Source organism: Misgurnus anguillicaudatus, chromosome 15 (genome assembly GCF_027580225.2).
Source record: "Misgurnus anguillicaudatus chromosome 15, ASM2758022v2, whole genome shotgun sequence".
Taxonomy (NCBI): domain Eukaryota; kingdom Metazoa; phylum Chordata; class Actinopteri; order Cypriniformes; family Cobitidae; genus Misgurnus; species Misgurnus anguillicaudatus.
Genome location: NC_073351.2, coordinates 9974210 through 10094108, shown reverse-complemented (window position 1 = coordinate 10094108; position 119899 = coordinate 9974210). Strand labels below are relative to the sequence as shown.

At 38.9% G+C, this 119899-nt stretch overlaps 2 protein-coding genes across 2 annotated transcripts; one reads left to right on the top strand and one right to left on the bottom strand.

Annotated features, from left to right (window-relative positions):
- Positions 1–50314: 50314 nt before the first annotated feature.
- On the top strand, positions 50315–96807 carry cdon (cell adhesion associated, oncogene regulated). Its single transcript, XM_073853343.1, has 20 exons — positions 50315–50658; positions 56518–56548; positions 68721–68860; positions 68958–69239; positions 70013–70156; positions 70245–70388; positions 70593–70883; positions 70964–71233; positions 75614–75891; positions 77908–78082; positions 78235–78348; positions 80453–80659; positions 80749–80930; positions 83611–83716; positions 87174–87296; positions 88019–88210; positions 89107–89405; positions 94864–94943; positions 95717–95979; positions 96164–96807. Exons 3-20 carry the CDS (start codon positions 68788–68790, stop codon positions 96316–96318), a joined length of 3378 nt encoding a protein of 1125 aa, XP_073709444.1. The 5' UTR covers positions 50315–50658; positions 56518–56548; positions 68721–68787; the 3' UTR covers positions 96319–96807.
- An 11776-nt stretch (positions 96808–108583) lies between these two features.
- On the bottom strand, positions 108584–110260 carry LOC141349776 (V-set and immunoglobulin domain-containing protein 10-like 2). Its single transcript, XM_073853953.1, has 2 exons — positions 109506–110260; positions 108584–109262 (listed from the first exon to the last, which is right to left on the bottom strand). The coding sequence occupies exons 1-2, from the start codon at positions 109561–109563 to the stop codon at positions 108805–108807; spliced, it is 516 nt and encodes a 171-aa protein (XP_073710054.1). The 5' UTR covers positions 109564–110260; the 3' UTR covers positions 108584–108804.
- Between the last annotated feature and the right edge of the window lie 9639 nt (positions 110261–119899).

Here is a 119899-nt window from a genome sequence, read left to right as displayed (position 1 = left end):
AACCAAAAAATCATAAGGGCTTGTAACAACATGAGAATGAGTAAATGATGACAACATTTTCATTTTTGGGTGAACTATCCCTTTAAATTTAAGTCTGTAACTCATCTTGCATGAATAGGGTCAAACGTATGTTTTTCAAGCTAACAATAAAATTGGCCATGCAGTCCTAAAGAATCCCACAGCTGTATGAAGACCAAAAGCCATAGGGACTTTTTCATTTTCATCTAGTAACTGCTGCTAAACAATACATTGGCCACCACCCAGAATAACTTACATTAGCATTATGGCAAGCCCCACTCACATTTTCTTGCAAAATAATCTTGTAAAAATCTACCTTCTACCCCGTTCAATGCATGTTTTTAATGTACTGCACTGGCCAGTGTTAGCAATGCCTCATTGATTCCTGAACCTTTAGTGTTTGACAGACGTAATATTTGAAAATGTATTTTATAGCCAGACTGATCTAGATTTCAACACTTCGAAATTGATTTTGACTTTTGAAAGAACCATTATGAAAGGATTGGTAATGAAACTGACTTGCGCTGACAGATCTTAAAATAGCCAATGCCATTGATTTGTCTCAAGATATACACCATTAACAGGTATGTTTATAAAAGATGCTTAAACATCTTAATTTGACTAAGGCATAGTCCTGGCTTTCGCTAAGCTGTGGCTGTAAAACCAGTCCTGAGTCTTGAGCAAGTTTATGTCATCATAAAATCAGCTATTGTAAACTGGGGTTCAGACTCCTGTTTGCCATTCATTATTCAATTTACACTGTCATCCCCCCTTCCCATTTAACCCAGCACAGCTGAAATCACACCGTCTGCACCTTTCTGCTGTTTTAGAAATATTCTGTACCCCTCACTTAACCTTGGATATAGCTTGCGTATATGGGCAGAAGGTATTTCGTAAAACTCGATCAGTCTGAAACCCAATCTATCTCTCTTTGTCAAAGTGTAATTGTCTGTATCCCATCTCTGTGTTTGTGTTTCTCCTGGTCTTGTCTTCTCCTTGTGTGTTTCCTGTTTTGAGTTACACTGAGGGTCCTCTGCTCTAGAGCCCCCCAACCCTAAAGTATATCTTCTGTTTACTGCCCTCCAGGGATACCTGTCATTCCACCTTTGCTATTGTGATCGCTATAGCGACACACCAAATTCCACGGAGCGCAGGCCTTCACCCCTGACCTCCACTTCATAAAGAGCCCACCTTTGACTCTGACTGCACCTGGAGAATTGTATGATGAAACAGCGGGACGTTTCGGGATTCCCGGACAAAAGAGCTCTGCATTAAAGGGATCGTATACATTTTTGTATTGTTTTATGTTTCTCATCTGCTTATAATGTTAATCAACTTAGCCATGACCACTTTCTGCTCTTTGTCTGGTTTTGTTTGTTAATTTCTTTGATTTGGTGCTATTCACGTCCCTTTCCCCTTCTCTATGTGTGTGTTTTTTCCTGTAAATATTCACATTAACATTTATGCATTTGAAGACCGTGCAAAGTGCCGTAAGTCATTCATTTTCAATGATAGTCATCTGTGAGCTCCGGCGAGTAGCGGCGCGGCACGTAATGTACGTGTGAGCGTCGAGGAGAGTTGAAATCAGTGGTAACTTTATGGTAATGAGCTATGATGTGGTTCGCCGTCAACCAATCAGAAGGCGGAAACCTCTGCTTGAGAGAATTCCAGAGAATGCATTCGAGCGTCAGAGCGTCCACTACACTTTCTATCAGTGGCGGCTGGTGACTTCTTTTTTTGAGGGCACACGATGCGAAGTTCGTCACAACGTGTATGTAGTATGTTTTCTGCGCTTTGAGAGATCGTGTGTGCATCACGTGTCTTGCCAAAATAAGTGCCTGCTGCAGACGTGTCTAATGGGTTTATGATAAAATAAACGCTTGTGTTCGCCAGATACTCGCATAATCACATGCGTAATCAGAGTTTACTGTTAAGGGAGTGTATAGCATGTATTTTGGGAACGTAAGCGTCTCTTTTATCATAAACGGTTTTGACACGTCTGCAGCAGGCACTTATTTTGACAAATCACGTGATGCACACAGGATCTCTCGACACGCAGGACATTTATTTTGGAAAAGGGAACCACACACGACAATCCGAACACTTACTTTGAATTAGCGCATCCTCGGATGAGCAGTCACGAGCCCCCACTGCTTTCTCTGCAGAGCCTGGTATGTACCCATTGGTACCAGATATGCACACATTTGGTACCAAATATGCAAGTTTGAGGTAGAGGTCCTCACGGGTCCACTTAGATCCGAAAACCCGAGGTCCAAACCGAGACCCGAGCAGATTAGGAGCTAAAATTTTCATGTGTGCCTCAGACACAGGTCAGGTATAATATTAGCGATCTCGGGTAATTCAAAATTTTTGCCAAACGGACCCAAGAAGACCTGAACTATCTCACGTGTGTGCATCAAGTCCTTTTCCAACCCCCCCCCTCTTTTGCCAAAAGTGCTTGCGACATCATGTGGCTGGCAGTAGGTAAATTTTCATTAAGCTAGACCTGTCAATCAATTTTAAATGCACACTGTTTACCTTGATTTCGTCGTCAGATAACATATTGGTTGCGAGGCCACCGGGGTTTCTTTCTGGTGCGTGTGGGTTACTAACTGCACACAAGTCGGTGCCGTTTTCATTTGGGTCCAAAAAAATAACCACTGTGTCAGGTCGGCCTCAGGTTAAATTTTGTTGGGTTTTTCTCGGGTCGGGTCTTTCTTTAAAAAAATATGATTTATGCACATCTGGTTCGGGCAAAAAGTGTTTCGGGTCATTTCGGTGGACTTTGATGTACAATTATGATCTCTTTAGGTACAAAGGAAAAACATGAATCATATTAAATTCATTGTAAGCATCTCATAATCGCATGATGATATCATTTATACCTCTTAAAAATAAATTGGCAAGAGCAAAAAGCAGACGTCAGACACCTTTGGTCCCAGACAGACACATACTTGTCCATTTAAGTGTCTCCAAGTACTGTATTCAGTTTCTAAAACTCTTCCGTTTTGAAAGAGCCTTTATGTGCAATGGTATCTTCCTCTCTGTTTTGTAGCCTCGATGTGGTGTGTTACCCAGGTGCTACTGTTACCAGTAAAAGTGATCCGTCTGTTGACGGAGGTGAAGAAAGGGTTCTTCAAACACTGACACAGTCTGCTGTGTCTGGACTCATAGGAAGCCCAACACTGATGGCAGTTTATACACTTTCCTAGCTTTTAGACCTCACGGTCGCTTCTCTATTGTGCGTATGTGCGTGTATGTGTGTAAAAGTCACACAGACCAACTGTCAGGCCATCATCCAGACGTATTTTCCCCTGTCGCTCTCTTTGTACTGACATTGTGCCAGTTCTGTGGAATGCTATTATGTTCCCCAAAGGCAAAGCCAAAACGGTCCTGGCACAAACACACACAAAGTCATTCTCGCTCGTTTCTTTGGCTCAGAATGAGAGCGGTGGCGCCACATAGCAGCATTGCCTATGTGGCACAAGCGCACAAACAGAACCACTTGACCGGCCCGCACACACACTTAAAAGTCAGGAAAAGGTTGAGAGCCGGAAAGGTAAGCATCTTATTCAATATTTTGTCCGGTCGGGTCTGAAAGATCTCTTACGTTTGGGGTGCTGTTGGTTAACGTGGCTCATATTGTCCGAAGCTGTCACACCATACAGCTCAGCGGGCCTGCGGAGGAGTCCGGCTATCCATCTGCACCCTTGGCACTTCCCATCTGCTACTAACTGCCCTCCTCTTTTACCCCGCTTCACCAGTCTATATGCCCATGCCGCTTCAGACATCAAGCCTGCTACCATCTGCACTCTGCCCGGTCAGTGCCATTAAAAGAGTTGATTTATAGAAAACTGAAGTTTTTTCTCCTTTTAACAAAAACGATTCATACATACTATACAGAAATCGCCAGAAGTAATGCCCAACTTTTGTTTGCATGTTGCATTAGTGTGTATGGAGTGTAATCAGGTTTAAAATCATCCTGTTCCAAAGTTTAGGTATCTTGCTGCATTCTTGAGTACCAGTGAATGTTTATATCTTTTTAATGTTTTTTCCTAGCTTTATATGAGTCTCGGTTGTCCTCAGTGTGAAAAGATGAATTTTATTATCATATAGTCGATGTTGGAAAGGGGTCAAATATGCAGAAGATGTTGGAAAAGCAAAGACTGTGCAGGACCTGGAAGATTATTTCTGAAGAGGAGTGGGCAGTTTAATGGCTAAGATAAAACAGGAAAATCATGAACAAGGATCACAAACATAATGCTGCGTTTACACCACTACGTCAAGCCCAAGTGATTTCAATGTTAAGTGATGTTATGTGAAGACGCGTTAATGTGCGTCTGGAGGTCTCGTGGCGCGAATGAGGTGTTTAGCGTGGCACGATAAATATTTTTCCGCCTGATTCGCGTGTCTAGGTCGCGCGAATTAAGCGTCTGTCGCGGTACGCGCGAATTGTGCTTTTTGTGCATTTTGCGTTTGACGCGAATTTGCGGCTGATGCCTGAGTTGAACATTTTTTACTTTGGCAGATTTTTGTGCCACGTTAACCAATCAGGAGCCTGCTTGCTGCTGTGGCAGCATCCCTGCCCAGAGTCACTCATTCAACATGGATGAATGCATGATATTGTCCGTTAGCAGTCACCCGGAGCTATATGACACAAGTTCTTATTTCTATAGAGACAGGAATAAAAAGGACATCGCTTGTAAGTGTCAGTGAGGACAGTGGGCAACCTGGTTAGTTGTAAATACACATTTCACTTTTGAGTCACATGACGTTTATCGACCCGCGGCATTCCCGACATTTTTTAAACTATTTTCCCCCTATAGTAAGGTTACCAAATACAAACCGGTAACTCTCTATGAATCCAAGATCAACATCAGCCATCTTGGAAACAGACAACCGCATAGCACTTGCCCCTCCCACAAGAAGCGGATTTTGCCTCTGACGCGCGTCAAATGCTTGCTTTTTCCGCGCGTCTACTTCGCTCTAGACACACGAATGCATTCAAAATGTTAAAGCAGCAAACTAGACGCGGTAGATGCGATTTTGACGCCTCAAACACACGGCTGGTGTAAATGCAACAAAAGAGTTGTTAATCAACCATGTAACATCATGCACTACAATATTAAGAATCAAGGGTATGTAAACTTTTGAATTGGGTTCTTTTTTGTGATGCTGATATGTATGTTATTTGAAATAAAGGCACTCTAAGCGAATCTGTGTGACGTCACTTTATTTTTTGCTTAAAGGCAGGGTCCATGATCTCTGAAAGCCAATGTTGACATTTGAAATCACCTAAACAAACACGCCCCTACCCCAATATATCTGGACCTTCTTTTGATAGACCCGCCCCACACATACGCAACCCAGGCAACGATGTCGGTTAGTAGACACACCCTTACTGCTGATCGGCTACAAGTGTGTTTTGGTAGTCGTCCCGACTCCCTTTCCCAAAGCGTTTTTCAGAAATGGTGCACTCGCCTTTAATACTAACATTTTGCAGAATTTGCAAGGGGTATGTAAACGTATGAGCTTGACTATAGACGTTTTCATCGGATACACGTGCGCTGATGTGACACACGTCTGGATCCAAACGTTACTTCCGTTTTCATTTTTTTTATTGGTCTGACGAGTTGCTAAACTGATCTCTTGAACAAATGCCTCATCAAAAATAACAAATGTTTTGTTTTCCTAGGTAATCTATGTGTTGTTTTTCGTGCTTGTTATATAAATAAACTACATTTAAAGAACTTTGTTGTTATTTATTCTTAGCGGAGTTTACCAGAAGTTACGTGCGGACCACGACAGCTGCTTGTTTATGTTGTTACTGCTGAAACCGTTTATAGTTCATGTGATGATGAAAACCTATATAACTTTATTTTTTAATGCAGATACTTTTTTTCCTTATCCTTAATCCTTATTGCAAAAGCAAACAGTGACTAGGGGCTATCAAAAAAGTTACAAAAACATGATAAAAGCACCTTCAAGTTCATGCAACTTGTGCGCTATATTAAAAATCTTTAAAAGCCATGCGATACATTTGCATTAGCTTAAATAGTTTCTCATAATATCTTTTGGTGTAATAAACATTTGTAACATTTATAAGTATTTCGGTCTAAGAACAATAACAGTAGATGTAAATAAAACATGTCTCTTTTTATATTCCTTTATATAGTGATTATAATTACAGACGAACAGCTGCAATTGCTGTACTTCTGAACATCACAGTGATAATGGAAATCATGATTATGTCATTGATGTCATGTAAAGACATCATTGATAGTAATCCCAGAAGTACAGTCATGACCGGCCTGGCAGGATGAACACAGGAGGTGAAGACAAGAAAGAGTGAATGAGGGAGAGACAAAGGGAATCTGTCCTTTCAAATAAAGACAATAAGGCTCCAGAAGGTCTGGACACTTGAGACACATCAGGATAAAAGGTCAAAGATCTTAAAATTACAGTTATTACGATACTTTTGTGTAGTCCTTTCTCTCGATTGTTGTCTCTCAGTGTGAAGACCTCAAATTGTTCACTCATGCTGAGACAGAGCGGTTCAGGTGATAGGACGGCAGAGATCAGGAGGTCATAGTGACAGAGTTGGAGGTGTGCAGGCTTTTTGGTGGGGGTGTGAATGAGTATACTGTACAAGAGACATGGGTGTATGGTTAAAGTCACCATCAAATGGAAGTAGCGATTGTCTTATTTTCCCCATGGTGATGTAGGTCCGAGTGAAACGGCTTCTGAAATAAAAAAAAAGGTATGGCTGTACTTGAATTAGTAGGCTAGTAATCGCTGCAATCTTTTCCCCGGCCCCGCCCACCTGCCATATATGACCGGAAGTAAAGAGAGATCGTTTTGAGGGGTGGAAGAGATTTGCATTTTTGATTAAAGATGATGAGCGCACATGAATATTTAAAAAAGAATGAAGCTCATAGATACCATAAAATACCACAATATTCCAAAACAAATTACAGTTTTTTGTTTCAATTTCATTGCGATTTTAAGGGGATGGAGGTAGAGATGAGGGTACCTGAGGTGTTTATGCGGGGGTGTTCAGCAGGGTGCAGTGATTGGCAGTACAGAGGAGGACAGCTGTGCAGCAAGAATGCCAAAAAAAGATCAGACAGCTCATCTTACATAAACTGGCAATAGTCAATACCTCTCTCTCTTTCTCTCTGTTATTTATTACACTGTCATCCAGAGGTCTCGGTAAACCTGGACAAGTTAAATTTAATTCAAAAATTGGAGGAAAGTTGTTGCCCTAAAAAAATTAAGTAATGTGAACGATAACTTAAAATTTCTAGTTCGGTAAACGTAATTTAGCTAAACTTATTGCTTTGCTTAACAAAATGTGCTGAATAGGGTTCATGTAAGTAAACATTGCACGGTAACTTCACAAAATTATAACACACATTTCACAAACAAATTCGTGCGTACGCATGCTTAGTGAATGAGACCCAATATCTGGGTTAACAGTGCATTAAAATGTAACAATAACAGATCTTTAACACTTACAAGCTTTTTTACATAAGCTTACCCACTCACAGTTGAGATGGATACACTGTAAAAGGAATGCAACATTTTTGTCAAATCAACATATATTTTTATGTTAATTTAACTTATAAATACAAGTTGAAATTCTTTAACTTATTTTGTAAGTTATGTCAATCACAAGCCAAAACTAAATAGTTGGTTGAATTGACTTGCAAAACAAAGTTGTTAACTTCATGCTGCTTTTTACAGGGTATTTGATTTGTAAACATTTTATTTGTATTTACACCTCTGCTAAAAAAAATAACTCAAACCAGCTTATATTGTTTTGTTAGTGTTAGCTGCCCTCCGTGCTGGTATCCAGTGGTTAGACTGATGTAGTTTAATGGAAAAACAGCACAGACCTTTTAAGTTAGTTGTGTTTTTTCTGCATAGAGACAGAGCGCCGTTATGCAAATTTGAAAACCACGCCCACCGGGGGGGGGAAATCAATCCAACCGTCTCCATTGACTTTGTATTGCGAGAAGCCGCCTCCTTGTCATTTCTGGCTTATAACAAAAAACTGAATAATGCCTAAAAGCTGCTGTGTGACAATATGTACAGCTAACAAGCCAAAGAACCCAGAAATAAGTTTTTATAAGCTGTCGAGTTGTAAAACCCAGCCTTTAAGGAGAATAAAGTGGATCGCCGACTGCGTTTCCCCCTAGTGGACGCAGTTCTGCTGGTGGGGGTGCTGTGGGGGGTTGCCTGTATCCATTTTTGTGTCTTTAGGCGCTCGTTTTTTGGGGTCGACAGCTTATAAAAACTTATTTACAGATTAAACTTAAAAACAGAATAATACCTAAAAGCTGCTGTGTGACAAGGTGTACATCTAACACGCCAAAAAAATAAATAAATAATTTTTTATGGGCTGTCGACTTCAAAAAACGAGCGTTTAGACACAGAAATGGAAACAGGCAACTTTAGTACTTCTATTAGTAGAACTGCGTCCACCAGGGGGAAACGCAGTCGGCGATTCACTTTATTCTCCTTAAAGACTGGGTTTTACGGCTCGACAGCTTATAAAAACTTATTTCTGGGTTCTTTGGCTTGTTAGCTGTACATATTGTCACACAGCAGCTTTTAGGCATTATTCAGTTTTTTGTTATAAGCCAAAAATGACAAGGAGGCGGCCTTTTGCAATACAAAGTCAATGGAGACTGTTGGATTGATTTCCCCCCCGGTGGGCGTGGTTTTCAGGTTGTGACGCGCTGCGCTCTGTCTCTATGGAGTTTATTTGACAGTAGTGATGTTGGTTTACAGTACAAATAAGTCTGTCAAAGCTGGTAAACAGTGCTAATTGTGTGTGTAAATACGCCAAAGCAGAGTCGTAAACAGCCAGGTTGATTATGACTGTTTATTAGTGTATGACACACAGCACATACTGTATATTAACAGTGCGTTCATATTTTATTATGCATTCTAAAACGCTGACACAACTCTATGAAACAACTTTGTTTTGGCCGGGGTGCAGCGTTGCGGTCGATTATTTTGTTGCCATGTGAGAGTTTCCCATAGCAACAGTTGTCACAAAGAAATGGAATAAGGTGACGCCAACAAGTGTCGGCGTGACAAGACACAAAGTTTGGTTTCAGTAAGACCTGATCCCACGACCCTTAGGCCGTTTCCCTGATATTCCAAAATAATGAGAAACAGGGATTTTGAGAATGAATTGATTTTTGAGATAAATGGAGCAGGGAAGGAGAGCGACAGCGAGAGAGAGAGAGATGTGTGGAAATGGTCTTTGTTAATCCCAGCACATCTGGATTCCATTAGGATGTGGGGGCCGCTAAAATAATGTTTTTCACCCTGCAAGGCTTTCTGTGCTATAAATTACCCACCAGCCACTGTGCCTCTCTCTCTCTCTCTTCATTTTCCTGTTCAAGACTCGTAGCTCCTCCTACTTTTACTTTGCCCACCCCAGTCCTTTATTCCACACAGTGATAAAGATTTCTGTCATCTCTCTCCTCATCTCTCATCATTTTCTTCATTTCTCCTCATACACTTCATTCTTGCTCTGTGGGCATCAGTCAGCACTCAGTTTCTCTTACTGCCATTTTTATTGTTTCTCTACCATGGTCACAATTTAAAATAAAAAGAAATGTATTTTTTTTTACAAAGTTTGCTTTTATTGTTTGCTTTGATAGCAGCATTATTGATAAAAGTATGAAAATTATGAAAACCATGTTTCTCTCTCTCTCTCTCTCTCTCTCTCTCTCTCTCATACACAACCACACATTTACATACACAAGTTTAGCTATCCAGTGGGGACATACCATAGGCTTTTATTTTTAGTTACAGCTAAGTGCAGTTATTATAGACTAACCCTAACCCACACCCTGACCCTAACATTACTTTTTGTATTTTTAGAAAACCAGTAGCAAAAAAGTGCCATGGTAAAAAACACTGTCATGATTTTTTTGTACATGCTTCCATATCAAAAAGGTTGTTTTCCACATTTACTATATTAATAGCACATTTTACAGTACCTTGATTTATATTTATGGTACTCATATAGTCATATGGTATGTACCAAAGGTCTTCAATATTTTTTAACCCCTTAATGTATGGAGAGGAGGAGAAGGGACCCCAGCAGGGACGGCTTGTGACTGCTCACCGAGGGGGCAAATTCAAAATATGTGTTCGGAGTGTCATGCGTGTTGCTCGTGTTTTCAAAATATATGTTTGTTGCGTCATGTAAACCATGTGCATCATGTGTTTTGTTAAAATAAGTGCCTGCTGCACATGCATCAAAAACCGTATATGATAAAAGAGACGCTCACGTTCACAAAATACACACAAGACACTCCCTTAAAAGTAAACTTTGATTACACATGAGTTTATGCGAGTATGTGGCAAACACGAGCGTCTCTTTTATTATAAACTACATACTTATATTTTGAAATTACAAACCACACACATGACGGGCTACATACATGTTGTGACAAACTTCGCATCGAGTGCCCTCAAAAAAAGAAGTCATCGGCTGTAACTTTGGCTGCTTACACAAGCGAGAGAGAGAGAGAGAGACGAATCCAAATGCAAGGAGGTTTTATTAAGTAAAATCCCAAAAGGGCAGGCAAACAAATCCAAAAAGGGCAATCCAAAAACGTAATCCAATAAACAGGCAATAGGTAAAATCCAGAATATCCGAAAATAGAAACAGGAATACAAAACAGACAGGAACAAGACAGAACTATGGAACAGGGATAATAACAGTGAAACGCTTGGTAAGGCAGTGTTAAGCTGGCAATACTTCGCAGTGATATCATCTCAATGAACCAGATTTATAGTAACAAACAGGAAGTACAAGGTGAAGTGTGACATGACCAGATTACAAAATAAAAGACTGAAAACAAAACATGATATCAAAATAAAAGACCTGACAACAACACAAACAGAACACAAGACAAAACCCTTACACTGGCCGCCACTGGACCCCAGTAAATGTATTAAATAAAGAATGAATTTACATACTTTATAATGATGGTTATGTTACAAATAAAGTACAATTATATTTTTTTGCATAATACATAACATTTTAATTTAACTAAATAGATTAATAGAATATATAATGGGAATGTTATGCTCTTCATTTTAGTCAAATTGTTTTTATAATTGGCCTGTAAATTTGAATTCAGACAATATTTAGAGGACCCTTAATAATTCCACGATGGACCCTCAAGGGTCACCGGACCCCCTATTAAAGACCCATGGTATATACAGTATAAAATTAACATAATGCCATCTGATACCATTTGCTGAAAAGAACAACATTGCTAGTGACCTGTATTCACACAGCACTTTGGTCCCAGAAAATACTCGTAAAATTGGCAGACAAGCTTCTGTGTGAACCGAGGGGCAACCTTCTGATCTCTCTAATGAAGCCAACACGGAAGTGACTTTAACTGCAATTCATCGACTGGCAGCTTGAGGCTGGCTCCAAAAGGGAGTCAATTCCCATAGACCTCCATGTTAAAAATGGCCTAGAAAATAATATGTTTACAGCCTGGTACAAAAAGTGTTTTTGGCCTATATAGCTAATTTTGCCCTTCATGACAACTGTGAGGGGGGTGAATTTTTTTGTAACTCATCCGTTTAGATTATATTAAGCCTTAAACTTCTGCATAATTAAAGGCGTGGCCGCTTGAGTGTCGGTTGAACAGCCACTGCTGTCACTAGACTCGCGCTAGGCGGGCGTGGTTTCACCTCAGCTTCACCCATGTCCCGCCTCTTTACCCATTTTCGGTTTTCCGCGGGTAATTCGCGGGGATGCGCGGCCAAGATGGCGACGGCAGGCAACGCCTACTTTAAGCTTCAAAAGCGATCTTCACAAACCAATGGGTGACGTCACGGACACTACGTCCATATTTTTTTTACGGTCTATGGTGTGAACGCAAACACATCCAGTAAATGTTCTGGGATTATTCCCGTAAAGAGGACCTAGTAACATTGCTGTAAGATACCCGGAAAGCCCTCAGTGTGAAAAGAAACAATGTCGTAATGTGCATGCCCTAGTGAGGACGCGCGTCATGGCAACATGAAGTTATGGTTCAGCTCTTTAAAAAAAGGGATTTACATTTACAAACTGGACTACAGCAGATATCAGGGAGCTCGTCACTCACTCTGAAGTGAAGATTATTTAGCAGCATAAAAGAATAGCGCGTCACACACTTATATGTGCTTATAATAAACAAAAATGCAAACTCGTCATCGCAACAAGATATAGCGTTCAGCTCTTCAAAACTGGGTTTGTAAATGCACATTAACAATCACGATGAGAAATGTCTGCAAACTGGACAGAAGGGAGCTTGTCAAATATCCACTCTGAGGCTGAGATCATTCACTAGCATACTAGAACGGCATGTCGTGCGCTCCTTTATATTCTTATCATAAAGAAAAATGCATAATAATGCATAATAAGCAAACTTCAGATGCTGCAGAGAAAAAAAAAACAAGTGCAGATCTTTAAACACGTTACATGTCTTTCCGGAATCTTTACAGTATCTGTGTAAACCCACACACAGATTCCGGCAAATCATTGTTAGTGTGAATGAACCAAAAATCAAACGATCCCGGACAAATCCCTGGTGCATTCCTGTGTATTTTCTGTAAAGTCTGTGTGAAAATGGCTTTTCAGATGCTAGTCTTCAACATTTGCTGCTAGTATGACGGCATCTTATTTGGTATTTTGTCTATACTAACCAGAAAGGCCAGTCTGGTCAACAATCTAAACCAAGTTTTGCACCAGCACTGAACAGCATAAACCAGTCTAGATTATAAAAAGTCATGCTAGTAATTTTAAACATGAATAGAGTAATAAAAAACATTAATGTATCACTGAACAGCAATCTACTTCCTGTGGCTTTTAAAACGTCGTATGAGTCTGAAAGATGCTCATTCATTGGGAATATAGAATATGGAAGAGAAAGACTTGTCTGTGATCCATCGTTCTTAGATATGTGTGCTCATGCTAAGGCCTGGCGTCAGGGCCAGAGTGAGGCCAGCGCGGGGTGCCTGGAGAGGGTTGGTGGGGTTAAAGGGTGGAGGGTCAATGCCTCTTCACCAGAAAGTCCAATTAGCTAAATTGGAGCTGACAAGTAACGGCAGATGAAAGGAGCAGGAGATTGGCTAATGAGCGGAGTTGAAGACTAATGATGAGCACGCTAGTTCAGATTGAGCCCCATTAGGCACCTGTTTACCCAAGCTGCACTGGACCTGACAGCAGGGTGAACGTGCCATTCGGTGATGGCCGTTTTTCCACTGCCATCATCCGAATGCGTCTGCCCTCGATGCTTACACACTGACAGGCTAATCGAGATCAAATCAACACCATGTATAACAAACTGCCTCAAAGCAAACGCCTCAGGGATCGACTATTACAGCCATTAGCATAGCTTTACCTCACTGGCTAAATCTAGTGTCAGACGTTAGCACGCTAACCTTTAAACTAGCATTAGGCATTAGCGTCATTAGTATCGAAAGAAGTGTGCGTGTGTGCACATGGAAACAAAGAGCGGTTTTATCCAAAGGAACGGCTTGTATGAATGAGGCTGTTGTAAAATCGAGACTTGCGCTGTGTCAGAGCAACACATTACCTCATCCATTTCTAAATCGACTCTATGATTGCTGTCATGATGTTGTTCGACAACCAATTTGTGTGGGTGTTTGTGAACAAATGTGTTTGCGAACAAATGTGTTTGTGGAGCTTTTGGCAAAAGCTTCGCACCCATTCAAAGAGAGTCACACGTCGCTTAGATTTTTGGACTTGAACTTAAATTCATTTGTAATTAAGGATAAATGCGTTTGTCAAAAACTCTGGTATTCCCATATGTGAATTTTGGCAGTCCCATTAAGTCACACCTGTTGATCATTTACTTTAAGCTTAAAATGTTGTCACGATCCACCCTCGTGCTAGATTTTTTCTAATGGAAGAAAAAATTAACCACAGAGTTAGCATCAAAATGTTACAGCTGCACCAAAAATCTACAATCAAATAAAATGGATTTTTCTTGGTTTATTAAATATATTTATATTCAGGATTTCAATATTTACTCTAAACTAAAACTGGACCACTGACAAACATGTCTTCAACTAACCCTGTAAAAATTACATCATATCAACAAACATTTTTGTTACTTTCACTTAACAAATACCGTTAAATAATTTCAACATGTTTTTCTAAGTTATGTCAACTTATCACAAGTCAAAACATAAAAAAGTAAGTTGAATTGACTCGACCACATTTTCTTTACAGTGAAATGTGCCAGTGAAAGTGAATCAGGGTAGACACTGCTGCCCTCCCAAAAATAGATGGGTGTTTCTTTTTTACGTCACATGGGTTGTTTTTTATTAAAATAACAGCTTCTTCCTTTCACATTAAAACTGCACTGTAAAAATGTTGTCAAAGCAACATATATTTTATGTTACTTCAACTTAAGAAAAACAATTTCAACTTGTTTTTATAAGTTATGTCAACTTATTACAAGTCAGAACTTAGTAGGTTAAATCAACTTGTTATAACTTCATGCTGCATTTTTTACAGTGTGTCTTGGAAAGTTCACCATCACTTCATAAATTATTTTAGCTGCTGTTTATGTCATTTAATTATTGTTTTATACCTGTCTAATGCATTCAATATGAAATCTATAAATTACAAAAAATTACAATATTGGCCTGTAACTCATGAACATTATATCTGTGCTGGATGTTGACATAACTTATAAAACAAGTTGTTTTTTTACTTAATTTATTAAGTTAAAGTCGCCATAGCGATTGTCTAATTTCCTGGTGGTGACGTATATCCGAGTGAAACAGCGTCTGAAATGAAATAATGCTGGGCTGGACTTGAATTTGTCCATTGAGAACTGATTGGATCGTTTGAAGTTGCTAATGGACTCTATGCACGCCGGCGCTTGACGTACTTCCGGTAAAATCTCGGGATGCTAGACTACTTCCGCTAGTCGTAGAGCGCTATGAAATTCAGGAACATTTGTTGCCAAAACATCCAAAATAAGACAGCTAATTCTGTTGATGCTTGTTTACTTTATATAGAAATAACTTATACTCAACACTTAATACCATAATGACATTTAAACATATGAAAGTATATTTTTAAAGACGAGAGGACAGAACCTCTAGCCACCACTGTTGTTGATATACTTCTGAAAATGTTATAATTGTTATCATCAGTTCTAGCAAAGATAACATTTGTGGGTAAACTAAATGTTAGAACAGGAAAAACTGGTATTTTGCGTATTTATGTATGCTTTATTAATAACAAATGCAAAAGTCAAATAGAAAATTAATATCAATGACAACAAGAATAAGTTCAGAGAAAAAAGACACACACAACAAACTAAATACACAGGGTATTAAAATAAACAAACAAACAGCAACAGAGATAAACGAATAATTGAAAAAAAAGACTTTAACATAGTCCTTTTTGCTTTGTTCTTTACATCCAATGTTTCAAGATACTAACTCAAAAATAACCAAGTAAAAATGTTTTGACAATCGACGGGAATATAACAAAAATAAACAGTAAAAACTCAGAGCAGTACTCTGAACGTCACATTTAAGCCATCAGTGGTGCTGCAGTTTGTCTTGCTTTATCCTCATATAGCAGTAACAGTGACATCTCATTTGCATCTCTTATTTTTCTTGACACTTTAGGACAACATTAAAAAGACATTAATATATTACTTACGTGATTAGCCTGCTGGACGAATCATAAAAAACAGCACAACGTCAGCTCTGCTAGTACAGTACAGAGTAGCTGAACATATCATAATGATTACAGAGATAAGACGACACATAAAACTTGCAACCTTTCTCCAGTTTGCACATCTGGACAATTCTTCACACATCACAGGTTGTAAATTTAGGTAAGTCCAGCAAACAACCAGCACATTTTAGCGATTCTGCTGTCACTAAGCTTTAAATCTCCCGTACTGGAAACTGAAGAGCAGCCTTGAGTCAAACGCGGAAGTTAAAGGGATAGTTCGGCCAAAAATGATATTAAACCCATGATTTACTCACCCCCAAGCGGTCCGAGTTGCATATGTCCATCGTTTTTCAGACAAACACATTTTTGGATATTTTAGAAAATGTTTTAGATCTTTCAGTTAATTGAATGTGAAGTTACGGGGTCCACGACCTTCTTGTCCAAAAAATGTGCATCCATGCTTCACAAAATAAATCCAAACGGCTCCAGGATGATAAACAAATGTCTTCTGAGGGTAATCCGCGGCGTGTTGTTGTAGAAATATCCATATTTAAAACTTTATAAACGAAAATAACTACCTTCCGGTAGTGCCGCCATCTTAGTCACGTCCGCATTCAAGATCGGAGCTTTACGGAACTTACGGAGGTTACTCTGCTGCTGCTCTGTGCCCCCGCCCTCCGAATTTGTCATACGTCACTAAGAAAAGTGTGTACACTACGCTGATACTCTCTCCTGAATACAGAGGAGTCTAAGATGGCGGCACTACTGGAAGCTAGTTATTTTCGTTAATAAAGTTTAAATATGGATATTTCTACAACAACACCACGCGGATTTCCCTCAGAAGACATTTGTTTATCATCCTGGAGCCATTTGGATTTATTTTGTGAAGGATGAACGCACATTTTTTGGACTTGAAGGTCGCGGACCCCGTAACTTCACATTAATTAACTGAAAGATCTAAAACATTTTCTAAAATATCCCATATGCAGGAAAGGATGCATATGTGTATCCCTCACGCTCTTCGCGCTCTCAAATCACCCACAATCCTAGGTGTGCAGCGCCGAAAGCACACTTTTTTACTGACATAATGATGCAATGACATGCACTTGCTAGCATGTTCCATTTACATGTTCTCCAAATTCTAAAGACGAGCCTCACCTAGCCTCTTAAGAAAGTGACTTGGAAAGACCAGTCCTGCCAAGGAAGTATCTTTGACATAGAGAAACAGCCCATTGCTCACAGCTAAGTAATTTGTCAAAAAAACTTAATATTACAAAACAAATTACAGTTTTTCATTGTAATTTCATTGTGACTTTAAAGTAAAACAAAAAAGTTAACATTTTGTTAAACACATTAAACTAGTGAGATCTGTTGCAAAAAGGTCTGTTGCAAAAGCTAAAAATCTCCAAAGTGCCAAAAGTTGAAGAAACATAACAAAAAAACATGTTGAAATTGTTGAAATTTCCGTTTGCATGACTAAAAAAATGAAAACAAAAAATGGAGTACAGACATCTCCAAAGCTTGGCTCCTCAGTGGAGAGGACATGGTTACATGTTTTAGTATAACAGTAGTTCCTCTCAAGCTCATATCCCTCTGTGGGCGTCTACCATGGGAATCATAGCATGTTCTCAGTCGTACCCTCTGCCTCATATCTCCACCACCCATTACACCATCAAATAATTACCTTGAGGATTTCACTACAGTCCAAATACTCTCTCTCTTTACTCGGTTGCCAGCTCCTCAGATGTGGATGGAGAAGCGTGTCATTAGTTCATTACCGTGGACAGGCCCGAGGAGAGAGTCTCTGTGAGCTGTCTCCTGTCTGCCTGCTCGTCTCTCTCTCTCTCTTGTTTTTATTTGTTTGATGTCTATAAGGGCATATGCCATTGTCATTCAGTTTTTTGCATGGTCAGATTATAAACTCTTTGTTGTACAGTCTTTTCTTTATCCATTTGTCTGAGTCTTTAGGATGTAATGGGACCCTCTTTCATGTATCCCCTGGACTCTTTATCTATCAACTATATTGAGATATCAAATTCACAATTTGCCAGAGGGAAGACTGTTGCACTGTTGAGGTTAATCTCAGTTGTCATCACTCTTGGTTCCAGGTAGGATAGTGATGATGGTATTGTGGGGGATAACAGATAGATCTGTAATCCAGTGTTGAGGAAGCTACTTTAAAACTTTGGCTGCTACTTTTGTCTATCAAGCTACACGTTTCTAAAGATTGAAAGAAGTCATATGCAAGTTATTCTTGTGGAAAAACACAATTTTATTGAATGGGTACAACCTACAAGGCTGGCTGGTTTAAATGGTCCTCACAGCCTTGCAAACCTGGTTAAGATAATCAAGCTGGTCTTGCAGCCTTGCCAAGCTGGTGGGTCAGCTGGTTTTAACTGGTGGGTCAGCTGGTCTCCCAGCCTGGAGTCCAGCTAAAGAACTGGCTAAAACCTCTCTAAAACCATCCTATGTTTTTTGGAACATAATGGCTGATCGATAGACCAGTGACTAGTAGACAAGGTCATATCCAGTTTGGATCAGCTAAAAACCAAAGAACAAAATTTCATACCATTTTAAATTTTTCAGCAGGTTAGAGAGGGAAGCACAGAATTATCCGTAAATTCATACCTAAAATGCAATGGCAAAGGCTTTGAGGGATGGACAGGAGAATCCTGGATGAGTGAAACAGACAAGCTTTCATATGTGCGGTCTGACTAGGGACTCTGAATCCGTCATTTTTCTGTCATGATCCATGGGATTATGGATCGAGGGGGAGGTGATTTCCCTGTGTCGGGGTCTAAGATATCAAAGCCGGAAGGGTGTGGGGAGGAGTGGGAAATGGGGGGCGATGGCGGCCTTTGTTCCAGCTCCACCCCAGGATTCCATGAAAAGATCACCAAGCAGCCTGATTCGTCACGGCCTTGAGCTCTTGGCTCTGATTGGTTGCGCCGAGCGGGCAGATGTTCCGGCTACAGCAGGGGGTATGGAGGATTCCAACATTGCACTCTCAACCCACAGGCAGTCACACACATGCCTAAAAGCTAACACGTACTCAAACACTGCAGGATAGTTTCATTTTTAACAAACACACAATCCAAAACCCTCTCAAACTCTTCATACACAATCCTTAAATCTGGCATGCACTTAGCCCAGTACACGGTTTACAAATGTCTGATGTGGAACCAAATAAACTGATGTCAGCAGAGGAATATCCATCGGATATTTTAGACATTTTTAAAGGTCGTGCATGAAAAAAACTGACTCTATAATTACAACAATTACTGGGCAGAGGAATATCGTCCCAAAGCCAGTCAGAACATCAATCACGTAACATTCACAACACACTAGACACAGTTTAGGTAGACAGAAAAGCACATGGGATTTTATTATTTTTATTTTATTATGCACCACTTAACCTCAAGATTCCTGGAATATTACTATTGAAAAATCAACCCTAAGAGATAAATAGCATTTAGTTGTGAAATGTTCTTGCTGTAATGACATAACATGGTTACACAACTGTTTTTTTTTTCAGGTTCAGAGAATGGGTGAAATTGTGATCATGACTATTACAATCAAATTTTACCTCTAATAAGTATCAGAAGATTTGGGATGCAGTCCTGCAATGTAGCTATGAAGTAAAACTCTGGATGATTCTTCTTGTATGTGTTTGTTTTAAGGCCTTTAATATTGTACAGTATAACAAGTGAGATCCTACAAGTATGACATGGTTTTTAGCTGGGATCATGTTTGTACAGTGTGAATACAAGCAACAATTGCAAAGGACTATTTAAAATTACATAACATGCAACTGGTTTAACTCTACTCTGTTTGATTGTCTGACAAAACTGAATAGCAATGGGGGCACATACTATCTGTTTTATGACTGGTCAGGTCATCTGACTCCACCTGGTTATCATGCAGAACCTTCTTACTTTATGTTATTGCTTCATAAGCAACTGTTTACAAACATGACAGCACATCGGTTTGTCTAATAGGACTGAATCGCTAATGGCGTACCCCACGGCATAGCCTTGGGTTCCTACAAGTTGTCATAATGAAGTCCAAGTGCTGCCATCCAGCTCATACAACAGTTATTGATTTAACTCCAACAAAATAAAACTTGAAATATGACAAAATTAATCCGACTACCCTGCATATATTTGCTGCCTTTAGGTCTTCCTATGTCACACTGTTCGTAAATCAGGTTGTTTACATTGACCATTATTAAGCACACTCCCCCTGTCACAGAAAGCACACTCGCATGAGACAGGAACATTACGCAGATGTCTACAAATAGACAAGGGGTAATTTGCTGGGATGAAATCACAGAAAAGAAAGATAGAGTCGTTCTAGCCAGGAAAATCTGGGTGATTGTGGTAGGCCTGATTAAAGACTCAGGTCTAATGGGGAACATGGGCTCGCCGGCAGAGTAAAACGCAGATAGCTTATCTCTGCAGATCACTGCTGGTCACTATTTTTAAAGCATTCCCACAATGCACTCTTCTTCAGGCAATTGTTGATGGACCCCACAACGCTGGGACGAAAAGAGAGGCACTTGAGTTATCACACGTATACACATGCATGTGACTGAAGTCATACACCGCTGGTATCTGCGCTATCCACACTTGACTTGTGTGTCGACTGCACACCCACAACACACCCACATGCAATGACTCAAAAAGAAAGACATTTGAAATGCCAACGGGGCCTTTTAAATGAGCGTCTTTGTAGGAATTATGGGTCATTTTATAGCATTTGCGTTGTTTTCTTATTCAAAAACAAAACAGATGTAAAACCGTTCATTAATTAGAACCAGAGGAGGACCAGACCTCATAACACACTCACTGGCCACTTTATTAGGCACACCTGTTAAATTTCTTGTTAGCACAAATTGCTTGTCAGCCAATCACATGGCAGCAACTCAATGCATTTAAGCATATAGATGTGGTGAAGATGGCTTGCTGGGCGTCAGAATGAGGAAAAAAAGGGATTTAAGTGACTTTAAACGTGGCATGGTTGTTGGTGCCAGACTGAGTATTTCAAAAACTGTTGATCTTTTGGGATTTTCAAGTACAACTCTAGGGTTAACAGAGAATGATCTGAAAAAGAGAAAAACCCAGTGAGCGGCAGTTGTGTGGACAAAAAATCCTTGTTGATGTCAGAGGTCAGAAGTGAATTTCCCTTTGAATAAAACGCTGAACAAACCAGCCTGATTTGGTTTGCTGGTCTGTGCTTGTTATAGATGGTCTATGCTGGTGTAGTTGGTTTCCAAGCCTGTCCAGCTTTAAAACCAGCAAAACTAACCAGTCTAACCTTACATCACATTACATCAATGCATCTAGCAAAGACGTTGAGTCACTTTGGATAAAACCCATAACTTTTGCGTTGTTAATGCACTGCTCTACCCAATGAGCCACAGAAACACTCACAAATACTTGACTTATGTATAATAATATATAAAGTGTGTTTGACTTGCTGATTGTCTACCTGCGTTATTTTTGCCCATATTTTAATGATTAAAAATATCACCAAGTTTGGAGGAATGCTGTTTGGCTGATGAATTTAATGAACATTGTCATTTTGTCAGCTCTTAAGGCCCCAGGTCAGAAGTCAATGATTTCACAAAATAGCAAGGTCTTGTCTCATCCATTTAAAATCAACCAACAACACGCACACACAGTTAAGACCTAGCTTTCAAGCTGTCTGACCGAATAGGTACGGCATGCCGTGAGTAACTTTCAGATAAGGAAATGAAAAGATGGAGAAGGAGACCAAGAGAAGAAAGTGCAAAGGAAAGATGTTCTGGATGTGGTTATCGGGCCAGGCCTGGCATCCACGCAACCCATGTTTCAGAGATAACAAGCCCCAGAGAGCCCGTCCACCTCCTAATGGCACATGACCAGAGCTCCACCCAGGGTCGCCAGCAATTGAAGTCCGAGCCAGCGAGGCACATCTGGCCCTTATTTTATTAGTGTTCAATTTTGCATCGGTATGTGAAGAGGGCAACAAACAAAGCTTCGTTCCCACCCCGATCCCATATTTCTGCCTGCTCCCCCCTCAACCTCCACCCCCAGGGCCCAAAATCCATTTTAACACACATACAGGCCAGGAGCACATTAGTGCGTTTAGGTACAGAACTTATATTGAAGTAGGATTCCAAAGTAGCCCCCACAGGGTAGATGACAGGGGTTATTTAAAAGAAAAAAGCCAAGGAGGAGACTTCATGTCTGAAGAGGATATTAAAAAAATACACAGGAGGGAAAAAAGCACCCCTCCGGCGGCAACAATTTTGAACCTTTCCGGAGAGAAAATATCCTTGCTTGTTCTAGGTTTGAGGCGCAGGATGACAGTGATATTAAAATTTAGAAAGAGTTTCTATCTAATCTATAATGAGTATTATTAGTTGTCACCTGCACTTAAAGAGAGAAAAAGAGAGGAGAGAGACATGTATGGATGTAATGCACCTATAATGCAAACCAACTGGATGCCTGTCACCATCTATCTATTCCTCTACAGGTCGCTGTGTAGAGAAATAACACTCTTCTCTTCTTATCCAATAACAACTCATTTATTCCCTCTCCTACTCCTTTCCTACCCTTTGATTCAATTTTCAATATTGAAAAACATTTCTCACTAGCAAAGGCTGCACCACACACACCTTTGGTTTCAATTTCACATTTTTCAGGAATGTTAAATATAACAACCACATCAAATGAGTTTCAAATGAAAAGGGGTTTCAGTTTTGGATGTGTGATAACATGTTGCTGACTCCTCCTGTACAGACGGATCAACTCCTCACAGGAAGTTCTGCAGACTGCTCTCTGATTTATCAAGCAGGGCAACAAAACTATGGGATGTGATTATTAATGAGAGGGACTGTAAATCCAACAGATTTGTGACCCTATCTGCTAAAGTCTTTTTTTTTTTGATTTACTGTTTTCTACATAAACCCCTTCTACATAATGTAAAGAACATTCTGTGAAAATATAACTAGGGATGGGACGGTATGAAAATTTCATATCATGATTATAGTGACCAAAGTTAGTTATCACGGTTATTAATATTATCATGGTTTTGTTAAATGGGATGGAAATGTTCAAAAAGAACTGATAAACACACTGAAACAGTTTTATTTTTGAAAATCACAATTTAATATTTCATGTCCCTGAAATTATTTCTGTGGTAAAAAATAAATAAATATGTCTAATAAGTTAACTGTGAATGAACATGAATACATTATCCCTTAAATGCCTTCTTGTGCAAAAAACTATGTTGCATGTGTGCGCCTGCATCAAACAAGTTTTCAAAATCACGGTAATCAAACACGGTTGTAATGACAATTACATTTTAAACTTTAATACTAACCGTCAGGACATTTTATTGTGGTTAATCGTGAAACCGTAATCATCCCATCCATAAATATAAACTTTATATTTTTTATATTAACTGAGTTCATGTCAAAGATTGAAATCATTGTGAAATCAACAAATAAAATCAAACCTTGATGCTTTAAAACTCATCATCATAATTTTACAGACAGTTACATATTGTTCTTTCAAACTTGTTGCAAACTTAAAATAGTGTTTACAATCCTTTTACAGAACCTTAGACCTGATATGTTATCAAGCAAAAATGAAAATGTAATGAGAACAAAATGTAGGGTGGCACTTTATTTTACTCACCAGGAAATTATTAGATGATGAAAATTAAGAGGGCTTGGTAACGACAACCAAAATTGTGTTTTGGTTACAACAAAAATACTTACTTTCTATAGATAGTTCATGCAAGAATGGAAATTTTTCATTTATTTTTCATGTATGTTTTTCTGTTGTTCCATTCAAATATCAACAGAGATATTTAGCTTTTTTACATGCAGTTAAAGCATATAAGTGTCCCAACTTATTCTCATGAAGTGCATATAAATAGCACACAGTATGTAAAGTCGTGCAATACATACGGCAAATTCCAATTTTGCGTGCATATGATAGGCCCGTCCTTCCTGTTTACTTCATCCGGCGCATCTTTTCGTGTCGTTTTATGTATTGGTTTCTCAGTTTTTTCTGTTTTCTGTCGCTTGGAGTTAGAATTGGGGTTTGGGTTAGGATGTCATTTTACAGTATGTAACAAAAAGTTGTTTTAACCCCAAACCCAAGCGACAATGGTGAAAAAACTGAAAAAATTGAGAAAGAAAAATGCTTTAAGTAATTTGTGTTTACATTATAGCTCATTTGAAGTCATTTGATAGCTTTGTACGTGGAACAAAACTATTTGATAAATATTTAAGCATTGTTAAAAATAGCCGAGATTCACTCAACGGACCATGGCTGGGGACATTTTTTTGATATTTAATATATAGAAACAAAACCCCTAACAATATTTATGAATGATTTTGAACATTTTGAATTGGAGCTCTGTTGAACTTCACTTCCCGTCCCGCGAGTCCCACTCATTTCCAGTCCTGAACTTTTTTCAGTGCATAAAGAAGCTATCAAATGACTGAAAACTAGAGATATGGAATACTTGTATGGTATTTCTATGTTTTTTTCTGAAATTTGACAGTTCATGGTCACTATTTGCTATTATTTTACGGGAACAAGTAATCTTGCTAAATAAGTTGTATCTCCATAAGAAGGAATGTCTTGAACAACGTGAATGTGAGTAAACTATTTAAATTTTTGATGAACTATTGCAAATAAAATCACAAACTAAATTCCAAAACGTTTTTATCTCACCAGGCTTCTCAAGGGTTCTCCTGTCTACCATGCCAAATGTGCTAAATATCCTCTGTAAATCTCTCAGATTACATCATAACTAAAATTATCAGTCATCCACCGATTGTGGTGCCACCAGCCGGAATGCTGGAAAGACAGGAAATGGAACAGTGGTGAAGTGAGACCCGGAGAGTGCTCAAAAGGAGAGCAGAGGAACCGTACGGAGGTGATACCTTTCTTTTTTTCCTCCTTTTCCACACTTTTTCTGATAAAAGAGGTATTTTTGACTGGCTCTGGGGAAGATGGATCCCAGGGGCTGGATGGCAAACTAAGATAAGGCTGGGAAGACTGAAGCTCTTTCACATTTTTTCCTATTCGCTAATTTACTGCAGCACACAACAAAAACACATACACTAGTAATAGCTTTCCTACTGTGACCAGCCCAACCCAGCCAATAAATAGTAGCATGTACTGTAAAGATTAAGGTTTTGGCCATTGAACTACAGTAAATTTGACCTGTAGGAAAATATGAATATCGATTATATGTTCCTGAGCTAGCCTGACGTTGTCATACTCAATTCTAGTCAGAATTTGAGTCTGATACCGCTCCATTGAGCTATAATTATGAGGCGTGTCTCAACCGAAAAATGCCTCTGCACTCAATTGGATAGACCTACGACCAATCAGAGCAACGGAGTGTGTGACGTATGTTGAAATTACTTCTTTGCAGCCTGACCGAACTGCTACTTATTTCGCTACAATGACACTAACATTGTGATTATACTGAGTTAGCGAATGTACATCAACACCTATTATGTTTACAACATTTTGTTTATATCACAACATTAAGTATTTACTAAATCATAGAGTAAGACTATCTCTTACCATTTGTACGTTAGGTGAACTTCATCCACGACGATACCCATTACGTTGGCTTGAAAATATTGGAGCCTAGCATGTCCCTCCACTTATTCAGCAACCACGATTCCGGGCTTCCGAAAAGAAGCTGGCAACGACTGGTAATTATATCCATCTCGTCGTGCACGCTGAGTTGCATCGCCGTGATAACGTTAGCCATTTCAGTTGCGACCAACTTTTGCCGAATAGGAAGGACGGCAAAAACATCAACAAATGTAAAATCAATGCTCTGTTGATATCTTTTAGAACAGACTCAATGTCAGAATCTACACATCTGAACTCTACAGCGGCAGCCATTCAACACACGTGCTCTTTGGTGACGTGGTTCATTACGTTACTGTTGATTATCTGTCCATCATCGTATAAAGCCCGCCCTGACAATTTGATTGGTTCGACCAGCATTTGTCCTAGCATAGTAGCTCCTCAACGCAGAGACCCCAGACCGATCTTCCCGTTTTCAAAATCTTGTGGGCGGGGCTAAGATCCCTATCCCTGAGCACATTTTGTCCTAACAAATTTTAACTGACAACAGCATATTATAAATCTTAAAAGAAAAGATTGAAAAAAGATACAAAATTTGTATTGTAAATTGTTACTTTCTATTAATACTTTAACCCTTCAACCCATTAAACCAATGGCAATATAAAAATGTACAGGGGTGCAAACTCCTCAGGGGTGAAAAAGGTGACAAAGATACAATTGCTAATTATATATATATATATATATATATATATATATATATATATATATATATATATATATATATATATATATATACTCTAAAAAACAAACGGTGCTGTATAGCACCAGGGCAGTTGCTTTGGATCGTAACGATAGAAGAACCATTTTTTGTGCCATATAGCACCAGTGAAGAACCAGTGAAGAACCAGTGAAGCACCTGTGTAGAACCATATAGTGCTATGTAGAACCATATGTGGTGCTATATGGCCCCTATAAGGTTCTACACTGGTGCTTCACTGGTGCTTCGCTGGTTCTTCACCGGTGCTGTATGGCACTAGATGGTTCTTCTATCGTTACGATCCAAAGCAACCGTTTTGGTGCCATATAGCACCGTTTGTTTTTTTAGAGTGTATATATATATATATATATATATATATATATATATATATATATATATATATATATATATATATATATATATATATATATATATATATATATATATATATATATATAATTTGTATTTTCATTTTAATTTTAATAGTTTTATTAATTATTTATTCATTGTAAATCTTATTAATTTGAGCATTTACTAATACATTTTTTAAAATCAAATTTGAAACTGTTAACCACAAACTAACATCAATTACTGTAATGACATAAACAAGAATTAATAAATGCTTACAATATATTGTTCATCGTTTGATCATAATGCATTTACTAATGTGAACAAATACAAAGCGTTTAGTGTTACAGAAACTTATTTAAAAAAGAAACTTAGTATTTCCTATTATTCAGTAGGCCTATACATAAACAAACAATTCAGGGTTTGTTCTGTTCACAGTAGGGCTGTCGCGGTAACCGCATGACCGCGGTACTGAAAAGCCCAACCGCATGGAAAAAAGCAACCGCAACAACCGCGCCTTTCACGTTAAATTCATGAAACTATATGCCGCCTTGTTTTTCACGACATACAGTACATCTATAAAAAAGGCCAAATAGATTGTCAAGAGTTAAGAGAGTAGGCCAATTTGTTTTTCGTAAATTTCAATTAAAAATGTAATACTTCATATTTCGTTAAATCATACAGTGAATGTGTGAAAAAGTAAAACTGAGATGACAGAATATCTGTGGTGTCGTCTGCCTCTAGATGCAGTTTTAAAGATTAAAATTACTGATAAATATAACTGATAAACACAAATGACGCCAAAATATAACTGGTTGCTTACCAGCATTAAAACCTCATAAGCGTCCGCTCCGTGGATGCAGCCAATATAACGCTGCGGTTGCTTTTGTGAACTGAATGCACACTTGACTTTCACCTAGACATTTAGATATGCAAGTTTTTCATCAACAGTATCTGCGTGAAAGATTTTAAACATTGATGATTATCTGCCGACTCGACTGTTTCATCCCAGCATCCTCTATACACGGAGAGTCTGCTTTATTAACGGCTTTTCCTTCGGTCCGCGTGAGCTAAACGTTTCCGCTTTTTACTTTTTTACTCGCATATATTTCTACATATTTTCGACAAAGGAAGACACAAGATATAATGTAAGTTATTAAAGATAGCATTTAAGCTTGTTCTGAAATGATGACAAATCTGTGTGACTAAAAATGACCTCTCCAGCTTAATTTAGCCAAAATAATGATACATTACATTCGTTTTCATACTTTATATATACACGTTAATTTATCTACTAATGTATTATTAAAAATACCCTAAATTATTATGCACTGCCTTCTGTATTGCATTCGTTTTGTACATTTACAGGTGCACAAATACTGGCTAATTTTAACTTCTTTAAGACACTGCTGTTCTGTATTGACCGATGCTCTGTTAATTTGCGCTTAATAAACCTAAATGATGTTCTTTAATTTATTTTTGTTTTCTCAAAAATATATTTAGCTGTAGTATAGCTTGTGTTAATCTTTTTTTTCATAAAGGGAAATACATGTAGCCTACCCTTCTACATTAATTTTCTTTTAGTACACTCTAAAAAACAAACGGTGCTATATAGCACCAAAACAATTGCCCCGGATCGCAACGACAGAAGAACCACTTCCAGCGCCATACAGCACCGGTGAAGAACCAGCGAACCACCAGCGAAGCACCAGTGAAGCACCAGTGTAGAACCATATAGTACTATGTAGAACCATATGTGGTGCTACACGGCCCCTATATGGTTCTACACTGGTGCCTCACTGGTGCCTCACTGGTTCTTCACTGGTTCCTCACCGGTGCTATATGGCACCAAATGGTTCTTCTATCGTTACGATCCAAAGCAATTGTTTTGGTGCTATATAGCACCGTTTGTTTTTTTTAGAGTGTAAATGAAGGTGGTAACCGCGACAGTTAACAGTCATAGCTATATTATGAATATGAACCCTGAACGAGCAACTCGAATTCAATTCCTATACAATTCGATATACAAATATTACAGGTATTAAAGGTAGAAAAGGGATTTAGTTAAGAGCAGTGATAGATTTCTTTCAATGCCGTTTTATTAATACAAGTGACAGGAGCAAAATTAGGTAACTTCCCCTTTAAGACCAAAGTCCGGATCTAATACTCTTACACATGCGTTTTCTCTTTCAGCTGTTTACTTTCTTTTACCTAAATAGTCGTGTTTATAAGGACACTTGCAAAGACGGGAATTTTGACGCATGTGTGTAACTTATTTGAGGCTAATACAGCGGCAAAATACTCACAAGCTCAATGAGAGGCGGATGCGCGACTTGCACGCTCCTTTCAAACTGAAACAGCTAACGCGCGCATATAGCACTGTTGCTTTTGTTTCAACGGCTTAAAATCACTTGTTTAAAAACTGCGGTGTTTAAATACCTGTACAAATGTTACGTTTTGGTGACCACGCGAACAGCAATGTGATGTGGGCGCGTAACCTTGATTAGAAAATACTACGAGTTAAGTGTGTGCGCTCATTCTGCACAGACTGTTTAAACTTCGGGAGCAAATAAGGTGACTATAAATTGTAAAACATAACCCGCCAAACTGGCTAGTGATTTGACATCATTACCACAATATCTGGAAATTATTTTCATATTTTCATTCATTGCGACCCTGTCGTAGACCCCCCTCACCCCTCATTTTCAAAAACTCATCGGATCTAGACGAATCACAAGGATGACCTATTTTGGATTAAAAACGGCGAATTTCGCCGAAAGGTGACAAGTTTGCACCCCTGAATGTAATAAAAATACCTCTATTGCATCTTGTCATTGCCATTGAACATTTTTATTTTTTGTCAACTAGTTTCCTATCAAAAATGATTTAAAAAAAAGAAAGCAATATAGAGGTATCTTCTTTTTACCAGATGTCTTGCAAATAAATTCTCTATGATTTTCGTAAGCAAAACAAATTATTGCTGACTTTGAGGACATCGTGCTAGCAATGCATTGATGTGTGTGTGTGGGTGTTTGTCTGCTGCCTGCCAGTGTGTTGCAGTAAAATAACGGACTATCTAGTAGTTAATCAAGTGTTTAAGCGTGTATCATAAACAAATCTCTCTTCTAAAAAAATTAATTACTAGAAGGGGAAAAAAGTCTTCTGTATGTTCGGTTCAGAAAATGACAGAGGCACAAGGTTTGCTGACTAGTGTTGCCTGATCTTGCACTAAAAAAAAAACAGCGAACAAGAAAAATCCAATAATAAACCAAAATAAATCCAAATGCTTTACTTAAAAGATCAAAATATTGGGACCGGCACCTTCACACTTTATTAACACCAAAAACTTGATCGCTTCATGAGCCAAAAGCCATAAACGGTTAAGCGCCAAAACGGTATTTACGTACAAAAAAAGCAGAGGACCTGGCAACACTGCAAGACCGCGCGCTGTGAAGCAGCCTCACAAAAGAAGCGTACGTACAAAACGCCCGGACGGAGGTTCATTGCAAAACACAATGCTGTTAGATTATTTTGGTCAAAGCTGTGAGTGATAGGCACGCGAGATGGCAGAACGTTGCTATGGTTATTTCTGTGTCAATCATCATATTTTCGGGAGTGAGTCTTGTTCTGTACAGACATGAAACGAACATTTAGGGGGTTCACTCTCGCATTTAAATGCGTTTGTCACTCCCGAAAGTTTGCAGTGTGTACGAGACACTGAGACATTAATTAATTTCTCATCTAAAGTTTATGCTGGTTTTATTGTTACACATGATGCGGACTCGACTGTACTCGGGATATTTTCCGAGTCCAAAATGTCCAAGTCCGTGTCAAGTCCGAGTACAAATTCGCCCGAGTGCGTGACAAGTCCGAGTTCATTCAAAATTGGACTTGAGTCCGGACTCGAGTCCGAGTCCAAGTTCGAGTACCCCAACTCTAGCTGGCCAACTATCTAAGCACCAACTTAACCAGGCTTAGAACCCATTGGACCAGCTAAACACCAGCCTAAACTACTTAGACTGGTGTATATGCTGTTTTCATTTCTCAGAAGGGCAACCACAAGTTAATAGGCGACTGTACAATCTTACCCTTATATCAGCTACCACTCTGTGGCTTCCACCACAGCAGCCACCAAACATCTTTCCATTTTTTACCCTAATTTAATGAGGGCTTTCGCTTCGTAACCTCTCCAGATTGATTTATTACTTGCCAAGCGGAGATCAGAGAACTGGGTGCTATAGGGCACTCCAGGACACCCCACTACCCCTTCCTGAATCGAAGCCCTCGGCTGGCGTGGTCTGTATGTAGGGCGGGTGATTGCTAAACGTGGTGTAACTCACAGCTGGGCTCAACATGGTGAGAGGTGTGAACAGTCAGCTCTTAATGAGGGAAGAGGACAAGCGGATCAGAACACAGGTCAGAGGTGGTGGGACTGGGGCCAGAAAGCCTGGCTCTAATACAGGGGAAGTGGATTAACGGAAAAAGGAGATTTGCCGTAACTCTAACGAGAGCCACTTTGTAAGTGTGGAATGAGGCTTTTGATGAGGATGATGTAGGCCGAAACTGTGAACCAAGATTTTTTTCATTTCCTTGCAGCTGGAACACAAGCAAGCTACACTCTTAAAAATAAATGTTCCAGAAAGAGTTTTAAAGCTTAAGGCCATGGGAGTAACTTTTTAAGTTCCTAAGATGACGTACAAGAACTTTTAATCATCTGCTGTGTCAAAGAAGCCTGGAGGACTTTATTTTCGCTCTGTTAACCAATATGCAAAGATTTCTTCCTAGCATAATCATCCTTAAAAACTCTCAGGGGCGGTTTCCCAGACAGAGCTTATCCTAGTCTCAGACTAAAATGCATGTTTGAGCTACCATAATTTAAAAACACTTTGTACTGACATCTTGAAATATATCAGTGCCATTGTTTTGTCTTTATATGCACACCATTATCGTTTTTTGTAAGGTTTGTTTGTAAAAAACTAACTTAATGTCCCAATATAACTAAGGCTTAGTCCTGGCTCAAACTAAATGCTGTGCGGGAAATGTACTGTAGCACTTTGGGGATGCGAATTCAGAACTTTATTTTCAGCACCTTAACTCCAGGGAAACGCATAACACCAGTTCATCAGATTACAGCTTGCAACATCAGTTTTTCTTTGCAATATGCATGAGACAGTCATTGAATATTGAACATTGGCTGTTTGAGCCAGATAGTACCCCAGCAAGCAATAGCTCTCATTTCACCGTTTATTTTAACTATAAACTCGATATATAAGTATCTATACCAATTTCTTGCCAAAATAAACTTGAATTCAGTGTTGTTTTTATCAAAATAACTTTGTGAAATGTATGATTTCTATCATGTAAGCAAAATTAACAATGATGTTTGGTTTAATTTCTTTATTTGATTTAACTTATTTTTGGGCTATGGTTAGATTTCTAGGGGTGGTTTCCCAGACATAGATTGACTTAAACCAGGACTAGGCCTTAGTTAAATTCGGAAATATAAGTAGGTTTAACAAACATGTCTTACTAAAAACATTACTTTTGTGTATTTTGAGGCAAAACAAAGGGCACTGATGTATTTTAAGATATGTCATTGAAAGTTGTTTTTAGTTTGGACAGCCCTTACATTTATTTTAGTTTAGGACTAGTCTAATCCCTGTCTGGGAAACCGCCCCTAGTAAATTTTCACTGACAGCACAAATTTTGCCTTGTATCAGCCTATACTTCTGGCCTCTGTTCGGACAGCTATTAGGTGTCTTTTAAACGCGAAATTGCTTGCTAGGTACCCATAATCCAAGCAGGAACCAGTGATGTATTTGAGACCAGTGATGCGCGGGTTGATCAGAAATGAGTGAGTGCCTGCGGTCACCCGCGGTTACGAGTCATCAAAAAATATTTTTAATGATATTCGGGTCGCGGTCGGTCGGGTCGTTTGAAATAAAGATGGCAATTAACTATTTTAAACAATTACTACTTTTAAAAAATGCGGGCCAGGGAGCGGGTCGGGTACAACTGATATTTTTTTTTGGTGGTCTGAGTTGCAAGCGGGTTATTTGAAAACGTCGGTCGGGTGCGGGTTGTTTATACATTGACCCGCGCATCAATGGTTGAGACCACCTATAGCAAGACCAAGATAAGACCAAGACCAGAGAGTGTCGAGACCAAGACAAGACCGAGACCAAAGACAGTCAAGACAGAGACAAGACCAAGGCCATAAAAAATGGATGGAATTATTGTGGATATTGTAGGCCATTGTATTCATTTGTTGACAGATTTTTTTTGGAGAATGTTACCAGCACAACAGTAACAAAATAAATCAAATAAGAAATAAGTCAGTGATTGCTTTTAAAGCCAGAACTTTTAAATCACATTAATGATGTTTACATATAAATCAGACAATACACCAGCAATTTAGTGTAATTCTTGACCGGTCTTGAAATAAAATCCAGTCTGAGACCAAGACAAGACCAACCAAAGACTGAGACAAGACAAAGACCAACAAAAATGGTCTTGAGAGCGGTCTAGAATACAACAACACTAGCAGGAACTACTTCAGTCTTCATAGAACTATACAGCTACAATAAATCTAGTTATAGATGACCATAAAGTGCTTTAAAACATCATTAAAAAACATTTAGTTTTGGGAGTACATTTTAAAATACAACTACATGTGACCGGGTGTTATCTAGAAGTCTTTAGTGATCTCCTAATATGAGAGTTTACCTAATAAACTGCCCAAAAGATGTTCCTCATCAGTTCCCCAAAGGTCAAGTATGTGTGACTAAGTAACTTCTTCTTATTTATGAGGGCTATAAGCACTCAAGGCTGTAAGTCTTGTTTCAAGTTGAGAGGGCGCATGTGAGAGTTATATTTTGTTATGGTGAAGGGCTTACGATCAGCAGGGTTGCCAAGGAGAATTTGTTTGGATAGCCATGCCCCCAAAACCAAAACCAAGCCATTGGAATCAATTTTACTCAGAAAATGTCTCCTTCCTCCATGCTTAGGACGATACACATCTACCACATACCTTTTGGGGCTGTGGTGACTAGAAAATATAATACATGAGGGTCATAATCAAACCTAAGAGCACAATGAGGTTGAAATTTGCAGTGTTTCTGTAATCAGCCGTGCTTGACACTGAAGGAATAAACAGGGATAAGATGGAAGCGTCAAAGGGGCCATGATTTCCAGATTTGTGGGTGCATGTTACCCTTTTCACCCAGAATGCTTAGCCTCTCGCTCTGGATCATCTCAATAACTCCACTCCTTTGACGGCTCCCAGCAGCATAATTAATCTATCCCATGTTAGGATAAAAGATCGTCCTGTCTTCGTCTCAATTTCAACCGATTTGTGCCGGAGGTTCAGATTTCCAATGTGAGACTCGAAAAACCTTGAAGCTGCAAAATGTTAAATCTGGGTCCTAAAGCAAAACAGGGTACAGCTGCAGATTGTCAACCACTTCACTGACAAATACAGGTTGCCTGTTAACTAATTTTATTGGAATTGTAGCTGTTTTACTAGCATAGACCCTATTGCCTTTACAAACACACAAAAAGGTTGTACCAACAGACTGAAGAGCAATTGGTTGTACTTCAGACTAGGCAGCAGGTTGCCCAACAAAATGATGTTGTGTTCAACGGTTACCTGACCTGACTTGACAGTAGTTTAACAGAGACATTAGGACAGCACTGTTTTAAAAGAGCAGGGTTACTGCCATATTCACGCTGGGTGGCCTATGAAATCCTGTGAATGAAAGCAAACACATGAAAGAGAGAAGAGAAACTGTGGTACTAAGGCCCGTGTAATACTTGCCTCTGTGGAAAGCCCATTATTTACTTTTAACAGGCCAGTAAACGTACTTTCAATGCCTCGGTCAGGACACCACAAGCCTGGGCCACTTAAAAAGCTCACAACCTGTCCCAATCCGGTCACCGTTTAAGTTGTACTTAAGCCTGGCCATCGGTCAAGCGATACTATCTTACATAAAGAGATTTTTGATGAATACCAAGAGCATTGGGAGCTTTTTCAGTTGTTTTTCCTGGTGACCTCTGTCCTGCAAAACTAATTTGAAACAGAAGCTTCTTCAGACAGTTTCATCTCTCTTTTCTATGGCCGGCTGTCTCTCTATCCACCCCCAGGGAGCTGCAATTTATGCCCAGGGAACAGGCACAGAGAATGGGGCTGAAACAGGCGCAATGGCCTAGAAGGCTGGAACCAATTGTTCACGGGTTGAGAGCGTCTCTCTGGTAGTGAGCAAGGCTGAGAAAGAGAGAAAGAGAGAGAGGATGGATGAGTCTATCACAGAGAAACAGTGTGAGAGAGTAAATGGAGATTATTATGAAGACATCAGGCCGGGTTTCTGGTTTCACATCTGTCCAGGATTCCTGTCTCACATCCTGTTGAAGGGAATCTTTCGTCGGCACGATGTTCTAACCTCTCGTCTTACGCTTCCTTGCACTTAAGACCCTTACAAAAATACCAGACTATCACTACATGTATTTAATATATGGACATGGTAACGTGAAATGTGTTTTTAGACACATAATGGCCAAACCAACTAATGATATACATTAAGAAAGCGTACTGTAAATTTTGCAGTTACATTTTTAATTTTAAGTTTAATCAAATTGGCTTTACAAATCATACTTTATCAAAACTTAGTATTTCAATTTACAAATATTTTTTTGTTAATTTAGTTTAACACAAAATTTTAAACTGTAAGTCTTGCGAAGCCATTTTGATTAAAGTTAATAAAGTTTTTTATTAGCATCTGATACAACAAAAATTGTTAAATAATTAAATAAAGTAGATTTTTTGCAGTATAACTTGTATGTTGTAGGGTTTTGCACACTGTACATCTTTTTTGTTGATTTTTTTACCCCACTAGCAAGTGCATTTCTTGTTAAATCTTGTCAAAAAGATTTAAGTTTTTTCTACTGGAAAACAAGAAGGATAAACTGATTAGTCAAATACTTAAATACATGAACCAAATACAACTATTTTCATGTCCCATTTGTCACTCAGATGCTCTCTACGTGCTAGTGAACGCATGCATTTGTGTCTGTTTTCTTACTGCAAAGCTTTCATGTTTGCATATGTTATTGCTTCTCTGGCTCTGTCCAACATGTCGCATCCCGGTCCAACCTAAATGCTGAGCAACAGCCCTGCAGCATAACATTGAGTAAACACGCATGACATTCATTCAGCAGCTGGGAATACTGCTACCAATGGTACAGACCAGAGCAAAAACCATATTTAATGAGCTAAGAAAACATTTGGTCTCATTCCCTGCCTAACTGGGTGTGTGCAATACATGAGAAAATATCTGTTCTTTATAAACATATTTTGATGCATACAAAACATGGACTTTATTAAAGATGTCAGTAAACTATAATGTTTTTAGAAACCTGCACCAACAAAAATATACTATGATATACTTCTAATACTTATACACAACAAAATGTTGTAACTAAAACGGTACCTTTTAAAAAGGTCCTATATTCCATTTTTTGTTAATATGATTTTATAAATCTTTATAATTTTGTGATTTTGTGAATGTTTCATTTGTTACCTTTAGTCAAAAATAGTTTTGGTTTTGGACAGTGTATATATGAATAGACCCGTGTTTCCTTCTCATGTTAACAAAGTCTGTTCACACCTTTGGTTTGGTTACCTGGATTTTCTGAAAGCTTTCAAGAAATTAATTTGTTCTCGATAATGATTCATACAACTTATTTGTGAGAGGTCTTCACCCTCATATCTGACACAAAACACAACTCAGGTTTAACCTTGTTTGATGTCATGGTTAGTAAGTTATTGGCAGATAGTTAAAATGCATTTTAAATGGCATTTATGTTGGGCCAGTGTGCTGTGTTGCGAGCAGGGTGTGGTGGGCTGCTTTGGGTGAGAAATTCCAGGGCCACTTTTTAGTCCCAGTCCACCCCTGTTCAGAATATTAACAATTATAAAGTTTACTATTATACTTAGCAGTAGGAGGCAAAAAAGCAAAATATCCCTGCTAAAAAAAACAAGAGACACCATCACCGAAATTCTATTGGTTTTATTGGGAATTTTATTGGTTCTAATGGAATATGGCCCAAAACACACTACAGTGTATTGGTCTTTGTTGGTCTCTATGGTATGTATTGGTTCTATTGGTTCTATGTATTGGTTGGTTCTAATGGAATATGGCCAAAAATACACTACAGTTTAGTGGTTTAAATGGTAAAAGCTAATGGTTCCTATTGGTATTTTAATGGAAACCATTAGAATTTTCTGTTATGGTTTTATTGGGTTTTTTTTAGCAGGCATGTGTTTGGGGTTTAATATTTAATGACAACCACTGCTAAATGTGTGTTTGGTGCATTATGGGTACCTATGTGCATCCTGATAAAAGAGATGTATGCGCATGGTCCAAAGCACAGCTTTGCAAAGTATAGTTTATTTGATTCTTAGGTATACGCAGACGTTCGACGCATGCGCATTGCAACGAAATGCAGTGCATCTCCTGCGCTACATACTAAATTCTCCTGTAAGTGCATCAGCGACCTACATGTACGTGCCGAAAATTGCGTCATGCGCACTGTGCATTGACCCTTATGTAAAAAATGGACCATAAACGTACTTAAAAGTCCCTACAGTGTGCTATGGTTTAAATTTTACAAAACGCTTCTTGAAAATAATGTAGTGATGCTTTAATGATCAATATTGTGTATGTTTGTTTTATGGACAGACTGATTGTAAGAATGTATCTGATTGTAAGACATCACTGATTATAAAAGATCACACCCTAAAATTGGTGAGCATCCCTTGGTTAGGGTCAAATTATACATTCCCTAGGTTAATTTAAACTAGCAGTTTTGTTTGTCCATATTTAACCCCACCAAAGGTTGACACAACCAAGCATTTTTATACAGCAGTATAATCAAAACACACATCCACAGCTCTGTATAGTCGATGAGAGAGTGTTTGGGCTGAACTCATCCCCGACCCCCTTTCAACGGCATGGCTGAGGCCCAATGGGAAAGCCATTGTTTGTTTAACTACTGTTTTATGGAATACCTAGTGACAGGAAGTTCTTAAAACAGCAGCAGTTACTATTTATATAGTGTCTTTTTCGGAGTAAATACTCGTTCAGATCGCCGCCTCCTCCTCCTCAAACTCGCACACAGACCCCACGGGACACCCCAGCACTGTGGAATGCACCCATTCACAACCCGGCGGCCATCTTGAATGCTTGCCTCTCACTTCCTGTTACCATGACAACACCCACCCACCTCAGACGAGGCGTGAATGAGAGTTGATAAGCGCTCTCTCCGAGCGTGTGAGCAATAATCCCTCTCATGCAGCTCATTTTCTAAATCTGTTCAGGCCATTCAGAGTCCCAACCACAACGATATTTAGCCCAGTCTGCCGCCTTTGTTGCTTTTATTAGTTTGCTGATCATTGGCTGCCGGACAGCAAGTAACCGATGTCACGTAATTACTTCTCTTTCTTTAGTGCTCTTTGATTGCTACACTTCCCCTCAGGTCGGGTTCGTACAGAGATCATGAGCAGGTAGCATGTAGCATCAAGGGAATTTATGTTTAGGGGGCATTACAGAGTTCACAAGTCTCATCAACAGATCGGCCTGCTGAGCAGAAAGCAATACCTCAGTTACGCGAGATTAGTGGTTGAATTAGACGCAGCAGTGTATAGTGCTGTCTGAAACCAAGGGTATTAGCCTATGACTGCATGTGTGTTTGTCTATGGGATGAGTGTCCTAACTATTCAATTACTTGTTTTTTTTTGCAAATGAATGAAGACTTTCAGAGTTTTGTATAATGAGGTTAGCATTAGTACTAGTGTAAATTAAAGTCTGAATAAGAGTCCTATGTGTGTTTGTGTGTGAGCTACCAATAGATTTGGGTACAGAATTGCTAAAAATGTCCCAAGAAGTCAGCAAAATCTGACCTATAAACCTACTTTGTGAGGCATTCAGAAAGACAAATGTCTTCATGAATCATTATCACTTGATTAAGGGTTTCAAGTTGAACAAAAGTTAGATTCAGTTAAAATATAACTTTTATCTCCTTATCTCCTTATTACTTATCTGCTCAATTTGCAAAATTGGTTGTGTATTAACTGTAGCTGGGTTTCCATCACCCCGATTTTATGCAAATATATTGCATAAGAAACACGTGATGGAAACACCAAGTTACAAATAAAAATCCCTTAATTAGCAAAAACGTTTTTATGCTTGCTTAAGGTGGTTTTTGCCTAAAGCCCGGGATACACTGCACGATAATTGCTGTCCCAGACGAAAGATTGCCATCGTGAAACTATCGTCGCAATTTCTGTGATCGTGGCTCTCCATCGGTGGTCCTATGTCGTACAGTGAGAGAGGTTCAAAGACGGCCGTTTTCCCGGTCTTGCATCCAAAGATAGTCTACTATAGTTTTCTGGCAGTGTCAGAAATTCGGCATGATCACCGCACAGTGTGTTTGCTGCTACGACCTGCACGCCGGTACTTGTTTACCACGAGCGCATGCTGGTGACGTTGCGCAACGTGTGACGCAGCCGCCGAAGCTTCTGTGTCATCATCGTACAGTCTACATGCCTCTCGTACCAGAGTTTAAACTATACATGTCGCACAGTGTGATAAGGTAATGATCTTATAAGAGGAAAAAAAATCGTGCAGTGTATTCCGGGCTTTATGCGAAAAAGAGTATGCTAATAATAGTTAATGGAAATGTATTTGCAGAATAAATTTTGCCGTAGCGAACAACCTACGTGTAGTACGTGACTGATTGTATCAGTTCATGTTGTCTTTCTCATATATGGGGCTCAACGTCGTCGCAATACCATTGCTGCTAGTGCCTGCATCAAAAATTTTGCATTTCTTCTTGTGTGCACAGCATTCAGTTTGGCAATTACAAGCTGCACTGCTACTAAATGTATAACTCGCCAAATCGTAACTAAATGGAGTCCAGTCTTCATTATCTAAGCGTGCCTTGTTTTATTGGTTACTAGGTTACCAATACCACCGTCATTCGCTCTAACAAGTTGATGGAAACGCACATAGATATGTATAAAGGCTAGATGTCACGGCCAGATGAGCCGTGTGTCATCATTTTCCAGCTTATCTTTAATGATTCCCTGTCTGCAATATCCGTGCACTGTCCTCGAGAGAAGAGAAGACAGAGGAAATTTAGACCTGCCGAGTGTAGACGTTACACAGTTGCATTCTGGGAAACTTCCTGATAAGACAGAAATACTCCTGTGGTTAAAGTTCAGATGGACTAGCATGCATTTTTTACAGAGTGGAGTGTCTCTGAAGATAAAAAACAGGATGAGGGAGTAAATAGAGATGGAGAACACTGAGGGTTCTCCAGGGAAACGTGAGGTCCTGTGTGTGTGTGTCAATGACTTATGTTGGAGACTGAAAGAATGCGAGGTTGTGTGCGTGAAAGAGAGTGAAAGAGAAAGGGAGAGGGAGAAAGAACAGACTGCAGAGAGATGAGTGAATAAGTGAGATGTAACATACTGATGAAATTCCCAGAGAGGCCAGAATGGATAATACAATCTCGGCACAGTGATGCACAAACCAGATGGGTGGAGGATGGGGGGTGTTGGAGGGATACTAGTGTTCTCTCTCTCGCTCGCTCATACACACACCTGTCTGTGCTAAAAGACATATGGTCTTCCTGGGGGAGATGTGGTTGCGTGTGTTGTACAACAGTAAAGGGAGTTTATATACTGTAGTTTGTCCTACAACTTCACTTTCATAGTAAAGTTATAATTTATACCATAAACGCTGTATTCTGATTGGTGGAGAAATGTTGCATGGATGTTGATTATTTTTCGATAAACGCACACCTGACATGTCAAATGTCTTAAAAACAACAATTTTTCCTTATATATTAAATATATAATGTTATAATATGATAAACCGTTCTATGATGAAAGTTAGATTTTTTGTATTATTGACAGGATATATTATATTTTAGTTTTAAAGATTAATACATATAATATAATCATATTAATAATTATTATATTATAATCTCTTAACATTTGCAATAATACTATATTCTATTTTATATATATATATATATATATATATTTAATCATTTTTCTTTGCTTTTCTTGTAATGCTGCTTTGAACCAACAAAAGATTGTAAAAAAAATATTGCAAGCATTAAAGAGAAAATAAATCCAACTCTATGTCATGAGAAATCGTCCATATTTTACGAGTTGCCTAATTCGTATTAATTCATACGACCACATTCATAAGTTTTGGTACGATTTGCATTAACCTCTGTGATGTTGGGGTTAGGGGTTTGGTTTCGTGTTTTTTCTTTTCATGATTATCATACGATTTTGCACGATTAATTTTGTATGAATCGATACGGATTAGCCAAATCGTAAAATATTTATGATTTCTCGTGAGATCAGGCTGAATAAATCCGTTTTTCTTTACAGTTCAGATCCTGGTAGGCCTACTACTTCTGTAGTTTCTGTCCTTCGTATATGGTTATTTTTACTATTGACAGTCAATATAAAATCAAAACACAATTTTTTATGAAAAATTTCTTATGTACTAAAGATAAATATCCACATCATGACATTTTGATGAAATTGCTTTTTCAATCCCGCCCTCCAACTACCTGTCATATAGAAACTAGGGCTGTCAATCGATTAAAATATTTAATCTAGATTAATCGCATGATTGCCATGAGTTACTCACGATTAATCGAAACTTAATTGCATATTTTTATCTGTCCTATATTTACCTTAATTTAATTTAACACAGGTTTCTAATACTGTTATCAACATGGGCATGGACAAATATGGATGCTTTATGCAAATGCATGTTTAGTGAAAGAGTCAGCAAAAATAATTTTGAAAAAAATCCAGTTAAAGATTTTTTAAGGTTCAAAAACAAAATCACTGCATCCACACCTTAAAATCATTGGTAAAACTAATAAACTTGGCACACAAAGTCAAAAAAATATCAATATATGTTAAACTTTTCTTTCTTTATTGTTTGATTGACATTTAGACACAGAAAGTTTTAAGATCTACTGTAATGCAAAGATCTAATATAATCAGATATCAGATATTTCCCCCCAACAGTTAATCAAACATTTAGTTAAGACATAACAGATTATATCTGCGTGAATTCTTGTCAGATATTTTTAAAATTGTAATTCTGTCTATATTTGTATATTTCAGGGTTGCGTCAGGATGTTTCAGTCAGCACGAGGAAGATCGTTTTTCGAGTCTTGTTGCTCTTAATATCTCTTTAAACATCAATCAGGTCCCGAACTTTAACTCTCTTAATAACTATTCTAACAATAAGCAAGTCCTGCATTTTATTTTCTAATTCCTGCATTTTTTTAATCCGAAACCAAAATCTCACAAGTGGCTGGACATGCATCATTTGTAAAAGTTAAGCATTTAGAACAGTACACCTCTAAGATAACGTACAAATAAATATAATTTTAGACGTTTGATGACTACTTATCGTAAGGTTGCGTCTTAATTTATCCAACAATGTGCTAGGCCTATAGGGTCAAACAAAAATTGCATGTTGCGTTAATCGCACGTTAATAAAATTACTGTCGTTAAAAAGTTTTTATGTTAACGCGTTATTATTTTTGACAGCCGTAATAGAAACACATTTCACAATCCAATAAATTCCCAATGAAGTGTTTCACATGGAATAACATCAAATTACATAAGTAAAATAAGTTGTTAATACATTTTCAGGTAGACTTCCACCCATTTTCTCTGCAAAACTGCAATGCCTCCTCTAGAGGACAAATATAGTTTACTCTTAAAATGATATTCCAATCATATATGTCTTCATGTCTCTTAGGGGGCGTGCACACCAACGCTTAGCTGAAGAAAGCTGGCACTCAGCTGAAAAACAGCTGGCATTCGGCGTTTTCAGTCGCGTTTAAAAGTTTTGGTGTGCACAACCCCTTATGGTAGACATTCATACACACAGAATTTCAAAACAGTACAATAGGACAGTTTGTGTTAGACAGGGTTTACTAATCAAAGTTTTGGCATATGGACTCACATTCCTGTGTGAGGTTAAGGATGCTCCCAGGTTTGATTTAGCTGTGTACTCTGACCTCTGACCCCTAAAGGCACTCTTGCTATCTCTAATGACCTTTTGATAGCGAGTGAGAGGAGGAGAGCGAGTCGGGGTTGGGCGAGCATCATGGCCCCTGCTGGAAAAGTCAATACTACCCTGTCTTGCTTTGCAGCTCGTAAACACTCGGCTGACAGTGATCTGATCCTGATTATCACAGACACACGCACAGCAAACAATAAACAGACGTATACACCTGACAGGCAGAGGTGTGAGAGCTCTACTGTGCCTAATTTTAAGGCGCGTGTGGATTTGGAGGTGGAATGGGAATCTTTTTTAGCATTTTATTTTTGGGCCTGTTGCATTTTAGTGTAACTCTTTTACTAAAAATGAACATGGGTGAATTTTAAAGACAAATTATTATATCAAAATTATCAAATCAAAAATAAAATTCAAAAAATTATTTTGCACAAGCTTTCTCAGGTAAACAACTTTTTTTTAGATTAAATTAGTGCATATTTCATATAGGATTGTAAAAATCCCTGGGGAAAATGTTGTTTTGAACTCCACATGCCCATCAGATTTTTCTTCAAACGGAGAAAAAGAGACTGCAGCAGGGCCAGAGAGATGTGACCAGCTTCGGTTCCCAGCACGTCTCGGGCCTCACTAACTCGCACACCGCTGGGCCTGACCCCCTCAAGCTCTTTTGTATGAAGACCCCTGCTCCCCATGGACTGCCTGCTTTCTGGCCTTTCACATGCGACTGTGTCAAATCAAACCCCAGCCCCTCTAACCCTCCTCCAATCTCATCCCTCTGAGCTCATACATAGTAAATTTTGTCCTCTCACGTGCACACACTCCCTCCAATCATCCCAACAAGAGAGGTAACAAACAGGTGGAGGTGATGGGGGCATCTCTTTTAAGAGAGTTTGATACATAATTCGAGAGTGGCGAGGTTCGCACCTGCTCTCCTTGAGTGTGGGTCATGCTGAAAGCTTTGATTTTAACCCAGGACCTGTTGAATCCACGCAGCTCCATGCAGAGCCTTTAGAGCCAATGCAGGACTCACAGACAGCCTGCTGCTCTTGGCTTGGACTGAGCTTTTTTCTCCTGACAAAATCCCATTCAACAAGACAAAAAGCTCAGTGTGCTGAGGTACAGCGAGGTGAGAGGAAGGGGAACTGTAGGGGCAAAGGCCACTATGGAAAATATTTCAAAAGAAAACCACAGAGGAGAGTCCAGAGAATAAACAGACACAATAAAGTACATTTGTTATAATTCCAGAAGAAATTTTAAGTCAAAAACATCCAAGCATCATCCATGCGATTCTTATTTTTAGATATGACGGTCAGTATAAGCTTACTGTATTTTTCTCCTGTTTTAAAATTTGGTAAGCAAAATCATTTAGAGAAGTAAATAACATCACATTCATTCTCAAAAAAGCACACAATTTCAGTCATCATTCATGTGTGTAGCACAAACAGCAAAAAACTAATGGCAAGTAATTGTTAAAAATTAGTTCTTATTCTGTAAATGAGTGATTAATGTACTAAATATTAAGATTATTTCACAGTTTCAGCATTGATAACAGCTGTAAATCTGTTTAACTGGCGCTGTCCTGTGAGCGGGATACCTGAGTTTACTTTAATATTTTGCATGTACATATTTATCTATTACGACAAACTATATTTCGTTGGAAAGGTCTAAAAACGTAGTTGTCATATTTCAACGTTTTAGCAGTAATAATAACGCAGTGACAGTAATTTATTAATTTGTGACAAGAGTATGCAGCAAACCATTGACACCTAGTGGCCATTGGTGGTAAAACCACTGAAAGTGGAACACACATTTTTTGTGATCATTTTATATATAAAATATATACTTTATTGCATTATTTGTACTACAATAAATGTAAACTGCTATAAAAAAAAATTTATTTAAAATTTTCATCTCCAGTCACAAAACTTTAAAGTGTCTTCTTTAAAAAAAGACAAAGATTAGGCTTCTAGACAAACAAAATAAATAAATAAAAATGGCAAAGTTATATTAATTTAACTCTTTCCCCGCTATTGACGAGTTATCTCGTCAATTAAAAGAAAACATTTGCATTAAAAAAAAATATTTTAATGTTAATCTGTAAAACCGCGATTATCCACCCAATTTATAAAAAACTGAAGCAAAAAAAATCTTTCTCAATCTGATCTTTAACGAAATTCCTTCACAAAATGCAATTATTTCAGCTTTTTGCTAAAAATTTGTGTTTTTAAAGAAAAATAACCATATTTAAGAATTTATAAGCAAAGAAAAAAATATAGATAGGATGAAACTTTTTCCCCCGTTTTGTTTATTTGTTTGTTTATTGTTTGTTTGAAAGCAGAGGTCTGTTCTTGGATTTGATATATTCAACCTGATATCACAAAATATGTTAAATAGTCAGTTGGTCAGTTTTGCGTGGCATTGTCACGTATTTCAACTGTTTTACGTGCCCGTGACACGCATTTCTTTTCCGTGTCAGTTTCACGTATTGGTTACTCAACAGTTTAACCTATTTTCTTACAATTGTCACTTCGGTTCGGGGTTAGAACAACTTTCTGTTACATAAAATGACATCCTTACCCAAATCCAATTCTAACCCTAACGTCAGGCGACAATGGTTTAAAAAGCATACGAAAAAATACTATAAACCAATACTTAAAGTGACATACTAACGCAAACAGCAAATCTAACCCCAAACCAAAGCAACAATTGTGTAAAAACAGTTGAGTAACCAATACGTGAAACTGACACGGAAAGGAAATGCATGGCACGGGCACGTAAAATGGTGGAAATACTTGACAATGCCATGCAAAACTGAGCAAAATAATCCGTGACTATTTCACTGAAATTTGTGAGATCATGTTAGATATTTGAATTTATATATATTTTTAGAAGAAAATTTTCCTGGAAGGCAGTTTGTGAAACTTTGTGAAAATCACAAAAAATGCTTGCGGGGAATGAGTTAAAGATGTACATCACATTTTCACCCCCCCACTCAAAAAGGGCTGTGCCAGTTAATGGGTTTAATAAAAACCAATGGCAAATAGAAAACTCCACTGACACTCTCTCCACAGACCTGGGAGGAACAGAATCACACCTTCCACTGGAATGGAGCGTCAGACGGCAGGCAGCACCTGCTGTACTTCGGCCCGGGTGGGCCGCCTCATCACAGCCCAGTGCAACGACTACAGCCGAAAAGTTGATTATACTATTTACACATGCTAGAACGTGGAACAGATGACCGCTTCACACACAAAATCGGGACGCCCAGTACGTTCGGGCCATTTGAACACACACGTTCCCTCTCACGCACAAGTTAACCTGCCAGTGATTTTCCCCACACCTGAACTTCCCTCTGCACACATACCATCATCTCACAGAGTGCTGAGGAAATATTCCCAGCCAAACAAGCCACGTCCAACCAACAATCCTGATGCCAAAATCGACCCACCGAACCTAGCTACACAAACAAGGCCACAAACACTCATTTGAACCAGTGCACAAGAGCAAACTCCATGCAACAGTGTGGTCGTTCTGTGTGCCTTACTGTGTCATTTTTAATCCGTTCATGATCTTTTTTTAATCTGGCCTTGTCAATGAATGACTCTGGAATGTGCTTTGTGCAAATATACCGCATACTTCCTGAAAACTCTTGCATTGCTGGGGATTATAGAGGTGTGCAAACAAGGACGCCACCTGCCAATCACACCAAGAGTTGACAGGTTCAGAAGAATGTGAAACATTTAAATAGTAACACTATCAGATATCATGTAAGAATATTGATACAGTGGCAGTGTGATAAATGATGTCGCTTGCCAAACTGATGGTTGTCTGTGATTTTATTTTTATATTTCGCTTTATTATTTTAGTGTAGTAATAGATATGTAATTTTGTTTGATTTGTACTATAGGCGGTTTCAGCGGCAACAACATAATGGCGTTACGTAACGTAACATAACATAACATAGTTCTAAGTTAAGCTAATGTCAGCTGACTCCTAAAAAAACTCATAGGAGAAAAACCCTTATAGGGAAAAAGTCCTTGGGAGAAAAAAACCCTTGAGAGAGAGACAGACTTAGTTGATCCTATAGAGGTTATGCACGTGACGTCACCTTCGGCGAAAGTGACTGCGGTTACGCCCACTGAGTGGCAAAAAGTCTGAGCGACAGCATTAGCATAACATGGAAAAGCTTCTAAAATGGGAAAGTAGTTGTGTGATCGACTGTCCTAACAGATTCAACAAAAATTTGGAGCAGTCTTTTTCCAGACTGCAAAAAACACTAAAAGGAAAAGTAAATCAGCAGTATATGTCAGGTGTGTCAAATTTTAGGATAAAAAATCCTATAAAAATACACCAATGAATACTCTTATTTTGTGTAATTGCAAAGTTTTGTCAGTGAGCCTTCATTAAAAAACATCCATTATGATGAGCCTTGTGTTCTACAAAGGTGAGATGGTCTAATAGTGTTAGCAAGACAAACATATATGTCAGGAAAAGCAATGTCTGGCCACATGCCAATGTCCACAGACTACTGGTTGTTTGGCAAGTTGTTAGGGTCAATGTTAAGGCCAACTAAATTCAATTTAAGCTGATAATAGTCAGTTTTACTGGCGTTTTCGCAGCAGCCCCTATAAAAACCAGCCATTTTGTTGAATGTTTTGAACAGGGCGAGCTCCGGCGTGGTCACGTGGAAAGGTGACGTTGTTGCTTTGTCGCAAGTGAAAAACAATGCTGACCTTCTAGTTCAAAAAGAAGCCTCATATGAGAGTTCGGTAGCAGCGGAAGAACGCATCAGGGATCGAGTATGCATCACACCCTAACCAAGGTATTTGGTAGCGTTTCGTTTCATGACAGTCCAGGTGCGAAATGTTGTCTTTCGTAGCCATTCCTGTATCCGTAAGAATCATAGCCAGTAAAAGATAAGAAACCCATTAATCATAGCAAGCTAGCCAATGCTTGTCAGTAGCCTACTGGTACTCGGTAGGTACTCAAGATGGCGGCAGGCAACTGGAATGACGTAAAAGGTCACATTAATGATATTCATGAATAGAGGATATTGAATACTTTATTATAAAATTTTATGGAATTAAAAGTTTTAAAAGGCATCGATTTCATTGCTTAAAACAATGTTACTTTATGTATTTGGTATAATACAATGTGTTCATGTGGTTTATGGTTAAAAAATACATTATTTTACCGTACATTTTTGTAGCCCCAGATATCCTGCCTTCCTCAAACATATTGATTTTGTACAAAACTCATTGATCTAAAAAGCTCTGTGTCCCTGATTGGCCAGCTAATCTGTACGCTGTGATTGGCCTAAATACCTCTGACTTCAGCCGGAAATGTGACGCTCCTTAACATGTTTGAAAGATTTGGTTGATAACAGGAGTTTGAGTCAGCTTGTGAGTCAAAGTGTGAGGAATTATGATAATGTATGTCTTTTCTACATCACCAATCACAGAAAGTAAACTGTTGCATACAATCCGTGTGTTTGTTGTAGTCCAAGAAAAGAGATTTATGTTGGAGACGATATCTTGTGTCATCGTTTACTTTGGTGTATGTACCTTTTCGGACCATAGTTGCTCTTTATTCATTTAAATATAAAAAGAAACGGTTGGTTGTCGCTGGGAAGAGTTAGGCAATCCAGTAGAAAAAAATACTATACTATAAGATTTGTTAAAGGACAAGTACGATATTTCACACTTAAAGCCCTGTTATCAGATTGTTTGTGATGAAATAGAACGGTTTTAACTTAAATTTCGACATATGCGGCTGGCCCGAGAATTTTCGGGTATTTGTTGTTTCACCTCCCCCCTCTATAATGTGTATATAGGTGCACTGGAACAATCTATCCTAAAATGCATTAAACTTTCGTTTACAAAGACGTGAAACTCACCGAGTGGTCAGGGGTGTTCACCGACATGCCCACACAAAAATCGCCGCAAAAGACGCATTCCAACAGCTGTTTTAGCATTCGTTGTAAACTTGTGGACCTATTATTCCAAACGCCTCACACCCGTACATTCTTCCGCTTAGAGCTTGAATAATAGACACTCCAGCCCAGTTGGTGGCGATAATCCGCCTGCAAATTGCAAGAATACAAACAACGTTCCCAGCGTGGAGTAATACCGTACCTCACAGCACATCTAATACAAGTCAATGGAGTTAGACAAAAACTATGATAAAACCTGTTGGAAAGCATCCCTTGCAGCGACCTCTGTGTGAGCACATCAGTGAACACCTCTGACCACTCGGTGAGTTTCACGTCTTTGTAAACGAAAGTTTAATGCATTTTAGGAAGGATTGTTCCAGTGCACCTATTCAGCCATTGTAGAGGTGGAGGTTGATACAACAAACACCCGAAAATTCTCGGGGCAGCCGCATATGTTGAAATTTCAGTCAAAACCGTTCTATTTCATCATAAACAATCTGAAAACAGGGCTTTAAAGCAACACTATGTAGTTTCCATGTAAAAATGACTTACAGCTCCCCCATGTGGTTGAAAAGCGCAACAGTGCCTGGTATTAGACACTCTTCTGCAGGCAGGGGGAGGGGCGGGGCTGTGTGCTCTACCCTCCACCGCCACTTTCAGAGTGTGCTTGTAGCAGCTAGGAGGCTGCTCAGGTTGCAGCAACAGTACAATTTATCCAGTTCTATCACTGAAATAATTTTAGAGACATTATTTAAAGGTAAAAAAACTACATAGTGTTGCTTTAAGTGTAAAATACTGAACTTGTCCTTTAAAAATTAAAGATTTAGAAATAAAGGGAAGCAGTCGCTGGTCGCTGATCAGACATTGGCTGGGGGCATCACGATGATGGGAGGCCAGTAGATCATAGTTCAAATCATAGCTAAAGCATATCAACTATAACACTGCTGTGTACAATTAATGTATACAATGTTAGCAACAGATCCCTCACTAGCCAGACCTAAACTTCGGGCAAAACGTGTAGGTAGGTTACGCGTCTGGACTGAACTTAACTTCCAGTCTCTGTTTGTTTAATAGCCTGACTAGTGGCTAAACTGAACTATGGAACAAATACCTTGAAAATAACAAACGTTTTGTTTCCAAAAGACGAGAAGACACGGCGGTCATGAATCACTACTTTGTGAAGGGAGGTTTGGCAGCGGATCTGTAGCTATAATATTGTATACATTATAAAGTACACATTTTATACTGTAACGTTAGCTCAGTGTAGTTTTTAATACGCTTTATGATTTGAACTGAGGTAATTTACTTGTTATTTATTTAGCTTGTTTTTTTAGAAATAAACTACTGTAAAAGGACTGTTGTTATTGATTCTTTGCAGAGTTTGATCCACGAAAGCCGATTGTTTTGTTACAGCTGAAAACATCTCAAATTTGGTTCGACTGTTCAGAGCATCAGTGATAATGAGCATTAGTAGATGTTAATGAAACATCAGGACTGAAGCTCTCAATCAGTTGAGAGGGGAATTGTTTCTTTACTCAACTATTGGTATTTCAGGGCTTTATAATGATCTCTCTCTCTCTCTCTCTCTCTCTCTCTCTCTCTCTCTCTCTCTCTCTCTCTCTCTCTCTCTCTCCTCCAGTTCAGAGCTGTGGGGCTGGAACATTCCTCTTCTGACGATCTGCTGAGCAATCTGATCCCCCCTCCTCTTTCTCCATGTGTGTGTGCGCAAGAGAGTGTGTGTGTGTGTGTGTGTGTGTGTGTGTGTGAGAGAGAGAGAGAGAGAGAGAGAGAGAGAGAGAAACAGTTAGACGGGTAGGGTTCATTTACTACAAACATAACTTCGCTAGGATCTGAAGTCTTGACTCCGCGGCGTTCGCGCGTTCATACCTTCAGCGCCACGAAGTGACCGCGATCTTCAGCTCGAGACGGCGCCCGCGCGCAAGACAGACAGAGAGGGAGAGACGCTGTGTGTCGTTACTTATTCCTGGTTTTCGTGCACTTTGCGCCCGTGTCTAATGGAGGGCCCCGTGCGGATTTGCCATCAGGAAAATGTGTTTTACTTCTAGCGCGTACGGCTGGTCGCAGCTTTTGCCCTCCCGTAAGAGGTAAGAACAGACTCCGATGAAAGGGTTTCTTCAGGCACCGCCACGCACTAAAAGACCCCCTTTGGAATACCAGCGTTAAAGTTGATGTGTATTGTACCGTTTATATTGCACGCGACGCTACAAAACCCGAACTGTCCCGTTAGCCTTAACTGTAAACTGCATACGGTAAAGTTTAGGGGAAACCTATACTTTGTAACGTGTTTGCTTTTTGTTGTTTAGGAATGCAGGAGGATCTCGTGTCCCTGAGAGTAAACATTGTGTTACTTTCATGGGTTAGAAAAAGTTTCCAACAAACTTTACATTTACTGTAAACGTTGCCGAAGTTTTGTAAAGTGTCAAGTAATAACCTCGGGAATTTTTTCTAAATGCAACTAGTATGATAACGTAATAACCATTCAAACAATCCTGCATTTAAGCTTGAAACAAAGTTATAAGTGTAAAAGATCAAATAAAAATGTTTTAGGATATAGAAACAAAGTTACAAGATGAAGCTTGGTGTAAATGCAAAACTGTGTTAAATTAACCAAATATAAAGTCTTTTATATTTTTGGATGCATAAACACCAAATTTGTTTATGTGTGTTACAGTTAACAAACTCTTTTCATGTAGCCTATATAAAGTTTAAGTGTTAAGTATAGAAACTTTGTGCATCTCATTAGGGTTGTTTTCTCAAACTGACTATAATAACTGTAGCTGTATGAACAAAACATGGTTTCATGTTGCTTTTTCACATTCCAGAAAGGGGGCCGCTTGTAAATTTATAGAGCATCAAAATATTCAGAAAAAGTTCCTATGTGACAAGTGTTTTGTTTGTTGATAATGTGGTAAAAGGATCATGTGGGGGTCTTAATAGGAAAGGTTGCCTGTTCATGGTGAGGATCACATTCTGTATGTAAATACACCACTGAACTTGTAAACATCACACAATAATATCACTGCTGGATTTCCTCTGTAAACGCACGCACAACTTGACACTGAATGCATACTCTACTCCTTCTCAGTGATTTATTAATGATAATTCGCTTATCTTATGTCTTATTGATATGGAAAGAGGGTTATTCAAGCCCAGCAGGGTTCCTTTACCACTAGACTAGCTTAATTATGTTTCTTGATGGAAACGGACCACAATATGTATTGGTCAGACCCTAAACACAACAGGTCTTTGAAATGAGATACCTGTGAGACAGAAACCAACTTTTTGCTCCCGAAAATAAATGGCCTTACAATGAAAGACAATGCAATGTAGTGAAAGCTTTCAAAGGGGTAGAGCGGCATCAAAATGAGTTATTGCATTTTAAATAATAATAAAATAACTTGACCTAATGAATACTTTAATTTCAGAATTAAAACAGAAACATCATTTTTTATTTTACATTTATTTGTAAGACATTGCCACTACTGTATTTTGTTTGCAAATACTTGTTTTATTGATACGTTATTAGTGTAGGTGCATTTTTTTTAAAGAATATCCCTTTTATTGCCAAAATATCACAAAATTTTTGCATAAATTTTGTTGTTGTTGTTTGCAAGATATTGGAAAACATTAACTCATGAATGATGTGTTTTATATAAACCTCTAAGCTTACGTAAAAGTTTGAACATTCTGACCCATTACATTTTCGATCGCAAAATAGTTAAACTCATACAGGTGATTTGTTGAAATATGGGTTTTAACTGTGACTGTTTGTTTAACGTTTTTATGCCAACCGATGTTTATGATTCTGAGAGTAGATATTGGTGTGTATCTCTCTCTATTGTTCGTCCTGTGGGATGTAATGACTCTTTTGATGATGTTTTTCTAAAGAGGCGTAAATGGATGCCTACATGTGGCATGTGAGTGTCTTTTGTCTGATCAGAGAGGTTAGGACAACATGACTGCCGGATAACAAAGCCTTCATGCTTTCTGCTTGGGAGCAAAAGAGACCGAGAGATCGTCTCAAGATACCAACACAATAAAAGTTTTAAAAAGCGCAGTCCGGGGAAAGGCAAGTTTAATGAATGAGTGTCTGAACTATCAATAAAAAATTTTTGTTACATTCGCAGCTTTCGGCTGTCCCGAACAGTTATGTGAAAACTGCGGTGAAGTTTTGTTGTGGTAAACTGCGCCATGGATGGAGCGGATGAGAACGTAGGACAGGAGGTCGGCATTTATCATGTCTTTATTTTCGTCCAGGCAGGAATGTTGAGCTCGGTCACGTATAATTCAGCTTGTTCTCTTTCACCTGTTTGCTCTTTCGCTCTGTCAGAATAAAATATAGTGAGGAAGACAACAGTACTGATGGTTGAAACATATGCCCAACATATCTTTATAACAAAAAAGGGAACGGCACAGTTAGAATTGTCGAAAGTATATTGAAAAGTAAAGTACATTTATTTGGGTTGCGGTTTTGTTGTTGTGGTTCCTTGTTTAGGGTGTTTGGTCTGTACTGGGAGTAACTAATTTTGGTATGATATTTACTTTTTTTATTAAAAAGTATTTGAACTGAATAACCACAGTAACACTTTACAGGTTGTATGTGTTAACATTAGTAAATGCGTTATGAGCATTGAGCAATATAGATTGTCAGCATTTGAAACCTTTAGTTAATGCACTAAGGACTAACATGAGCAATGTTAACAGTTACAACTTTTGATTTAAAAAATGTATTTGTAAATGCTAAAATGAACATGAACTAAGATTAATAAATGCTGTAGAAGTATTGTTCATTGTTACACTGTAAAAAAAGACTTTGCTGCCTTAAAGTTTTTTGTTGAATTAACTCGGATTTACAAGTCATTCCAACTTGCTAGTATTTATCTTGACTAGAGATGTCTTTTCTCAACTACATTTTATAAGTTATGACAACTCATCTTTGTTGACATGACTTGTAAGTCTTAGTTGATTCAACAAAAAACTCTAAGGCAGCAAAGTTTTTTTTACAGTGTAGCTAATGCATTAGTTCAGTGGTTCTCAAACTGGGGGCCGCGAGATGGTGCCAGGGGGGCCCCAGTTTAATGAGATTTTATAAAATGCATTGATTTATCATGAATTCTGTGTAATTAAACCTAAAAAAATAAGGCTACTAACCAACAGCACTACTTTGTATAATTTAATTTTTGTTTAATTAAAATGTTAAGTTTTAGAACTGTTTTTTGTCATAAATTTTCTATGGGGGGCACCGTACACAAGGGGGGCTGCACACTGAAAAACTTCGAGAAACACTGCATTAGTTAATGTTAACAAATGCAACCTTATTATAAAGCGTTATAGAATAACCTTTTAAATCGAATTGTAGTGAAGTTATTTAAGCATTGCGAGATTGCGCAAGCAGCTTTGCAGGCGAGCAAACTGATACAAGCATCGTGTGAGAATTTGCTTTCTAATATGTATCACTGGAAAACTTCATTTATCCTAATGAAGGGGTTTGTGTGCATGGTTTATAGATATGACCCTGTCTGTGAAATTTAGGCTAAAGTTTCAAATTCAAATTCTGAGATGAATATCAGATTTGATTTGAAAACCGTTCATTTTGCATGGTTTTCAATCTTTGACATGACCTCAGTCAATATTAAATAAGGTTATATTTTTACAGAATGTTCTTTACACGATTTTATGTAGACGTAAATCAGTAAATCACACAAAAAATGACTTCAAAGGCAGGGTCACAATATATGAATGTGCATTTTTATAACAAAAGTGTTGTCATATTTTGCTGTTCATTACTGTTTTTTGCTTAGTTGGGATTAATCTAGCCTGTTAGTTTAGGATTAATTTTAGTTGTTTAGTGTCCATTTATTTACTCAAGTCTGAGGCTGAAGTTTTGCAGTCATTGTTGTTGTGCCAGAATAAATTATACAATATATTGGTAGTTTAAAGGCATTTGGTAGTTAATTTTTACCCTTAATAGGTACTAAGCAACTGAATCATAGTTTTAATTTACATTCATGATAATGTTTTACCATGAAAAGGATGACATCTTGTCCTGTCGGTTCCTTTGATCATTTACTGATACTGTTTATTAAGCTCCCTCATATCAGATGAGATCCTTGTTTATTTTCTTTCTGCTACTGCAGTGTGATGATGCCCGGATATCACTGCTGTTTCAAACAGACTTTTCTTACATAGGGGCTGCACTTAAAAGACGGACGAAGTAACAATTCTCAACACTGTCCTGTATATTTTTACTGACAAAAAGGACATTAAGCCACAGGTGGGATCTTCAGAGAAGCTCTCAGTCTATGTTTTGTCCTGGGAATACAAAAAAGTACTTCCTGTTAAGTAATATCCTTCGAAAGATTGCTTATAGTTTTTGAGGTCACAGTATTCGCAACCAAACATTTGCCTAACCAAAAAAAAGTTAATTTGAAGCTTTTTCCTTTATGTTTATATTTCTTTTGCGATCAATCAAATGGTTTAATGATATCTTGTGATTTTTATAGTCGTGACCCATCAGTGTTTCCTCGCTAATTACGAGCATTTATAAATCATTAGCAGGGCATTGGTTATCCAGAACAGACCGGAGCTAAACACTGCCGTGCTATTTAGAGAGCTAGAATAATGTTTGGCCGTTTAGAGAGTTCTGGGTAATGATAAACACATGGGGCTGTTGAAAAGGTATGCTAAGTGGCCAATTTGAATGTAAGCACGTGTAATGATTCGGACCTAGTGATGGCCTTCCAGTCATTCTGGTGGTCTGTTGTTAGTATGCAAGTTTGGAGCTGTGCTTTGATCAATACATGGGAAAATATCAACCTTATCTCTGTAGTTGGGACCGAGCTTGATATAAGTCTGGAGTGGAGTGGACAGGTGGGATTTTAGATGGAAGAGCCTGGCAGTTTGAGCCGCATCTTCTTTTTTGTAATTAAATGTATAAATCACACATATAAATACATATTGGCATGGTAGGCCAATGAAAGAGAGAGTTTGACAGTCAGAGAGGGGGCAGTCAAAGTGTATTTAGGGATTCATTTTGGCCCTGCCTCTGTTGCTCCACAAATGTTCAGCAGCTTTTTAACCCCACCCTAAACAGGGGACATGAAAGTGAATTCGTATGGCTTTGTGGTTTAGAGGTTTATATGGCTTGGGGCTATGATCTTGCTCTCTTGCTACCACAGCTCCTGTTGACCATAAATGAAGAGCTGAAATAGTATCTTTCTGCATATAGATAGTTGTGCAATGAAATAAATGTGTATGTGTTTTTTGTTTTATATATGCGTTTAGATACTATTTAATATATATTTTGATATTTATGTATTTGTTCTAAAATTATTATAACAATTATTTTAGAATCATTTTAACCAAAAAAGCTTTGTTCTGATTTAAGTAAAATGCATCAAATACAAATTCAAATATTAATTATACTACAGATATTTTTATTAAAATATTTTAATAAATGTAATATATCACAAAGTCAGCTACTATCTAAAAATCTCTTTAGTGATTATCTATTGATCATCAAAATATTATTTGTTTATTTATTTATAAAGGGAACTGATTCAGAATAGATAGCTCTCTTAAAATATTTGTACCTTGCCGCTCTTAAAATATTTAGATTTTAAAATTTTGATGCAATTATGGAATATTATAAAATTAACGTAATTATAAAGTACAGAAAAGTTCTAGGAATAGTTCACCCAAAAATACACTGTTCCTGTGTCCTAACTGGAACAGCATTGTGTTACCATCAGAAAGGTTATGGGTTCAAACCCCTGTAACACACGTACTGATAACATTTTTATACCTTGAATGCATTCTTAGTCACTTTGGATTAAATAAATACTCTCCATGTCATCCCAGACCTGTATCAATGTCATACAATTAAGTCTGAGTCTGTCGGTTATTACATTCAACCTAACAACTCTTTTTGTGTTTCATGGTAGAAAGAAGAACATACTTTGAAAGAACAGAAGGGTGAGTAAATTAATTCCTATTTTTGGGTGAAATGTCCCTTTTAAAGGCCAAATTAAAATTATTGTGTTAAAACATTGACATATTTGCTATGTTATTTAGAGATGAAACAATATAAAATTTTTACATTACAGTTATAGTGACCAAAATCGCCACGATTATCAATATTTACATAGTTATTTTTAGTAATGTAAAAACCTACTTATGCCAACCAAATAAAAAAATAGATTTTGCATGTAAGTGCACTTTTGTTGAAGTATAAAAAGTATAATAATCATGATTAATCGCATACAAAATAAAAGTTTGTGTTTGCATGATATATTTGTGTGTATTGTGTGTAATTATTATGTATATATTTAGAACATTTTTATTTATGTACATTTATATATATATATATATATATATATATATAAATAATAGAAAATATATTGAAATAAAAATATATACATGTAAATGTTTCTTAAATGCATACATGCATGTGTGTGTATTTATATATAATTACACACAGTGCACACACATATATATAATGCAAAACAAACTTTTTTTTGTATGCGATTAATCATGATTAATCTTTTGACAGCCCTAGTATAAATTTGTAAATACTGCGAATATTCAGTATAAAATATAAATGCCCAACTTCATTTCCATGCAGAAAGAACAGGAGAGATGTACTTGTGCAGTGTGGCAAATATACATCACATTGCATACTTAATCAGGCCCATCCTGATTACAGGAACCACAATGCGGCATTTCAGGATGCTTTTAATGAGGACCGTGAAGTCCTTCTCATTCCAACAGAGAAAATAGAAGTCTCATAAGTTTGGACGTTTTTGTACATGACATACACATATGTAACTCTAGTGACATCAAGTTAGTACACCACCCAGAATAATTGCCTTTAATCCCTGAAGTCCAGGTCTCATTAGTTCAGGTTAGCCGCTGTCTTTCCGGAGAGTCGTACGAGCAGGAGAGGGATTACGGTCTGGCTGCCGAAGCTTTGCTGTGATTTACGGTCCTGGTAGTGGTGATGGACACCCGCCAGCAGCTATGCAAAGGGAGTACATGGTATAGTGGGGTTGATGGAAAAGCTGGTCAGGCAGGAGTGCGTAGTGGTTAGTTGGTTTTTTTTTATTTTTTCAATCTCATTGGGCCAAATTGCCCATCAGCTCCATTTCAGTGTAGAAATTAAAAATGTCTAGAAGTGGCACAGATTTTGCTTCTTATGCTAGCAGATAACAAGGTGGAATTTAAAGACTCAGTGTCCATCGCCCACTTGTCTGAGCCAACAATAAGATTTTGTTTCTTGTAATTTATGGCCCATCATCACCCCTTTGAGATAAACAGAAAATGTAGACACATCCCTTAAAGTCTACTCCCTAGTTTAAGGCATAATTTATTGACATGCGTATTATGGAGAAAATGTCTACCCTTGGCTCACCTTTGAGTCTGTTATCAAAATATTTTTCTCTTTGGCTTTGCCTCCCAACACCTTTGCGTAACTCCAGAAAAGAATCGCAGCCCTAATCAGCAGCAAGGAAAGAAAATAAGGGATGAGATTTATTCATACTGTATCATTTAAATTAACTTTGACTAGCTTTGTCTAACCCTACAGCACATCAATACAAGATGTTTACCTGCATTTTTCAGCCCTCAGAGAAATCGTATTAACAGAATGATGTAAAACCTAATTGTCAAAATAAACAATCAGATAGTTTTGTTGGAGTGGAAACAGACGTTTCAAGTGTCTTGAAATGCAACCAAACAGAACCCGAGTATCAAGCAGACCAGTAGATACATTTGATGAGTGTATTTAATGGAGTATAAAATGGGGGTAGGTCTTAAATAAAGTTCACTCATTTATTGCAGTGTACCCTGTTTAACCTTTTAACACTTGACACTTTTTTACTTGCACCAACTTCTTTGTTTTTCTAGAATTGACTTGGTTATGAAGTGCGACTATGTTATCTTTTTGTAAAATTCTCTAATGTTGTTGTTGTATCTTAAATTCCTCTGTAGATTGATGGGTTATGCGTTAGATAATAATTCTTGTCTTATTTTGTTGTGTGGTACTTGCTGTCTCATGTACATTTTAGCAACAGATTTTTCTGAAATAAAAGACAGTTCTGCGCAAGATCTGAAGTGTTCCCAATTTCTGGCCATATGCATAATGTTGGAGACAATTTCTGCATAGTCAGCTTCCTGTTTTCAAAACTTATGTTCTCCTGTTTCCTGACAAGACCCTTCATCTTTAAGAAATTCTGTTCTCTGTCAACCCTTAAAGCAGTAAAAACTCTTTATTTCATTTCATTTGACTTGTTTAGTACCAGCCCAGTTACACCACAGCTTTCTATTTCAAATCCTGCACCCCCATAAGCGACATCTTACATGGGTTTTCCCTGCAGCCCAGTGCCCAAGCTGGGCAACGGATAAGCAAGACTATATTAAGGCAAAAGTGGCCACGGCTGGCTCCCCCCTGCTCTGACAAACAGAGAGTTTGTTTGGAAGGGCTGCGTAGCTGGTGGATCTGAGCCTGAGGCATTGTGGGTACTACTACTGTGAGGCCTGTGGTTGTAAGTGCTGTTTTGAGCCTGCGATGCGGGAAGAGGCAGACCCTCTGGGGAACCAAGTTAAATGGGCATTTACAGAGTCTATTTCAACTGCTTAAGGAAACAGGAATTAATGACTGGTTTGCCCGAAGTAGGCTGTGCATTGTTACATCTCTGACCTGTCTCTTTAAAACAGCCATTAGATTGAGATACAGGATGGGAGATTTATAATATTTATGAATTTGTGATAGACTGCCTTCCTGGTCTGTGCTCGTAAAACCTTATGCATTGCTGTTCTGAATGAGTCTTGCTATCTGTTTAAAACAGTGCTGATGCCGTTCCTCTCCTGGTAGTGGGAATGTGTACAGTATACATAATGTATGTAAGTGATACTATTGCTTTGTTTAAATTTTGTATTAAGGTTCTGCTAGTCTTGGCACCATCTAATACAATGCATCACCATTCAGAATCTGCTCACACCTCCAAAACAAGACAATGAATACAGAAAATGACGTGTTTAATGGTGTGATGCATTACCAGTGTTAGAAAGTCAGACATGCACATTTGTTAAACTCAAACCACAAAATTTGTTTTGTTATTTTGGAAGCACTGGAAAACATGAACTCTTGCCTTGTTAGAGGGCTACAAGACAAGACAGATAAACATTTAGACAACCTAAATAGATTCAGTCACAGAGGCAGTGTTTGGAGTGGATATTTATTTCGCAGCCCTTAAGCTTGTACATACAAGGCAGAGAGTTGGCCTTATGTTTTTGGGGTGTTTTCAACATACTTTGAGAGAGTAATTTTGTCATCTCAGCCTCTTAGATCTTGTTTGTTTTTGTTATATGAGGCTAATATTTCATGCTGGAATTAAATGAAGAATAAAGCAGTTTGGTGCTGAAATTCTTTTTTAATCTAATCAACTGTTAACCATTTTTCATGATACTTTTACCCTCCAATTTTTTCAGAGTACTCATCAGTACAGTATCATTCATTTGTATTTCCTTCCTCCTACCCATAGATGACTTAGGCCGTCATTAATGTTAGCGTAGCATTCCCAACCTTCATTAGTTGTGAAAAATAATTTTAAGGCTTGCTGTCACTATAAATTCACTTTGCACAATTGCATCTTTTAAAATATGTTCCTGTTCTGTGAGTGCTTTTGGTTGGAGGCCAAAGACCTATCGACAAGATACTGAACAGAACATGTTGTGTAGCTGTATGTCTGGCCTAGTTGCCATGGCAAAGGAAGAGATGATGGAACCCAGGAGGGCCAGTAACTGGCTCTGAACTGAAGGATTGAGAGAGAGTAAGGAGTGTAGAAACTGGAGACATCCAGAGATGCAATCTTAGCTGCTTAGTTCAACATAATCGAAATTCATGAGTGAGAGGTTTTTAGAAAGTAGTTTTGAAAGTGAGAGTCATACAAGGGTTGAATCATGACATAGGCAAAATTTCCGGGCCTTGCATTTCCCAGGTGAGCACCATTGCTCAACATGTCTGGAGTGTGTACGCAAATCTCTTGGTCACAGCTCCAATTTTTTGCTTTTGTCTTAGTAAAGTCTTGTTTAATTTAAGGACTCAGCATTGAAAAGAAAAGAGTCTTACCACCACACATAGACTTTAATCTCTTATCTTCCACAACTTGGCTGATGATTCAGGCACTCTTGGCACACCCTGTCAATCAAATTTGTCTCCCAGCACACCCTCTGGGCAGACATAACCACTGTCTCTCCTGTCTCCAGCATTCCTCCTCTCAATTAGAATTACCCTTCCTGTGTGCAAATGTCCCCTCAAGGGTTTGGAGTAGCTGTGAACTCAGCTAGAAGGATATTATGTGGCACCCACAATGATGTGGGTGTTGTTAGTTATGTGTGTACTTTGCAGCAGTTTTGGCTGTGGCCTTGTGTGCTGTCGATACCCTGAGACCCATTTCCAGTGTCCGAGACGACCCTATTGAGTTTCAGTCCTCGGCCTAATCCCTGTTGTTGAAAACCTTGGGAAACGGCCCCTTTACCTCTGCACCCCTCCTGTCTCTCACCACCTCCCCTTCCACACCACCTCCTTCCACTATTCTCAGGCAAACAAGACACCACAGAACAAACTCCAATTAAGAGAGATCTTCTGTACTGTACTGGGGCTGAAGGTCTCACTCCCACCCACTCTCACCAGGCGATCTGTGTGTGGACTGTTTGTGATCAAGGCCAACACGCCCGGGGCAGGAATTAGCACTGTCTTCCTGGTCTGAGGACTGGCACTCTTGGGAAGTAGGCGGAGGTAGACTGCATCGCTGCTGAGAAACTTTATGGAGGGGAGAGGAGGGTTGGGGGTGTCTGTGTTCTTGGTAAACAGTGCTTTGTTAGAGGTGACTGATCCCAGGGGCCTCTGTTCTTATTTCTCTCTTGTCTCCACCCTCTTTTACTGTCAACTGCACCACAGCCGCCCAGGCTGTGCCCTGTCGCCCTGCAAGCAACTTACCCCAAGGGCTACACTTTGCAGACAGTGATGTTATTTCCTGTCAACAGAGACATGGTGCATTTAATGGCTGGGGGAGTCCGGTCCTGGGATGAAGTATCAAAGTCTTGACGTAATGCAAGCACACTTGCTTTAACCCACTCCAATTTACAGCACTACAAGAAGGAGTTGAAGGTTAACATTTGTTTGCCTTCCTTGGAACCACAGCCTTTGAATGCAGATGCAACGGCTAACTGCAGTTTCCACCTCTGTCTCATGTTCCAGGGTTTCCGCGGAGTCATAAAAAGTCATAAAACGTCTTAAATTTAATTATTAAAATTTTAGGCCATAAAAAGTCATAAAAACATCCGGATTATCCATACAAGGTCATAAATTACATTTAGCCACGTCTTAAATTTATATACTCGTTCATTCATTGTTGCCTTTCCCCACAAAAATGCTCTGGCGGCGGCATTCACTCGTTTTGCCTGTCTGGGGAATCTGGGTGGGATAATCACAGCGTTCCAGGACTACAAGGTCCATGCGGCAGTGCAGCAAACAGACTTTTCGGAAGTACTTCAGAAACCCGCGGTCCCGTGCGAACTCCAAACTCTCGAGGAAGTACTTTAGAAACCCGCGGTCTCGTGCGAACTCTCGAGGGTCTGCTTAGTTTAACTGAAATCTCCGGGTCTATCACAATGAGAAAGTGTACATTTAACGAGCTATGGCTTTAAAGGCGGTGCGTTTAGTAGTTGGCTCAAGCCTGTAGCAAACAATCGGTATCAAGCCTATTGCACACTGTGTAAGAAGGCGCTGGAGCTGTGTAGTTTAGGCATAAAAGCCTTACAATCGCATGCAAAGTCAGAAAAGCATAAAGTTGCTGTAAAAGGTCTTCAGCGGGTGCAGGCGATCAGTCAGTTTTGTTCGGCTCCGTCACTACCCGGTCCAAGTACAGCACTGGATTCCGTTTGTCTCCGTTTGTCTTCGTCTCGGCAAATCGGGGTCAAAGATGGCCCAGCTCCTTTCAAAATCAAACGCCCTCAGACGGGCAAGCAAAGAAAAATTGGCTAAGCTGAAAAAGTTTGAGGAGGAGATAACCATTAAAGGGGACGAACTGAGAAAAATGTAGACAAGCACTGACTGACTTGTTACTTTAAAATAATTTTTAATTTACAATTGTTAAGTGTTGTTCCTGTGTTCTTGATGCTTAAGAAAAGGGAGCCTTCAATTTGTTATTCTTAAGAAAATTGAACCTTTACTAATAAACTTGTTACTAATTTAATGAAAGTTAAAAAAAATAAATTAAAGACTTTTGAAAGGAATTTTAGTGTTATTTTTCGTTAATCGTGTAGGTCATAAATTTAAATCATAATGGTCATAAAAAGGTCTTAAAAAGTCTTAAATTTGACTGACTAAACCCTGCAGAAACCCTGTGTTCATTCTTTCTCTTTCTTTTATGGCGCTTTTCCATTGCATAGTACCCCACGGTTTGGTTTAGTTTGGGTCGGGTCAGCTTACTTTTGGGAGCTTTTCCATTGGGATCACTTCGTAGTACCCGATACTTTTTTTCGTACCACCTCGGTTGGGGTTCCAAGCGACCCGAGCTGATACCAAACGTGACGCGTAAACACTGTAGATCACTGATTGGTCTGAGAGAGTCGTCATCGGCGCCGTCATCCTATTATGTAAAATATTAGCTTTAGCTTAAGCTTGCTGCTAGCTTGCGCTGTCTCGAGCAAACATGTTGTCATCTGTGCTCTGTTTTAAGTCTCCAAACACCCTTTTAGCGTTTTAAAACATCCACAGGTTGTGAATCAGGAACACATAAAAGTTTTTTCCAGACTTGCAGTTTGTGGCGGCACATTCGCGACGTGCACGTCAGTATGCTTTAATCCAACTTCATTGAGGCTCAGCGGAGCGCCGTCGACAGACGCCACGGGTGTTTGAACAGAAACTGTTATGTGAGACAGAGGTAGTTATAAACGCGATGTGCAAAGTAAACTTCTATTTGTGGTGGCCAATTTTAATTTTGTGGCGGCACATTCGCGACGTGCACGTCAGTATTATTTATGCTTTAATGCAACTTCATTGAGGCTCAGCGGAGCTGTTGACTGACGCCACGGGTGTTTGAACAGAAACTGTCATGTGAGACAGAGGTAGTTATAAACGCAATGTTCAAAGTAAACATCTACGTATTTGTGGTGGCCAATTTTAATTTTGTGGCGGACTGATAAATAAATAAATGTTTGGGAATGTACAAGGACGCTCTCTCTTGTATGATGTCACAGCCTTATGCAGCGCAAATATAACGACACGCCTATAATTCCTCCCACTGCGAAGTGATACAAAACTCAATGGAAAAGCTAACCACGCCAAAGTGAGGTGAGCTGAACCGACCCAAACTAAACTAAACCGTGGGGTACTATGCAATGGAAAAGCGCCATTAATAAGGTCTGCCCCCTGTATTCAGTGATGGACTGCTCAGTTCAAAAGCCCAGTATTTTTAATCATTAGTCACATCTGCATGGCCTGGAGCTGCTCTCATTGCTGCCACTTGAACCAATAGTTGCCATCCATACTCTGCCATCCCTCTCACACATACCTTCCTATCTTTCTCTCTCTCTCTTTCTATCTTTCTTTTCTTTCTCATTGACACATTGGGTCTATTTTATTGCACACCAAGATAGCATGTTGTATTTTCAGTTGACTGAGAGGATTACAAGCAAGGTTCACACAGTATGAGTTTGTCTGTCAGGCATAAGCTGGGGAATTGAGCTGAGGTTTGGCATGTATTCACCTCCTGATGAATCCCTTCTTTTTTCCCTCTTTGACCCTCCCCTTCTCGCTCTTTCCCCACCTCCTGTACTTCCTGCCTGACTTTTTCATTCTCTCACTTCATGAGGGGATTTTTTTCCAACTCTTTGTATCTTCATCATATTTTTTTTGATCTTTTATTTTTGTAACCTTTGTACTACCTTATTTCTTCTTCTTCACCTCTCTCTATCTGTGGAATGTGTGGAGAGCAGCTCCTCTGTCTGTGTTTGTGGGGGCGAGTGCGGACAGGTTCAGGATACAGAAGTATCAGACTTATCACGCGGGTCAGATCAGACTATTGTGAAAAGATATTAATTCAATTTTGGGCTCTTTTAGTATTCTGGTTTCACACTTTTATTTTGTCTCCCATTGTCTGGTCTACTTTTGCCTGTTTCCTTCTTTTTGTGGTGACCCTCATATTTTCCCTGTTAGTTTTTGTGGTTATTTCCCATATTCTCTAATGACCGTAACCATGCCACTCATTTCTATTTTAAGTGGTTTCTTTAAACAAACCTTTCTCTAATAATTAGTCACATACATTTAAAATCAACCAGTGTGATGTTCTGTTACTTTGTTTCCTTCCTGTGGAACTCTGTCCTTGCATTTTGTACCAGTTATGACCTGTTCTGCCTGAACCCTCTGGGGTCTTTTTATTTTCTTTCAATGTTTACTTAATATGACAGGGATCTGGGCGGAGGACAAATGACACTTCAAGCACTGCCTGCAGAAATAGACTCATCTTTTCTCAATTGCACGTTTTTAATTGAACTGCAGATGCCACCCCTGCCCCTTTACACCTAGGGGCTTGTCAGAATGTTTATTTTTTCCTAGTGTCACTATGATATCCAACTTGCCACAGGAGTTCCCCAATGAGTGTTATATCGGAGGTCATGCGTGGATGCTTTCTGACATCCCAAGAGAAAGTGTCTGTCTTCCTTCTGTGCACTTTGGCAAGATCTCAGGTACGACCCTAAAGTTACTCCCTCATTCCAGAGAGAAAACAGAAAGGAAAAACAGCCGTTGCTCTGACAGCTGATAAGATTGGATTTATGAACATCAACTGCATGTGGATTTGCTGGACTGCTGTTGGATCGAGCTGTTTGAGAGCCTCTCATCTTCTTGCTTGAGAAAGTCAACACTAAAATTGTAAGTGCAAAAACAGAATGGAGAGACATTGAGGGGAGTCTACCTTTCCAAAATGTCTGGAGACTGTAGAAAAGCACACTGGCTGAAGATTTATCCTTAAGAATTAAGTAGCCTTGCAGAAATAACCCAGCATTGGACTTGTTTTGGTTGTTGGTCACCATGGAATGATGGTGTCCCCTTCAGGCTTAATCAGTAAAAAAGTGTTAACAGCTTAAGCTTCAAACAGAATTTCTCCTCAGGTCACCAGGAGTAAAGTAATGTTACCTAAATAGAGGTACTGTCAATTTAATGTCACATTTTACTTTGATTGTCAGCCCCTTGTTTCATTTAGACTTTTTTCTTCTGCCCTTAATCGTCTCTTTTGATGTGTCCTGTATGATGAAGATCTTTAGCTCATATAGGGGACTTCCTTTTTTCTGCCGTTAGACATGTCTCTGCACTCCACTACCCGCTGTGTCTCTCTCTGCCCTGCTCTCTTTCTCTCCACTTGCACCTCTTAAATTGATGGCTCTAGACTGGTCCAATTCCCTACTGTCTTTCTAGCCTGCATCTAGTTGTTAGGTGCCTGTCTTTCTCTCTCTCTGATTGAAGACAGCAGATATCTTGTAAAGTGTCTCTCTGTTCTGAACCTGCCGCATACAGGCGGATATAAAAAAAGATAAAACCCAGGAATGGTGCTTGTGTTTCCTCGTCATGCCAGATCTGTTGCAGAGATATCAGGAGGCATAGCGTCAGTCTTACACTAGATATCTCTATCTGGGGGTTATACTGACTCGAAGAGTACATAACATCAGTTTCTCAGCATATGCTTATACACATTGTGCATTGTTTGCCCATTTTTGGTTGTATGCTTCATTCAAGGCTGTTGTTATTGTTGTAATTATATATTATTATTCTGGGAATGAAAAGGAGATGGTTTCTAGTGATGATATAGGGGCACTGCATAGACTTGTTTGGACTCGTGAAAAAGAAATGCTACCTTTACAATCCCAGGACTGATAAACCATGCCCACACAAACTTATGGACATAGACATTTTCTCCTCTGTTTATGAGTAATTTTTATGAAGCTACATTGTTTTTAAAGTCACAACCTGCCTGTCTGTTTACCAGCCTGTTTGCCTTTCTGCTGTCATTTGTGCTTGCAAAGTGGTGACACTGTCCCCATTCTCTCATCCTGTTTTTGAGGGTGACCCCAAGGGGTGGGGCCACGTCTGGCAGGCACCCGCTGACTCTCTGCTCTCCAGTGACCCCTGACCTCTAGGGTTAGAGGGGGCGTGAGCAGAAGGCTGAGAGAGTTTATTATTTCCTGTGTTTCTTACTTTGTCGTCCTCTGAGTGGGCCCATGGGGGGCGGTGAAGATGTATATGCATATTTGGGGGTATTTTAAGCTTGGGAAAAGGTTTTCGGCCTCATTTAGGTTAAATTGAATAATGGGTCATTGATTTTTCATTAGAATGCAACAATAAACTAGATTTGTAAATTATCTGAAAAAAAAATGTGAGTCATGCTTGCTCATACAAAACACACCACTCGTGGTGTTTTGGATAGTTGCCAGATCATTTCTATGCAGTTTTTAAGAGTAGTTTTTTGCCAGTTGCCATTAGGATGTGGGGTGATTCTTTGTGGTTGCTAGGCAATTACTAGGTGGTTGCTTGCTGGCAGAAGTCAAAGGAGACCTGGAAGTCTGGCTCCTACATATTGCTTGGATCATTTCAGTGTGTAAGTCTTTGGGACTTTTCACCCATTCACTCAGGATAAAATCCTCAACAGGATCTGTGGTTTAAGGTATCATGCACAAGCAATGCGGAAATGTAAGCTAGTGTGCATCCCATCACAAACTGTTCAGCTCTAGTTGTCCCACCCAGACATCACCCCTTTAATTTGACCCACTCGAGTGGCCTGTCCTTTGGTCTGATGTTGGGCCGGGCACAAAGCCCCATGGCACCCACAGTTTGAATATCACAGCTGGACAGCCTTTATCCCTCACCCTTTGGCCCAAACTATGCTCACAGACCAGGAGCCTGTGATCAAAGACCCTCCGGATTAACACAGCCCAGATACAGAGGACTGGCACTAGGGGAGGGACAGGTTCAAAAGCAAAGAGGAATGCTCCTAATTACGTTCTTTCACCCTTTTTTGTGTCTCACCCTTTGGGAGCTCTCCTTCTTTTTCAGTTTGGACATTTGGGACTGTGTGTGAACACCATGAGGTGGCTCTTCAGGCTAAAGTGAGTCTGTATGAAAGCAGTGCTCTGTAACAGGATAGTGATATTAAGAGTAGACTGGGGCAGACCCTGCGACTGCAAGAGATGGACAGAAGTGAAGGGGGCAAAGGAGAGAGAGGGGGAGAGGAAGGGTTAAGGGGGTGTAGAGGGTTAGAAATTCCTGTTTCACTGGAGAAGCTCTCTGTGGGAATCATAGTGTCGTAGATCAACAAAAAGAAGATTTTTCAGGAAGAAAGACTGTGTGAGATGAAGGAGTATGTAAAGGATGTATGTTGTGAAGATTATTGTTTAGGATTAAAAAGTGTTATGATTTCTACAGGGTGCCTGTATTGAACAGCTACAGACGAACTCAATTGTGTGTTAATTTATTAAAAGGTTATTGTATGTATGGTACGCATTTTCCCCAAAATGTATGGTGGTTGCCATTGTTGCTATTTATGAATTTTTCATAGTTTTTTCATGTTACCAAATTACAGTGTGTCGTTTTTTGCTTTGAAAGGTTGTTGTAGTGTTCTGAATGGCAGACATGTACAGTAGTTGCTTACTGGACCAAGTTTAACCAACCTCCAAAATGAACGTAACTGTAGTGCTGTATTACACCCCAATACAGGATAATTATAAATAGCACTGCCTTCTCTGTAAGTGATTATATAGAAAACACCCTGCATAACAGCAGAAATAAATACTTTAAATCTATTTTGGTTGCACATATTTTGGGTGAAAAGGAACAAATCAGTTATTTAGCAAGTACATCAGTGTTCATAACTGTGTTGACAACACGCGTATAATTATTAATAATTTGAGCTTTTGGGTCAGATTTTCCTAGAAATGTCAGTTGTTACCCACAAATGTGAAGATAAGTACATTTTTATATTTAAAAAGCAATTTTATATTTCAAACAGAAATGGCAATATAGCTTCAAACATTATGAAAAGCATCTTTAAATACAATACAGTACATAAAATTATGTTTTTGGAATGTGTTTCAGGTGTGGACTGTGTGTGAAAGGGGTGTCTGTCAAGCCCCTCATTAGCGCGCCAAGGTGAAACGGCGTCATGGAGGACAGTGGCTTGAGATTACTGTCGGCAGTGCTGTGTGTTTGCCATACCCTGCTTCTAAACTGCCCATGTGAGTAACTCACTGACACACACAAACCACAATAACAATGTCCTTCTGGTCCTGAAAGAAGGTCAAATAGATTTGCACCTCTCTCTTTCTTCTTCAGCTGTATTTTGTCTCTCTTTACGCGTGGAGCCTGTATCTGTGGTGCAGAAGCAGGGCGATGCAGTCCACCTTCGCTGCACGGCGCGTCCCACCACCGCCAGCATAAGCTGGCTGTTTCAGGGCCGGCCCTTAGACCCTGCCCACCAGCCCGGTGTGGAAATCACTCCAGGCTCCCTCTCGCTGCCCTCCCTCCAACCGGCTCTCACGGGTTCTTACCAGTGTGTTGCTCAATCTGAGACGGGTTCTATCGTCAGCCGGCATGCACGGGTACTTATTGCAAGTAAGTGCATTGTGAAAATACGCTGCATGCTGGCACATACACTCTCATTGCAGCAGTTTAAACAGTCCAACAAGAACTGACTTCAAAGAGTCTGCTGGAGAAGAAAGACAGGAAGTATCGCAAGGCGGATTTCTCGAGCCATTAACACTGTGAGAATAGGCGACCACAGAAGTGTGTTGGAAGGGAAGGAAATGGCTCTTATTTTCAGTCTGGCACTAATCCAGAGACCTCTTCGCCAGTATCCTTAATGAGCCCGGGGGCTTCCGGTGCCGTACCGAGGGCTGATGCCGGGAAGGACGTCTTATCGAAGCAACCCTCGAGTGGTCCACCCGGGACCTGATCAGGGTTGCAGATAAGGCCGCATTATTCAGCAGAGAGCACACGTTTTAGGCCCGTCAGAATCCAATATAAACACCTTCTCGACAGAAGGTCTTTGTGTGAAGTGTTGTTGCTCTGGATGAATAAATCGGTCTATTACACAGCTCTCAGGAATACCAAATTCTGATTGGTCGTTTATGCAGATACTGAACCAAATTTACCAAAGTCCCAGGCATCTGATTTATTAAATAGCTGTGCAAGTTTTATGTTTTATTCATTGTCCTTTGCTTTTTTGTATAATCAAATTTCAACTCAAACCAACCAGCTATTATTTAGTTAATTTGTAACTCTGTAATAAATGGAGAATATATACAGTCAGTTGGTCAATATCACATAATAAACCCTTCATGAAAAATCTAGCTATAATTTACGCTTATGAACATTTGCTCTTGCAAGTATTGAACAGTTTGCAGAGACCCATCGGCGGTCTATAACAGTTAATAAAGGAGACACTGCCATTATCGAATGCCTTCTCCCTCACAGTAATCCACACGCTCTCCCACGCTACCGAATACGTGGAAAATGGCTAGAACAGTCCTCAGGTACAGACAAGACAACCATAAATGCCAAATCCTTACACTTAAAATACAATAAAACATTCTGAGAGTTAATTTCATCAATGTTTTTCAGATGAGTATTTAATTCTGCCCTCCGGGAACCTTCAGATCAACTCGGTGTCTGTAGAGCATCAGGGCATGTACAAGTGCGGTGCATATAATCCTCTTACCAGAGAGTCTCAAGTTGAGGCCCATGGCACTAAACTCATAGTCAAAGGTGGGTCGAGCACACTTCACCCCTTTACTTAATTCAGCTTATCACACTTTTCCGAAAAGGTCAATTCTTTAAAAGCATGAATGATATCAGCACATGATAATTGATGGTGGTCTCAAATTAAAGTTCTTAAAAGGGTACATGGTAGTACTCCAAATGTAAAATGAAAAAAGTGCATAAAGTTGATTTAATCTTTCTTCCATGTAGATCCTGAAAGCCCTTCTCCTGTAAGGATTGTCTATCCCATCACCCCTCAAAATGTGACAGTGGAACAGTCTGGGTCTCTTACTCTTGAGTGTGTGATATCAGGAAGTCCTTCTTCAAAGGTCAGATGGACTAAAGATGGGGCGGCGCTGCCACTGAGCTCCAAACGGATGTTGTTGCATAGCAACCTGGTGTTGAATGACATTCACCTAAGTGATAGAGGCCATTATTGCTGCTCTGTTCAGACTGACCATGGAGTTGTGGTCAGTGTCAACTACACTGTAAATGTGCTTGGTAAGCAAACTTATTTACATCTTGTCATGTTATCAAGATTATTACATACACTACATATTCTATATCTATACTCTTTACAGAGAATGTGAGCGTACTGCGAGGTTTGTCAGACCAGACTGTAACTGTGGGCTCGCCTGTGCAATTTACCTGTGCTGCCAGCGGTTACCCCACCCCCAACATCACATGGCTGCTTAACACCGCCCCTCTTTCTTCCTCACCCCGCCTCCGAATCTCTGGCTCCTCCCTTCATATATCTTCTGTAACAGCTGAAGATCTGGGAATCTACCAGTGTCTCCTCGACAATGGGATTAGCTCTGTCCAATCAGCAGGCAGACTCAGTTTCCAATTAGGTAAGGCACTAATATTAAGTGGTATTACAGACTTGAAAAACTTTTCTAAAACATTTTTCTACCACATTTTGACTGTATGTAGTATATTATAATAAATCCCACAGACATGAGTTAAGAAGAGAAAAACTTTTAAATGTCCATATCTGCCGATGCAGCTTACAGCACTTTGCAAAGTTAGGACAGTATATCCATCCAGAAGGGCTGAAGAAGGGATGGGGGGGTGGCGGGGTTTAGGATTTTTTTTGGCTGGCAATGAGACGGCTTTGAGTGTGAGCTTTGTGCGTGCTGTTGGGGATAAGCTCTTGGACAGCGGAATGTAAGGAGTAACTACACAAGGTTATGACGAGAACCAGACCACCCAGCTGTCAACATCACACACAACTAGCTCTATATTTATTAATACACATCGCACACAGACACACAGCGTCCTGCACTCCTCCGAGGCTATTCCTCAGCCTTGCTTCGTGTCTCCAAACGTGATTGATAAGCCTAGAGATATGCAGGCTTCACAATAGATAAAACATGACGGAGGCCCTTTCCAAATTTTGGCTCGCGTCACTTTTTCCTGGCTCGGCCACAAGGGTGATTTATTTTACGCTGATAAAATGCAGGTCAGTTTAAAAGCAGGCTTGTTTATGTTTAACAGCAAGATTTGAGTTTGATATGCGATCTGTCAGCCAAGAAAAAAGAAAAACAACATAAGATGCGATCAGCTCTGAGCCTGAGAAGCACAATTTAATGCTTTAGATTTAGAGATAATGCTCTTTTTATTTTAAAGACCCTATGAAATTGCTTGATTTACATAGGTTTCTTGCCTTTCTTGATGTATTTCCTGTTATACCAGGAAGTTTTCCAGCAAGCAAAAACCGAGATGTTGAAATGACGGCTAACTATAGACCCAATGTATCTATGAGTAACCCACAGGGTTCCCACGGGTCCTTGAAATCCTTGAAAGTTTGTGAATCTGGGGGAGATAATTCAAGGCTCTGGGTCAGTGAAAGTGCTTGAATCTATTTTATGCAACAAGTTTTCTGGAAAAAAATCCATATTATTCCCTGTGTAGTGTAGGATAATATCATAAAATTTCTATCATAAAATTTCATCACACGTGCTAAACTGTTCACTTTAAATGCTTATATCTTCTGTATGCGAATGTTGATTCATACCAAAATGCTTTTTTGCATAGTTGTGTTTGACACATGAAAACGTCTCGGGTTACGTATGTAACTGTTGTTCCCTGAGAAGGGAACGAGATGCTCCGTCTCCCTTGCCATACTTCCTGCGTTCCTATAATGTCGTTTTGGCAATATTTCAGATAGCGATATACTTCCTGGCTCCCGCGTCCCCCATATCTTTGTCGTTAAGCCTCACCATTGGTTGAATTTGATATACACATTCAGACGCACTTACGGCGCATTCACACGGGCGTAAGCGTTAATGCTTGACGGAAGGCTTGTCTGAAGCGTGGCCAACAGCCAATCACAGTGGCCGCTACACATGCTCCGGTCTTCCTTAAACGTAATTGGCTGGCTCTGCCTAGGTTATTTGCATAAGGCGATCTGATTGGCTGACACACGCATTGCCGCTTGAAAAGTTGAGAAATGTTCAACTTTGCTGCGAGCAACGGCAGTGACGGGGCACCGACGGATCCACAATTCCGTCTGGCAACGCATGACATCACCCATTAAAAGTGAATGGGAAGCGCCAATGCTTACGCCCCGTGTGAATGCGCCGTTACCCCTTGAAGTGTCTCCAAAGTGTCACCGCAGTGACGCAGTGCGAGTTCCCTCGAAGGGGAACTGTAACAATGTATCTGTAACCTTGCTTTTACTTGAAATGTGTCTCCACATTTAGTCTTTGAATTTGAGGGTATTGGACCTGGAAAGTCCTTAAAAGGTTCTTGAATTTGAAGTTAACTAAGGTGTGGGAACCCTGAACCCACTTCTACCCTAAATAACCTTGAATTTGGTTACATGCCATTTTTGCCAAAATAGTTTGAAGATGTCTGATATTCCAACATGTTAGCAAAGTCAACAGGTGTTCAAGGTGCTTTCATTTGTTTTAAACGTATACATATCGTCTATTCTTGGGCTATGTTAGACGTCTTTTAGACTTTCACTGACAGCCCAAATTTAGCCTTGTTTTAGCCAAAATTGCTTGCAGGGTTGGGATTGGATATATCAAAGGGCTCGAGTTTCTATGCATTATATATCAATTATAACCATTGGTCAGAGGCATGTTGTATAAAGCCCTCGGTATAGCATACGCATATTCAAAGCCTTGCAAAGCATAGTTTGACTCATACACATGCGCTTATGTTCGATGTATGCGCAAATTGCAATGCGCGACCTACACGTACAATGTGCGTGAGGTTTCAGAAATCCGGCGGTGCCCGTACAGTACACACGCATTCTTATGATGACGAAAATTCACAGACAATAATAAAAAAAAAAAATAACTATTCGACCTCAAAATTATTTAATTCGCCAACATTTGATATTACACATCTGCCTACAAAATACATAATCTATATTTTTAATCTACAACAATTTCAGAAGTGCACTATATGTAGTTGGCATCCACTATGCTTGTAGATCACAACACTAATATGCATAGAGTAAAACCTACAAAACAAGTTTTGGATTTAATTTTCACAATCCTATCCCCTCCTGAGAGACATCTAGGTGGAGACCCCTATAACTCTCACTATAATGCTAGTGGACAGCCACTTCCTGTTATTGGTTGGTACAACTCAACATGCAACCCCCTAGCCATGCCCTAGCAGTTACACAAAACACTCTGAAGCAACACATTGGCAACCACATACAATACCTAAACACTGCCCTGCCAACCACTAACACCCTACCAGAATGGTGGTGAGTTGCACAGTCAAAACATACAGTATTGATTTCAACTGTAGGACCATGGTTCCCTATTAAAGCTTTCAGAGTTCACACAGTGGGGCTCGAAACAGTACAGACACACAGATACAAAGAGGAGAGACACAGTACAGGGAGGTTAGTATCTGAACTGGTGTACGGCTCTGATTCTCTCTGGTATTTTAATGGCCGATGGGTGGAATGTGTAGCGGCTGGCGGTGGGCCCAGTTTGAGCTCTAGTGTTACTGGCGCTGGGGCTGTTTGTTTTGTAAGGTAAACCAGTGCCACATACACACAGTAACAGAATCAGAGACCCAAAGAACCAGCAACAAACCTCACCTCACAAACAACAGACTTTAAGCTGTGTATTTTGGCTTTAGTCAGTTGGGTGCAGACTTTAATTGCTGTAGATATAAAGCACATACAACATGCACATTTACGATTCACACGAATACACCCACAAGTGGAGACGTTTCAATGTATATGACACAAACATTTTATATTCAAATGTCGTAATGTAATCTTTTACAGGAAAATACACGGAAAATGTGTCCGGGATTATTAGATTTTTGGTTCATTCACACTGCCAATGATTTTCCGGAATCTGTGCATGTTTTTTCACACATACCGTAAAGATCTCGTAAAGACATGTGACGTATGTAAAGTCCTGCACTTGGTAGGTTTTTTCCCCAGCGTCTGAAGTTTGTTAATTATCTGTAATTTCTCTATTGAGAAACCACACAGGCATTTTTGTTTATACCAGGAGCGTGTGATGTGCTGTTCTGTCAGGCTGGTGAATGATCTCAGCTTTGGTGCGGATAGTAATGAGCTCCCTGATCTCTGCTCCCTGCTGAAAAAACCAGCATGGACCAGCATGGGAATTATGCTAGTCCATGCTGGTTTAGCTGGTGGTCACCAGCATACCAGCACCAAAACACAACATATGCTGGTCTTGCTGGTATGACCAGCATGGGATGCTGGTGTGACCAGCTTGGGATGCTGGTGCTGGTTTAGCTGGTACTGATGCTGGTTTAGCTGGTGTTCACTAGCAAACCAGCACCAAAACACAACATATGATGGTCTTGCTGGTATGCTGTTTTTTTTAGAAGGGCTTTAGTCCAGATTGTCAATTTTTCTCGTCATGAATGTTAATCTTTGTTTAAATCCCTGTGTCAAAGCGCTGAACCATAATTTCTTGTTGTGTCTGTAAATGTTACGGTAATGTTACTAGGTCCTCTTTACAGGAGTGATTTCCCGAACATTTACTGGACATTTACTGGCCTCTCTGCCAATGTTTTATGAACCTACAAGTGAGAAATCACACTCCAATTACTTTACCAGATTATAGGTGTTATTTTTTACAAACTTATAGTACGTAATGAATTCTAATTCCTGGTTTCGAAAAATCCCTGAAGCCGGAGAATAAGCAATACCAACAGCAATTATTTAGCAAACAATAACTTAATGAAAAAAGTTCATGCCCCATCTTCTTTTTTAATAGACGCTCAGTCTAAATCCTCGATCCCTGGAGTTTCTGTGGAGACGCAGCCGTCCGTCCACCCTATACAGAGTGATGAGGGTGATGAACTGTTGCTTACCCGCAGCGAGAAGGCGCTTGGAAATACGCCCACCGAGAGAATCAGTGACAAACCTACACCCGAAGCACCGATCATAATCAGCCCACCTCAGACGCATAAACCCAACATGTATGATCTAGAATGGCGAGCTGGTCGAGACTGGGGCATTCCCATTAATGCCTACTTCGTAAAATACCGCAAGGTAAGAAATTGTGAAAAATAATGTAGCCTAATTGGTTTTCAGCTAATAATGTTTCATGTCTCATGGTTTCCAAAAGCTCTGTGCCTTACTGCCTACTTCCTACATGGCAGATTAAAATCTTATCTTATAATTACAGACAGGGTCACATTTTCCATCTTCAATTTAGTTTTACACTGAGATGTTGCAGTGCATTCTGGGATTATGCCTTTGCATAAGGGATGTGCCTTAACCCTAATAAGTCCCTTTGGGTCAATCTTACCCCCAAGCCACTTTTCTTTAGTGAAAAAACATGGTTCCCTTTATCTCAGTGGAATAAGATTTTGTGACTTTTCCAGTTTGCCCACACACATACACACACGCACAAACACACAAATGCACGCACAAAGACACAGTAAAACTAACACACACATGAAGACACAGACACACACATAAAGACAAAGTCACAAACATGCATGCACGCGCGCACAAACACACACGCACACGGAGACACCCAGACAAACACCCAAAATTCTGTGGCATTTTGTAAAAACAGACATTTCAAAATGCATCAACTACAAAAAATTATACTATTTGAAATAATTTTTATTTTGAATGACCTTTCTAATGTTTATATGAACATAAATTCACAAAACGTTTCATTAAAATACTGATGTTGAGCAGTTGGCCACACACTGTAAAATGAATAGGTCTCTATGGGCATCTGCTGGTCAGTATGATTTATTTCCTAAACTGTAACCACCGTTTTTTTCTACACACCAAATGGTCGAATTCAACACATAACATCTAGATTAATATCTAAAAACAAATTCAAATTTAGATCAAAATTTATGTGAATTTTTCATAAACATTTGATATTTTTCAGGCACGCTAATGGTGTAGTTGAGGAATTGAGTGGTAAACAGGTACAAAAGTACTTCATATCTCCGTAAACACAGCATTAAAGGCGCTCTAAGCGAATTGAAGCGTTTTAGACCATAAAACATTTTTTGTTACATACCGGAAACATCTCCTCACTATCTGCTTGCTGCCTTTCCGCTGATCAAACTGTAAAAAAACGCGATCTCTGTAGACAGCCCAGGCTTCACAAACGGCAATATCAACAAGTGGCCAAACCTAGCATCACATAACAAAACAAAGTATTCCAGCCAATAAACGACAAAAAGGATTTGGGGGTGGGGGTTGGGCGCGTTCATGAAAGCACGGAAGGGAGGGGGAGGAGGAGGAGTTAGCTACGCTCCGTCTGTTTGAAAACAGTTTCAAACGTCAACAATAACTAAAGTCTCGCAGATTCGCTTAGAGAGCCTTTAATGTATAGATGAGAAGTAAACAAAAAATGATATATTATTTGTATCATTAAAAATGTATATCACCCTTTTAATTTCTGGGGTCATTTTTATCCCTAGGGAACTGTAACGTATACAGGAAAATAGGGGCTTTTGAGGGTTAATATGCGTCCTTCGTAGGCTGCTTGCTAGGTTTTGCAATGAAGCAAAAAATGCACTGCTTTGACTAGAAAGACTGACTCTTGCTCCACCCTTTTCTCACTTGGCGTGAGTTATTAGGTCAGATTTACAGTTATTAGATTTGAGAATGAGCACATACTCATAACAACGCCCAGTACCATTTACTGTAAGTCAGTGGTAACACAATTGAGCAATCACTGCCAACTGAGCTCTTTTCGTCAAATTGTTGGTCATTTCATTTTAAAAGCGTGCCTTTTCTTCCATAATAAGCTCCCTTTGCTAATAAAACTCCTCTGGTTCTTTTCAAGATTGCATTGGCAGCGTTTGTCACATTGGCTCAGAAAAAAGTGACTGTCAGGAATAGTTGAGTAGGTTGATCTTTTGTCACGATTCAAAGTAGGAAAGAAAGACACTCACTGTTCTGTGTTGGACTGTGTACAGTGTACGTGTGAAAATTTCCATCTTAGAAGTCAAAGACTTAGGTTTTGAATCAGCCTTGACCGTGTGCTATTATGACCTGTGTCCTGACTGTGTGTGCTGTTTACCTCTGTAGGTGGACGACATGGGGAACGTGGTGGGTAATTGGCATACAGTGCGCGTGCCAGGCAGCGAAAAGTCTTTGCCGTTGTCCGAGCTGGAGCCGTCCAGCTTGTATGAGGTTCTGATGGTGGCCCGCAGTGCTGCAGGAGAGGGTCAACCTGCCATGCTTACGTTTCGTACCGGAAAGGGTAAGAGCACTTTCTGCACTTCACACAACCAAAGCTCAGTGTTAGTTTTGTGAGGATGTTGGGATGAACAAATACACCAGGTGATAATGTATAATAGTGAGTATTATTATGGTAATTATAATTGGTCACAATATTCTCTTTCTCTCTTTCAGAGAGGAGCTCTCCCAACAAAAACCCCTCCAAGGCTCCATTTGTGTCCCTTCCAGAGAAAACACCGGAAGATAAAACCTCTAACACACATTTTGGAGTCGTCATACATGACAGAGGTATGAGGAGATCGTGTAGTTTTAGTGCATGTTTTTATATTACTAATAATCAATAATCTACACTGGTCTCAAATGTATTTTGCACACAGTCACAGTAAAAAATATGCAGTATGAATGTAATTGCATTAGGAGGACAAGATATCAAGACCAGCTGATAATGGCATTCAGACACTTGCTTGTTGTCAAAGATTACTCCACTTTCATAAAAAAATTCAGATAATTTACTCAACCCCATGTCATCCAAGATGTTTATGTCTTTCTTTATTCAGTCGACAAGAAATTAAGTTTTTTGAGGAAAACATTCCAGGTTTTTTACATATAGTGGACCTCAACAGTTTCAACACAGCTTCAAAGGGCCCTAAACGATCCCAACCGAGGCATTTTGACAAAAGACCTTTCATAATGAACCATTATGTGTTTATTAACTTAGAATGAGACATTTTTATCTACATACACAGAGGGTCCCCTTACATGGAAGTGTGCATTTTGGGCCACCATGTTTTTACAGAAGCCCTTAACGAACAATTTTTTTTAACTAAGTTGTCCCCGACGATGACATGTTTGTCCGGTGGTGGCTACCGTAGCTTCTCTATGTGTTTTAAAAGCGAGGGGTGAGCAGTGGACTGGGCTGTTGGTTGCAATTCGCAACCTCACCACTAGTTGCCGCTAAAATTTACACACTGCACCTTTAATTATTATCAGTCCACATACAATAACGTCAGAACGGTCCTCTTTCTCCATACTTGAGCAGTAGTTTTGTATATGTCATGCGCGACCTTTTCAACGTAATTATGTAATACGTGAGGTCACGCAGGCGCGTCACACGGCTAGTGCAAGATGAGAAGTTGTGGTTTAAAAGTACATATTTTTTATTTTTTGGGCGATTGTTTCGCTAGATAAGACCCTTATGCCTCGGATGGGATCATTTAGAGCAATTTTAAACTGCAAAGTGTTGAGGTCCACTTAAGGAAAAATCCTGGAATGTTTTCCTCAAAAAACCTCGACTGAATAAAGGCAGATATAAACATCTTGGATGATATGGGGGTGAGTAAATTGTCAGAATATTTTTTATGAAAGTGGAATATTACTTTCAGAGTTAAATATAATATACATGAAACTAGGGCTGCATAACGATTAATCGCGATTAATCATCTGCAGAATAAAAGTTTGTGTTTACATGATTTATGTGTGTGTGCACTGTGTATAATAATTCTGTATATATAAATACACACACACACACACACACACACACACACATGTATATTTTTAAGAAATATTTACATTTGTATATTTAAATACAAATTATATTATATATAAATATTTAATCTATAAATATTTTTTCTTAAAATTATACATGCATGTGTGTGTATTTATATGTAAAAACATATATGATGTAAACAAAAACTTTTATTCTGCAAATGATTAATCGCGATTTATCGTTATGCAGCCCTACATGAAACAAAATGTAGTAATATTTTTATGCAATGACTTTCATTCATATCAGTGTGGCTTATTTACCCAAATACTCTTCGGGGCCATTGTTACTAACCCTCCTTAACATGCACATGGGGTCGCGTATGAGATTACATGATTTATAAAGCTATGATGCTTTAAAGCTGCTTTGCAACGATGCAAAATTGTGAAAAGCACAATAGAAATGAAATTGAATTGTACTTTGATGATAAGTGTGTGCATTTCAGGTAATGGTCCCGCTCTCATTTGCCACATAAATTTAGCTTATGTCTCTTTCTGTCTTTCTCTGCTTGCGTCTCTGTGTCTATGGCTCAGAGCCCATTCAGTAAGTACTCAGTTGACCCTGGCATGCAGTTGGTTATGTGTGTGTGTTTGTTTAGATTTTTTTATCTGTGCTCTTTTGCTGTTCTCTTTGACGTTAAGTTTAAGTATGCACTTGACATGAAAGCTGCTGTATATTTTTGGAAATACAAAAATGAGGGTTCAGTTTACAGTTGCTTTCCTCTACATCTACACCCTGGTAGAGCACAGCGCTAACAATGCCAAGGTTTGATATCATGATACAGTTGGGAGGTAACTTTGGATAACAGTATCTGCCAATACACAACAACTTCTGTTTTTTTCCCTAAAGTACCTGAGGCCCCGGACCGTCCAACTATCTCAATGGCAACAGAAAGCTCAGTCTATGTCACATGGATCCCGCGAGCCAACGGTGGTTCTCCAATCACAGCCTTTCGTGTGGAATACAGAAAGCAGGGTCGCAGTGGTGACTGGATTGTGGCGGCTGATAATATCTCGCCCCTTAAACTTTCAGTGGAAGTCCGCAACCTGGAGCCAGGTGAGAGTACAAACACTCACTGCTGTCCATTTTTCCATTTCCAGTGTTATGATTTGAACAAAGTCATTAATGTATGGCCAAATGTTCAGGTTCCACATACCGCTTCCGTGTCATTGCCATGAACAACTACGGTGAAAGCCCCGCTAGCGCCACCTCCAGGCCGTATCAGGTGTCCCTGTCAAATCCACCTGTGTCAAACCGCCCGGTCGCAGGCCCTCACATCTCATCCACGGATGCTGTCAGTGACACGCAGATCATGCTCCGCTGGACTGTGAGTACATCTGTAAACATAATCACACTAACTGCTAGATAATACAAAGTTACTTCAACATATATATATCACTATAACCGCTTTCACAATTTCTAGAAAATTGGAATAAAAATTCAAAGGGGCCTTCTGTGTGAAACCAAACACATCCTGGAATTGATCCCTGGATTGTTTCTTGCTTCCCATACCGGGATCAGTTCCGGAATGTGCCCTATGTGAATAAAAGTGGTTGTCATAGTGATGATGTGTGTGTCATTGCAGTGACATAATTTTTGTTCAAACTTTTTTGTTTTAAAGCAACACTATGTAGTTTTTTTTTTACCTTTAAATAATGTCCCAAAAATTATTTCAGTGATAGAACAACTTTGAACTAGACAAATTGTAAAACCCGCCCCTCCCCCTGCCAGCACTGTTGCACTTTTCAACCACATGGGGGAGCTGTAAGTCATTTTTACATGGAAACTACATAGTGTTGCTTTAAATGAAGTTTTATTTAACAAAATTCGGGAGGCGCATGTTAAACTCTATCCCGCGACAAGTTTCACAGCATCCCTCCACCACCCCATCACCTCACTCTTGGCTGGTTATTTTCCCAAAAAGGGGGAGTACTCTAGGTTCAATGTTCACAACTAAAAAACATTTTGCAAACATGAATGAAGAAGAGATCAGGTAGCTAAAAAATGTCACTAAGAGCACAATTACAAAATTGTAATTTTACATTTGGTAATACTAGGGATGGGACGATATGAAAATTTCATATCATGATTATATTGACCAAAGTTATCACGGTTATCAGTATTATCATGGTTTTGTTAAAAATGAGATGGAAATGTTAAAAAAAGAAATGGATACACCCACTGAAATAAGATCTTTACAGGATATGTGTAAACACGCACAGATTTCGAGAAAATCACTGGCTGTAGGAATTAACCAAAACTCAAAATGATTATGTGACACATTTTCCATGTATTTTCCAGAATTTTAGTCTGAAAAGGGCTTAACTCTGTTTCAAAACTTAGTAAGCTGCCTCTCTAGGGCACTTTAAAGCATAGGTTTAACTATGACACTGTTCAAAGCAGTGGGCAGCAAAACAAAGATGCCTTAGAAATTTATTCTGGCCAATATTGGCAGAAAAGCCAAGCTCTGCATGCATCTTTTATAGAACAGCAATCCCAGAACGCATTGCATTGAGCACAGTAAAAATACTTACTGTAAGATGTGGTACAAATTTAGAGAAATTTTTATATTTTAAATTTTTTTTTTTTATTAGTGCTGAGCAAAGATTAATCGCGATTAATCGCATACAAAATAAAATTTATTTTTTTGCATAAGATATAAGTGTGTGCTGTGTGTAATTATTATGTATATATACACACACTTATGTATATATTTAGGAAATATTTACATGTCTATATATATTTATTTATATTTTTATATATTCTATATTATATATAAACAAAAGATGGATATACATTTTTTTTCTGAAATGTATACATGGATGTGTCTGTGTTTAAATATACATAATTATTACACACAGCACAGACACATATATTATGCAAAAATGCACTTTTATTTTTTATGCGATTAATCACGATTAATTTTTGCTCAGCACTAATTTAAATCTTCAAATTAAAGTCTGTGGCATATCTGATTTCTTAAAGGGATAGTTCACCCAAAAATGAAAAAAAAAAACACAAAAGCATATATTTTGATAAATGATGGTAAGCACACAGCTGATAACCGTTGACTTCCATAGTAGGACAACAAATATTATGGAAATATTGTGATAAATGATAAAGAAGATATTTTGATAAATGATGGTAAGCACACAGTTAACGGTACCAATTGGAAGTCAATGGTTACAATCATCATTTATCAAAATCTTCATCAGAAAAAATTAATTCATACAGGTTTACAACAACATGAGGATAAGAAAATAATGACAGAATTTTTATGTTTGGGTGAACTTTCCTTTTAATGTATACTTTGCATTCTTTGTGCTTATCTGAGTATTGCTTTGTCCGCTTAGTGTGCTAACGTCATAACTTCTTAATCAGATGCGAGCTTTAGTCAAGTGTTTAAAATCAGTCACTACCATCACTAGTGACTTAGAAGGCGACTGCCAATATAGACAGCAGACATCGAGGCGGCTCGTTAGATTTTGGAACAGAGCCTCTGTCAAGCACTCAATAACTCATCACTGTATAAACTTTGTTTTTCTCTCCTCTCAAGCTTCTGTATGTGTATTATTAGCACATTCATCTTAAAAAGGGTCTCGCCACTTGTACAAACAAATGTTGTTTCTGTTTCTGGTCTGTTGAAGGAATAACTCTGAACCTCACATTAACAGCTCGGGGTCTGTAGAGTAAAACCAGTGTGTGCAACTGTGCGTTAAGGTCTTAAACATGTGCCTTTAATATCTAATGGCCAATTAAATACTAATCACATTTCACGCTTAATTCAAAAACAAGGGTGTAAAAAGTGTCCAGACCGAACCACAAAACAAGCTTGCCCGCAAAGTGCGGATTACGCCACAGAATGATCAACTGTACTTCTAATTGGCTAATTAAGGGGAAAGTGTGTCTAGATGGTTCACCTTGGTTCAAATTGGTATCTTTGATGAAATAATCTTTACTTGAAGTCATTTCCTGTGTACAAATATGTATTTCTCTTTCTTTTACAGTACACCCCCTCCAGTAACAACAACACCCCCATCCAGGGCTTCTACATCTACTACCGGCCCACAGACAGCGACAATGACAGTGATTATAAAAGAGATGTGGTGGAAGGTGAGATCACTTAGTCTGCGTTTGCTCCGTTGTTAAGGAACTGTTTGGGGCCCTTAGTGTGATGCAGAGGGGTCTTGTATCACCCGAAACTCTTGAGAGGGGCGGGGCAAGGGAAGCATAACCTGATGATTGATGTGTAGTTAGTCCTGGGATCAGAGTAATGAGCCAGTCTAAAATGTGTTTTTAATAAATGACTGCCGCACTAATGGGTCCGAACTGAAACCCTACACTGACCGCTCTGAAAGAAACTCAACTTTCTGAGAGGAATGTTAACTGCACCACCTCCCCTTTTTGCATTTTACCCCCTCTTTCTTTTTTTTACGTCTGGCGTGACCCTCAAACATCTCCTCAGATGTACAAACGGCGAGCGGTCAGAAGCCCGCTGTGCAGATGAGATGGCCTCATAAGTCTTGAGGTTTTAATAAAGCTATCCACAACCTTTAAGCAGTGTGCCAGATAGGAATTAAAGGGTACACAGAGCACATTTGAATGTTTTTTTAAGTTAAAACTTCATTTATAATAACTAAAGTCTTTTTAAAGTCTTTTGTGAATGTGTATCTTTAAAGGTAATGCGAGAAATTAAACACTTTCAGTATTAAAGTAGTCACAGATTGATACGCAGAGGCAACTACAAGCAAGTAATTCATAGGGTGATTCCACCCAAAAATGTAAATACTTTGGCTATTTTACTTTGTTTATTTAAGCATTTTGCCACATTGACTCAACAACTGGCATGGGTTGGAGGAGGGCCGTCCACTTTACTGTCCAATGGCATGAGTTCGGGGAGGGGTGTCTACTTCATTGTCTAAATGTCACAGGTTTGAGGGGTCTGGTTGCTTGACTGTCTAATGGCATGAGTTTTGGTAGGGCTGTCCGCTTCACTGTCCAATGTCATGAGTTTCGGGATAGCCATCTGCTTCACTGTCCAGTGGCATGAGTTTAAGTGGGCTGGCCGCTTGACCTGCCAAAGGTGTAAGTTTGGGGTAGGCCACCTTCTTCACTGTCCAATGGAATGAGTTTGGGGGGCTGAAAACCTTACTGTCCAAAGGTGTAAGTTTGGGGATGGCCACCTACTTCACTATCCAATGGCATGAGTTTGGGGATAGCCATTTGCTGTAAAGTCCAATGGCATGAGTTTTGGTAGGGCTGTCCGCTTCACTGCCCAATAGTCATGAGTTTGGGGATCGCCATCTGCCTCACTGTCCAGTGGCATGAGTCTAAGTGGGCTGGCCACTTGACCTGCTACAGGTGTAAGTTTAGGAATGGCCACCTGCTTCACTGTCCAATGGCATGAGTTTTGGGGTGGGGCCGGCTGCCTGACTGTCCAAAGGTGTAGGTTTGGGGATGGCCACCTGCTTCATTATCCAATGTCATGACTTTGGGGATGGCCATCTGCTGTAAAGTCCAATGGCATGAGTTTGGGGATCACCATTTGCTGTAAAGTCCAATGGCATGAGTTTTGGTAGGGCTGTCCGCTTCACATTCCAATGTCACGACTTTGGGGATGGCCATCTGCTTCACTGTCCAGAGGCATGAGTTTAAGTGGGCTGGCCGCTTGACCTGCTACAGGTGTAAGTTTAGGAATAGCCACCTGCTTCACTGTCCAATGGCATGAGTTTTGGGGGAACTGGCCGCCTTACTGTCCAAATGTGTACGTTTGGGGATGGCCACCTGCTTCACTGTCCAATGGCTTGAGTTTTGGGAGGGCTGTCTGCTTCACTGTCTAATGTAATGAGTTTGGGGATCGCCATCTGCTTCACTGTCCAGTGGCATGAGTTTAAGTGGGCTGGCCACTTGACCTGCTAAAGGTGTAAGTTTGGGAATAGCCACCTGCTTAATTGTCCAATGGCATGAGTGTTGGGGGGGGCTGGCCGCCTTACTGTCCAAAGGTGGAAGTTTGGGGATGGCCACCCGCTTCACTCTCCCATGGCATGAGTTTGGGGATCGCCATCTGCTGTAAAGTCCAATGGCTTGAGTTTGGGTATCGCCATCTGCTGTAAAGTTCAATGGTATGCGTTTTGGTAGGGCTGTCCGCTTCACTGTCCAATGTCATGAGTTTGGGGATGGCCATCTGCTTCACTGTCCAGTGGCATGAGTTTGGGGATCCCCATCTGCTGTAAAGTCTAATGGCATGAGTTTTGGGAGGGCTGTCCGCTTCAATGTCCAATGTCATGAGTTTGGGGATGGCCATCTGCTTCACTGTCCAGTGGCATCAGTTTAAGTGGGCTGGCCGCTTGACCTGCCAAAGGTGTAAGTTTTGGGATGGCCACCTGTTTCACTGTCCAGTGGCATGAGTTTGGGGATCGCCATCTGCTTTACAGTCCAATTGCATGAGTTTGGGGGGGGGGGGCTGGAAGCTTGACTTTCCAAAAGTGTGACTTTGGGGATGGCCACCTGCTTCACTATCCAACGGCATGAGTTTGGGGATGGCCATCTGCTTTACTGTCCAATAGCGTAAGGTTGAGGCGGGCTGTTCACTTCATTGTCCACTGGCATGTATTTGGGAAAGGGCTGTTCACTTTACTGTCTAATGGTACTGTCCAAAGGTAAAGGAGGGCTGTCCACTTCACAGTTCAATGGGAAAATTTTGGGAAGGGCTGTCCAGTTCACTGTCCAATGGCGTAAGGTTGAGGAGGCTATCCTTATCACTGTCCAGTGGCATAAGGTTGAGGAGGACGGCCCACTTCACTGTCTAGTGGTGTGAGTTTGAGGAGGGCTGTCCATGAGACTCATCACAGGAAATTCACTGGGCCAGTAGTAGCAAAGACAACATAATATAAAAGCCCGTTGTCTGTTTATTTGTATAATTTCACAGCATCCACAATTTTTTGTAGTCAGTCACTTTCAATTCAGGCTGAAATTCTGCAAATTCACAACAAAAGATGATTTCATTTGCCGCGCCACACACTGGAAACAGTGGTACATTGTGTAAATACAGCACAGAACAATCTGTGATGCATTAGAGATGTTTTTCAGTGTGTGTGTGTAAGTCTATAAGTGTGTGTTTTTATTTTTCTCTTCTTGTTATGTAGTATAGCAGCTGGTAATTCAGAGTACTCCATGTCTTTACTGTATTCGAGGCGAAACCAGCTACACAGATAAATATTGTGGCACAAACTGTAATTACAGACCTGGCTCTGAATTTGTGTATGTGTGAGCGGCTGCTACGATGTGGGTGTACACAGGGTCATGAGTGTGTTCAGTGGGAATCTTGGCGACGGGCCATAGTAAACGTTAAGTTGCCTTATAAGGAGCCTGTCTGGAGTAAAGCAACTGTCTGATTCCTTCTTGGACTGTGAGAATGAGAGCGAGATCATGTGTGTATGTGTGTGTATGAGCATTAAGACAGAAAACCGAGATTGAGCAAATGAATTGTGGTTTGTAGAGAACAACACAGGCTCATTCAGTAACCCCGCTCTCGTTGCCTTCCTTGTCCCCTGCTCTGTCCACTCCCCAGGCTTCAAGTTTTGGCACATGATTGGTCAGCTCCAACCCGAGACGTCCTACGACATCAAGATGCAGTGTTTTAATGACGGCGGCGAGAGCGAGTACAGTAACGTCATGATCTGCGAGACCAAAGGTGAGAGTCCTGTCGCAGGAATGCTATACAGTACTTACAGGAACCCATAAACCTTTGCAGTAATGACAGTGTAGAGCAAGCCATCATTTTATGACATGCAAGACAAAGAGACTTTGTTCTGGGTCTCCTTGACATCATTTACTGATAACTGCTTTTAATGCAACACTGTTGAAATCAAACCAGGACGTCATTCACAGCCAGAGCAAATAAAAACCATGTGCAAACAGACCTACATTATTACCAACAACAGACACATTGTTATGAGCGAATGCGGGCAAGTGGCGGTATTGCTATTGCTCATACTCGGGGTTTGGGAAGCCTATAACTTACGTATTTAACTTTGGCTTGTATATCCAGCACTGGTTTTAAATCCAGCACTGTGCTGTGGACATGCTGGATATTATTTTAAGGTACAATTTAAAAATAAAACTTTTGATTGTCTGGTGGATGATAAAACTGAAAAAACCTGCATTGAATTAAATAAAGGACCTCTGGCATAGAGATGTGTTGGCTACTGAATTGATTTGCTTGGGCCTGCTAAGCAACCACATTGAAACAAACCAAAACACCTTGATATTTGTAATATTGACTGAGTAAAACCATGTAAACGAGTGAAATCAAACTTTGATGTTCCTAATCTCATAATTAGATTATGAGACTAGATATCACAGACAGGGTCACATGTTTTGTCGTCTCATACTCAATTTGTTTTCTTTTTCCAGCCCGTCAGCCTCCAGGTGTGCCCAGTCAGCGCCCTATCACTCCCCCGGGCATGTACCCACAGGATACACCCAGTCAGCCGGGCGGTCTCCTCTACCTGATCGTGGGCTGTGTTCTGGGCGTCATGGTGCTTATTTTACTGGTCTTTATCGTCATGTGCTTGTGGAGGAACCGTCAGCAAAACAGCCTGCATAGTAAGTAAAGTGCATCCTGTATGATGCCTTTATCACATTTACGGTGTGAAAAATATTTTATCATTTATTAGATTGCTTCAGGAATTTATCCAAACCTTATTGAAAAATGTACAGTAGCACAGTAACATACGGTGGCCTGAAGATTTGGGACACGCATTTACACTTATGGGGGTTTCCCATTAGCACTTTTGGTGCACACCTGGGTCCATTTTACGCCAGTGTTCGATTCGTTTTAATGGCGTGAACACTGTTATAGAATGCGGGTTGGTGTGCTAGTGACGTGCTGTAAACATAATTTATGTTCATTTTCCTAAATTGTCCTTTAATTTTCCTAAATTGTCCTTTCCTTTAATTGTCCTGATAATGTCAAACAAACTATTAGCATTGTTGCAAACGTGAATTTATTATTGCAACTAACGTTGTAATTGTATTTGTATGCAATATTGAGACCAGCAGCACTGTATTGTTTTAGTTTAGGTAGCATGTCTTTAAGGTTAAGAGAGGTTATGTTAATAAATGAATGAATGAATTTGAGTTGGAGTCCGACTCCTGAAGAGAGGCCAGGCCGGGTTTTCACCGCCGCTCAGCTACCGGCTCTTTGAAGTTCTCTTTTTTCTCTCTCACTCGCTCTCAATGAGATTGAGTAACAGAATAAACAGTGCTGGCCACCGCCGTGTGTATAAGTAGTAACACAGACACTCCTCTCTCTAAAATAAGGCCACAAGCCGACGCTGTGTTAACTTTGATCAGATGTGCTCTGGTTCGCTTTTCCATTTTGCACATGCGCTTGCTACAACTGACCTTCATACTTTAATCAGCTTTTTGTATTGATACTCATAGGCTCTATCATATCATTTTAGTAGTCAATGTATTAACACCAAAATCATTCCTCGTAGAATACGACCCTCCAAGTTACCTGTACCAGTCTGCCGAGATGAACGGCCATGTTCTGGAATATTCCACCCTGCCGGGCTCCGGTCACGTAAATGGAAGCTTACGCTCGGGATGTGGACACAACGCTCCAATGATGCCCCAGGCCTGCCATCACCTCCATCACAAACTGCCCAATGGACTGGCACTGCTGAATGGATCGGGAGGCCTCTACCCATCTGGGGGCCATCCTCACACACATGAGACCACCCTTCCTCACAACACCATGGAGTACGATCACCCGCACCCTCACCATCTTCATAACGTAAGGAAATGTTTGTACGCCTATAGTTGTAGTTTCTGCTTGCCAAGTGCTTACATTAAACAGTATGCAGACTAGATTGGAGTAATACTGAAAGTACCATTTCTAAATTTGGCAGATGCTTTTATCCAAAGCAATTTACAGTGCATTCAAGCTATCAGTGTGACTTGCACTTGGCACCGCTAATGCAATGAACTTGTCATTTTTAACATATATTTCTATATGAGGTGTATGATACAAAATGGACAATATACTAAACTGAGGGATTTATAAGACAAAATAGTTTGGGGAAAAAGGCAAACCACAGCATATTAGAGAATTTGGATTTTATCTGAACATGCAAAAAAGCTCACGAGTAAAAAGCAAACAATGACTAACATTTTTCTGTTATTAATTTTTGTTAATCCTCTTTTGTGGTAATATTTGGTAGTTATTATCTTGGGCTATGTCTTTATGAACTTAAACTTAAATTATTATAAAATCTGAGCTTCAGTTCAGTATACTCCAAACATATAAATGCAACAAGCAGTGTTGGGAAAGCTACTCTTAAACTGTAGTTAGATAAGCTACAAGCTACTTATTAGTAAAAGTAAAAGTGCTACAATACAAGTTCTTATAAAAAGTACCTAGCTATAATAAAACTTTACTGAAAAAAAGTATTGAATAATTGTTAATGGAGAATGTTTTAAGAAAAGGCTTTTAGGTTTAAAACAATGTAATGTACTTTTGGTCTAGTAATACACAAATATTTATTTCAAGCTGACAGTCTGCAAAATTGCCAATGAATAGGCATAAAAATGAAAAAAGAGCGGAAAAAAAACATTTTAAATAACTTATAAAAACATTTATTACAGCATTTTATAATAATATTTATGAATAGTTAATAATAATTATTATCAACAAATTAAATTGACGTTTAAATATCTGGATTTCTTTTACTGTTTGATTGGCAGATGTTTTGCTAAAGCAGTGGCGCAAACACAATGCTAGTGCTCTTATAGGTTCATTACAAAACTATGGCAGGACAGATTTTGGCAAACCACTAAATTAAAGGGGACATACCATGAAAATCTGACTTTTTCCTATAATTGCTGTAATGGGGTCCCCAGTGCTTTTATCAACCTAGAAAATGTGAAAAAGAGCAGCCCAGTAACTTAGTTTTGATACCCATTCTCTGCAAGCATGTGAAAAAATAGCTTATTGATATTTGGCTCCACTTGTGATGTCAGAAGGGGATAGTACCGCCCAGTGTTGTATAAAGTACTAGAAAGCAGTACTTGAGTAAAAGTACAAGTATTGTACTAGAAAAAGACTTTGGTAGAAGTGAAAGTTGTCTTTTAAAATATTACTTAAGTAAAAGTCTTTAAGTATCTGATATATACTGTACTTAAGTATCAAAAGTAATTTTCTGATATTTAATGTACTTAAGTATTTGAAGTAAAAGTAAAAAGTTTTTTTTTTTTAAAGCAAGCGGTTAGAACTTTGATTGTGAACTTTATTGTGGCTTTCTTATGGTAAAGCATATTCAGGGTTCCCATTATCTTCTTAATCTCAATCATCAAAAAAAATCTGTCTTTTCCAGCACTTTCAGGCACAATTCTCTTAAGTTCAAAGAGCAAACAGCATATTTTTAGAGCTGACATCAAATAAAAAGGCAGAAATTTCACTTTTGTATGAACTACAGGTAAAAATGAAAAATACATTATAACTTATTTCTTTCAAAACATGAGCATATTTTTGAAAAAAGTGGAGTATCCCTTTAAGTTAGCTGCTCTACTAAGAAAAAAATGCCAACTCGTCGTGTGGCAATGAAAGCACTGTGACTTTGATACAATGCAAGCGTACATTCACAATGTATAACATTAGCACAACATTATCCTATAACTACTGAGTTTTAAGTTAATTAACATAAAAGGAAATCTCAAGTTTGACAAAACGTATGATGCTTTTAAAGACGTGAATATAGTCCTTAACACTTTCTTTCTAACCTGCCACTGATTAACATGTTTTTAACAAATATTTCTCAATCTAACATTAGCCTACCGGAGGGAATATTCGGCAGTTATGCTTTAATGTTACCATAAACAGTTAAGCGTGTTTCAGTTGAGAGTTCTCTGTGAATTAAATAAATCCATGGAAAATCAGCGGTGTAACGTTAACGTTTATTAAACATGTGCGCCTGGCCATCACATTAGACAGATAATTATCTAATACGGCTTATGATAACTAAGGTTTAATCACATTGACATTGTGGCTTTACTTAATAACTATTATTTTAACGTACCTTGATGTGATTCTTCAGGTTGGACGGGGAGTTTTTAAATGACAAAATGTAAGTGATTTTCGCTAGGCATAAGAGGCACTTTATTCAGTAATCGGGAATCTTTAATTCCAATGTACAAAAACATTTCTTACAAATACGGCCACGGATGTATAACGTTAGCTTTCTCATCCTGTTCATCGTCGGGGTGGTCGATAACGGGAGGTCCTCCAGTCGTTGCACTTACAGTTGTGCTTCCATCCTCATCCTTTGGCAACACTACGCTAAAAAAGAGTGTACGTGAAATAGAGTGTGCGGAGGGTGCGTAAATCAAGCTAGAAGCACTGATTCGCCAAAACCTCCCTTATTGAGTGTGCGGAGCATGCGTAAATCAATCTAGAAGCACTGATTCGCTAAAACCTCCTTTATTGAGGTCGCACACATTTCTTCTGATTTTTTGTAGTAACGAGTAACGAATATGCTTAGTGAAAATATATCGGAGTAAAAGTATACATTTTATCTAGAAAATGTAGTGGAGTAAAAGTGAAAGTAGACATAAATTTAAATAGCGAAGTAAAGTACAGATACGTGAAATTTCTACTTAAGTACAGTAACGAAGTATTTTTACTTCGTTACATTACAACACTGGTACCGCCCCTTAATCTGCACTATCCAACCACACCACTGCCATTCAGTGCAGAGATCAGCTCATTTGCATGTTAAAGGACACACGCAAAAACGGCACATTTTTGCTCACACCTACAAAGTGGCAATTTTAACATGCTATATTTAATTATCTGTATGATATTTGAGCTAGAACTTAACATATGTACTCTGGGGACACCAAAGATTTATTTAGAATCTTTAAAAAGTCTTGTGAAATTTCCCCTTTAAGTGTTCAGTGGGAAACACACTCCGGTTAAAATAGAAATATACATTTGATATAAAAGCAATAAACCAGTATAATTCATTTAAAATGGCTATTACTCACATGTAGCCTATGCTTGAAGTTTTGGACGCAGACTGACAAATCTTTTGTTTGCACAGCTTACATACGAACGTGAAAGCTTTAATATTTGTTTTTTAAGAGACGTGAACTTGGACAAATAAGGCTATGGGCAATTAATCTCTACAATCTCTGCCGTCATGCCTCACTCCATCACGGACATAAAAATAGGATGGGCGTGTCGACTTCCCTCCAACACGTTCTTAACATAATTATCAGACGATCTCTGCAAAGATGTGTGACAGAACAATAGATGGCAGTAATGAACAATTTGAGTTTGTGATCTAGTATGAATGGAAAAAGACGCTGCTGCACTGCTCAAATTAATGAGATTTCTGCGTTTGCTGTAGCCCTTCTAACCACAACCCTGCTCAAGGCATTGCAGGCAAGGGTTTGTCACAACAGAATGTAGCGTCTGGCCGTGCTAATTGTTGGATAAAGTATAGGGCTTATTCGTAAACACCGGAAGTCGCTAGCCGCGGCCATCTTGTTGACATGACATCTGTCCTGCCCCTAGCCGCACGTAGATTTGAGTCGAGGGGAGCAGTAGCCTAATGGCTCAATCTCGTCTGTATTAAGAGAAGATGAGCTTGATTATTGTGGAACAATATCAAATAGACCCAATAGCCTTAAGTAAAGATCCGTCCTTATTGCCAGCCGTAACTTATCCGGATATTTATAACTATATCGTTCATACAGTATCCGCATTCATCATACAAGCACTGAAGCGCCGTTCACATTATAACGATAACTATAACGATAACTATATCATCTTCCACATCACCAAACAATACGTTTATGCTAATTCGCTCACGGCACTCGCGCAAATCACTTGCCTTTAATATTGCTTGTAATAAAAACTTTTGCAGATGTCCTCAACACGCTGCGTTTCGCGTAACTAACAGTGAATCTAATAGTTTGTGTAATCTCTTACCTTTTGGCATAACAGTTAGTTAATGTAATAGATTAAAAAGCATTACGTAGTCAATTTTCACAGCAACTGGAGGTAATCTAATGTTATAGACCTCAGCAATGAGCTTTACTGTCATTTTAAGTGGCCGTGCACTTGAAGTTCAAATAGATTTTAATGCTATCAATGGTTTATCCTTCATCAGGTGGGAAAATCGCTCAGAAAGTGATCCCAATGATGTCGTTCATTGTATCTGTATCGTGGTATCGTTATAGTTTTGGTGTGAGCTCCGCTATTCTGTTTAATATAAAACGATTTTCAAAACTATGTGAACGGCCCTTAATTCCCTACCTAGTATCAATGCCAGACCTATTATTATGTTCATATAGTTATTAATACTAATTTAATAACTGTCTCAATTTATGGCAGCTTATTTGAAAGAGCAGTTTCAGCCACTGCTTACAGCTAACCATATGTGATCAAATTATGGGGACAGACTTTGCTGTGAGCATATATCCCTAACGTTACCTGAGGTAAAATGATGGGGACAGACTTTGCTGTTGGGAGTCTCTCCTTCGCTGGTTCAACTCCTCTCCTTTCATGTTTTCTGAAAGTCGGTATCGCATAAAAAGTAATTCCGGGGTCTTTTTGCTGTTGTTAGAACATCCGTGTATTACACCACACACCATCGCGCGGTTTAAAAAAAATTACACCGATAATACCATGCATAATACCCACGCTGCCTCGCTTGTCAATTGACAGACTGACAGTTTTATGTCAACAATATGGCCGCCGCGAACATTGATGACGTAGATCGAATAAGCCCTATTTATTTACTGTTAAAGCTACACTGTTTTAAAAGTAACTGAACTGCTGCCAAGCTACAGAAAAATGTAAAGTTAGTAGTGTCGCTACTTGTAGTTAACCAAATATCTGAATAAAGTGCAAAGAATATCATTTTTATCCAAAGTTGGACATCACTTTTGGCCACTACTGTAGTGTAGATGTCATAATAATGTAGTAATGTATAATAGTAAATGTTACATACCATATAGTACAGTATAGTGTATATTGCAAAAACTTATAATTAAAACAAAATGTTGAATGCACCCTCATTTAAATAAAAGCATCTGCTATATGAATAAATGTATATATAGTGTAGTGCTATAGTGAGTTATCATTCAGTATAGTATAGCAGCCATATGTGTTGTAGTGATATGTGTGTAAAATACAGCAAATGTTGTTAGTGCTGTGTAAAGCTGATGTGTCATGTGTGTTTGGGCAGGGCGGAGGGATGTACACGGCTCTTCCCCAGAACGATTCGTCCGACTGCATGAGCTGTCAAAACTTCTGCAACAACAACAGGTGAGAGAAATCCAACCCTCCAGAAGTCAAGCCCAGTAGCTTTGTTAATGTTTGGTGTTTACATGCCGGCAAAATGATGTTTTGCTCAGCACGCCTCCAATCAGCAAACTCATCTGGCTCTCATTTCACCCTTGACCTGAACAAAACACACACACACACACACACACAATATCGTTCTGCACCGTGAAGCTTGTTTGTGTACTCTAGCGTGTCCGGCAGTAACAGTTTACACTGAACGCACTCTCGCTACAGTCTTAACTAACGCTGTGTTTATTTAGCTTCGGCCTGCAGGAGAGCTAAGAGACAAGCAACCGGATATCAGTTCAGAATTTACTAACTACTGTGCGCGCCTGTGTACACTTTTTATTAGTTCCTGCGTGTATGTACAGTTATCCGTACGTTTATTTGCTCTCAAAGGTATTGTTTGTTTGTGTGTTGATGGATGTGTGCCGAAATCTCTGCGTCTTATCAGCTTGCACAAACACAAAGAGACACAGGCTGTTGAGTCTGGTCAGGCATCATAGAGGCTTGCGGAAATAAATCTGCGATTTCAGATGCAATCGGAGTTTGAACATTGCAGAGATGCTCGGTCTTGTTACAGCCAGTCTCCAGCTGGGGATTTAACGGAACAGTTCACCCCCGAAATATAATTTTTCTGACGCTCATGTCACTCGATACCTGTATCATTTATTTATCATGCGTAACGCAGAAGAATTTTTTCATTTCTTTGAAGTTTTGTTGCCATGGTCTCACGTATGTGTTTCATGACCCAGGTGTTACACGAAAACCAACGGCACTTTCTCGGGCGGCACTCTCCCTGTAATGCACCGCGTGGCGGCGCGCCAACCCGACGGACTCGAACTGTTGCCGCTCAACCCCGCTCTGTCTCGCTGCCAGGGACGTGACAGCCCACAGCTCAAAGGCACCCATGAGAGAGATTCAGTCCAAGAGGTGGAAGAGGTCAAAGCTCCGCCCCCTTCCCAGAAGTCCCCTTGTCAGCCTGTGGAAACAAAGTCCAGCGTAGAGCAGCAGAGAGGTAAGAGAGGTTCAGCATAAAGAGCCTTCTGATTCACACTCTGAATGAAGAGACTCAGCTCAGGAAATGACTGCATTGGCCCACTATAAATTACCCATCATGCAATATTATTTTAGCCGACTGGACTGCTGAATGTTACTTCTGGTGCATTAATTCGTACTATCTGTTTGTGTGTGTGTAACAGGAGGTCAGCACGTGCAGATGGAAGACTCAGAGGGTCCCGTGGTGTGTTGGCAACAGCTGGGATTGTCCGACCTGGACTGTAAAGATAAAACAGTCTGGATCTCTACTGGAAACCTGACTGGAGATTTCATTCAACCTACAGCGCAGGAGATCTGAATACACGTCGTATGATCATACATTTGTGGTAGAGATCGAGAGATTGTGGGAACGGACGATAAGGAATGTCCAGTGACGGGACGGTCAGAGACATTGTGTGGGCTAAACCGAACACTTACCTGACTGCGCACCAAAAACTGATGAGGGAAAAACGTATGGAAATAAACAGAGACTTTATAAAAGCATGGATTGTGGTTGAAATGGACTCAAAGGCAGAAACGTCCCCGTTTGAGGGTTGACTTTCAAAAGCAAAAAACTCTTTAGATGACTTATTTATTTTTTTGTAGTAGTAAAATATTATTTCATATGAATGTATCTGTTGTAAGAAAAAAGTTTGTCTTTTATATTATTTATGCCGTTTTTTGATGAGATACTTTTTATTTTTTTGTCGCTTATTTGACTATATTTTTTGTTTATGTTCCACACAGTGTGGAGTTTAGCCATTGTATGTGTAAAATTTTGTAATAATATAAAGAGAAGATAAAAGTATTACGCCTATTCTTTTTTCCCCTATGATACAGTATACTATAATACATGAATAATTGCTCTTTAAAGCTGATTTGAAATCAGTAATAGTCCTCTCCAGTGGCATCACTAACCACTGTTCCCCAAATTTCTGCCCAGTCCCCCTTAAAAACGTATTTAGTACACAAAAGTAAATGAACAATCTTTTTAATACAGTGGAATAATGCAATAAGGTTAGTATAAAATCCAATCATATTATTCAAAACAATTTATACATATTTTTATAATCACATCCCTTATTGGGGGCTGAGCCCCCTAATACTTAAAACCTAAAAATCGCCCTCCCACTTTAGACTCACATCTAAGAGCGATACATAACTGACTATTAACTACATAACCAGCCCACAAACGTGCATGTGCACCACAATCATGGTTTACAAGTATTTTTGATAACACCTTACAATAAGGTTCTATTTGTTGACATTAGTTATTAGCTAATATGAACTAACAACGATCAATATATAGTTTCAGCATTTATTAATCCTTGTTAATTTTAGTTAATGACAATACAGTTGTTCATGCTAGTTCATTGTGCATTAATTAATGTTAACAGTTACAACTTTTGATTAGTAAATGCTGAAATTAACATGAATAAATGCTTTAAAAGTAGGGCTGTCGAACGATAAATTGTGATTATTCACATATGAAATAAAATTTTGTTTGCATAAGTGTGTGTGTAATTATTATGTATATATTTAAGAAACATTAAAGGAACATTCCACTTTTTTTGAAAATATGCTCATTTTCCAGCTCCTCCAGAGTTAAACATTTGATTTCTTCCGTTTCGGAATCCATTCAGCCGATCCTCGGGTCCGGCGCCAGCACTCCCAGCACAGCTCAGCACAATCCACCGAATCTGATTAGACCACCAGCATCACGCCAAAAATAACCAAAGAGTTTCGATATTTTTCCTAATTAAAACTTGGCTCTTCTGTAGTTACATTGTGTAGTAGGACCGACGGAAAATTAAAAGTTACGATTTTTTAGGCGGATATGGCTAGGAACTATGGCTGTTTCTCAATTTCAAGAATGCAAAGAACAGACTGGCATTCTCGTGGAGATTGGTCTTGCCAGGCAACCTTGGAAGAACAAACTCAGAAGGTCGCGAGAACACAGAACGCACTTGTGGGAATCGAGATGTGTGCGATCTTCCTGTTGGTCACCTGACCTCCCCAGATTTTAGCACGCAAGTCTGCACTCAATGCATCCTCGATATCAAGAACACATTCGGGTATTTTAATGCGTCTTCGGTACTTGCGTTCTTGAGAATTGGAATTGAACTTCGACGGTTAATGATGACGTAAAGCGAGAACACAAGGACGCGTGATCGCTGAAGATTAGAACGCATATTTAGAAACTTAACATGGCTGCAGCAGATATTACGCACTGCCGAAAATAGTCCTCTTGGTTACTTTCCATATAATTTTATATATATATATATATATATATATATATATATATATATATATATATATATATATATATATATATATATATATATATATATATGAAGAGTTTTGTTGCAAAACGAGATAAATCCATTTTTTAACATTTTTGTCAAAACATGTTTATTATTATGTTATCATGTTATTATTTTGTTTTATGGTGCTACTTAGCTGTATTTTTTAAGTTATGAAGGTTTTGTCACGTCCCCGGAACAAGTAGGAGGATGCAAACGCAAAGTTTGAAATATATAACATTTATTAAATAAACAGGAAACAAAACAGGGCACGATAAATAAGTAAACAGGCAGGAACAGCGACCAAGACATACACTGTGGTAAGGACACAAAATGAGGCAGCGATCCAGCAACTGAACATACAGGTGACCGGGATATATATACACAAAGACTAATTGGTAACAGGTGTGATGATTGGTAATCAGTGAAAAGTCCAGATGACAACAATCAGAACAGAGACAACAGAAACACGGTTGAAACCGTGACAGGTTTAAATCAAAACAAACCAACTGCAGTTGAATTAAAATTAATTGAAATGCACAACCAAAAAACAAGATTTCTGAACAATTAAAAAAACAGTGGTTATCTCACGAAACTCTTCATATATATATATACAGTATATATATATATATATATATAAACTCTTAAATTTTACACGTGTGTGTGTGTATTTATATATTACTTACACTGTAAATAAACACACATAAATCATGCAAACATAAACTTTTATTTTGTATGCGATTAATTGCGATTAATCATTTGACAGCCCTATTTAGAAGTATTGTTCATTGGGTAACACGATATTTTATGCCGTCTTTGTTACACATTTTACATGTAATTATTATAGTAATAACTGTAAACTATGCATAATTACAGTACATGTAACAAACCGCCTAGAGTAAGTGCATATTGTTAATCATTATTACTCGATACTTAAATGTAATTACACTGTAACAAAGACTATCCCAAAGTAACTTAATTTATCATTGTCATGTCATCATAAACTGGCTTTGCAATGAGTTATTTCGAATTTTTAACAAATATATAACACATTCGCACACATGATATTTGTAAATGAAGTCATTTCACTTCACATGAAAAGAAAAAATTTGCTGGAGTAGTTTTGAAAGACGAATGAATGCATGTAATGATTCCTGAATATGGCAAGCCGTTTTAACTTTTATTCATTGTGTTCTTGATATCAACAATTCAATTTTCACTAGTTAAAATTGTAATTCTTGATATCAGATATTACATTTCTACTAGTATCAATGGCAATTCTTGATATCAACAATTACATTCCCACTAGTAACAATGTTAATTCTTGATATCAGCAATTTAATTTTTGATATCAACAATTCAATTCTTGATATCAACAATTCAATTCTTGATATCAACAATTAAGTTATTGATATCTGTAATTATCAATTTTAACTAGTAACAACTGAATTGTTGATATCAAGAACTCGATTGTTGATATCAATAATTTAAATCTTGATATCAATAATTGAATTGTTGATATCAATAATTGAATTGTTGATATCAATAATTAAATTGCTGATATCAAGAATTAACATTGTTACTAGTGGAAATGTAATTGTTGATACCAAGAATTGCCATCGTTACTAGTAGAAACGTAATATCTGATGTCAAGAATTAAAATTTTAACTAGTGAAAATTGAATTGTTGATATCAAGAACTAAACGAATAAAAGTTAAAACGGCTTGCCATATCCTGAATGTTGTCTTAATGCATTGTGAGCATCAGCTGCAGACATTAGCTGCACTTCCATTACCATTTAAATTGCACTAATTAAAATTGTGAATTGAAAGTACGGCCAATGGCAATTTCGCAAGAACTCCCATACATGGCAAAAAAAATTATTTCCCAAAACTGCAATGGAAACAGTTTATTTACATTTTCATGTCACCTGATGCAAGTCAGTCACGTAATAATTTTTTGAAAATGAGGCGGTGTACTAAAACCTCCCAGAAACACCACAATATGTCTGCTCCCAAGTATGAGGATTTTCTTGGCAATAATGTTTGAATAACATCTCTTTCAATTTCAAATATTGTACTATTACCCCAAAAGAAACAACTATACGTTGCCGCTCCTAAGTTTAAGGGGCTTTCCTTGGCATTGATGTTTGGATAATACTCTTACATCTCCTACGATTAAAAAATGATGTCTAGTGCGGTGGATGTGATATGAGTAAACCTACTTATTAGTCGACGTGATGTTTGGAATGACTTATCGCGAGAGGAAAAACTATGCTACAGTCGCATATAATCGGTTAATGGAAACGTTGTCATTTCGTAATAGTCTTAATTCGACATTTAAAAAAATAACGGTAAAGTTTTGCACAAATTTGTAATGGAAACGCAGCTTTTATGCAATCTGGTTTTGTTTTGCGTCATGTTCCTACCGTAGGATCACCTCTGCTTTGTTTGAAATGAGGTATTTGTTTCCGGAATCACCCTCCTGTCAGCGGAGAACCGGCATCAGGAGGCCTTTGAAGTTGAACGCTGCGCAGTGACCCAAAACTGGCTGAGGGTCCCACATCAACCTTTTTATCTCTCAGCCACACCTCCTCGCATCTCTCCACTTCTCTTTGTTAACCATAAACAAACACGAGAGTGCATAGATGGCCTTTGACCCTCGTGCTCTGTGTTGAAGGGAGCCGGTTGTGTTGACATCACACCGAGTGTTTATGTTTGGTTGCTTAGTGGAGCTCATTACTGTGGTCTCTTTATTTCAGCTTCAGATGTAGTTTGTACTCGGGTTGACTGTCTATTCAAGCAGTTGGCCACGGGGCGAATAGTGCATCGTCATGTTTGCGGTCTGTTTGCGGTTGGCGCTGTTTTGTGGTGGATGGGTGAATGGATGCACAGAGAACCTAGCAGTAAACACGTTTGTGGATGAATGATGAAGAAATTCTGGTTTATTTATTTATAAATCAAACTCAGATGGCATGTTTAACAAAAGTTTGCACAGTAATATTTATTTATTATGGCTACTCAAACAATCTCCCACAAGTGAAAGTGACAAAAGCTGTTTTCTTATTGAATTGCTGCTTATTTGCAATCGTTCTTTTGTATGAAGTCATCTACACAGTTTGTCTAACACATAGACATTACACAAAGTTAATGGTTCTTTAAAAAGGAGATAAATGTGTAAATCCAAAAATGAGGAGTCTTCCAACCCTAAAAGTAAAGCTCGTCTTGGTCTATCCAAAATTGTATCTCTGTGGAAAGTTGCCATGGCTAGATAGCTTAACCAACCCTAATTAATATGCATGAGCTAGGCCCACCCTCATCACAGTTTCACAATCAGCCTGTCTCAACCACTTTTTAAAATGTAGTGCTGTTCATGGCCTAGATGTTAAATCTCTGTATATTTTGGCCTGAGCTCTTAAATCAGCTGGAGTGCGTGGAGGCTAACAGAGCTGGGAGGTTAGCAATGAGTTTATAGACCAGCATGGGATTATCTGGACATTATAATGCTGACACTGACACACTCGGGCCTGCTGGCTCTTCTTTGAAACCCTGATGTTGACTTGCATCTGTCATTCTTGTTTGGAGAGAGGATGGAGTTGCCGGAAGGACCTTCTGCTGCCAGATTGTGGCAAACCGTTTAGCTTCAAATCTAGGACGCTTCAAGGTGGTTTCTTGAATTTTGGCTGGGCTTACGCTGTCTGAAATTTCCTTTCTGCTCCTCTGGGCTTCAACTGCAGAATCAGAGCCAGGATCCAAACAACAGACCCAGAGACCAAAAGCATAGCAGGTTACCCAGAAACATCACATCCTTCTGGACTTTTAATTTGATTTTAAATGGTAAAGATTACCTTAAGTGGGGTCACCACAATGTTAGTGCCTAAGAATGAGTCAGGATTTTTTGTCTGATTTGACAACCGACTAGTCGGTTTATGAAGTCAGATGGTTTGTTATTAATAAAGAACAAATTTCGCAAATATTTATTTATTTGCTTTTTGTAGTTATTTACATTATTGACAACATAGTTTTATTGTTGTTAGACAGTTTGGATGGTTAAATCCAGCCTGATCTCATGAGAATTCATACATATTTTACAAGTTGGCTAATTCATGAAGTTAATCATGTAAAAATGTTCCATTATCATAAAAACAATAACAAAAGCCCACTCCAACCCCAACATCGGAGGGGTCAAGGCAAATCATACAAAAAACTGTATGAATGTGGTCGTACAAATCAGTGGCAGCCGGTGACTACTTTATTCGAGGGTGCTCGATGCAAAGTTCATCACAACATGTATGTAGCCCGTCACGTGTGTAGTTCGTAAATACAAAATATGTGTTCTGCGCGTCAAGTGATTCTGGGCCTCATTTATAAAACGCTTTATAGAAACCATCCTACATTTGATCTTACGATCATTTATCAAAAATGGGTAGGTGTGATTCATAAACTGAACGTACGCGCAGAAAACACGTGTACCCCTTTCTTTCAGATGTGAAATTTATGAATCGCTAATGAACTTGAACTTGTTGCTGAGCAATTTCAGACCTCCGCCTTTAAATGATGCCTAATCAATGTCATAGACCGCTTGTCAATGTTTAAACACAATTTCGACCAGCAAGAATGGCTTATATTTACAAAAACCTGCAGCAGTCTGACAAGCAAAAGTGCGTACGTCTGCTCAGACCTTGACGTAGCGCTAAGCACTTTTTTTCACGTCAAAGATTTATAAATATGGACTTTGCCGTGGATTTTTACGTATGTGCACTTTACGATCAAATCTGTGCTTACGCACGCTTTATAAATGAGGCCCTCTATGTGCATCACGTGTCTTGTCAAAATAAGTGAATGCTGCAGACGCATATAAAGGGTTTATGATAAGGGTTTACTGTTAAGGGAGTGTCTTGCGTGTATTTTGTGAACGCGAGCGTCTCTTGTATCATAAATGGTTTTGACGCATGTGCAGCAGGCACTTATTTTGACAAAACACGTGATTCACATGGTTCACATGACACAACAAACACATATTTTGAAAACGCGAGCAACACACGACACTCCGAACACTTATTTTGAATTAACACCCCTTGAAAGAGCAGTCACGAGCCGCCACTGGTACAAATGAATACGAATTAGCCAGCTCGTAAAATACTTACGAATTGCCATGAGATAGCGTTGGTTAAATCCGTGGTTTAAAATGTTGGCTGATTTAACATCTAACAAATGCATTGTCGTTTATGGGGTCAGATAGTTTATTAAGAATAAGTCTTACAAATGTTTTATTTGTTTTGCTTTGTGTAGTTATTTATTGTGTTGACAACATACTTTTTTTAGTCGTTAGAAAGTCTGCATCAAAAAATTGATTGATTTGACATCTAACAATCGACTAGATGTTTTATAAGGTCAGATAGTTTATCTGAGGCTATTTTGGGGATTTTCGCCTGGATTTGGCCTACCCAATTTCAAAAGCTTCTCATTCCCACAAGCAGAGGTGCACATACAAAAGTTTGGTATCATTTTACAGGAAACCCTTTGAAATTACATAAAACGCTGTTAAAAGTGCTCAACATGGTTGTATGTGTTGTCAGTCCTGTAATAAACACAAAAATAAATAGGCGCTTTTTGATGTTTTTTTTCTAAAGCCTGTATTTAAAAGTGTATAACTCTGGCCCTGAGTGGTAACGAAACCTGCAGACAGTTTTGTTTGATTCCAGCAATTGCCAGCTTACAGAGGAAAAAGGAATCTTTTCTCTATCATAATAAATGCAAAAGTTATTTTACTCCAACTGATGGGAGGAATAATACGCTTTTGGTATACAATTTCTGCCAAAAAACATTTGAAGTGCTCCCATAACCACAGACAGTGGAATAAATGCAATATCTTTATACCATTTTGCAGAAAACCATTTGAAGTTACATAAAAAGCTGCTGTTTGTGACAAATATTGTTATTTATGTGGTTTTTCATATGATAAAACACCAAATTTTATTTTTTTATGTTGTAAATACTGCCTTTGAAAGTGAATAACTCTGGTTTTGGGTGCTCTAGCAGACTGCAGACAGTTCTGGTTGTTACCAGCAGCAGACAGTAAACACCCAAAAAAAGAATGAACTCTTTAGCATGTCGCATTCAAAAGTTATTCTCATTTTACTGAAGTGTCCGAAAATACATTTTTCATATAAATATTAATTTTTTGTTTTGCACATATAATAAATAGCAAGGGATTATTCATGCACACAACCAAAGAAAATGCTGTGAATGGACTCATTTTTTAGAGTAGGACCTAAAATAAAAGATGGTGTATCATTTGTGGCTATATGTGCTATCTGAGGCTGTCCACACTCAAGTTTCCCATATGTTTACAAAAGACGATTTTTTACCTCATTATTCATTCGACGATTGTTGGATATGTGATAATAATAGGACAAAAATAATGCAGCAGCCTTATTCCTGAGAGTGAGAGCTTTCATTTGATATAAGACTTGCCCATGTTTGTCATACTTGAAAAATATGAAATATGTAAATATTAAATTATATTAAAAAATATGGGGGGGTGATAGTGTAAATTAAGTGTAACTAACTTTCTTACAGTAAAACATATCTCAAAGTGATGCATATCTGCAGAAAGTAGAGTCTAAGCTTTCGAACAGTATCTCATATGTGGTACTGGGTCCATGACAGACCATTCAAAATTAAAGGAATATTTTATATTAAGTCAAAATAAGATAATTCTGGACCCGGTACAGGGTCCACAGAGTCAAACAAGCTGTCTAAAAACTAAAATAGCATGTTGTCAATACTATAAATAACAAGAAAGCAAAACAAAACAAATATTTGTAGAATGGAGAAATTAGAAAAACATTGACTGATCTGACAACTAACAATCAACTAGATGCTTTATGAAGTGAGATTAAATATTGGTTTCGCTGTCTGAAGTTATTTTTATTGACAACATACTTTTATAGTTGCTAAACTGTTTGATTGGTTAAATCCTTAGGGAGAAATTCGAACAATTTTGACTGATTTGACATCTAACAACGCCATTGTTAGGCTATGAGATCATAACTTATTATTAATAAAAAATTAATCAAATTTGTACACATTTGTTTTGTTTGACATCTGTAGTTATTTAAAGTGTTGACTACATACTGAGCATACTTTTGCTTTAGTCGTTAAACAGTTTGCATTTGCATTGCAAGGAGAAATTTGGGAGAAAATGTGTTGCCTGTTGTGTTGCATCTTGGGCTGCTTTTCTTGGGTAGCATCAAGTTCAAAGTAAAGACCTGAGATGAGATGTTGACAAAAGTTTCTGGTCATTTGATGAGATAAAGATAAGATTGATAACCTTATGATAAAGATTTGCCCTGTCTGAAGGCACTCCTGCCCTATTAAGCCACTCAGCCCCCTTATTAAGGGCACCATTGGAACAAATGTCCTCATTGTCCACCCCAAAATCTCAGAGTGGACCTGTTAGCGCCCTCCTCCACCCACCATTATTCAGCTGTCTCTTTGGCACACCCTGACTGAATAAAACACTCATGAATTAAGGCCGTTTCTTTCTCTTCTTCTCTTGTTCTGAGAGCGGCCTGATTTGACTCGGTTTCCAAAAACGTTTATTCGTGTGAGGTTACAAACCGCACAAAGACCAAAGGAGATGGCCCTTCCTCAGACTTTTATTATTTTAGGCAAATTTTAGCCCCATAATCAGTGTTGTACAAATAAACTACCGCTTTTTTTCAATGTGATCTCCATGGCCGACAGGAAATGTATGCACAATCTACCAGATCAGCTGATGACTTGATATATTTTTCTAGCTTAGTTGTTATTCCATATGGGTCTTGAATTATGTACGGCTATCGCTATATTTCTGCAGCGTGGAAGGGCTAGAGCTCTCGTAGGAGTCTTCCTATCTGTTCTGAGGTCATGCGTTTTTCTCATGTGTCTGTACTGCTGTTCAAGGAGACCGGTGACAAGTCACTTATACATGTGGTCAGAGTCAGTTTTTGTGTGACACACAGATGTTATTTCACATCCAAAAGACGACATTTCTTCACATATATCGCAGACCCAGATTGTTGTTAGTAATATTTGTGTGCTAATTGTAGCTCCTCAGATTTACATTTTCATTACATTCATGCATTTGGCAGATGTTTTTATCCAAAGTGACTTATAGTGCACATTTTTAATTACAGTATGCATGTTTACTGTGAATTGACTTTGGAACCAGAAATAATGTATACTTTGTGGACCTCTTGAATAGGCCACAATTGCTGTAAATTCTAACATAATGGCCAAGCTTGATTGCCAATTATAATAATAACCAAGTGTAAGCAATATTTTTAAGGATTTGTCTGTACTTCTGTTTTATTTATATTTTGCAGGATCTATTGCTGCATTGAGGCCAGACACAGTTTGTTCTGTTTATTTCACATCTGTTTATTTCCCTGTTTATTTTAAGGGAAAACCTTGCTCTAGCGTAAAGCGGGTGGTGTACAAAAAATGTTAAGCTCCATAGATCCATTATTCAGCGGCCAGTATGACTGTTACTAGTACTATGAAAGGAAAACATGGAAACTTGGCAACGTTGAGCCAGTTGGACGTGGGACTAAGTCATCAAAATTAGATTAGTTGAAGAAAAAATGTTTTTGGTTTACAAAATGTCAAAGTAATTACAGTATATGAATCATTTACATTTCCCAAAGGAAATACCAGGAGCAAAAGAACAGTGATTCAGTTGTATGGATGCTTAGGCTGTAGCATTTTTGCTCTGTGTACAGTAAATCAATTCTGTATCAGAGCCACTTTCACTCAATTCAATTCAGTTCAGTTCATTTGTATTCCATTTTATACAGTTCAATTGTATTCAGTTCAATTCAGTTAAACTAAATTCAGTTTAAATTAAGTTCGGTTCAATTAAATTCAGTTCAGTGCAATTCGATTGTATTCAGTTCAATTCAGTTCAGTGCAATTCGATTGTATTCAGTTCAATTCAATTTAGTGCAATTGTATTCTGTTCAATTTAGTTCAATTCAATTCAGTGCAATACGATTGTTTTCAGTTCAATTTAGTTAAACTCAATTCAGTTTAAATTAAATTCAGTTTAATTCGATTCAATTCAGTGCAAATGTATTTAGTTCAATTCAGTTCAGTGCAATTCGATAGTATTCAGTTTAATTCAATTCAATTCAGTGCAATTGTATTCTGTTCAATTTAGTTTGATTCAATTCAGTGCAATTGTATTCTGTTCAATTCAGTTCAGTGCAATTCGATTGTATTCAGTTCAATTCAATTCAGTGCAATTGTATTCTGTTCAATTTAGTTCAATTCAATTCAGTGCAATACGATTGTATTCAGTTCAATTTAGTTAAACTCAATTAAGTTTAAATTCAATTCAATTCAGTGCAATTGTATTCAGTTCAATTCAGTTAAATTCAATTCAATTCAGTGCAATTGCATTCAGTTCAATTAAATTCAGTTCAGTGCAATTTGATTGTATTCAGTTCAATTCAATTCAGTGCAATTGTATTCAGTTCAATTTAGTTAAACTCAATTAAGTTTAAATTCAATTAAATTAAATTCAATTCAATTCAGTGCAATTGTATTCAGTTCAGTTCAGTTCAACTCAACTCAACTCAATTCAATTCAATTCAGTGCAATTGTATTCAGTTCAATTCAATTCAGTTCAGTGCAATTCGATTGTATTCAGTTCAATTCAATTCAGTGCAACTGTATTCAGTTCAATTCAGTTCAGTGCAATTCGATTGTATTTGTTTCAATTCAATTTAGTGCAATTGTATTCTGTGCAATTTAGTTCAATTCAATTCAGTGCAATACGATTATTTTCTATTCAATTTAGTTCAATTCAATTAAGTGCAATTGTATTCAGTTCAATTCAATTCACTTCAGTGCAATTCGATTGTATTCAGTTCAATTAAATTCAATTAAATTCAATTCAGTGCAATTGTATTCAGTTCAATTCAGTTGAGAGCAATTCATCTAAATTTAATTTAATTAAATTAAGCTGACAAAAAACTAAAAGTACTATAGAAATGTAATTAAACAGAATTAAATTGAATTTAACTGAACTGAACATTTAAATTAAATTAAATTAAATTAAATTAAATTAAATTAAATTAAATTAAATTAAATTAAATTAAATTAAATTAAATTAAATTAAATTAAATTAAATTAAATTAAATTAAACTAAATTAAATTAAATTAAATTAATTAAATTTCTACAGAACTTTTTGTTTTGTGTCAGCTGCGTCACAAATCCATGACACCACACTTTTTTTATTCTGGTAAAATAGGAGTCAATAGAAGATTTTCAAACTTTAATCTCAAATTTCTAATCTAAAATTTTCAAAATCCAAAACTACAAACAAAACATAAAAAATGTGCCTAGTAAGTTACAGTTAGTTACAAATTGAATTAACAAGCTGTAATTTCGACTAAAATCACATGATCTTCCAACTGATCACAACATACTGACCACCCATTACAGATCATTGTCTAAATGTGATCATCCACATTCTGATGTTCCTGCTTAGTAGCTGTCCCATAAGTGGTGTCAAGTTGAGACCCTGACTCCCTGCCTTCCTCCTCATCATCCTGCAGATTCAGCTGGTTGTAGTAAAACGTAACTCTAGGGGTATCATCCATGTTGTGTAGGGCCTGGCAGGTGTAGACCCCTTCAGCCTCACCCAAGACCCCCTCAATGACCAGGGTGGATGTGTTGGAGAGCAGGGAAATCTCTCCCAGGGTGCTGGCCAATGGAAGGAGTTTGGAGCCTTGCCCGTAATTGTAGGCCAGAGGCTCATTTTTCTCTGTGCCCGGTCTGGAGAAGACCCAGATGAAGAATGTCGGCATGTCAGATCCACAGTGAAAATACACAGTGCTGTTTACTTTTGCATCCACCTCTTGCCTGATATACTCGATTTCATCTGGGTCAGGGTCAGGGATATCTAGACCTGAGCATACGCATAAAAGACATCGTTATGCCACCGTGAATATAAAATACTAATAACATATTAACATGAACAACAGTGACTCTTGTATTCATAATTAAAAGACATAAACAGAACGTCCTGTCCAACACATGACCTAAACAAGACTTTTAACTTAAACTCTCCATACTCTTGCTATAAGTTTTTGATGCACTTTTGTCCAAGACCCTTAAACAAAACCTGTCCTCCATCATCACTGCTTCTTACCTTGTACGAAAACCAAGAGGAAGCAAAAGAGCGGGGGGGAGAACCGTGTAATCCCCATGGTCCCACAAAGTTTCGGAAATGCTGAAAGCAGACCTTCAGACAACGGGCATGTGGACAGTTTCACTCCTGTCCCAGCTAAACCCAAACCATTCGACAGAGAGACTACAGGGACAGGCAAACTGGCGGAGAACTTTATCTCAGTTACTTTAAATAATTTAGTATTGACTTACATTACACTGCTGTGCCTCATTTGGTTTCTCATATTCTCTGCGAGAGCTATAGTGTGTCTGGATAATGGCACTGCGTAATGAGCAGACTAAGTGGGCAGGACTTTCTGAAATTTAGAAGTAGGTTTTATAAAGTGCGAACATCCCTACACATTTATTATCAAGCATTCCTTATACTGTAGTGTTGCCATCATTCGAACCATGGCTTAGTGGTGAGACAAATTAACTGTGGTGCACATGTGAGAGACCCAAGTTCAAGTCTGGTTCACGATACCAGTCCTGTACTCCAACCACTCCCTTGTTTAAGACATAGTATTGAAATGTTACAACAACATTATTGTGTCAACCATTTAGAGTTTAGGGATAAGGAAAGGGTAAGGTCTGAAATACTGCAAGGGTCACATTGTTTGTTTATGGACTAATCTTATAGTATTCATTTATTTTTGTTGATGTTACATGAACCTGGACTGTTCTATATTTTGATTTAATACACACACTAAATAATTAGCTAAAGTACTACAAATAAAGCTATTTTATACATTATATAATCACAGATTTAAAGCAATATAAAACGAATAGGGCCCAGGTTATGTTTGCCTGACTGAAATATTGTTCCAGGTCCAAAAGATCTAGGAAAATGTCCCCAAAAAAAGATAATCCTCTCTTAATGATTTAGTGTCCTTTCTTTTGCTGACAAAATATGACAGTAAATGGGTGATTCTCACGAAACCATTGAAACACCACGGCACTAATGATTTTAGCTTTAAAATGTGTAATATAGTAACATTAAAAAGCATCAGAATTAACACAATACTGTGTTCTACCTTGAAAAATGTGTGATTTTAACATAAGAATTTATAATTGTAAATTTTATCTAATTTTCTGCTGAAATTCTCATTACCGCAATGTGTCCGGCTGTGTTTGAACATGCATTATGTTGTAATTTAATCAAATTAACACAAAAATATTAAGAAAAAAAATAAATGGATGTTTTGCTAGACTACTTTAGATGACAGAAAAAATATTTACTGAATATTCATGTATAATAATAATGAAGAAAAATTAGGAAAATGATGTGTCCATGCCTGATGTTCTCATCCTCCGCAACACTTTTTGAGAACAGTTTAAGCACACATACATAATTTGAATAAAGTTTGATTTTGAGTGACCAAGCACATGGACCAGTTACTTCAAGATGGCTACCAGGTAAGATCATTTTTTTACAGTTAATTTGAAATATTGTCTTGTCAGAATGCTTACACGACATTTTGATTATCATTACCGCAACAGATGCTTATTAAATGTTAATTTAATTAATAGAAGCATAATTCTTTGATTTTAAATGCATGTGCAGAATCTCCAAATTATGTTCTTTCCGGTTTGTCATGTCATTTTGAAAATATGTCAGTGTTGATGTTTTCTGACTGTTGTGGTAATGAGATTTTTTAGGACTAATTTTTTAAATGATGTTACAAAAAGTGTTAAATGATAAGTAAAAGTTTTTAAATTAATGTTCCCATTTACTCCAGACTTTGTTTTTCAATGTCTGGTGGGAAAACAAGTAAATTTAAGCAATTTTTACATTTTCATGCTTGACATTTTTAAAACCAAGTTTTCGTGAGAATCACCCAAATATATCCTGTACTTCCTCCAATGTATAGTAGCTTATCTATTGCCTACCAAAAGTCCATTCAGTTTATTTACTTGCTTTTTTCAGCATAAATATTATTCTGGCCTATGGGAAGATTTTCTCCATCGCTGAGCTCGAGGCTAGACCAAAGCTTTTATTAAAGAGCCCCTATTTTCATTTTCATGATTTTACATTTCCTTTGGTGTGTAAGTGTGTAATAGTACATGTTTACGATCTGCAAAATTACAAATCCCACAATCTATGATGAAGCGAGTTGACTTCCTCGGCCTGTTGACGTGGACACAACGGTCATTATAATAATTCTGCCGCTTCTGACTAACAGCCTGTAATGCTGCGTTTACACCAACCGCGGTAGAGGTGTGAAGCGCGAATGCTTTCAATGTTAAGTCAATGTGAAGACGCGTTTCCGCCTCATTTGCGCATCTAGCTTGCGCGAAAGGCGCGAATTGAGCGTTGTGCGCGGTATGCGCGAATGGTGCTTTTTGTGCATTTTGCGAATTGAAAAATTTGAACTTTGGCGGAATTGAGCGCCGCGTTAACCAATCAGGAGCCTGCTTGCTGCTGTGGTGGCAGCCCTGCCCGGAGTCACTCATTCAACCAACGCTTGATATTGTACGTAAGCAGTCACCCGGAGCTGTACGACACAAGTTCTTATTTCTATAGAGACAGGAATAAAAGGACCTCGCTTGGAAGAGTGTCCATGAGGACATCTGGCAATCTGGTAAGTTGTAATACACATTTCACTTTTGAGTCACGTGACGTTTATCGACCTGCGTCGTTTATTTTCCCCCTATAGTAAGGTTACCAAATACAAACCGGTAACTCTCTCGATAAATGCAAGATGACATCAGTCATCTTGCAAACAGACAACCGCATAGCACCTGCCCATCCCACAAGAAGCGGAGTTTGCCTCTGACGCGCGTCAAACGCTTGCTTTTTCCGCGCGTCTACTCCGCTCTACACGCGCGAATGCATTTAAACTGTTTAAGCGGCAAACTAGACACAAAATCAGACGCGATTTTGATGCTTGAAACGCGGTTGGTGAAAACGCAGCATTAGTCGTCTATGTTTTTAAATGTAAAGAATTTACTACTGACTAAACCATGATTCAAACCAGTTTTGAGTAGCGCAACAGATGAACATGATTTTACAAAAATCTGTGTTATAGTCACAGAACATTTGATCACTTTATCCATGCCCATGTCACGGAATTCAGCTTTTTTGCATGACGGGAGCACGAATGTCTTTTCTGTGTCACTCCCACGGATATCTTGTGTCATTTTATGTATTGTTTTCTCATAGTTTTTTCTTATTTTCAAATCATAGTCACGGATAAAGTGGACACGGATAAAGTGATAAAATTTTTTGTGACTATTACACAGAATTTTGTGAGATCAGGTTGAACAAATTGGTAAGGTAAGGATACTAAAACATAAAACCATGTCTGCCTTTGTAAACACAGAAACGACAAACAACAATTGTAAGGAGTGTCACATTTCCGTCACATGCTTGAGGTATTCGGCCAATCACAATGCAGTGGATAGCCGGCCAACTGGATCACAATGTGCTTTTCATAAAGATGAGCTTTGTAGAAATCGATGTGTTTCCAAAAGGCAGGGCATAGAGGAGCAACAATAATGTACGGTATGTGGAAAATAATTTGTTTGTTTTTTTCATAAATCATGTAAACATATTGCATTACACCAGTGGTCTTCACTATTTTTTTCATGAGAGCCACACTGTCAGAGTCAATAGGAGAGCCACCTTCACAGCAAAGTATCAAAAGTTACATCCAATCATAAATAGCATGTCTGCTTATCATTCTGTCAATCTGTTGCAATGCAATAAATACGAGGGCGAATCATTCTTTATCATTTAACAGTCAAAGATGAGTTCCCTTATTGACAAAAACAGGATTTTAATGCTAAGCATTCTTAAAATATGCGTATGCAGTGCCCCCCGAACCACTAGGGGGTCACCTTTCTCTAAATTTTATGCAGCGCTGCACAGAATGATTGGCGAGTGACATTACTTTGCCACACGAGCAATTCGAAAGCAAAACAAGCAGTCTGATCTCACGGTACTTTGATGTCATATGACAATTGCTCTGTGCAAAAACTCTACGACTGAACACGCTTATCTACGTGCGTCTTGTTATAACGGGTATCGCGTCGGGAGCAGAAAAGACAGAAAAAGTGCATGCCTGCATGAACATTTTTCCATATTATTTACTGCAATGCGAGCCACAAATTAAAGCTTGCCGAGCTGCATGTGGCTTGCGAGCCGCGCAATGAGTAACACTGCATTACACCAAATACACAAAATATCATTCTTTTTAGCAATGTCATAGGGGCTCTTTAACATGGATTGGTGCTACACATCTTCAATATATTTAGAAATCCTGTAAATGATGCCTGTGTCACAGGTCGGAGAAGCGGACCGCCCCTGTCGCGGGTCACGCTCTTCCTAGTTCCACCCCAAGGAGGTCCCAAAACACCCCAATGACCAGACACACAGAGGATTAAAATTTAACAACTTTTATTAAATATTAAAAGGTAGATAGGGGGAATTAAATATTTAAAAAAATCCCAGTCCTCGGGACTTCATAGCAGGGGGGGGGGGGATTTGGATCTTCTGTACTCTTTCTCAGGTTCGGGGCTGTAATCAGAGGTGAGAGTTTACACAGGCGACTGAGACTTTACTTCCTTCCTCACACACGCAACGGTTATTTTGTACAACTTTCTCACTGGGGCAGTGGACTTACGGGGTGATGTTCCAACACAGTGGGCATTCAACTTACGGGCCTCCAGAAGGGCCGGGGTGACACGCGGCCTACCTAAGGCTCACTGTCAGTCGAAAGGACGGCCGATGTGCTCGTGTGGAGCCGAACACTTCCCTTGCTCCTCCTCCACTTAGGGTTCCAGAGATACTAAGCAGGGGCGAACCTTTGGAGAGGCTCCACACACAAGAGTGGGTTAATGCACACAGCGATATAACAGGAACCCTTCGTCCAAAGATGATAACTACCAGATGGTCTACTCACACTGTTTCGTAGGTATACTTCACCACTGCCCTTGTTCAAAGTCAGAAAGGATCTGCACTTTACACTCAGGAGGTCCAATATATAACTGCCTTTAACCCACGCTCCTCTAGCCTCCACGGGCTGTACTCTCCTCACGACTCCTCTGGTTTGTAGTGGCTCCTGTCGACACAAGCACAGCACTCCTCTACAAGCTAAAGTGTACACACAATGAAGACAATAACTCACCCACGGCACTCCTCACACTTTTCGTGACTAAGGACGGAGCCAAAACTCAACCCGGGCTCGTCGTGATGCTGGCTGGGCATTGTTCTTAGCGGAGGGGGGGGGGTGCTTAAAGGGTGAACGCCGGACCTCCTGCGCTTACTCCTGATTATACTCCTCGGCTCGCCCACGCTTCTCTCCACAGTGGGGCCGCAAATCGGTGTGGTGAGAAAGGCAATCCTCCACAATGCTGACTCTCTACTTTGTCCTCCAGTCCTACTCCCCGGGGCGCCCACGTTTCTCTCCACAGTGGGGCCGCTACGTCGTGGGCTAGGCTCCCAATACACTGCAGGTAATATATCCTCCTTTCCACTCTACGTAATATGATGTATGGCATTACTCACGTGCATCTGCCAATACTTTACAACTCGGTGGCCTTCAAATACTATTTCCCGGCTCACCCACGCTCCTCTCCACGGTGGAGCCGCACACTGCGTAATAAACTCACGTCAGATAAGGCAATCTCCTTAATATCTCATAAACAACGACTGGGTACTCACACTATGGATGACACTCCGCTGTTCTGATTTCCCGTCTAGCTTATCCACCGCTGTAATTCGTCCTCAACCAGGCCTCTAGCGAAGACTCTTCAACTTTGCTGCTCCAACAAAGTCAACACATGACAGCACATCCACCACAATACGCTAAGTATTCGTTACGTACTCAACCCAGTCGCTCGTATCCTTGATACGTCCTTCACTCAGTCACTAGCGAACTCTATTCCTTCTATGAAGATTTCACCCAGGCTTCTTCTCTCTCCACAACGGATCGGTTTCCGTGATAAGCAACAACACTGCAACAACCGCTGCTCCTGTACTATACAGCCACACTCCTTTTCCTTCGCCTCTCTTGGCCCCGCACTCTTTCCGCTCGCTTTCAAAGCGATCCCCGGATCAACGGTGCTCTAGGCTCTTCACAGGAAGTGTGGGTTGTGGTCCGCCCTTGGCGGAACGGCACTCGCCCCGGAAATCCGCTTCCCTCTCTGGTGCTTCTACTACTCTATTTATCTGTCTCCTCTTCAGCCCGTCCTCCCATCACAAGTCGCCACCTTAATCCTTCTCACCTGCTGCTCATAAAGCCCCGATTGTGTTGCCACAGAAACCAGGAAGTACTGGTGTTTACACTGTTCGGCCTGGGCGGAAACTATCTTCAGGGCGGAACCAATCTTCGCCGCTTTTGGTTCCGCCCTATAATAGTCACCCTGTGACACCTGCAAAACAATAAACAGATTAACAACCTAGCTTTTGAGGCCAGGGTTTAAGTTTGTGATCAAATTGGTTGAGCAGACCTGTGTACTGTATCATAGTCAAGATGTTGTAAATGACAGATGGACATGTAGCTCAGTTGAAAAAGCAACTTAAAAGTAATTGATTTAAATCACATGGAACACACATACTGATAAAATGTATACAGTAGCTCAGAGGGTTATTACATTTTTGGGGGCGGGGGGCAGTTATGTCCAAAATCAGCTTGTAACCCAAAGGGCTCTGGTTTGAGTCTCATGGCTGGCAGGTTTGGGCTGGTTGAGTTCCCCTTGAGCAAGTGTTATACATTTGCCACTATGTCACTATATTATTGTTACCTGAAGCTATATTAAAACACTTCTGAATTGAAATGAAATAAAATATAGGGCAAAAATTTGTTTACCAAATTTACACTAATAAAAAATACACTAAGTAAAAAAAACTTGGAGGCATAACTAATATCTAAAATCTCGCCTTTGCAATAAACTGAAATAAGTTTAATATGAGGCACTAAACTTATTAACTATAAAAAGGTAAAGACTGAACTAAAACAAAAACAAAAATAAACATAAACTAAAAAAAACCTAAAAAGCAATATTAAAAACAACAACAAAAGCACTTAACTAAACTACAACATTAAACTAAACTATTGATGTAAAAACTGAAATAAAAATAACTTAAACCAAAATAGCAATATTTTAAAATGACAAAAGTAGGCCTAACAAAACAACTGAAAATGAAACTAAAATGAACATGAATCTGACAAATAAAAAATTGAAAGCTAATAAATAAGAGCTAAAAATATAAAAATAAAAGATAATGAAACTAAAATAAAAACGGAAAAAACTCTTATAGCTTGAGTGCAATGAGATTCACTTAAGATGAAAGTGTCTACCAAATGTCAATCTAAATGACTAGTTTATCTAGAGATTGTCTTAGTGGTGGTGTTTTATGTGAAATAAATAGTGCTGGGCAAAGATTAATCGCGATTAATCGCATACAAAATAAAAGTGATTTTTGCATAATATATGTGCGTGTACTGTGTCTAATTATTATGTATATTTAACCACACACACATTCATATATTCATTTCAGAATTGTTTTATTTATATATCTTTTTTTTTATATTTAATATAGATTATATAAAAATATAAATAAATATATATAAACATGTAAATGTTTCTTAAATACATACATGAATGTGTGTGTATATATTTACACATAATAATTACACACAGCACATACTCATATATTATACCAATAATCACTTTTATTTTGTATGCGATTAATCGCGATTAATTTTTGCCCAGCACTAGTAATAAATACAAATTAGTCGAGAGAGCTGTAAGTGTGTTGTGCATTGGTCATTGCATTCAAACTCATGCCGTACAAATCAAATTTGAACTCTTTCAACTTTTAGAAAACAAATCTTAAATCTCCTGCTTTCCATACCTGCTCTTTCTGAACACAAGAACTGAATGTGAACAGCACCTAAGATGGAAGTGTAATTATATGAGACTTCCACTTAGGCAAGTCATTGTTCAGACAACCCAATAATTTTGGCCCATCTCTAGTGATGTCAGGTACCATTTCGATCCTCATACATCTCAGTTGTGAGCTGACTATAGCGGTTATTGCTAAGATAAGGTAAATGTTATCATAAAGAAGACGTGCGTATATTGAACTGAACGTTCTTTGGCAGGAACTCCACAATTCTGTGAATTCACATGCAAAAGACAAAGATGATGCATCAGATGATGACGGTGATGAAAAGCAGATAAAAGACAAAGATTCCAGCAAGCATTTGATTTGTGATGAGCTTCAGTTGGGACGGCTGGCTGACCAAATTCCTTACCGGTGAAACACATCCCTTATTAAAGCAGTCTGAGACTGCGGAGGCCAGACACATCTGCTCCGGCAAACCTACAGGCCTGGGAAAGAGGACTGGAAAATGTGAGCAGTAGAAAAACTAAATGTTTGGGGGGTGGTTTCTTTTAGGAGGGGATTAATGCGGTGAGAGGAGATAGGATTGGAGAAAACAGGAGTGGGAGTATTAGAAGTCTTATCTGGGGCCTGTTTGCAGGGTAAAAGCTTTCAGGTGTGGTAACCTTTCAACACGGATCTGGCCGAGCCTGGCAGGGGGGTTGGCACTTGGCAGCGCATATTCAGTAAAAGACTGAGACCCTTGATCGCTTTGAATAAGGGGCGGTTCACATTTCACAACTAAAACTGTGAATAAAATGTGAGCGCACCGCTTTCCTCCTTCTTTTTTAACGTGACATTCTGAAAAGTTGAAGTATTTTAAATTGGCTGTGGCAACGACGTGCCTAGAACGTAACCATGTCGCTCTCTATTTGAACACGATTGCCACACGTCTACTTTCAAAATAATATATTTGCATACGCAAAATGTGAACCGCCACTAAAACAGGTCTATTAAACCTGCTGCCTAAATGACTTGTGCCATCTCTGTGCACCAGCGCTATGTCATTTTGGAACTTGATCAAAAACTCTGACGTGTTACGCTGCGTCCGAAAACTCAAGGCAGTGACTCGTTGCCTCGCTGCCTCATGAGGAAATGACTTCGGAGGCATGAAGGCAGCTCAGAGAAAGACTTTCGGACACACTTCAAAGGCAGCGTGTTTGAAATATGAACAGAGAGCGCCTTTGTGATAACTAATCACATATTTGAAAACTACAATACTAATTTCTCGCTAGAAATGCAATTAAAAGGCGTAAAAAGTAAAAATCTACCTTTATTTACACTAAATTGGTGGTCCAGTAGCGTCCTTGGCCGCCATTTTATTTTTTCGAACTCGACCGGGCTCGACCAATAACATTCTTACAGTTTTTTACGATTGGTTGCACACAAAATCTTTTCATGTCACACGATTTTTGAAAGCCCTCACTCAAAGTGCAAAACTACGTGCCAAATCTTCAAAACCATAAGCTATTTCTCAGTCTTTGACTCAGTTTTCAATTGCATAAAACACTTTTTTCAAAACACTACACACAATTCTCTACCTAAAACACAAAGATCTATGAGGAAGTTACTTGATTTCCTTTTCCAAACACAACCAATCAAAATGCTAGACTTATTCACCAGGTTACACAGACACACTCCTCACATGTGCAAACACTAATTGATTTACTGATCACTTACCAATCACTGCTTTACTTTACAGTAGTATAGATAGGCTAAATAGGTCAAAGGTCAGAATACCTGTTTTGGCAATCTGCATCCCACCCCCCTGCCAATTCCTGGACTGGGACCCCACAAAATTTACTGTATTCTACTGTAAAGAATATACTTTTGGTTTACATGTATATAGTTTTGTTGTATGCTAATGTATACAACAGTAATGTTTGGCCTAATAAATATTTTCTGTTTCTACATTGCATTGGTGTTTCTGGTGTACTTGTTATACCCCTCTCAGCACATTACTTTCACTGTAGAACATTGTATTGAAATGTAGATATAAGCCTATGAAAGACCAAAGAGCTTTAGATTTAGAACAGCAGTGTTTACCTGGTATATCCAAAAATTTATTATTATGAAAGAAGTGTTTGCCATTTGATACAAATGCTTTATTCTGACGTGTTTTTGGCATTTTGAATGCAGTGTTGCATTTTGAAGGAGATGTGAGCTATTTTGCATTTTGTGTGTGCAGTTTTGAGAATTGTGTGTAGAGTTTTGAAAAAAGGAGACTTAGTTTTGAAAACGTGTGTAAGCAATTGGTAAAAACTGTAAAGCATCGAAGCAGTGGGTTACCAGTGCATTTTATAACAGCTAAGGGGCATTGTTAAAACCCCCTTAGCTGTTATAAAATGCATTGTAACATCACTGCTTCTCGGGGCTTATTGCTTTTATAAAACGGTTACTTTATATGCATAGCAGGATTTTATAAAATAAAACACAAATAAGTTGTAATTATATTAGTACAAATATTACTCTTCCATCAAACAAAG

What these genes read in the sequence shown, in the direction of transcription:
- LOC141349776 (XM_073853953.1), bottom strand. Translation starts at nt 109,563, where the DNA reads ATGGGGATTACACGGTTCTCCCCCCCGCTCTTTTGCTTCCTCTTGGTT. An exon ending in CCTCTTGGTTTTCGTACAAG is followed by an intron (nt 109,263 to 109,505) that starts GTAAGAAGCAGT and finishes GCGTATGCTCAG; the next exon opens with GTCTAGATATCCCTGACCCT.
- cdon (XM_073853343.1), top strand. Translation starts at nt 68,788, where the DNA reads ATGGAGGACAGTGGCTTGAGATTACTGTCGGCAGTGCTGTGTGTTTGC. An exon ending in AGTCGTCATACATGACAGAG is followed by an intron (nt 78,349 to 80,452) that starts GTATGAGGAGAT and finishes TTTTCCCTAAAG; the next exon opens with TACCTGAGGCCCCGGACCGT. An exon ending in TAAAAGAGATGTGGTGGAAG is followed by an intron (nt 83,717 to 87,173) that starts GTGAGATCACTT and finishes TCCACTCCCCAG; the next exon opens with GCTTCAAGTTTTGGCACATG.